We start from the raw sequence: 144,179 nt of genomic DNA, 5'->3' as shown, positions 1-144,179 counted from the left end.
ATCAACCATGGGAAGGAGGGAAGGAAAGCAAATGCTAAGCCAAATGCCTTGTGGAGACCTTGGTGCTCTCTGAGATTGGTTGTTCTCTAGCAGACGTTTTGTTACCCCTGACTAGGTCACCTAGCACTGAAGACGTTGCGCAGTTGTAATAATGAAACATCTGTGAGAAAACAGCCAAGCTCAGAGAGCATCAAGGACGCCTCATTTCAACCCTGAGCTACAACTCTTCTCCTTGATTGGGTTGTAGGAAGTTAGCACCCACCCCTCTCCTTGAAGAATGAAATATTCTAGGAAATATTAAAAAGGCAGAATATTACATTTCTCTGGATGAGAAATGGAGAAACATGGTTTTTTTTTTAGCCAGGAAGCAGACTCACTCTTAATAGTCACCACCCTCCTCAATAGCCCACAGCAAATGTCAGCATTTAAGTGATAAAGAGATAGGTAGGTTTATTCATAAGCAAATGTCCTCACCCAGGATCCAACAAAGGTAGGATTAGCCCTCAGCCATAATAGGAATTGCCCCAAACCCTCTTCATTACATCATCACCCAGCAAGATTCAACCAAGCTTGAGATTCAAGACACTACAAAGTTACCCCTGCATGGCCCCATGGGAGTCTGACAACCAATCAGAATACATTTCTTACACAGGAACAGGAAGCTCCAAGGCAGGGCCCAAGAGAGGGTATAAATCTAACTCCCTCTCTCACCCATGTGCTCTTTTTTTGGCCCAGGACCTCAAACCATGTGGTCTTGTCCACCATTAAATCATCTTTCCAGGCAGTTTCCATGTTTCCAGTGTCTTTCTTCCCACGTGGAACGGAACATTTCGTCCAACAGGGTCAAAATATCTTCTTTAAGCCAGATTCAAGCAGGCCCTTGCTGTAGTAGCTTACTCTCAGGGTTCCAACTGGATAATTTCTAATTCCAGATGTAAGAATCTGAATTAAGATGGCATATTTAGCTGTCGTAACTAACACCTCTTCCCTCCACCATTCAAACACTATTCCAAATTTTATAATTGCTTCCAAGTTCCTATATTTAAAGGGAAAGTGAGGGAGAATCAGGATTGGCAGTCCGGTTGTTGTTTTCAAAAGACATACTCTGAGGATATGTAGATAAGTGCTGGAGGAGAATTTAAAAGGAACAAAATGCTCTCCTGGGGCCCATATTATGATTGCTTTCCCTCTACTGCCCTGTCTTGATTGATCCCTCTATTGAAACATACTTTTTAAAAGGTACTTCTTAATCTTGGCCATACATACAAATTAGAAGGTTGTCTCAACCGCCTAATAGCTCAGTTGGCTTAATATTGGCTATGCTTGTACACCTTGCTAAACTGGGTCAGTGAACCGTTTTTCTGCATCGCATCATAGATTAATCTAACAGGCTGTGTTCCCACAAAACGTTTAACTACAATAAGCAGCAACAGATTTAACCTTTTTCACCCCATTCTCCCACCCCAAAGTATTATAGAAAATTAGGATGATGGGCCCATGTCCCTACTAGGACATCAGCTGACTTAAGTCTGTTGTGAAAATTCACACAATTAGTAGAAATGTACAAGAATTTCTGTCGGCAGCAAATCTGAATATCCTTCTTAGTAACCCTAACACTAGCAGCAACTGAAGCCTGCTAGCACAAATCTTTCTTTGTCCATCCCAGAAACATGCAGGTGAAAAGAAAGTATATTATTAAAACCTTCATACAACTACTGTAGTTATTGTTGTTATTTTTAAACAGTTTACATCAATATCAATCTATTATTAAAAATGACCATAAAGTTATCTTATTTTATATTTTATCTTATCTTATTGGGGGAAAAGGTGTTTTTTTATACCTTCTTTGAGCTGTGCACTTGAGCTTCCTCTTCCTGTGCAACAGCATGTATTCTATTGGCTGTTGTCAGATTCCTATGTGGTCATGTAGGGGTTATGTAAGGTTCATATCTGGCTCTATAGGCAAAAGAGGAAATGCAAATCCTAGGTGTTTAGTTGGAGCTAAGTTTGGTTGAAGTTTGGACTGGTGTTGGGCAATTCCATTGTGGCTTACTGCCTTTGTCCTGTGTTGGATCTTGAGAGAGGGCTAATCCTACCATTCAACCTTCGTTCAGACTTTGCTGCAGGGAGTTTCAAAATATCCTGTCTTGAAATGGATTACCAAATCTACATTTCTAAAAGGTGGCTTCAGCAGTTTTCTGCTTGGGGGCTGGTTTCTGAATAGGCTTGCCCAATCTTTCTTAAGGGGCACAAAATATCTGTGTCAGCCTGCTGCGCCATGAAGTCTGGGCTGCCATTTACTCGGGGGCCCCAATGGGAAGCAGAGTACCTGCACGCCGGTTGCACACGATCAGAGGGGATTGATCTACAGCCACACCTGACACCTGACTCTCAGCTGATAGCCTGGACTGAAGCCTAGGTTCCAATTATGTCTGCAGGAGTTGTTGGGGGCGTGCCAAGCTGCACTCAGCATCTGTGTGTGGGACAAGCCTACCATATTTTTTGGAGTATAAGAACCTTTTCCCCCCCAAAAGAGGCTGAAAATCTGGGTGCATCTTATACACTGAATACAGCATTTTTGGCCTCCCAGAACCCCGCCCCCTTCACAAAAATGGACATGCAGAGCCTTTGGGAGGCTTTTAGAGTGCTCCTGGGGGCTGGGGAGAGCAAAAATGAGCGAAAAATGGGCTGGCTTTTGCTTGTTCCCCACCCAGCCCCCAGGAGCACTCTACATGCCTCCCAAAACCTATGTCCTGTTTTTTGCAAAAAGCGGGCCTGTTTTTGCAAAAAAACGGGCCATTTTTTTGCTCATTTGTGCCCTCTCTAGCCCCCAAGAGCACTTTGCAGGTCTCTCAAACTCTCTACATGCCCCATTTTCACAAAAAATGCGGTGTGCAGAGGGTTTGGTGTGTCTTATACTCTGAAAAATACGGTACATTCCCATTAAGCCAGCAAGAGCTGTTGGGGGCATGGCAAAGGAGAGGGGAGGAGCCATGGTATCAATAAATGGTAGAGGGAGCACTCAGTAGTAGCTCTAAATTCAATTCACTCTGGTGATTCACTGGGTTTTGGTTAGAGCATTGCCGGTGCATCAAGGAGAACAATACAATCTAGACTTTGAACTACGTGTTGGTTTGTTTATTTCTTGTTCGCCAGACTAGAACCTGACAATTTGCTGGGGCCATTAAGAAAGACCGAGTCTGCTTCCTGCCTCTAAAAATACATGTTTTTCCATTGCTCATTTAGGGAAATACAATATTCTGCCTTTTAAAAAAAATTCCTCAAAATAATTCATTCTTCTAGGAGGGGTAGGTGCTGACTTTCTATAGCAGTGATGGCGAACCTATGGCACGCGTGCCACAGGTGGCACGTGGAGCCATTTGTCAGGGCACGTGACGCTCTGCCCTGTCAGCTGGCCAGCTGAGTTCACCCTTTTTAAAAGCCATTTTTCGCCCTCTCCAGGCTCCAGAGGCTTTATAGGAGCCTGGGGAGGGCGAAAAGAGCCTCCCCCTGAGAGGCCCTCAGGAGGCTTCATGAGCTTCCCTGAAGCCTCCGGAGCGCAAAAAACCAGCCCTATGGGCAAACTGGAAGTTCAGGAACGGACTTCTGGTTTGCTCGGAGGTTCGTTTTGACTGCTCCGGAGGCTTCAGGGAAGCGTCCTGAAGGTCGCTGAAGCCTTCGGAGCGCTCAAACGACCCTCCAAGCAAACCGAAAGTGACTTCCGGTTTGCTCGGAGGTTCATTTTGACTGCTCCGGAGATTCAGGGAAGCGTCCTGAAGGTCCCTGAAGCCTTCAGAGCACTCAAAAGGACCCTCCGAGCAAACCAGAAGTCACTTCTGGTTTGCTCGGAGCGTCGTTTTGACTGCTCCGGAGGCTTCAGGGAAGCCTCCTGAAGGTCCCTGAAGCCTCCGGAGGGCTTCCGGGGGGTGCGGGGGAGCGGGGGAGGCTGTTTTCGCCCTCCCCAAGCTCCTATAAAGCCTTTGGAGCCTGGGGAGAGCAAAAAAAGCATGCAAAAAATGGGGGATTGCGCCTGTAGTGTGCGCATATGCACTGGGGGGGTGTCACACATTGCATTATGGGTGCGGCACACCTGCACACGACCCCCCCTGCGCTCCCCCCACTTATGGCATGTGAGCCAAAAAAGGTTCACCATCGCTGTTCTATAGTATCTTGACCTGGGGGGAAAATCCCCCAGGTTGCCAAATGTGGAAATTCTCGATGTTTTTGTTGGCAAAACAAATGAATTGTGCTACAGTAAAAACTGGCAATTCCCTCATGGAATCTAGCAACATTTGAAGATTATTCCCTTCCTTTTCCATTATGTGGTAAAATAAGGACCATCTGATGCAGGGGTGAAATCCAGCAGGTTCTGACAGGTTCTGGAGAACCGGTAGTGAAATTTTGAGTAGTTCGGAGAACCAGTAGTGGACTTTTTGAGTAGTTTGAAGAACCGGCAAATGCCACCTCTGGCTGGTCCCAGAGTGGGGTGGGAATGGAGATTTTGCAGTATCTTTCCCCTGTCATGCCCACCAAGCCACGCCCACAGAACCGTTAGTAAAAAAAATTGAATTTCACCATTGATCTGATGGCAACCGTCATTTGCTCAAATCTGCTTTGTACTTTTAAAAATGTTTGCTGAATTGCAAGGAGCGGAATTTTGGTTTAAAAAATGAAAGCAAGAACTGGTGTTATCCAGGGTGGGATTCAAAATTTCTTACTAACTAAGGTGACCAACTTTTTTACAATGAAAAGGAGGACAAAACACGTTCTATTGTCCAAAATGGCTAACAGTTCTGTGGGCGTGGCTTGGTGAGCATGGCTTGGTAGGTTTGGCTTGATGGGCATGGCAGGGGAAGGATACTGTAAAATCTCCATTTCCTCCCAATCAGCTGAGATTCAGGAGGCAGAGAATAGATGGGGCCAATCAGACATGGTATTTACCAGTTCTCCAAACTATTCAAAATTTCCGCTACCGGTTCTCCAGAACTGGTCAGAACCTGCTGAATATCACCTCTGGTGTTATCCATTTCTGACCTTTGAAACATCGTCCCACTTCTCTGTTTTGACTGCATTTGCAGCCAAACACCCAATTCTATCTTTGAAGAATGATCGGGCGAAATAAATCAATAAAAACCAATATCTTAGCATTTTGAAAGAACTCATTAGGCCTTTTTATAATATTTCAGTGTACGGTGTTTATTATTTGGAACAATCCTTTCTTTCCCCTTCAAGGTCACATTTTTTGAGGTGGGTTTTTGGGCTTATTTCCTTTCTACATCTATTGAAAGTAAGAAACCAGCTAAACTTGAAATAATCATGCAAGATCTTGTCGGGTCAAGAAGCAAAGGGATCAGAGCAAGGTCACAGGAATAGAGTGATTGCACAAAATGAAGTTAATCTGGTTGGCACCGAGTGTAAAATGTTAATGGGGAATGGAGTATAAATGTCATGACCTTACACTGATAGAAACAACAGCACGACAGAAATGTAATTTTTGTCCTAGAAGCTCTTTTTAAAAAATATTATTGGTGTTTGCTAGCCAAGAGGGAAAGGCGTTTCCTGGGTGATGAATGGAGGCTCCTTTCTATATTATTATTTTAGGTGGCATTGCTGAAAATTATTCTTATAGCCCTTGTATCCAGGTTTTGAAGAGTATGTGGAGAAGGATTTGGAAAAGATGATAATCTGAACTGGAGATGCCTTTCCTAAATGGGAAATGGCAAAAAGAATGAGTTTATAAAAATCTGAATGCTACACAATAGAGTTTGTGAAAAGAAATTATATCCCCCCCAAAGTCTGTTAAACATCCAGTTGATTGGGAGAAAGGATGGATGGATGGATGGAAGGAAGGAAGGAAGGAAGGAAGGAGGGGAGGGGAGGGAGGGAAAGGAAGGGAGGAGTGACTGAGCAAGGGAAGGAGGGAAGGAAGGAGGGGAGGAGGAGGGAGGGAGGGAAGGAAGGAAAGGAAAGGGCAGAGGGAGGGAGAAGAAATGAAGGAGGGAAGGAAGGAAGTGGGGACAGAAGGAGTCAGGGAAGGAAGGATACTTTACCAAGGCATTATGTTTTCATAGATTTTCACGGGTGTAGGTATGCTGGTCTTGTTGTATTCGGGTCTTTTCCCGTGTAAGATTGAGATTGTCTTCGCAACATTTCAGCGAGGTCTCATTCGCCAATGTTGCCAAGACAATCTCAATCTTACACGGGAAAAGACCCGAATACAATATATATATATATATATATATATATATATATATATATATATATATATATATATATATATATATATATATATATATATATATATATATATATATATATATATATATACACACATATACACACATACATACATACATACATACATACATACATACATACATACATACATACCCAAACTACATGGACAGTTATGGATTTGGGAACATTTATTTGAATGTTAATGTTATCCCTTCACTTTGTCCAACTCAAATATTCATTATTTTTCCAACAATGACTTAGCATCCAAATGAAAGTTACAATGTAGAAATGGTTACTGTTCTGGAATTTTTAGCTGTGCTCATCACTGTTTCCAGGAATACAGGAATAAAGAAACGACATCTCTGATTGAGATTGCTTGGTGAGCGTATTAACCAAGGAATCCGTGGGTACCTGGATTTTGCCCAAGGTTCAAAAGCAACTCAAGATCCCTTAGCTCGCGTGCGGCTTTCCCAAGCTCCGTTTTCATTGGCAGAGGGGTGCAGCAGGCCGCTCAGGCGCCCGTTTTCGCTGGCAGAAGCACTGTGGGCCAGTCCGTCTCTATTTCCAGGGTGGCCCCGCGGGCCAGATCTAAGTACCCCATAGGCTGCATCTGCTCCCATGCCTTGAGTTTGATACCCCTGGACTAGGGCATCAGCTTCTCTGGTCATATTACTTGGATCTGAATAGAATCAAAGACCCAAACATTTCTAATCAAAATATTATCTATCTCTTCTCTAGGATTTCTGATTTCACTAGAATGTTACTTGGTTCTGCCAATGCTGTCTTTTTCCAACTTCCCACTTAAATTACCAGCCTGAAACAATCTATAAGCACTTCCACATTAACTATTTATAGGCGATCACTGCTATCCTGCAATGATATAGCACTAATGTGGATGGGTGGATGATGCTATAAATGGCTCATGTGGAAATCTTAGAGGTCTTCTGCAGAGCAGTAGCTATGCACCCTCCTCACAGAACAATTTTTTGCAGAGAGAGATATTGGTTAAAAAAAAAGTTTGACGGTGCAGTTAAAGGTACTGGATTCCAAAGCAGGAGATATGGAATTCTGGTCCTTCCATAGGGGGATTTTGGAATAGACAGTCTCTCTCAGACCTAAAAATATTAGAATCAAGGCACCATCAAGAACAGGGGTGAAATGCTACCAGTTTGGGGTGGTTCGTCTGAACTGGTAGTAAAAAATGCTATTGGTTCGCTTGAACCAGTAGTAAATGCCTAGAAAAGTAAAAAAAAAAGTTCTGACAATTCCCTTACTGCTTGCTGTTGCTGCCCCTGTGCAATAAAGGCCAGGCCGGCCCCGCCCACCTGCCCGCCCATTCGCCGCTTTCCCTGCTGGCCACCAAGTTGACCAGGCGGGGCCCGGGTTGCAGCTGGCGGGGATGGGAGGGTTAGGCTAGCATGAATGCTGCTTACCTGTGCATAGGCAGGAGGAGGCAATTCTATGGATCCACATGGTGAAGGTGAGGCAAGGTAAGCATCGGAGTGGGCTGGTTCTGGAGCGTGGCCAGCCAGTGCAATAAAAATTGCTCTGCACATGCAAAGGAGCAAAAAACAAGATGACAAGACACAGCTGTTCCCCCCCCCCTCGCTGTTCTACTTACCTTTGCAGATTCAGAAAAGGCTTCCTAGTGCCTGGGGTATGCATGTGCACGAAGCAAACTGGTAGCAGACTTCAGAGCATTTCACCCCTGATCAAGAGACTCCTACCAACACTGAAAGGCAAACCATTTGTATATAATTAGAGAGCAAACCTCACTCTCCCCTAGCCCTGATGATGTTACCTAGATGGGTTCATGAGACGTCTACAAGAAAGCAACCAAGCTCAGAGAGCAGCAAGGACATCACACACCCCAAATATTCTGGATCGCCAGTATGGCTTTATTTTTTTTTAGGTTTGAGGAAGTTGTATAGGTCAGAATAGATTTTTTCAAAGATCTCCTTTCACCTATGCAATTTTTCTGATTGAATCTGCTACTCCTCCTTGGGAACGCAGGACCATTCCAGGAAACTTTGGGGAAGATGGACATTTCAAGGGACAGGCAAATTTGAAAATCTCTGCCTAGATTTTTGTTTCATAACCTCGGCCACCTTGGCCACACTTCCGGAGATCTGGCTGGGGGACTCTGGAAGTTGAAGTCCACACAACGTAAAGTTGTTGAGTTTGAGAAGCACTGGCCTAGTCTGTTACAGTTAGTGTTCAATCCTTCCCACTTGGAGCTGCATTTCCTCTTTAAAAGAAAATACTTCAAGTCTCCATGAGAATTATGGGTATCTCATGAGGGCCTCTTTGTACCTAGAGATGGTCTTCTAAATTTAAGATATGCAGGGAAATTAGTGCAATTCTTTTCAGGTGCAAAGTGACTTGGTACCAGCATCAAAATTTTTAGCAATGGGTTCTCTGCCCAGTTGCTGAGTGGGCATGGCCATGGAAGGCATGGCCTGAGTGGGCATGGCCATGGTAGGCATGGCCTCCTGCACCAATGTGGTGGTGGTGGTGAGTTTTTGCCCTCCTCAGGTTCCGGAGGCTTTTTTTGAGCCTCCGGGAGGGTGAAAACGACCTCCCCCGGGCTACAGAGGCTCTCTGGAAATTGTTTCCAGCTTTCTGGAACTTCTGGGATGCCTGTTTTTTGCCCTCCATGAATCTCTGCGTGGACCCTTTACAGGCATCCCAAACTGGCTGCGTGGGTACTCCTGGGAGGGTAAGGACATGGTGGGAGGGGCAGGGCACAATGGGCAGGGCGAGGCCAGCCAAGGGTGGGATTTGCAGGTTCTCTGAACTGGGCAGACTCTTAGCTAGGGGTTCTTCTGTGCAAATCCGCAGCAGCTGACCCCTGCCATTGTACTTTGTATTGTCTCCTAATTTATAATAGAAAAAATAGATTCTTCCCAGTCTTTGGGTTATTCAGATAGGGTGCAGAATCTGAAAGTAATTGGATGGAAAGCATTTCATATCAGCTGGCTTTTAAATACATACATTGAGAGGAGACTAATTAGGCTCTGAAGTCCAATGCTAAGTGGTTTATAACGGCAGCCCATATAAAGAAGACCTATAAACATTCCAGAAAGATTTTCTGTCCAATCTCTTGTCTCTCTGCTGGGAAAGAAGATATATTTCGCCTAAGGTGACTACCTTTTGTCTTCTTTCCTGACAAAAGATCTGGAAAATTAAGGCAAAGCTTTGTAAAACATGAGGTCTCTGTCCGTTAGGCAGTTGTTAAAGGCAGAGACTTTTGATAAGGAAGACTAGTTGGTACCATTAGTACACGTACAAATCAATCCTTTGTATCCCTAAAATCACAGATTTGGTGGCAATCTGGAGAGACCAGATGGTATATGTGAATTCCTTAGTGCTTTCTGAGCTGGGTTGTTTAATTGTACACATTTCATTATTCTGCATTACCTAGCATTGATGATATTACGTAGTTAGGTCATGAAATGTCTGCAAGAAAACAACCCAATTCAGGAAGCACAAAGAACTCTACAGTTCAACCCTGAGCTTCATACATTCTCTTCTATTGGAACAAAAGAGATCTACTGGGGGTCAAGCAAGAAAGATGAATGTACCCGAGTTTTGCTCACTCTGGGAACCAACAACCTGCTTTCCAGTTGATCAGACTTAACCAGTCTGGCAAGGAGAAAGATATTTTCCACATTACGGTCTGATACATCTCAAGAGCATCATTTTACCCTTCAGCAGGCAGAATTGGGATATGTTGAAACTGTTGTGGTTGCCTTCAAGTCAGTCTTTACTCCTATTGGCTGCCTGAACAAGTCCCTGCAGTTTTTTTTTTTTGGGCAATATTTCTCTCAGGTGATTTGACCTTGCCTCTTTCAAGGTCAAGCTTAAACACTCAAAGAGCCACAAAGGTCCTAACTGGAACCCCCCCCCATTCAATTCTGGAACTGACGGGAAGTCTGGTTTCCCCACCATAGAGTCTCCTCCTAGTGCAGCATCCTTTTTCCTCTACCTGTCCTTATCAATTGTGAAGCTGACCGGAAAACCCGCCCCTTGCTATAGAGTCTCCTCCTGGCACACCCTACTCCCTTCCCCAACCGGAAGCTCCTTTCAAAACTGTGGTGCTGACTGGTGACAGGGAGCTGCAGCAGAGGGATAGAAGAGCCACATGTGGCTCCAGAGCCAAGGGTTGCTGGCCCTGTTCTAGGTGATAAACTCTCCGAATTCATCAGCCAAGTCTCCTTCTAGGTGCTGAGAGAGAATGACTGGTTCAAGGTCATCCAGTTATTTCTGTGCCCAAGGCAGGATTAGAACTCACCTTCTTCCCCATTATAGCCTGGAGAACCTAATGGCTCTAGCACTGAATCATTAAACCAGATATCATATCACATTAAATTTGTTTGTTTGTTTTTATCGTTACATTTACATGCTGTCCATCTCACTGTTTCAGTGATTCTGGGTGGCTCACCACAAAATGAACATATAAAAAGGATAAACAGTTCAAAATTAAGAAAGGTTAATAAAGACTAAAAACCAAGCTTAGCTTAGTTTGCTATACAGAAAGTCCTTGCCTAATCGCTACCTTGTTTACTGACCATTCAACGTTACAATAGTCCTGAAAAAGGAACTTTATCCCCAGTCCTTGCACTTATGACTCATGCAGTGTCTCCACGGTCATGTGATCGAAATTCAGGTATTTTGTAACTGGTGGGCATCTCACAGTCACATTTGTGTTGTGACCCGCCAGTGGAGCTGGCGGCAGACTTGGACAGCGAGGAGGTTGCGGAGGAACATGGGCCAGTCCTGGAGTCTGGGGAAGTGCTGTGCATTGGAGGCGGAGATGGGGCCAGGGCCATCCACACAGTTATCAGCTCTACCTTCGGAGTCAGAGACAAGTGGGGCTGAAGAACAGCTGGAGCTTGTTCCTGATGTGCGCATGCTCAGACCTGTGAGGAGAAGAGAACAATTAAGGAACAGAGGTCGACTCGGGAGTAAAGGCACAAGGGGATGCTGAATGGCCCTTCCCATAGGAAATCAATAGGAGAAAAAGTGGTGTTTGCAGGAGACAATGAGTTCGTTAGAGTGAAGATTGGCTTATCTGAGAGACTCCTTGCCAAATATTTCCTTGTTCAGTGTTGCATCTGGAAGCTATCGACCTGGCAACTATCCAAGGACTGATAAGGTCTGTGTTTGCAATTCACCCTTGAAAGACTGTTTGCTGGGATTTTGTTGGATGTGAATGCTAGGAATTCACATTAGCCATATAAAAAGGAGTTTTTTCAGGACAAGGAGTCTGTTTTGTGATTTGAAGCCTAGGTGAGAACAATTTGTGTGCTTCATAGCTGACTTCTGACATGCAGAGTCAATTGAGAATCTGACAGTAAAATTTCACGCTCTGATTACATGATGTCTCACTTAACCACTGAAGGTGATTGGTTTCACAACAGTGGCAGAAGTGACACTGAAAATCCATTAGTGATCATATGGTGTCTCACTTAATAACCACATCACTTAGTGAGGACTAGTTTAGTTCCTCATACGCTTTGTGGCGCTAACCATTGGATGCCTTAGAGCAATGCTTATCAATCTTGGCAATATATACATTTAACAATAAAAACAAACAAATCAATGAAGTTAATGTGACGGACCAAGCCTAAATACAACTTCTTTCTCTTCCTATACAAAACACACAGAAGGAAACAGTAGTGAAACGTACGCTCTTGCACTGTAGACAGAGGTTCACATTTTTCATTGCTTTGTACAAAACAAAACTTTTAGATTTTTTAAATAAAGGCCTGCAACTATTAATTCACTCTAGGTTTTGATACAGGAGTGAAATGCTACCGCTTCACCCGAACTGGTAGTAAAGTTGCAAGTAGTTTGCCCAAATGACAGTAAAAAAAAAGAGGATTTCCTGCTTTCTAGCTAATCTAAATTGCGTGGCACAGCGGATTCTCCTCCCTCGCTGTTTGCTTACCTTTGCAGGTGCGCTCGCAAGCAGGCTCCGCCCACCCACCTGGACATGCATGCGCACCCACATTGCTACTGAACTGGTAGGAAAGTTACTGTATTTTTCGGAGTATAAGACGCACCTTTTCCCCTCAAAAAAGAGGCTGAAAATCTGGGTGCGTCTTATACACTGAATGCAGCATTTTTTTGCTTCCTGCAACCCCACCCCTTCACCAAAATGGCTGTGCATAGCTTTTAGAAGGCTTTCAGAGAGCTCCTGGGAGCTAGGGAGGGCAGAAATGAGCAAAAAACGGCCCTTTTTTTGCTCAATTTTGCCCCCCCAGCCCCCAGGAGCACTCTATAAGCCTCCTAAAGGCTATCCATGCCTCTCTTTTTTGACAAAAACCGGGCCTGTTTTCACGAAAAACAGGCCATTTTTTGCTTGTTTTTGTCCCCCCACCTCCCAGGAGCACTCTACATGCCTCCTAAAGGCTATCCGTGCCCTTTTTTTTGACAAAAGATGGGCCCATTTTTGCAAAAACGGGCCATTTTTGGGAGGTTTGCAGAGTGCAAAAACTTTTTTAAAAAAATTGCCTCTTCAAAACCTTGGTGCGTCTTATACTCCGGTGCATCTTATACTCCGAAAAATACGGTGAGTGGATTTCACCACTTTTTTGATGGCATTTTCAAGCAAAGAAAGCACAGGACTGATACCTGAAGCATGGAATGAGATGCTTTATGCTACTCCTGCATGGTTTTTTTTTCACCCCAAATTGCCTCTACATTCATGTCTTATGTAGACTTGACCTAATCCTGCTCTCAACAGGATGAGGAAGTGTTGAGAAAAAGGACCTGCCAATCTTAGTTCACAAAGCCAGGCAGGGTAATTAATGTAGTGAATTGATCTTGTCAGTAATTGCCACTTCAGATCCTCTCCAAGGCCATTTGTTTACATCCAGACATCCACTCCAGAAAATCATGGAGTGGTTTTTTTCGTGTAGTAAAGTAGTTCTCAAGTTACAATGGGGTGATCATGCTCCACGATTGTTATTTCTATTTAGGAGGCCATCAAGCTGACTTCTGACGAACAGGAAAATGCCCTTTAGCAGCTAGGCACATGTATATGACAAATTTATTTTATTTTTATTTTATTTATTTCATCAAGCATATATTAGATAACATATATATAAGTATTTTGAATACATGAAATGGATATGAATAAAAGGGAACATTAGGACAGGGACAGTAGGCGCGCTTATGCGCTTATGCACGCCTCTTACAGACCTCTTAGGAATGGGGTGAGGTTGATAGTAGACAGCCTAAGGTTAAAAATTTGGGGGTTTGGGAAAGAACCCACTGAGTCAGGTAGAGCATTCCAGGCCTTGACCACTCTGTTGCTGAAGTCGTATTTTCTGCAATCGAGATTGGAGCGGTTTACCTTGAGTTTCTATCTATTGTGTGCTCGTGTATTGTTGTGATTGAAGCTAAAGTAGTCATTGACAGGTAAGACGTTGTAGCACATAATTTTATGTACTACGCTTAGGTCAGACCGAAGGCAGCATAGTTCTAAGTTAGCCCAAAATTTCAAGTCTGATGGCATAAGGTATTCTGCTGCGAGCAGAGGAGTGGAGGACTCTTTTCGTGAATTATCTCTGGACTCGATCGATTGTATTAATGTCTGTTATGAAGTGCAGGTTCCAGACAGATAAACTGTATTCAAGAATTGGTCTAGCAAATGTTTTGTATGCTCTGATTAATAGTACAGGGTTACCAGAGAAGAAGCTACACAAGATTAGGTTAACAACTCTTAATGCCTTTTTGGCATTCAATTGCTGCCTTTATGAAGATTAATTTTTCTTGCTTCAGACAGGGTGATTTTTGAATGTCAGCTACATTCCCTGTAGTTACCATTCTATAATGATGATTACTAGCTGTGTTGATGCAATGGTTAGAATACAGTATTGCAGGCTAATTCTGCCGACTGCCAGGAGGACGATCCTGACTGGCTCAAGGTTGACTCAGCCTGTCATCCTTCTGAGGTCAGTAAAATGAGGACTCAGATTGTTGGGGGCAATAGGCTGATGTGGTAAACCATTTAGAGAGGGCTATAAAACCTCTCTAACCCATGATTCCCTGTGATCAGTCATTCAGTCCCTAGTCATCTCACCACTGGACTACTTGAATGTACTATTCTACATTCGGAAACGGCAGCTGGTGCAGAGTGTTGGTGATCACTTTTAAAACCCTTCATGGCATCGGTCCAGGTTATTTGAAGGACTGTCTGAGATTGGCCCATACCACTCATTCCCGCAGAGGAGGCATGCTCTGGGTCCTGTCAGACCAATTCTTCAAGCTGGCGGGGTCCAGGAGGAGGGCCTTCTCTGCTGTAGGTCCTGCCCTCTGGAACATCTTGCCCCACCGATGTGAGGTTTCTCTCCCACAACCCTCAGATCTTTTCATAAGGGCTTAAAGATGTGGCTTTGCCAGTTGGCTTGGGGACCCAGTGATGGATCAGCGCAATGGAGGTGATTGAATAATAACAGATCCCACCTCTCCCCCATTCCACCTCTACGATCCCCATGAGTCTGTGGTTTTAAAGTTTGTTTTTAATCTGTTTATGTTTTAGATGATAAGTAACCGTAAGCCGCTCAGAGTTATTACCATCGACCATGGTATCCTATTGCGCCGGTTGGAGGGGATAGGAGTCGGAGGTACCGTTTTGCGGTGGTTCGGCTCCTACCTCTCCGACCGGAGGCAATGTGTGTTGACAGGGGGACAGAGGTCGACCCCGAGGCCACTCACTTGTGGAGTGCCACAGGGGTCGGTCCTCTCGCCTCTCCTGTTCAACACATATGTGAAGCCGCTGGGTGAGATCATCCGTGGTTTTGGGGTTGAGTATCACCTCTACGCTGATGATACTCAGCTGTATATTTCAACCCCAAACCACCCCAACGAGGCTGTCGAAGTGATGTCCCGGTGTTTGGAAGCCGTCGGAGTCTGGATGGGGGACAACAGACTTAAACTCAACCCCTCCAAGACTGAGTGGCTGTGGCTACCGGCACCTCGGTTCAGCCAGCTGATTCCATCGCTGGCCATAGGGGGCGAACAATTGCCCCCTGTGGAATGGGCGCGCAATTTGGGCGTCCTCCTTGATGCCCGGCTGTCAATGGATGACCATGTGGCAGCCGTGGCGAGGGGGGCGTTCCAACAGGTTCGCCTGGTGCGCCAATTGCACCCCCTACTGGACCGGGATGCCCTACGCACGGTCACTCATGCGCTGGTGACGTCCCGCCTGGATTACTGCAACGCTCTCTACATGGGGCTGCCCTTGGGACGCGCCCGGAGACTGCAGTTAGTTCAGAACGCAGCCGCGCGGGCTGTGATGGGGAGTACGAGGTACTCCCACGTAACACCTCTCCTGCGCGAGCTGCACTGGCTACCTGTGGTTTTTCGGGTGCGTTTCAAGGTGCTGATTACCATCTTTAAAGCGCTCCATGGCACGGGACCTAGTTACTTGCGGGATCGCATCCTCCCACATACATCCCTGCGGCCAATTCGCTCACACAGGGAGGGACTTCTCCTGGTGCCGTCCACTAGGCAATGCCAACGGGCGACACCAAGGAGTAGGGCCTTCTCTGTGATGGGCCCAACCCTCTGGAATGACCTCCCCCCCGACATTAGAACCACTTCTGACCTCCGCTCCTTCCGGCAAAAATTGAAGACCCACCTGTTCCGATTAGCAGGCCTGGCATAATTACAACTGTCCCTCCTGGCAAATGTATTATCATCTGGTTTTTTTAGGGGTTTTTTAATTTACTGTGTCTATTTTAGGGGTTTAAAACTTATATTTATATTAGCTTTGTACAGTTCTTTTAATTGCATTTTAACCTCCTCCATGCCAACTGTACATATTTAACTTTTTTATTGTATTTTGTTATATTCTGTATGGACTGTACACCGCCCCGAGTCCCTTTTGGGAGAGGGGGCGGTCTAGAAGCATCAAATATAAATAAATAAATAAATAAATATAAATCCTATATATATGTGTGTGTGTATGTGTATGTGGGTGTGTTCCAGCATAACTCTGAAATGCCTTGAGCAATTTCAACCAAACTTGGTACACATATGACTTACTCTCTGGAAACAAATATTGTGGGGGTAAGACACCCCTAAAATCCCTTGGGGTGTGTGTTCTGTTGCACCTTAAATGGCTTCTACTGTATTGCCATAAAATGGCTTCCACTGTGCAGCGCAGTGGAATTGCCATGGTAACAGCTTCACAGTACTCCACAAGGGGGCTTCCCCCAGTTAGAAATTACATTTAGTCCGGACATTTTCCCCCTATAAATAAATACCCAGGCAACGTCAGGGTATTGGCTAGTAAATAAATAAATCAGTAAGATGGATGGATGGAAGGAAAAAAGAAAGAAAGAAAAAAGAAAGAAAGAACTATGAAGCAGTATATATGTCTAAATGCTACTGCTATTACTAACCTGCTAGACTGAGAAATTTGATTCTCCTCAACCACCTCACTATTTTGATGGTAGGCCTGAATAAGAATGTTCACTTCTGTTGACAATGAAGGAGAGTTAGAATGATTCTATAATCACAGTAACTGCTCTCCTCTCACAATGCTGTATAATTCCAGATATGCTGTCCATTGGAGAAAAGGGGCTTTTGACAGATGGATCTTTCTAGGGACAACGATAGTCCAGTGGTCACTACAGCTGGACCAAAAATTGGTTGATGTCCTTATATGCTCTGTTCTTCAAAAGATAAAAATCAAAGGCTATTACAGAAGATGGAGACATAATGGCTTACACTAAATCATAATCTCTATCCTGTCAAGAAAGGACTATGCAATTATAACACCTAGACTGATAAAATAAAAGTAGAAGATGCCAACAGGAACTCCCTAGGAAAACATGTCATAAAAAAAAGAGAGATTAATGGATTCTCTTCAAGAGCTGCTGCAACTATGCAAACAATGTAAGACACCTTTGAAGCAAAATAAATTTGATTATGACAGATATAAGTGGAATGAGTCAGATGCAGCAGTCAATGAGAAACACGGCCATAAATCTGGGGAGTTAATTGGATTCAATTCTGAAATAAACAACTTTAGAATGCAGAGACTGGGTGAATTACAGAGGTATCATTTTTTTCCTAACACTTTTGACAATCCTCTGATAAAATCAAGGTGGTTACCTATTTCCCTCTATAATTGCCAGTGACTGCTTCAAAATTAGCAAACATTGAATTGGGATTTTTAAACCATGGAAGGCTCTATACAGGAATGTAATATTCTCTATATATGTATATGTATACATATATGTATATATGGACTACACACACACCATAATCCACAGCATAGCATTCTTAGTAGAGTGGTTAGATTATTTTATTCAGTTTAAATTAATTTGTTCAAATTTTTATGAAGAAAGATTATAGCCAAATCAGCTTATTAGATGTAGTCTCAAACATGTACAGTAAGTATCTTATCTATGTTGGAACAGGAGCAAGAAGAAAACCCTGATTTTTGTATGAGAATCTGCCACTTTTATAAAGGGACATCAACATCTGATCATTTTTTTATTCTAAGCATTTAATTTAATACACAAAAGGCCCTTCTAAGAATCTCTTTGGTGGTTTTGTGTATCTGTTTCTGCCTTTGATTCAGTGGATAATCATGGTTGAGACGTCTCAACTTAATCCTATATTTTAAGCAATATATTGTATATAGTGTCATCTCTGTTTCAAGCTGAAGAGCCAGCACTGTCTGAAGATGTCTCTGTAGTCATGTGGCCAGCATGACTAAACGCCGAAGGAGAACAGAATGCTGCTACCTTCCCACCAAAGGTACTATATACTAGACTCTAGTATCATCTAGACAAACACTAATGTTCCCGGCTCTACGAATAGAATAATAGAGTTGGAAGGGATCTGGGAGGTCTTCTAGTCCAACCTCCTGCTTAGGCTGGAAACCCTACACCACTTCAGACAAATGGTTATCTAATCTCTTCTTTAAAATTTCCAGTGTTGGAGCAATCACAATTTCTGGAGACAAGATGTTCCACTTATTAATTGTTCTAACCAGCGTTGGGATTCACTTATCTTACGGTTCACAAATATGAGCGCATGTGCCTCATCTGTGCATGCACACCACCTTCTGCACATGTTCAATACTTAGGCATTACATCGGGGTGGGTCAGAGGAGCCCAGGTGTGAAATTCAGCAGGTTCTGACAGGTTCTGGAGAACTGGTAGCGGAAATTTTGAGTAGTTTGGAGAACCAGCAAATACCACCTCTGGTTGGCCCCAGAATGGGGTGGGAATGTGGATTTTGCAATACCCTTCCTCCAGGAGTGGGGAGGGAATGGAGATTTTGCAGTATCCTTTCCCTGCCATGCCCACCAAGCCACGCCCACAGAACCGGTAGTAAAAAAAAATTGAATTTCACCAATGGCGGAGGCTCCGCAGCCGCCGCTACCACTTTGCCTGAACCAAAGAGAAATGGCTGAATACCATCTCTAGTTCTGTCAGGAAATTTCTCCTTAGTTCTAAGTTGCTTCTCTCCTTGGTTAGTTTCCACCCATTGCTTATTGTCCTGCCCTCAGGTGCTTTGGAGAATAGTTTGACTCCCTCTTCTTTGTGGCAGCCCCTGAGATATTGGAACACTGCTATCATGTCTCCCCTAGTCCTTCTTTCTATTAAACTAGACATACCCAGTTCCTGCAACCGTTCTTCATATGTTTTAGCCTCCAGTCCCCTAATCCTCTTTCTTATTCTTCTCTGCACTCTTTCTAGAGTCTCAACATCTTTTTTACATCATGGCAACCAAAGCTGAATGCAGTATTCCAAGCGTGGCTTTACCAAGCATTATAAAGTGATATGAACACTTCACGTGATCTTGATTCTATCCATCTAACAAAAGCATAAAGCAAGGCTTTTTATTGATTCCTATTTTTAATATATTGGTACAATGGAATGAATTTTTTTGTCTTCTATGTTGGTACACTAGAACCTTTAATTTTGTGGATTTCAGTTCAGTAGCTTTTAGTGTGGAAGACAAAATGTATATTTTGGTTAATAACAAATTTTGCCCCAGAGAACAGAGAAAGTGTGTGCTTAAATGTTACATACATTACATTCTTATTGGTTAGATTTGTTATCACCAGCCCACTGCAAAAGACAAATTTAGATGCATACTCCATATATTACATGTTAATGTGTGTGTTATATATTTTGCATCACTTTACATATACTATGGCCAGCTTATGCCTATTTTCCATTTCATGGCCATTTCGTTTATTACCCTTTCCCTCCATTAGCTCTTTAAATGAAGGTTTTATGGTAATCTGATGGATGCTGAAAACAAATGGATTCTTCATATTGAAGGTCCCCTTACAACCCGAGAGGGTCCTTGGAGAAGAAAGGAACATACAAGAATAGATTTAGTATAGAGGAAAGAGAAGGAATGCAGAAGTCTATCAAATATCATGTTGAATTTTGGATAGCATTCTCACGGAGGTGTCTCTTCTTAAATTTGGAGGCAAACTACTATTCTGACAGAAATGCATGAGAATTGTAAATTATTTTGACAGCTACTATGCCAAACAGTAGTTTAGAAATTATTACCTGGTCTTCAACCATTTAGAAAGGGGGCTGCTTTGCAATTGGTTTTCATATTTCACAATTAACCAGCTAGTATAGCCCAATTGGGATTAATAGATGGGGCCATCCAGGGAGATAAAAATAGCTGAAAAGCTATTTTTCTTAGATTTAAAATCCTATGTTAAATTAGAAACTTTAACTTGCCCGAGATGTTTCTGCTGAAGTTCCTAGTATATTATCTCAGGAATTTTGTAGTTACTTAGTCATAATTAGTCTTGCTTTAATTATTGGTGTATATCTTATGTAAAATACTTACTTTGCATTTTACTTTACATTGTTCCTTAAATAAACCTGAATGCTGATTTAGGTCAATGGTTTCTGCAAGAAAGGAACATTTGTAATCTATCCCTGTGATCAGAATGGTTGTCCCCAGGGAAACACAAAAAATGGTGCATAGAAAATTAGGATATAAGCATGCCCTTTAAAACAAGGGTCCCCAGTAGATTTTGGTTGACGTCTAAGTGAGATCAGACATGAGGAGCAGGTCTCTGTGCTCCTGTGCAGAGTTCTCCCCATCAATGGGCTCCAAAAGGAGTCAAAGCTGCACTGTAGGGGTAGTGAAGCAAAGAAGGGTGCCCTGTGAGGTCACGGAGAGTCACAACTCTCCTGTCTGACCTAGGGTTCTTTTTCCCTCTCAGCCATGGGGGGGAAGAGGCAGCCTAAAGATGGCTGCCATGAAGCTGGGACAACCAAAGAACAACTAAGACTGGTGCTGGAGCAAAGTAGGTGAACAGTGACTGGAATTGGGAGAGAGGATTCCTTTTTACTTAAAACCTAACCCCAAGGAATAATCTAGAACTACTTGTTCAGAATAATTTGTTAAAGCAGCGATTAAGCATTCTGAGAGAAATACCAGAAAGAAAAGACTTAAAGAGAAAAAAATAATAAATCTCTAAAAATACAGAAAATTGGACTCACAAACTGGAAGACATGGTAATAGGAAGGTATTTTAAAGTTCTGGAATTATTTACTTTAAAAACTTATCCTGCTTCTAGTGGCAACACTGAAATTTAAGTTGAGAGCACCACCTGCTGACAAAAGGAAAATAAACGAGTCTGGGAATACTTATACGAAGGACTGTGAAAATACTTACTGGGTTATATCTAACCACCCCATGATTACTGGAGACTTAAATATGAGAACAAGGAAGTTATTTAATTAAAGTGACCCCTAAATGCTATGCTAGAAAATTGAACCTATAAAGGGGAGGTAAAGAGGCTTTGGATAACTCCTGCGACTATTTAAATGGAACTGATTGATTACCTATGGGATACAAAGAACTGTGATTAGTTTACTTCTTGAAGGGCAACTTTAGGTCTGAATAAATGATTCTTGGACTACTGGATAAAAGTGGGATTTCTTAAAACAAAATAAGATGATTCAGAAGGAGGAAATAAATGGAACTTTGAAGGAGATGGCATTGATTTTCCAAAGCACAAAAGACATTATGGAGAAAGGATTTAAGGAGATTATGGGAAAAAAATGGAAAATACTATATGAGAGATAGAGTAAAGACCAAGATGCTCAGAAAAGGAAGGAGCTAACAGAAGGAATGGAGGAAAAGACAGAACCGAAGAACTAGTAAACAAAAGAAGAAGACAAGGAGGAGATAATAATAAAAATAGTAGTAATTGATGAATTTAACCAGGGGAAAAATATATTAAGAGAGTTAAAGAGAGAATTGGAGATACAGGAAGATACTTTTGAAAGGGAGATAGGGGTTGGGGCAGATATTTTGAAAGCTAGGAGTGGAAGAGGGTAGAGATGGGAGAAACACCTAGATTGAATAAACAGGATGTAGATGTAGACAGAGATAAAGACCCAACAGAGGAATATGGGAGGTAACTCAAAAAAAGAATAGCAACCAAAGTACTGAAGCAGGAAGAGACGATGGATGGAAAGGAAAGAAACATTGAATAATGAAAGATTGTATCTTAATATAAATAGATACAAAGAGTGAAATATGGGTGGAAGGTAAATGAAAAATGAACAGGATTCAAAGCACCAAGGGGCAAGAGATGGTGGATAGAAAGATAACATATTTTAATAAAAGGGTGACATGATTAAAAGTCAGACTAGAGACAGAAATAGAGAATTGGGGAATATTAGTATATACATTTTTATATAATAAAACAAAAGCAATAAAAAGAGGGAAGCTTAGAAATTGAATGGCGATATCATTATGTATGATCATATGGTGAGTGGCTTTAGAGCAATATATTGAAACATGGAATAATTAAATAATGAAAGGCTATAACTTAATATAAATGTGTATTATTAGAAATATATAAGTTGGTTGAATGTAACAACTATGATTAATACGACTAGTTTTATTTGTATCAGAATGTATGACACCCAGGTGCCACACTGTTCACTCATAGATATGTATATGTAAAATAAAATAAAAAAACTTGAAACAAAAAAACAGGGGTCCCCAATCATGGTTTGGCACCAACCATGGATTGGCACCAGTGCACAGCATGCCAGAAACTGGTCCATGCACACAAGCAAAGCCCCATCCACAGCATGCAGTCAGCATGCAAAACTACACACCCTCCGGTCCATGGAAAAATCTCTCTCCATGGAACCAGTCCATTGGGGCCCAAAAGATTGGGACTCACTACTTCAAAATGTTTCCCAGATTGGAGAGATACAATGGGGTAGTGGTTACAGTGCTGGAACAGGTGCAGGAAAAGCCAAGTTTAAATCAGGTTTATGACCATGGAAGCATATTGATGATTCTGAGCCAGCTCAGCTCAGCTTAGTTCAGATGTGAGTATGCATAGCGCTCGGCCTACCATGCATGTGCTTTGATCGCGCGTGGGGTTTGCACATATGCACGCTGCTTGAAAAGGTGCCTAAATAGGACAGCATAGAGCTGGGATGGATGGGCGGGCCCACCCGCAATTTCCACTACCAGTTCAGGTGAACTGATCCGAACCGGCTGAATACTATCTCTGGCTTAATTCAGCCTATTTCACAAAGATATTGCAAAAAAAAAAAAAAAAAATTCAGGAGGAAGTCCTAGACTATACCCTCTTGAGGTCTTGGAAGAAAAGTAGAAGAGTTACTATTAATACATTAATAAAGGCTCCATCATTATTGATCAATTAACAATTAACTGACACCGTGATTAATTAATTCTACGAGCAACATGCTATGAATAAGTAATGAATGTCTGAGTGTATATTTTAATAAATCACTTGCATGGAATTCTCACAAGGAGGCAGTGAAGAATGAAGTCTGTGCTACAATAGAAGAGATACTCCATTCCCCCCACCCCTCTGAGAATGGATGATTGGTGGAGCCAGCCCTTTAAATCTTTGCCTGGAAAGCTCAGAGATTTAGGAAGCAAGCCACAAAGAAGACTCTTGAGATTCTGAAAAAAAGAGAGAGTTCATCAGGCAAAGGTCCCAGCAGTGTTTCTACAGAGAGAAACTGCCTCGCGACCTACAACAATGAGATTTAATAAATCAATATTATAATATCGAGAGAGGTGGCTTTAAATGCCAGGGTACTGTTTACCAATTTATGTTATCAAGAACAGTTGAGATCAGAAAACCGGGCTCAAATTTGTCAATCAATACCAGATCTGTATTCTATTAGCCCTGCCCGAATGAAGAACACAAAACCTACCAGATTTATGATTATGACTCTTATGACTGACTTGGAAATCATCAGCAGGCTTCATTCTTTGGGTTGTATAATAAATTCAAATCCAATCAGGTTAATCCACCTTGTCTGAAGAAAACTAAACTTCCTTTAGCTGACGACAGCTTTTGCTGAACTGAGGTTTCAGCCCATCAGTATGGCAGTCCTAGATAAGAAGTTCTCTTATCTTTTTCTTGGTTAATTGTAAATGTATCTTTTCCAGTGAAGTAAATAAAAACACTTTGCTTTATTTACTCTCCTGTCAATCGTTTAGACCCAAAAAGGGTCTACACTTTGGTCAACACTGACCAAAAAATAGCCAACCTCTTAAGAAACCCCAAAGACAAAATCCAGCTAGAAAACCAAGGAGTCTATGAAATACCATGCAAAATCTGCCCTGCAACATACATAGGATAAATGAACAGGAGAATAAATGCACGCATCGCAGAACACAAGAACGCAGTAAGAAAAAAAGAAAAAACTTCTTCCCTTTTCCAGTACCTTAAAGCTACAGGACATGAAATTAATTTTGAAGGAACCAAATTAATCTCCAAAACTGAACACTTCAACAAGAGAATAATTATGGAAGCTATTGAAATAGAAAAATACCCCCACAACATGAGTAAACGTAATGATACCTCCCACCTACCAGACATCTGGAAACCAGCCCTAGTCAACAAACGAGCCTCACCCACCACCCAGGCCATTACAACACGAAACAACAATAGACACACAGCCAGCACCAATCATCACCAATCTACCAATCATGATACAACCACCCAACCAATCATTCCACTTACTGAAACAAAGCCAGCACACAACACCTCCCCACCAAGATTTATAGAAAAACGGCAGCTCCGATCACACTTTAAGCCCAAAACCTAGCCTGAAGATGGTGAGTGAGACCTCGTTGAAACGTTGCCAATACAATCTCAATCTTACATGGGAAAAGACCCGAATACAACAAGACCAGCATACCTACACCCGTGAAAATCTACGAAAAAAAAAACACACACACACACACATACACACAGGCTTAGCCATGAAAGGGGTGAGAAATGGAGGAAAAATCTCAAGCTTTCCCCATTGTGATTCTGTTGTAGAAGAGGAATTAAGAGAATCTCTGTCAAGTTTTCAATATTCTGTTATGACACACTACAACAATAGGAATCCTTGTGAACTCTCTTTCCTGACCTGGAGTACCCAAAAGAACTGATACATATTGCGAGAACTACATGAGTTACCTGTAGGTTTCCAAATACAATTCAAAGGACTGCTGATTTACAGGTCATCCTCATTTAGCAACAGCACCATCATGGTTATGATGGCAATGAAAAGTTAACTTTATGACCAGTCCTCATATTTATGACCTTCAAAGGTGTGTAAAGCAAAGGAAAGCCGAAATAAGAACATAAGCACAGTTACGGTTTCACTTACTGACCATTTTGCTCAACAACCAAATTGCTGGTCCCAATGATGGTTGCTTGTATAGACCTTCCTTTATAGCTTCAGCCCTCAGTATCTGCAGGTTTGTCTTCTCCAACCACTCTGTCTGTCCTCTGTCCTTGTAATTTTACAGTATGTGAGAAGAACCTTGGGAGACCAGGTGAAGAGATTCTGCCTAGGGAGCAGTCAGATATGATGGAGCCCAGCCCAGCAACAGAATGGGTGGAGTGTCTTCCGGTTCCGGCGGCCGACGGCGATGGGCAAGCTCTGCTCGCCCCACGCTTTCCCGGTGGGCTCCCCACTCCTTGGGGGGCACAGGACAACCTGCAGAGGCTCCTGCCGGAGGAGCGGCACCGCGGGGGATCCCCTGGATCGGCGGCGGCTGGGGGGGACCCCTGCCTCGCTCTAGGCATCGGGGAGCATGATGGGGGATGCTCCGGTGTCTTCGCTGTGATGCCGCCGGAAAGAAAAAGACGAGCTGAAGGACGCGGCTGCGGTGCGGTGAGGCGACAACTCCCTCCTATCCCTTTCATCAACTTAGAAAAATTGCCAGCAGTTTAAACTTGATTTTCGGCTTGGCTGGAGAAGCGCGACTAGAGGGAGTGGGATTTCCCCCCCTCGGACTGGCGGCTAGAAACAATTCTGCTCTCAGCCCCAAGGGAAGGAGGAGGGTGGAGAGCCAACTAAGGATGCCACGCTCCTAATAATGGTGAAGTTTTTGAATTTAAAGCTACAATGGAAGGATGATCTGAAAAGTTATTGGGAACTTTGAAAACTTTATTATGCCTCTAAACCTGAAGCTGGCAGGGCAAGATGGCACACTTCCGTTGTCTTCATGAGCTTTGAAATTTGACTCCACCTTTGAAACTTCAGGCTTCCGGTCTTTGTCTCCGTGCTACTCAGACAAATCTCTTGTTGATTGCTACCCTTTGATCTCCCTGGAGTGGAAAACTTCACTCTGCTGCCAGGCTGATTAGAAAAATCCACTTCTGCCTGGACCTTCTGTCTCCTGGACTCTCCTAGCTGTTTCACCTCTCTGACTGATCACTCTCTGTGCTGACTGATCTTCTCATTCCACAAACAATGTCTCCTAAAAAACCACCTCCTGGAAAACCTGGCTTTGCTGCCTCTGCCCCAACATCTGCAACATCCAGTCCTAGTACACAATCAACGTTAACAGCTTTGATGCAACCTAAATCTACAGAGACTGAGTTTCAACGAATGTTTCAACAAATTCTACAGGGGCAAGAGGAAATAAAAAAACAACTAAAAGAGATGAAGGAAGAAATTAAAGAGAACCAAGTCCAAATTAATAAAAACTCACAGAGACTGGATCTTTTGGAGGGTGGGACGGCTGAGATGAGGGAGGGGATGGAGGTGATGCAGAAGGGTAACAAAGATCTTGATACCCAGCAGATGAAAACAGAATTTGAGAGAATGTCCTTTTATCTTAGATTTCAAAATGTGCTGGAAGCAGATGATGAAGACATAAGGGACATTATGACAAGTATTTTGGCTGAATATATTCACAGAGAGAAACAACAGATGGGGTGGGAAATAGACCTGGTCTATAGAGTTAACTCAGCGTATGCTAGAACACATAATGTACCCAGGGAGGTACACATTAAATTTCTCAGAAAAAGTACAAGAGATGAGATTCTGAGTGCACAAAGGGGGCAAGAATTGAAATATCAGGACAGGCATATAACCATTCTAAAACAGATCCCCAAGAAAATAAGGGAGAAAAGAAAAAGTTACTCGCAGTTAGCGAAGAAACTATACCAGAAGGGGGTGTGGTTTAGATGGCAGATGCCTGAAGGTATGTTAGTATTCTGGGAGGACACAAGAGTTAGAATTAATGCACCCATAGAGGCACAGGCCTTTATGGACAAAAACAAAACACTCTTAGAAAAACCAGATGATTCTACACCAGATTTACAGGACACGGGAGGGGCCGGAGCTCTGCCAGCGGGGGGAGATGGGGCAACACTGAGAAAACTCAGATCACAAAAATGAACAAGAAAACTTGCTTGACATAAGTTGACCGAATTTATTAATTGAATTTACATGCTGACTATTTGTAACTATTTAGTAATGAATTTTTTTTTGCAAATGTATACCTTGAGTATGGAGGGAGGGGACACTTACCGCACACTGCAACCATCAAAATTTGTATTTACCCACTACCTTTTTCCTTGTAAATTTTTTTTAAAAACCAATAAAACGTTGTTTAAAAAAAAAAGAATGGGTGGAGTGAAAGGTTAGGAGAGACCCTTGCTAAGTTCTTGAGCTAGGAAAAATGTTTTATTAATCAGAAGAACAGAATTTGGGTTTATTCAGCATTGTGATCCTGTCAGTTTAACAATTGGTTTGGTGATTGCACGCTTCACTCTGCGCAGTTATAACAAAACTTATCTTCCATATTACTTCTGGGGAGTAACACAGCTGAAGTGCAACAATCAGCTGAGAGGATATAGGTAAGTAAAGTGCAGGGGCAGGTGAGCAGGCCCACCTGATTGTCGGAGCAAACCAATTCGTTCCCAGCTGATCGTCGGAGCTACCAGTTTGCCCGAACTGGTCCAAACCCGCTGAATCCCACCCCTGGGTTTATTACAGGGATTGATAGGAAATGTCTTTTCAAGATCAAATCCAAGACAAATATAGCAAATCCAACACTCACTGAGTTCTTTTTTCTTTCTTCAGATGATGGCGGGAGAGTTGCAAGTTTCTGTCAATGTTGCTTTAGAATAAAGTAGAATTAGCTTATCTGGGAGTGTTTCCTATTCAATCTATCTGGTAATATTGACAGCGCTTCCCCTTTTGATTTCTTCTTCTGCCTGTGAGATTAGGCCAAATCCAGAGCTATCCAACACTATTAGGTGTAAGAATGGCCTCTATTCAAGGGGGTGCACCGTTGCCTTATTCAAGGAAGGCAGCGACACTCTCTTTGTTTAGAGAGAAAACAAGCGAAGGAAATTGTCAGTGTGTATGAGAGTTCATGACTGGAAGAGACATGGTAACAAGGTCAGCCAATGAATAGGCATAGCAACTAAGTCAGCCAATGAGGGCTGTTTGGAAACTGAAACTAGTCTGCTGAACTGAAACTGAAACTATTCTCTCCTCTGCCTGTGTTTTGTACCTACTTACAATCTCTCTTCTCTACCACATTGGAAGAACCACTCTTGGTATTGTGTACATTACTTCATGTGTTATTATGTATATAGAGAGAAGTTAATGAATCCTGCTGAATCAATTACCTGTGTGTGCTTTCTGGATTTGATTTCTGCAACAAACTCTGATGGAAATGTGCATGAGTCTCTATCTGTCTATGCTATCTTTCAAATGTTCTTCTCAGAAATAGCACTTAGACTTATATACCGCTTTACAGTGCTTTTACAGCCCTTTCTAAGCGGTTTACAGAGTCATCCTCTTGCCCCCAACAATCTGGGTCCTCATTTTACCAACCTCGGAAGGATGGAAGGTTGAGTCAACCTTGAGTCTGGTGAGATTTGAATTGCCAAATTGCAGGCAGCCGGAAGTCAGCAGAAGTTGTCTGTAGTACTGCACTCTAACCATAGCGCCACAGTGGCTCATAAATGCATTTTCGTTTAAATACTGGTAGTTGAAAAAAAGTACTCAAAGAAAAAGGAAGCTTATTACTCCACGCTTTCTCTTCCTTGTTGTCTGATGCAGGGGTGGGTTCCGGCAGTCACTACTGCCGGTTTGCTCATGGCCATGCTGCTTGCACGTGCATGCACAGCGCAATAAAAATTGCTCTGCGCAGAAGCCAAAACCAAGATGGTGGCACCTACAGCACCGCCCAGAGAACTGGTTCAGGGGGGTGGCAGGCCTGGGTCACTGCCCATTCCAGCAACCCAGGCCGCCAAACTACTACCAGTTTGGCTGAACCGGTCCAAACCGGTAGGAACCCACCACTGGTGAGATGCCACTTGAGACAAACCTGAGGCTTTTCCGTGTGAAGTAAAATAAAGGCACTCTGGGACTCCCAGATCTGGCCTGCAAAAATGGCAGCCCCCTAGCAGTCAATCAGATTTTTCCAGTTCAGATTTTGTAGATCTATAAATCAACTTCAGGTAACCACTTGGCTTCTTCTCCTTCTTAGCTTCACTCAGGTGTTAAAAGATGGTTCTTCCCTGACAGTTTCTCCAAAAGTGGTTGAGTTATTTAGAAAAGGCATAGTTACTGGCTCTGTGCCCGTGGCATGCTTTACTGCCTGGATGTTAAGGTGTGGGTGCTAATGGTATCAATGCATCCTCATAACATCAAACACTATCAGTTCAGTCCAATAATCCAAACAGACTAGATTTAATCCTGAATAGACCAGTGGTGGCTTCCGGATCCCGGTGTAACGGGTACGGTGCAATGGGGCCCGGCGTCCACCACATGAATGTGCGCAGTGTGTGTGCACACATGCGCAGCATGGACATGCGTACTTACCGTCTGCGATGCTCCATGACGCCTCCGTGATGCTCCAGCTGCTTGGCGGAGCGTTGCGCAGCCACTGTACGCTCCGTGCATGTGCGCGAAAGCCCCAAAGAACTCAAATACCGGTAAGGACGGTGGGCGGGCAGGTGGGCCCTCCGGAGCTGCTGCTACTGCTGGTTCACTCAGGGACGCACGCGTGCACAGTACTAAAAAATTGCTTCTGCGCATGCACAGAAACAGAAAACAAGATGGCGGCACCTATGGCGCCGCCCAGAGAACTGGTTTGGGGGCATGGCAGGCCAAGTTACTACCTATTCGGCCGAACTGGTCTGAACTGGTAGGAACCCACCTCTGACAGAAGGTGATTTCTCTGTAAATTCTGCATGCATGTGCAAGCGCACTCAAAGTGCATGCTCAGGGAACTGGTTGTTAAACTGGTAGGATCCCACCCCTGGACCCACTCATGAATAAAGTTAAATGAATTCCCCTTGTGCTGATTACAGATTAATTCTTGAAACGTTAAAATGAAGTCCTAGATCAGCGATGGTGAACCTTTTTTCGCTCGCGTGCCACAAGTGGGGGGAGCGCAAGGGGGTCGTGTGCAGGCATGCCGCACCCATAATGCAGAGCGCGACCCCCCAGTATGCATGCGCGCACAACGCACGACCTCCCGATTTTTACATGCTTTTTTCGCCCTCTCCAGGCTCCAGAGGCTTTATAGGAGCCTGGGGAGGGCGAAAAGAGTCTCCCCTGCCCCCCCGGAGGCCCTCCGGAGGCTTCAGGGACCATCCGGAGGCTTCCCTGAAGCCTTCGGAACACTTAAAACCACCCTCCGAGCAAACCGGAAGTGACTTCTGGGTTGCTCGGAGGGTCGTTTTAAGCACTCCAAAGGCATCAGGGAAGCCTCCGGATGGTCCCTGAAGCCTCTGGAGGGCCTCCGGGGGGACGGGGGAGGCTCTTTTCGCCCTCCCCAGGCTCCTATAAAGCCTCTGGAGCCTGGGGAGGGTGAAAAATGGCTTTTAAAAAGGTGAACTCAGCTGGCCAGCGTGCGCATGCGCGCTGGCCAGCTGACAGGGCAGCGCCTCGCGTGCCCTGACAAATGGCTCTGCGTGCCACTTGTGGCACATCACTGTCCTAGATAATCCCTATAAAACCAAGTCTGTCTAGGCACTCATTTCTATGGCTCTTTCAGTGTTCACCACTTGTGTGAGAAGGAGGGGGAAAAAAGAAAACCTGAGGGTGGGAGGAAATGAATAGAAATAGCTGAGAGGTGGGAGCAACTAAAGTGTCCATAGTGTTAGAGTCCTCAAATGCGCCATCCTGTTCTCTCTCTCTCTCTCTCTCTCTTTTTCTGATAGAAAAATCTGAGGGTTGTGGGACAGAAAATGACGACCATTGTGTTTTCTTTGTGGTGGCTAGAAACTCTATAAAGATCGTGCCTTCTCTGGTCATCCTTGATCATGTGCTGTGGTCCATGATGACGCATCTTCTGATTGAGCATGAACTGCCGGGCTGCCGGAACCAGAATTTCTAAAAATAAGCTATTCGTATCTAGCATTCAATTGTTAAAATAACAATGCAAGTAGCCCTCTACTTATGACCTCTCACTTAGTGACCACTTGAAGTTCCAATGAACCTACCTGGAGGATACTTACAACTCAGATTTGGAGTTCTGACAGACCACCAGGGCCTTGCAGTCATGTGACCAAGCGTTGGACGTTCAACAAACAGGCCACGTTTATGGCCATTGGTGCAATGCTCTGCGGTCATGTGACCATGCTTTATGATGGTTTTGCCAAAAACCACCATTTACTACTGTTTTTTTTTTTTGCAAAACCATGCCCATAGTGGACCATTGGTTTTGTTTAATGGCCACGGATTCGCTTAATGACCACCACAAGAATTGAAAAGAAAAATAACTTATTGCTGGTCTTCACACTATATAACAGTGATGGCTAACTTTTTTGTCCTTGTGTGCTAAAAGTGTGTGCGTGTGTGCATGCCCACACCCATAATGTAATGCACCCTGCCCCTCTCCACATGCCCGTCTGGGGAAAGCTCTGAGCAGTGCTCTGCGTTGGAGGCAGAGAGGGGCCCAGGGCTGTCCAACAGTTATCAGCTACCTTTGGAGTCAGATATCAGTGAGGCAGAAGAACAGCTGGAGCCTGTTCCCGATGTGCGCATGTGCAGAGCTGCCAGGAGAAGGGAACAGCTAAGGAACAAGGGCCGACTCGGGAGTAAAGGCACAGGTAGACAGTGAATGGCCCATCCCATAGGGAATAAAGAGAAGCGAAAGGGGAGGGGAGTTTGAAGGAGGAAATTAGTTCAATTCATTAGGAGTATAAGACGTACTTTCCCCCCCCCCTAAAAGAGGGTGAAAATTTGGGTGCGTCTTATACACTGAATGTAGCCCCATCCACCCACTGGCCCCAACCCTTTGGCCTCTGCCTCTCAGCAATTTATCTCCTTGCAGCAATGGGGGGGGGGGGGGGCTTGCAGAGGCTTCAATAAGCTATAGCAGCGATGGTGAACCTTTTTTGGCTCATGTGCCATAAGAAGGGGAAGCACAGGGGGGCCGTGCACGGGCATGCCTAACCCATAATACAATGTGCTACCCCCCAGCGCGCATGCACACATGACAGGCGCAACCCCCCAATTTTTGCATACTTTTTTTCACCCTCCCCAGGCTCCAGAGGCTTTATAGGAGCCTGGGAAGGGCGAAAGCAGCCTCCCCCCCCTGGAGGCCTTCCGGAGTCTTCAGGAGCTTCCCTGAAGGTTCCAGAGGACTCAAAAAAGCCCTACGAGCAAACCGGAGACTTCCGGTTTGTCAGTTGGGTCATTTTTTGTCCTCCAGAGCCTTCAGGGAAGCCTCCGGAAGGCCCCTGAAGGCTCCGGGGGGCTTAACCGGCCCTACGAGCAAACCAGAAGTCTGTTCCTGAACTTCTGGTTTACCCCTAGGGCTGGTTTTTTGCACTCCAGAGGCTTCAGGAAAGCTCCCGAAGCCTCTGGAGGGCCTCCTATAAAGCCTCTGGAGCCTGGGGACTCCAAAAAATGGCTTTAACATAGACTGAACTCAGCTGGCCAGCGCGCGCATGCACGCTGGCCAGGTAACAAGACAACGCCTCGCATGCCCTGACAGATGGCTCCGCGGGCCACCTGTGGCACGTGTGCCATAGGTTCGCCATCTGGAGCTATAGCAATCCTTGCAGCCTGTAACAGCTGATGATCGGGAGAAATTGAAAGTGAAACTTGCTCTTTGCTTCAGGTGGCAAATTGCTGGGAGGCAGATTTTTTTTATTGTGCTAATCAGACTGTTTGCTGCAAGGAGGTAAGTCAACAACTATAAATGCCTATAGAATGTTCAGAGTATTAGACTTATTTTTTATAGACTCCTTTATTATTATTCTAGACAACTTAACAAAATGAAGAAGCTTTTTAAAATAAATGCTTGATCTGAAGAGACCCTGTGCTATTGTTTTAAAAACTGCTATTCTTTTAAATAGCAGAGAATAAGTATACTTCCAGAAAGCACATCAATTTTAACAGCATCTGTACAAGTATAGTCTAAAATATAACACTACAAACAGTGTATATTTTCTGTACTGTTTGTTGCAAGGAGGCAAATTGCTGAGAGGCAGAGGCAGATACTTTTCCCTTGTTTTCTTCCCCAAAATCTAGGTGTGTCTTATACTTCAGAGCATCTTATACTCCGAAAAATATGGTAATTGCTACTACAGCGTGGCACTTGGAAGATATTGGCCTGGCAGCTCTCCAAGCCTGATAAAGGTCTGTAGTTGTGAAATCTACTGAAAGACTGTTTGCTGGGACTTTGCTGGAGAGGAATTACCTTTAACCTAAATAAGAAAGGTTTTATTGGGATGAGGATCTTGGGAAGCCTAGGTCAGAACAGATTGTGGGTGCTCCATTGATGGAGGTTTGCAAAAGTAGATTGGACAACCATTTGACTGGGATGGTACAAGCTTTGTGCCTTGAGTAGAGGGTAGGACTAGAACAGGGCTGTCAAACCTCTGGGCCATGGGCTGGATGCGTCACGCACTGGCCACTCCCACTCCCGGGTTAGCAAAGGGGGGGGAAAGTTGCAATATGACACATGAACGCGGCTGTGATGATGTGAATTTGACACTCTTGGACTCGGAAGATCTCTGAGGTCCTTCCAACCTTCTGATTCTATGCTTTGTGTTCTGAGCACACTCTGTGGACATTCCTGTTTGAGTAAATTCCACATGAAAGAATGGTGTCACATCTGAGGCTTGAGGAGATGAAGACAGAATAGTTACATTTCCCCTTTAACTAATATGAATGCCAGGAATCTATTTGCCTTGCTCAAGAGATACTCTCAAACTGAGAGAGAGACTAGTTAAAAAAAGAGACCATGTTTTAAATGATTGGTACGCTGTCTAAAGGTAAAGGGGATGCAGTGGCTCAGTGGCTAAGATGCTGAGCTTGTCCATCAGAAATGTCGGCAGTTCGACGGTTCGAATCCCTAGCGCCACGTAATAGAGTGAGCTCCCGTTACTTGTCCCAGATTCTACCAACCTAGCAGTTCAAAAGCATGTAAAACTGCAAGTAGAAAAATAGGAACCACCTTTGGTGGGAAGGTAAAAGCATTCCATGTGCCTTCAGCATTTAGTCATACCAGCCATATGACCACGGAGATGTCTTCGGACGGTGCTGGCTCTTCAGCTTTGAAACGGAAATGATCACCACCCCCTATAGTAGGGAACAACTAGCACATATGTGCGAGGGGGACCTTTACCTTTACACTGTCCAAAATAGAGCTTGAGTCCAGAGACTTCTATTGGTGTATTTGAGCCCTAATGGAAATAGAATTTGCTTAGAGGAGATGGTTAATTCCTAATCCCATATTATGCTCTCAGTGGCATCTCTTCTCTAACCCATATCTGAGAGTATCCTTTTTCATTGTACAAGGATGCAGAAATAATAATAATAATATGCAGACTTTTCTTCATTTATTCAACTTTGACAAACCATACGTGTTTTTCTCTTTATTTTTCACATCAAGAACTATAAATTAAGACTTTGACACATATACAGTAATTTGTTATTAAGGTAAAGGATGTCTGTTGGCACAAATAATTGAGTAAAAACCATTTAATAATAAAATAACATTCATTCTGTAGCTACTTTATTTGTTTGGAACACGCGATTTAACATATCACCTTCACAAAATTAAAAAATAAAAACAGAAATAACAAAACAAAACAAAAACAGAAACCCCAAGACATATAATGGTATTATAAAATATACCTTAAATTACAAGTATTCTTGGCAAAAACATAGTAAGCTGGGCCACCTACTCTTTGCTTTCAAGCTGTAGGTTTGGCCGTTTTCTCATACCCCTTATTTCCTTTGGATTGAAAGAATAAAAATGCATTTGAAGAGTACACAAACATTGCAACAACTGCATTTTGGTTAAGAATTATGGTTCTTGAATCTGTTCTTTTTTTTTTTAGTATAACTGGAACTTACTTGAAAGAAATATTTGGTTTACTTATTGCGGAAGAACATATAAAGCTTTTGGGAAGTTTTTAACACTATTACAATCATTAACTGTCTTACAAAAAACCTATTTAAAATCCTTGTATCCATTACCATCTTTGGCAGATAAATAGGAAAACAAAAATAAACAGACCATAGTACAAAGTTTTGTTTATAACAATCTACTATTATAAGGCCAAATAAAAAATATGCTCCTTTGCACTAATGTAAGCACACGTCCAGTATATTCTTAATGACAAAAGACATATACACACGCTATGGATGTTCAGGCTGGACACTGTTTGGTATAGCAGATTGCTGTTTTCCACCCAGCCCTAATTCCTAAGTTGCACCCTCCTAGACAAAAGTAAAGTGTACTTAGCAGTTTTTTTGGCTTTATGGTGCAGTTGAACAGGTAGGTTTTAGGAAGAACGTTTGCAATTTGGATCAGTGAGAGCCTAAACTTACTATTTGAATTGGTGAGAGCCCAGCTATAAAGGTCTATCCATATGCTTTTCAAATTTCTCTTTAAAATAGACTTGTGATCATCCAGGCTAGTTAAAATGTGCCTTTGTAGGGTAGACCGAGTGGTGCAAGGTATACACTCAAGGCGTTCTTTAACTTACGAACATTTTGACTCTAGTTTGCAGAAGAGTACCCAAAATAATCTTCCTAACACGGGTTAGAGAGCAGCCTATCACATCTACATGTCTTATGCCAACTTGGTGCTTCACTCCCCAGGCAGTGGATTGGTTCACCAGAAACTCCTTGGGACTCTCTGCTTTTGCATTAAGAAAACTCAAATCAGCAAAGTCTCACCAGATAAATATAATACTCTTCATTATTCTCCACTGCCCACCCACCACCCACCAATATATAGCTAAATCTTAATTTATAGACCTGGATACTGTACATTGTTGGCAAAGGTCTAAAAATGACTCCTTGTGGAGGAAGAGGAGCAGGAGGAAAGTAAAACAGAACATTTAACAACCACTCTTCAAACATGCTAGAGAATCAAGTTCCAGTTGCATAGGCAAGGTAGATAAACAACCATTAAAACTGTGCTGAGTTATGTGTGCGCGTGATGTGTTTAGGCTGAAATATCCAAACAGTCTGTTGTCAGTCACAGCAGACAACACAACTGTAACAGACCCTGCTAATTCCGGTGGGGTTTGGTTTGTGCCAGATGTTGACTGTCTTATTACAGTCCTGCCCAAAAAGGAGCATCATTCTAACATTTGAAAATGGTCGGTCATTCCCTGCAAATGCTGGAAAACACTGCCAGGTCTCACCATCACTGTATAAATTTGCAATCATAGAAACTATATTGCTAGTTAATTTTACGATCTACCATAAAGCCAAAGGAACTCCTTTTGTGTTAGAAAAAATGCACAGCTCACTCATTTCCAGTAAAAGGTGACTTTTCAAAACTGCCACACCTAAACAATGTTCGTCTTAGAAACAGGGGAGCTATCGGCTGATTTTATTTGTTCATCTTAATTTCCACTATTAGAAGTCAAATTCAATATGTACCGGACATATGTTTATTTCTGAAATGTGCCCTAATCCAAATGCTTATTCAAAATGGAAATGCCTCGTGTTTGCAAATTGCTATTTCAACGTTATGAGACAGAACTGTGCACGTTTTCACAGCCTAAATGCATGTATACACAAAACTGCTCCACAACCGCTAACGGATAACAGGCTTCATGCATAAATGAAATTTCATTAAATGAAAAGGAAACATTTATTTCCAAATGAAAAAAAAAATAGTTGCTATTAAGAACCACAATGCATTACACTGCTAAGTTTTTATTTTCTCTTTTGCTTCATGCATCAAAATGATAGCACTGAAATCATAGGAGTTGCTAATTATAATACTACACTGTTAAACACAGAACAATTAATTGTTCAGACCAAGTAGCACAAATGTAGAAAATAATCATACTTTTTTTTCCCAACAGAGCAAATTAACACAGATTGTTTCTTCAGCAAAATATGAAAACTGTAAACTTTGGGCTCATTCTGCAACTTTTCCCAATCCGGAATAAATAAAACACCCAAAAGGAAGAAGACTTACATACAACTTTAAGCGCACCGTTTTTTTTTCTTTTTCCTGTCTATTACAAAAGCACAACCTAAAAAGCTTTTTTAAAATTTCTTTTAAATCACAGTTACCAAAATGAAACAAGTGAATAATTTATTACATACGCTATAATAACATTACTCTAAACACTATTATCTATGAGGTATATCTGAGAAAATTCGGTAAGGAATTGAGCGGTCTGCCTTGCCAACATGCCCAAGTTTTATATTTTAAAGCTTTGGAACCATGAAGAGAGAAAGAAGGAGAGAGAGAGAGAGAAAAAGAGAAAAAGGACCTTTGGTATTATTATTACAAACCATGTTGTTTGCAGGGTTGCATCGCAAAGCACCACAGTACAATAAGACCACCTCTTTCAAGATGGTGGCCCAGTTGACGCTGAGGTATTCACAGGAAGAATTAAAAAAAACAAAAGCACAGAGAGGTCTAGACTGGCAAAATCGTTGCTTTGGTTAAAGCAAGGCACTCGTCCTGTGGTAAACTCACACTTTGCACATGAAGCATGGGTCTGATAGAAAAAAGCAACTGCCGTCAAAAAGTCCTGCTAATTTTGATGCTTTTCTTGTATTTGGGTGTCTGGCCATTCCTGGACATTCCCTTGAAGGACAGGAAGCGTATGGGAGAGGCGGGAGAGGAGACCGGGAGAGTTAATACAAAGATCTAACATTGCCTTCCACCCCTGGAAGGCATCCTGAGAATTGTTATAGCTCTAGATTGAAGGCGTATTGCCATAAAATATGCACAGTAGGGCCCAAGAGAGGAGGAAGATGCTACCTTAGAGGGAAGGATGCGTCAAGGCAAAAACGAATGGTTGAAGGGTGGGCTGTTTTGTATTGATGAAGAGCATACTTTGGGTGGGAATCAAAAGATCATACTCTAACTGGAAATACCTTGTTGGGGGGAAAATAATCCTGAGGGGAGAGAACTATCACCTTTCAGTTTGTCCATAGATATTTTAGATTTTGCTATCCTGAATCTCACCCTAGTATCACTTTTGTTATTAAAATTATAGGATCCTTGAGGAAATCATTCAAAAACTAGAGAGTGGGTAAAGTTATTTAATCTTTTGGGGTTGATTCCCTCCCCCAACCCATCCTGTTGGATGAAACAAGGCAGGGTAAAGCTACAAAAAGCTGAATGTGTTCCATGGGCTCTATAAAAGTCAAAGTGGCCATAGTGTTAAATGTGTTGTTTCCTAATGTTGTTCAAAAACGTAGTAGTGACATCTTAGTAGCATAGCCTTTATTGTCACTGTACATCATGTACTGCATATCTTGTGGCACTTCAGCTACAGGTTATTTGGGCCTCCCCATGATTATGCTGTTCAGATTTGGTTGCAAACTACTGAATGACAGCATTGTGGACTTAGGTTTAAAAGAAAAAATAAGTCATCAAATAACTGTGTTTCTTTTCAATATACCTAGCATATCTCCTCTATAAAATTATTCTATAAAAACTCACTAGAATAGGCTGCTACTTCTGCCTTTGACTTCTCCAACAACATGGCTCCACTTCTTATCCTGAAGTTGGCTATAACAATGTCCTAATTAATATCTCCTCTTTGCTACCAGCCCTGGTAAGGAAGCTTCCATTAAAGTTCCCATCTTAAAGGTTTTCATTGGAAGTCCAAATAGGTGGTCAATAGACTTTTAACCTTTATGGCGATCCAGTGTGAGACACGTGGATGTGATTTGCACATAAGTTACTTTTGTTTCACGAAGCCTTTTGGTTAATCAGCTGGCCACAGATTGATCAAAGAGACTGTTTTAGTGTATTTTATAGATTTTTTTGTATGTTCAGTCTATTACATTGTTTCAATAGTTTTACTCCTATTTGTTTCACTGCTGAATTTATTGCTATTATTATTATAATAATCTAAAACACAAGATTCTAATTTTACAAACTTTTTTGTTGCTGTTCATTTTTAACTTCATCAGTGATTCAGCGTAATTCATATGGTAGTATTATATTTCGTTTTATCCCATGTTGGAATAAATCTAGACGACTTGTTGTATTAGCCATGAGACACTGTTTTACAGTATCTTGCTTCTTATGACATTAATAGCACTTTTAGCGATAGCACTTAGACTTATATAGCGCTTCACAGTGCTTTTTACAGCCCTCTCTAAGCGGTTTACAGAGTCAGCCTATTGCCCCCAACAACCTGGGTCCTAATTTTACCCACCTCAGTAGTCATCAGAAGTAGTCTGAGATGTTCTCAAAATCCTTTATAAAAGAGATGAATGGAGTAGCAATCTCATTTTGGTATACTGTCCCAGGATAGTAAAGTGGTAGCAGCCATACTATATTTTTAAATGTATGTGCATACATGTATGTGTCTGAATATATGTGTGTACATGCATGCATGTGTATGTATGCCTATATGCATGTGCATCTATGTGGGTTCATGAACCTTTTGAAATCTCCCAGAAACCCCCAATGGGATTTGTTTAACAATTTAACAACTGGCAATAATAATAATAAAAAAAGAACTGAACCGAAAATTGCAGAATGTATTCTGGGAGCAAATGTATGGCCAGTGGATCTTCCCTATTCATTCTAGTGTTGTGAATCACTCCATGCATTTCCCTTTGCGAGAAGAAAAGGGCTTGTGCCAGAATGTTATGTCTTAAACTTCACTTTCAGATGGGCTGAGTGCAGTGCAACATAAAAGCACTTTGAACAAACTGAAACAAGATATGTCCAATTATCCAGTCATGGATATTCCAAATCATGACTGATTGAAATTAATTCTATTTACTTCTAAGTGTGGATGCGGTCTTAAATATATCTAGCCTCCATTCTTGATTATAGTGTTTGGGCTTATTGGAGTGGAAGCTGAACCTGTCTGAAGGACATCCATTGATTACATCCAGTGGTGGGATTCAGCCAGTTCGGGAGAACCGGTTGTTAACTTTCTAAGCAGTTTGGAGAACCGGTTGTTGGAAGAAATCTCCTTTTGTTTTTTCCACTTTACAGGGCTAATCCTGTAAGGAAGGCAGGAAGGAAACATTCTGGTGTTTCTAGTCTAATCTTTATTGCCCTGTTTACAGAAACTGCCTCTCCGGTTAATCCTTATTACATTGTAACAGCTAAAGCAAAGCGCCCATCGTCCTGAGTGATGTTGAGTTGACCGCGCCCACACGGTCATATGACCACTGAGTCCCACTTACCCAGCTGGTTATTAGGGCAGAGAATCAGTTTTTAAATTATTTGAATCCCACCACTGGTTGACTGTTCATGCAACTTCTTAAACCAGTTCCCTTTGAAGTGTATATACCCAAGTCCTACATCTCAAGCTTATTACTCTGAGTCTGACTACAGCTCTCTAGGGTGAGATTAGAGGACCTTTCTCCACAACATTTTTTGAGTGGAAACCCCAAAATCATGAACCCACCAAGCATGTTTTTTTTCCCCATTCTAAGCAACTCCAAATTTTTCTCTAGAGTTTTTGGTATCCCAGTCAAGGCCCCAATCAGATTTAGCCAAAAAATACAGGAGCTAACTCAAATATCAACTAGGGATTGCGCAAAGGATTCCCATTTTCATCCGTACTATTTGGATTGCTTCTGGATGGCATGCCCATCCCTATCAACCAATTCTAAGTGGATAGCAATAGCAGTTAGGCTTACATACTGCCCCATAATGCTTTTCAGCACTGCCTGGGTGATTTTACAATGCAAGCATCATTTGCATATTGTCCCCAACAATCTGGGCCATCATTTTATTGATTTCAGAAGGATAGAAAGCTGAGTCAACCTTGAGCAGGTTAGAATCGAACTCCTGGCAGTGAACAGTGAGTTAGCCTGCAATACTGCACTTTAACCACCGCACTCCCAGGGCTCCAGGTGAATAGGTGAGCATCACAGTGAATTTCTCTTCTTGAAGACTGTGCTTAAGATCAAGCTGATAGGTTGCAGCAGAAGGGGAAGGAGCAGAGGGCGGGAAGGGCAGTGACCAAGCTAAATACAAAAAAAAAACCCCAGCTCTTTCAGAATTAGCAGGATCCCTCTAACGTTTTTCTTTTTGGGGGGTGGGTGGGTGGGTGGGTTGCAGCTGTACATACTGGATGTAAAAGAGAAAACGTTAAAACTATAAAAGAGCACAAGCAAGATGCAGACCGCACAGAGAAAGAATTCTTTGGTATCTTTGGTGTCATCAACACGATTAAAATTACAAATGGAAAAGTCAAGTGAGGTAGCCTCTTTGGTTCTCACTAGAAATAGAAAGTTTTTTTTTTCCTTTTTCCTGTTTTTTTTAAACCTTTTTTTTGTTTGTTTGTTTTACATACAGACACACACACACACACAAAGTTCATTCTTGGAAGCAGCTACTTTAAGGGTTTCTCTCTTTTTAAAATTACCTACTTTTTTTTTTTTTGCTTGTTGTTATTTTATATCTTTTTTCCCCCCAGCTTAGGTTTTTAAAAAGCCACAAAGTTCAGGCAAAGTGTTGTAGTGTTTGGGTTTTTTTTTTTAAAAAAATCCCTTGTTGTTCCTGAATGTAGAGTTTAGACAAAATATTCCTTGCTTGTCCATAAAAGAAAAGAAGAAGAAATAATAATAATAATAATAATTCTATTGTTCTGACAGCAAATAAATTGCAGTGCTTTAAATTGATTTATTAAAAAAAATAAAATCTAAACTATACAAGGGCACCTTTAGTAGATGCTGAATAAGTTAAATAAATAAGTTATATTATGAAGGCATTTATGTGCCATAATAATAATTAAAAGGTTTACCTCACTATTTTTTTCTTTTATCTTTTAAGTGAGATGAAAAGGAGGAATTAATTTAAATAACTTAAGGGTTGTTCATTTTATAAAGCATTGAGACTGATTAAAATATATAAAACATACCTCAGTTTGGGGAAAGGGGTGTGAGAGATTTTTCTTTTCCTTAGTAACTTTATTATTGTTGTTGCTATTATTATTATTTTGGTAACCTGAAACTATAACAGAATCTGGAAACTTTACCAATATTCCCTTTTGCCCCCAAATAAAATGTCTGAGCTAACTTTCAGTTTGCATCTAGGATGCACTACAATTCTAAGTTCATTAAATAAGCAAAAAATAATTCTAGCAAATAAAAGGCAGAATCCTGAAAGATGCCAATGAACAGGTCCCATTGAAATTTGAGACATATTTACGTTGAACATCCATTCATTTCAATGGCAAATGCTCAGGAGCAGATCCAGGTGAATTGCAACTACAATAAACAGGAATGTCATCAAAATAATCACCAAAACCAATCAATTAGATCCCCCTTCCCTGCAGTTTTAGCTCTAGCTAAAACTCTTATTTATAGTATACGATGGTATACTATAAATATACCATTTATATATGTGAGAGTTTGCCTCTCATGATAATCTATGGAATGAACGCTTAACTCAGGGGTGTCCAAACTTGGGAACTTTAAGACTTATGGACTTCAACTCCCAGAATTCCCCAGCCAGCCATGCTGGCTGGGGAATTCTGGGAGTTGAAGTCCACAAGTCTTAAAGTTCTCATGTTTGGACACCCCTGGCTTAACTAGAGCTAAGACTTTGAATCCCCATCTAATTAGAATAAATCTCAGAACTGATCAACAATACAATGGGTTACATATCAGGACAGAAGTAAAGGCTTTGTAGTTATCCGGCAAAACATTTAAAGGATAACAAAGAAAATAATAATAATAATAATAATTCCCATAATAAATATAGACTACTAGGCCAAGTGTCATCTAGAAAGATCACAAAATATTTAAATATGCTGACAAGCAAGAAAGAAGCTGCAGAATTTGTGTCTCCCCCCCATTGCTATGTCATTTCTACATCTTGTCTTTTTTGCTCGTTCCTTGGTTTGGTTTTGGGTTTAAAAAGAAAAGAAAAGGAGTTTGTATTCCCATAGGTCGGTCTGAGCGTTACATTTTGCTGGTTTTGTCCTTCATAGGTCTTTGGGTTTAGCTTTAGTTAAGAGAGATCGAGAATAAAGCTATTCAACCGAAGTAATCAAGCACATTCTTTGTTCCTCCACAGATGATTAAACAATATCCAAGGTTTCTTGAAAGTTGAATTCATCTTGGATGTGCCCATGAAAAATAACTCCAGGCATAAAGGTAAAAAGAGATGTTGGGATACTATTACACCATCGTTCCTTTGAGAAAGAGAGCATATAAAATAGGCAGTACTCAAGGCAAGCAGACAGATGCTTAAATCAATACAGACACATAGCATGCTTAAAATACCGTCGCCATCTCCTAAAATCCCATTTGTACTTGGCTATTGTTTGACTTCCTGCCTGGGAAAAAAAACACCATAGTTAGGTAAAACTGACAAAGAAAGCAGCCGCACCAGATAATAACTGACCAGGACAAGGGAACATAAAATAATTCCAGAGTAGGGACCAGATGAAGCTGTTTAGATTGTAATGTAATGGATAGAGAGAGGATGAATAACTGGGAAGGCTCTGTGTGGGTTAAAAAGAGCTGTCTAAATTGGGATTACAACAAAGTTTTAAATTTCAATACTTTTCATATATAATTAAACCAGAATATGCCTCTGGGCTGAATAAACAGAGCCCAGCTCACAGGTTCTAACTAGGACCTGCAATGGTTCATTATATATTTCCTTCAACATTAGCATTGATGGCTTAGATATCTCTAGGTATCTCTAGATCAGTGTCCCTCAACTTTAAGCAATAGCAATAGCACTTAGACTTATATACCGCTTGATAGTGTTTTATAGCACTCTCTGAGCAGTTTACAAAGTCAGCATATTGTCCCCAACAATCTGGGTCCTCATTTTACCAATCTTGGAAGGATGGAAGGCTGAATTGAGTTAACCTTGTTTCCTGTCCTGTCTATCCACTGTGCCACCAGGGCTCCACCAGCAAGCTGGTGGAGGAATTATGGGAATTGAAGTCCATATATTTTAAACTGCTAAAATTGAGAAACACTGCTCTGTAGTAAGGATTACTGGTAGATCTACAGTTTGTATGTGTGAATATCTATCTATCTATCTATCTATCTATCTATCTATCTATCTATCTATCTATCATCTATCATCTATCTTCATGCACAATAAATATAAATGCATTCTACATAAAAAATGTACATCCCTACCATCTTCCATACCACTAACCCTAGATTTAACATAATGCTGAAGTAATGAAGGAAACCAAAGCTGAAGTAATCTTAAAATCGTATTTGTTTTCAGAAACAGGTCCTGCCTTTGGATAAATTATGAATGTCCTGTGCTTGCCACAAACACTTTAAGAAATCTCAGTCAGACTGGCTTACTCTCTTCTGTTTTGAATAACATTAAAATAACACTGAAAAAATATAAATCTTACCATGTACAACAAGGACGATATTCTATATCGTCCTTTGAAAAAGGTGCTTAAAAACATGGATGAACTAAAAGTATTAATTGATCTGATCAATTTTGGGATGGGGTTTGTCCCTACTGCTCCTCTAAAGATTGGATAAAGAGTGAATTAATGAGAACAAAATCCGTGGTTAGCTGAGCAAAAGCTTCATTTCCTGCTTAATGGTTAGATTTTTTATTAGATCTTTTTAATGCACCTAAACACATATGAGCACTTAGATGAAAACAAATATACCCATCCTTGCTCTCTGTAATATGTTGGCTTCGCAAATAATTATTTTTTTGCGGCAGGAATTCTGTTTATTATAGCTAACCGAAAAATCAATAGAGAACTGAAGACTGTGGATAGCTTTTCTACCTTTTTCCCATGAAAAGCTTAGATCTGAAACGACTCTCTCTTCCCCTCACAGGTACAAACAGATTTATTGGGATGTTCTTTTATGTGGAGATTCTAGTTCAAGCATAATTTGAGGCTGTAATTCTAATGATGTATGTATGTATTTATGTTGTACTTATATGCAGATAAATATTAGCAAAATGGCTAGATTTCCAATGAAAAAAACTGAGTTCTGCCAAGTTCTTTCCTAGGGGCAGATTTTTGAAATTCTGATTTTTCTTAATTTATTGCTCCAAAACATGGTGTATAATAAGAAGCAAACTCCACCTTTTTGTTCTTAAGCCCCTTGTATCCAGTTTATTCTATGGATATGAAAACACTAAATTTGTAGAGAGTAAGCAAGAAAGACTTGGACTGAAATAGGCAGGAACTGTTACCTAGGCAAAAGCAGATAAGAGATTTTTTTTTAAAAAAAAAGGTCCAGAACAATGAGATAACATTCAGAAATCGCTCAGGCAGAAGCCTCCTTGATTCACTGGTGTATAAGAAGGAGAAGGCGATAGAGCACAATCAAACTTGCAAGATCTGTGTCAACCCCATTAGGTAAATCAGTTCTGAAAATCAACTCCATAGGAAGATTAAAACTGCTTTTATGGAGGTGGGCTATAATAACAGAGCCTTGCAAGCATGTATCTGTGCGTTCTGGATGATGGGGGGGGGGGGAAATCACATCAGCAGTTCCATATTATGAGTTAGAAAGAGCAGCCGGGATTCTGGATTTTCAGAACAAAGTTTATAGGCTTATTACCGTGTTTCCCCAAAAATAAGACAGGGTCTTATTTTGATCCCTGAAATAAACACTTGGCTTTATTTTCAGGGAGATCTTATTATTTTTGAGGTTCAGGAGGCGATGAGTGTGGTCACCCCATGGCTGCTGATGTGTTGCAATATTTCGGGGAGGGCTTATTTTCAGGGGAGGGCTTATTTTAGCACATGCACTCAAAAGCCCGATTGGGCTTATTATCTGGGGAGGTCCTATTTTGGGGGAAACAAGGTAGTATCAGTAAAGACTAACATCCTTGACTCTTATAGGTTGAGTTCTGGAGGTCAGTGAGATGGGAACTGAACAGTGCTGAGCTCTTATGATACAGGTGTGCTAGGCAAGATGGGAATATGGTAGAATGGGGAAATAGGGTATAAATTGAAATAGCTTAAGAAAGGAAGCATGATTTTCCAGGTGGGAAGCACTGATCTAGTAGGAAGGCCTTAGATTGTCCTCATGCCTCAATTGTATATGAATCACATGAATTACTAAGTCAAACTGTCTGAACAACTACAAGTAGCCTTCAATCAACAACCAATCAAATTTAGTGAAATTACAGCAGCACTGGAAAAAAAAGGTGACTTATGATCATTTTTCACCTTACAATCTTTGCAGCATCCCCATGGTCATGTGATTACAATCTGGGCACTTGGCCACTGGCATGCACTTATGACAGTTGCGCCATCCCAGGGTCATGTGATCACCATGTGTAATGTTCCCCAGCTGGCTTCCGACAAGCAAAATCAACGGGGGAAGTTGGGGATCTCTTATCAAACGCACGATTAACTCAACAAGTGCAGTGATTCATTTAACAACGGTGGCAAAAAAAAAAGACCACAAAATGGGGCACAACTTGCTTAATGACTGTCTTGGTTAGCAATGGAAATTTTGAACTCAATTGTGGCTGTAATTTGAGGGCTACCTATAATTGTTCACTGGCCAGATTGTATGATGTGCGGCTCCTTTCCAACATATTCCTCTATCAACATATACAAATATAATTTCTTCTACATTGATAATACTTTTTCCTCCAATCCCCAACCCTTAGATGAACATTTTCAAAAGCATAAAAAATCACATAGCCCTCTTGATTCAAAATTAGCATTTGACTGATGAAGTTTTCCTTCCTACATCAGGTTTAGTTTAGTATCCCAACATCTTATACTTGGAGTTCATGGAATCCTGAGAAGATTCCATGTGGGAGCAGAAACGAGGGGAAAAAAAATAAAAACAAGAAAAGAACTTTAAAAGTCATCCCTTTTGTGTGTGTTGGTTTGTTGTTGCTCAAAAGAAACAGAAACAATTTACCTTCACACAGATCAATGGTGCTAAAAGCATTATTCGCCGTGCAAGGGGAGAGAATGAACTGAACTAAAAGTTGTGAGAAATCCTCATTCTTTGGTATTGTAGCTGTTGAGGTTTCGGTTGCTCTGTTCCTTGTTCTTTTGAAAAAACTGCATAGGCACAAATTAAAGACAATCTTCAACTTTAAGATTACTGAGTTGTCAAATGAAGCAGCAATCCTGTTGGCTTTTCCATTCGTTTCCTTTCTTGTCAACCCTTTCTTTGAACTCTGCTTCCTAAAAATGTCCCAAGATGTCTGTCAAAACACAGTGTGTTATCATTGGTTTATTTATTTTTTTCCTGACGTGTTTCCTTGTTTGGTTTGGTTTTTTTTTTTTTTAAATTATTATTCATTTCTTTCTTTTATTTTATTTTTTTCCCCTTAAACGGAACAGTTTGTTGCAGAAGAAATAGGTGCAGAAAAAGTTTCTTTGGTTTCGATTAAGTAGTACATAAAAGAGTCTCAAGTGTCTTTAAAGGATCATTACAGCATTTGGCTTGCTAGTAAACACTCAAGTTGGTGTTTGAAGGAAAGGGGCTATTCACTGGTAAATGTGCACATTGCGTGACCAGAGGAATTCTGATGAGGACAATAGCGTTTATGCATCGGTAGGTGAGCACGGTACCCTAGTGCGATTAAAAGTTAGCATTGCTACTTCACTCGAGAAACTACATCTCTTTCAGCCCCCTGGGAAGGCGGGCTGAAAGAGCCATAGTTTGACCAACATTGTTGGCTAATGTATGCAAGATCTGACAAAATCGACAATGACAACAAAATGGCAATGAGATAAGGATATATAGACATTATGATGGTCTTTGGTTTGCAGTATCCTGCATCTTTGGTAGTGTTGCATTTCTCTGACATGAAGTGATAAATGGAGATGGTTTTTTTCATCCATGGAACAGGCTTGGACCACACTTTTTAAAGGAAGTGTGCCCATGGTGAGAGACAGTTGAAGGCGTTTGTTTCTTTTTCCTGCTGAAACACCAACTAATAGAAATATAAAAATTATGTGGCCAAAAAAAAAGAGGTATCCTTAATCTACTTCGATAATAATGGCATGGTGAAATTAATGGTTTGGTGGTTTTTTTAAAAAACAACAACAACAACAGCACATAGATCTTTGTTGCATTTGCTCTTTGTGTGGTAGCATCTAAACGGGCTTCCTGAGTGTGAGTCTGCACTATGTACACATAGAAATTGTGAAAAACCTGCAAAAGTGTGCTTGAAACCAACATGTTCACTAACAACCCCCTCCTGACTCCGAGCACGTCCTAGAAGAACAGGCAAACAACCCACAGCTGTTTACATCTATTGCTTTTGTGCTTGATAATTTGGCTTCTGGGAACCAAATCTTTGATCCTTGTCCTTAGACACAATTCTTTTTTTTTTTTTAAAGAAAAAAGCCCAAATAGGCTAATTTGGATGACACTGAAAAATATTGAGTCTCTAAAGTACAACCCAGTGTTCTTAGGTCTAGTTATCATTTGTGCTCAGTATTTGCTTATTTCCGTGTTTGTTTGCTTTGGTATACGAGTGTGGAGAATCTAAGCATTTAGAAAATGGATGGGGTCAGCTGGGTTTGAACCTTCGATAGTGAGCAATCTGTTCAATTAGGTGCCATTTTGTTGGCTGCTCCCTATGGCCCCAAAGATAATGAACTTTGATTGGCTCTATCACACCGTCTGTGAGTTAATCTAAGGCAGGGTGTCCAACCTTGGCAACATTAAGACTTGCGGGCCTCAACTCCAAGAAGTCCCCAGCCAGCCATGTTGGTTGGGGAATTCTGGGGCTTGAAATTCACAGCTCTTAAAGTTGCCAAGGTTGGACACCCCTGATCTAAGGCATGAGGGAGCACCTCCTGTTTCTGACATGCTTAGTCTGCCTTGAATATATTTTTGACCTGCACGAGAAAGAAAGAAAGACAGACAGACAGAGAGAATCCCCAAAGCCTAATTCTCATCTGAATTAAATTAAACTGAATGCCCCGTGTTGCGAAGTAGTATTACGGTTTAAGAGAATTGTGCTTTCAAATCACCAGTGAAGGGCCCCGTTAAGAATCCGTTCCTTTTAAATAGATATTAGTTGAGTTGTGCCCAATTCAGATTCGGTTCTTTGATCATGCTTTGGTACAAGTGCTGGAGGTTGCCGAGGATCCCCCGGTGCTCAGATCATCCTGCCATTTCTCAAGACTCCGCCTCCTAGCATTCATGAAGAAGTTACTGACCGTAGTAAGTTCCAAGCCCAGCTGTTGTGAGATGGTGATCTGCATTTCTTTCGATGGACGTTTGTTCTCTTTGAAAATGGCAAAAAGTGTTCTGCGTTGGAGATCAGTGAAAACCAGACGAGATTTCTTCTGGGAGTTGTTCCTATCTTTGTTTGGTTCTTGCTCTTTGCGTTTGCATGCTTGGGGAAGGAAAGAGGGAGAAAAAAAAGAAGACAAGGATCAGTGCGTGTATAGGAAGCAAACAGAGCTGATGATACATGGGAAAATGCCAAGGAAACTAGAGACTAGGTCAGTGGTCAGTTTCCATTTTTTTTACTACCGGTTCGCTGACACACTTCTGCGCATGCATCTGAGCGGGTGGACAGAGCCTCCCGTCACCTCCACTACTGGTTCGCCCAATCTGGGCTGAACCGGCTGAAACCCACCTCTGTCAGGCGTGTTAAACTGGATTTGTTCAAGGGCTGGATCAGCATTCTCCTCCTCCTTGGGGTCGGAGGTGGGGGGAAGACAGGATGGACCCCTCCAGCAGCATCCTGCTGGCCAAAATAGGGCACACGAGCCCCCTTGTGTCCCATTTTGGCCAGCAAAGTGCTGTAGGAGGTTGTCCAGGCTGAAAATGGAGCATGGGGGGGCACACACCCCCATGCCCTATTTAGGCTGCCAGAGGCACTGCAGGCCAGTCCTTTGCTATTTCCAGGCTGGCCCCGAGGGCCAGATTTAAGCACTTCATGGGCTGCGTCCAGCCTGCGGGCCTTGAGTTTGACACCCCTGTTATGGTAACTAACCTTTGCAAATTGCAGAATCATTAGGGCCTCTTCTGATTGAAATGATTAATAATACAGGCTGTGGCTATTGTTTGCAATTTTTAAATATATTTCGGTTAATGCCAAATAGGTGGTTACAGATAGTCTGATAGAACAGTGGTTCTCAACCTTTTTTCAACACGGACTCCCTTCAACACCTTTTGTGACCATGGACTCCCAAGACATAACTCAAGATTTAAATCGTAACATTTCTTCAAGCCTTTGCAGACTCCCCCCCATGACATCGTGGTACCCTCCCAGGGGTCCACAACCACAGACTGAGAACCACTGCTATAGGAGATGAGCAAGCTGATGCAGAGGGTGGGGTTAAATCCATAATAAGTTTAAAGTTTTTGCATTCCCACAAGAGACCCAAGTCTTCCCCCCTCCCCTTGTGAATTCTGTTGACTTTATCTAACATCAATTTGGCTTGACTGCTAGTAGATCAGATTCTTGTGTAGAGGTAGTAAGGAATAAACGTTCAGTGCTTTGAATCTGGCTCCTACTCCTGATTACTTGTGCCTGACAAGTCCTCAACTTACAATAAATTATTTAGCCATTATTTGAAATTGCAATGACTCTGAAAAATGTGACCTTGCATCTGGGCTTCGCACTTATGAACATTGCAGCATCTCCACAGTCACGTAATCAAAATTTGGGCTTGGCAACTGACATGTATTTACCGCGGTTGCAGAGTCCTAAGTTCATGAGATCATCATTTGCCACCTTCCCAGCAACCTTCTGACAAGCATAGTCAATGGGAGAAGCCAGGTTTAATTAACCACCACCTGATGTCCTTAACAATTGCAGTTATCAACTTAACTACCATAGCAGAAAGGGTCATAAAATTGGATGTGACTCACTTGCCTTGCTGAAGCAATGAAAATTCTGATCCCAATTTGAGGAGGAAAAGGAAGAAAGGGTAAAGCAGAGGGAGTAAGGGAGGGGAATTAAGAGTAGGAGAGAGGGGAAGAAGGAGGAGAAGAGAGGAGGAGGAGGGAAGAAAGGGGAAGAAGAAAGGGGGAAGGAGAGGAGGAAAGAAGAAGGCAGAGAAGGGCGGTTGAAAAGATAGAAGGAGCAAGGTTGTTGCAAAGTAAGATGGACAAATGGGGTGGCAAGAAAGTGACCCAAACGGTATTCTATATATTTGTAAGAAAATAATGATAAAGATTAATGATGAATAGATAAATGTTAATAGCAATTATAAGAATGTATATTTGTGAATAAATTTGACAGAGAAAAATGAAAAAAAAACTTTATTAATAAAAAAAAAATCTGATCCCAATTGTGGTTGTACAGTAAATTGAGGACTGCCTGCAACATGCCAGAAGTACCATCCAGGTAAACCAGATTGTAACATGGGATTGTACAATCTGTACACGTAGGTTCAGGATGAACCACTGTGTCTCTTTCCCATAGCCACCCCACACTCACTAATACTAGGAATGCCATATTTTTGCCCCCTGGAAGTGTTTTTCAGCTTTTGTTGTCCTGAAGGAGATAGCAAGTGCTTTGAATTCCTATAGGCATTTTCTGGGTCAGGGATCCCCAACCGCCAGGCTGCAGCCCAATGACATGGCCTGTTTAGAACTGGGCCACACACAAGGGGTGTGTGAGTGTACATGCATCAGGGGTGGTATTGACTCAAGAGTGGGTTCCGTCTTCTTCTACTGCTGGTTTGCTCAGGGACATGCTTTGAGGGTGTACGTGTTTTGGGGGCACACATGCATTGGGGGCACACGTGCTTTGGTGGGGCGCATGCTTTGGGGGTACATGCACTTCAGGCGTGTGCAGTTGATGCACACTATGCACACATGCACAGTAGGTAAAAATGCTTCTGCGCATATGCAAAAGCAAAAAAACCAAGATGGCGCTGCCAATAGGACCAGTTCGGGGGTGTAGCCAGCTGAGTTACTACCTACTTGGCCAAACGGGCTGAACCGGTTACTACCGGTTACCGGTTACTACCTACTTGGCCGAACGGGCTGAACCGGTTCCCCCTCTGTATTGACTTACCTTCCCTACCAGTTCACAAGCCTCCGCCATGTGGATAGCCTTCCACGCATGCGCTTTTGGTGAAAAAAGTGCCTAAATGGGATGCCGTAGAGTTGGCGGGAGTGGGCGGGGCCACCTGCGATTTCCACTACCGGTTCGGGAGAACCGGTCTGAACCTGTAGAATACCACCTCTGACATGCATGTGCAACTCCATTTGCATGAGCAGCAGGAGTTTGCACTCGTATGCGAAGCTCCGTTTCCTGCCGCTCACATGGAACCATTCTCTCTCCTTCCCCACCAGTCCACCAAATTGGAAAGTTTAGGGCCCGGTGTCCTGGGTGATATATGGAATACCAGCCTAGCTGCTCCCCTTTTATAGAGTTGGTAGGGCCATACAATACATAAATAACAGTACCTCTAATCTTGTTTGATAGCACAAGAAGAAACAGGGAGGGTAAGAATAACTGAGACAGAATTGGAGAGGATTCATTTTCTTCTTTTTGTCAGTCATGCACACTTTGGCCTATTGCCCTAGATTAATTTATAATGCAATCCTGTGCACATTGAAAAAAAACAATTTGCATTGAGTTTAGTTTAGTAGGGGTTTGCTTCTAAGTAAGCATGCAAAGGTTAACTTCATTCTCTTAAAAGTGTTGCTGGCCAGCAGCGTGATGAAATAGACCTGATTCAACTGTTTAATGATGCAAAAGGTAAAGTGGAATGAGTCCCTGTGGATTTTACTTGGCTCGTCATACCTGATTTTAAGGGGTGGGGCTCATCTCTGTTTCTTTAAACCAGGATGTCAAACTCAAGACCACTGGGCCAGATTCCGCCCATGGGCTGCTTAGAACTAGCCCACGGGCTTGCCCTGGAAACAGCAAAGGACTGGCCTGCATTGCTTCTGCCAGTGAAAACAGAGTTCGAGAAGGCCAAGTGCGGCCCATCCAGGCTCTGTTTTCAGCCGCAATGGCCTCCTGGAGCCCTCTGCCAGTGGAAATGGAGCCCGAGGACGCCTCCCCGGCTCCGTTTTCACTGGCAGAGGTCTCCAGGAGGCTGTCATAGTTGAAAATGGAGCCTTGATGAGTGATGTCAAGCTGGCCACACCCACTCAGGCCACGCCACCTGGTCCGCTGAGATCATACACAATCCTGATGCGGCCCTCGCTGAAATCAAATTTGACACCCTTGCTTTAAACCACTGAGCTAGTGCTGTCTGAAGACCTTTCCATGGTCATGTGGCCAACATGACATCATGCTACAGTGCAAAGGCTACCATGAAATATGGAATGCTGTTACCTTCCCAATGAAGTGGAACCTATTTATCTACTTGCATTTACATGTTTTTGAACTGCTAGGTTGGCAGGAGCTGGGACACATGACGTGAGCTCACTGTGTCCTGCAGTGCTAGGACTCAAACTGCCAGAGTATAGAGACCTTCTCCAACATCCTTCCAGCCACTGAGCCTCCACGCATCCTGTTAAAGGATGTACTTACTACGGTACAATAATGAGCCATGGTGGCGCAGTAGTTAGAATGCAGTATTGCAGGCTAAGTCACTGCTCACTACAGGTTTGATTCTGAGTGGCTCAAGGTTGACTCCATCCTTCCGAGGTTAGTAAAATGAGGACCCAGATTGTTGGGGGCGATAGGGTGACTCTGTAAACCACTTAGAGAGGGCTGTAAAGTACTGTGAAGCATATGTAAGTCTAAATGCTATTGCTATAACGAAGCAATCTTCCTTCCTTCTCCTAGAGTCCACACTGGTCAGGAATATTGTAAATTATAGCCAGCATATATAAAGTTGAGAAAAGGTATTCATACATCTTCTATGCATATCCATATAATTGAGAGCGGGCAGCAGGATTGTCCTAATATATTGGATGCAATAACTTTGGAACTGAAGCGATACATGCACCATATAAGTACTAAAATGCTCCCTGTGAACATAAATTATCAGCCACATGCCTTTGTACATTACAAGAAGAACTAAGGACACATCGTACAGGAAAAAAAGTTAAAATCGATCTTTACAAATTTAGTTAGAAATAACTATTGGAAGTACCATCACATTCAATATTGTTTAGTTGTAGGTTTGCAGCCAGATTTTTTTTAATACCATGAGCATGAACGTTCTGCTTTAGTGAAGATGAGGGTGGGGAAGTTAGTTTTACCAATTTATCCTTTATTTGCAATGGTCAACATTATCTTTCCTATTGAATCCACGAACCCTGTAGTGATATTGATATAGGTTGATTCAAATTGCCTAATAATGAGCTTTCTGAATATCAGTTGATGAACTGAATTAAGTTGGATACTTGATTTGGCTAAGTCTGATTAGACACACAAGGATGTGGTTTAGACTTACTTTTACCTTCTCTTTCTATCTGGGAAATGCTATGCATGACATAAATGAAACCTTCCTCCAAAAGGAACAATCATTTGGTATCTCATAATCTATATATATATATAAAAACAAAGTACCACTCACTCATCATGAAATCTCCAGAACCGTAAAGCCTACAAACCTGAAATTCGGCAAGTATGTTCCTCTTGGCTTCTAGGTGCTCGCTAAGAAAGGATTTTTTTTGAAATGACCATCAGATAATTAGTATTTCTTATACAGTAATTAATGCGCACTGATGCTAAGGAGTTCTACTTCCCCTCCCCACCTGAAAAGAACTCTGTTCCAACTACCAGTTGCCTCAACATTCCATTACCTCAGTGCAAAATGGCTGACATTCCACTGCTTCACTCAGTAGCGGTCTGGGGCTCCTTAGTATACTAAACATCATTACCTCACCAAAATGTCTACGCCTTCCACCTATGGAATTGCTTCTGAACTCAAAGTGGTGGGAATGATATTCCCTTATGTACTCGAATTACCGACCCTCACTGATCCAATGGACTGTGAAATGAATTTCTCCTGCATAGCCTAATCACATAGTTGCAAGCATGGGTATCCAGCTAGTATCAACTAAACATGTTCTGTATCATAAGCTAGTTATGATGCTTCACTCTACCAGTAAGATTGAGATGCACAGGTCGGGCAGAAACAAGAAAAATAAATTGGTCAATAATAGGAAATTTGTAAGGATGGACCATATGAAAAGACAGACCATGTTCCTCATCAAACCCATATTTGATGATGACATCACCACAAATCTAGTGAAACCCTTTTGCCAAAGTGGAGATTAAACAAATTATATAGAATATCTTCTCAAAAATTCAAAGGGCTCTACACAGGCCAAATACATATTTACAAACCGGAGATTCCCTGGGATTGTAATCAAGAAGGCTAGTATGGAGCATTAGTCTTTTACAATTTGGTATTCTGCACCCAATTAAAAACAAACAAACAAATTTTAGCCCTGAAAATTCAGGAAATGGCTCGATCTGAGATGTGGTTTGCTTATCAGAATTTGATTCTAACAACAGGTTCAGAATTCCTTGAACCTGTAGCTGTATGATGGATCTTGAACATTTTTTTTTGATGACCTTAGTTCTTCCTTGAAACTAAAATTCAATTCACAGGTTGGATACAATCCTTAAGTAGCATCTGAACATTGCTTGTCTAGTGCAATTCAAGAAAAGTTCCCAAAAAAATCTGTGAAGCATACGATTCATATAATTGTCCACAGTCTAGAAAGCTACAAGGCTTATGAACTTCCATGGTTGGCTATAGAATTATAAGGGGAATATATTATATTGGTTGGATATTTGTATATTTTATATTATTGTAAGTCTCTTTTCAAACTGCGAGATGGGAAGCAAATAAAAATAAATTAACAACAACAACAACAACAACAACAACAACAACAAATTGCAGCTTCCTGCAATAACACCAACGGAATTGCAAAAAAACTGCGCTACTTGGAACATCATACATCTTAAGAAGGTACTTGGTTGATACCTAGGACGCTGGCAGCCACCTGTATCAACCTATTAGCACCAGTCAATGATATTTGTGATGCATTTTTGAATGTTCAATTGACTGAGTTCCATGTTTAATGAATTAACAACAACAACAACAACAACAACAGCCTTGGGTGCAATCCCAAAACCAACTGGAGCACCAATTGAACACCATCAGCATTGACAATCAATTGCAAGATGCAGTTTTACTCGCAACAGCTTACATCCTGCAACAATACTTTTAACACCATCAAACGTTCTCATATGCCTATCCCAGGTCCTTGGGAAGGGCAAACATGCCAAATCCAGTCTAAACGTATAGCTGATTATGCAACAAACTGTGATAATGAAGTCATTCCAATTCATTGCTTCTACACCTCTCTTTATACTAGTGTTTCTTAGGAGCCTTGGCAACTTTAAGATGTGTGGACTTCAACTTCAGGAACTTTTCCAGCTGCTAGCCCCAGTTGAAGTCTTTACATTTTAAAATTGAGAAACACTGCCTTACCCTGAAAACTAAATGGGCATTCTTAAACAGAACAGCTCCCATCCTGACATATTTGTATCCAATTGCTAGAACATTAGATGAATAAATTTAGTCGTGTGAAAATTAACCAGAAGGCTAGAGGACCAAGGGCAATGCTACCATTCTAATTAGGCTAGCAGTGCTACTTTTTCTGCCTTATGGCGTTTTGGAGAATAGGTTGAAACACGGTGTAGTATAATTATTGCCCACTAAGAAACTCAGATAGGGACAAAGAGGCCATCTATGTCAAAACTGTACAATCCTCTCTCAGTGAGGGGGGAGGGGAGAGGGGAGGGATACAGCATCATCTATCTCCAGTCTACGACACAATCCTTTCAACAGTTCCAAGAAGGCTACACACCCATTTGCACAACTCAGGTGACCCTGAGGACACAGATAAACCTCCAAGTAGCCTCAATGACTCTCTAGAAGAATGCAATTGACCAGCTGTCTGCAAGGAGTATCAATCCTTCCATTCCCCACCATCCAGTTAGAGCTGAAGAAGCTTTTGGATGAGAAGTGAAACATCTTCAAAGGAAAAAAAAACACAAGAAAGTCCAGTTGCCTCTTGAAAAAAAGCGTCTTTGGGACAACCATGACTTGGATGACTGAGAATCTCCATAGACCTCCATCATTTGTTCTGAGACAGTAACCCATTCTCTCAGCCCGTCTGCTATTGTGAGGAGGAGCAATCTTCAGGACATGGCATGCATAGTTTTGTAGACTTAAATTATACTAGAATTAAGAGTTCTAATTTAATACAATTCTCCTGCAAGTCTTATGGATTGCAAGGTGATCAAACCGCTTGGTCCTAGAGGAGATCAACCCTCTAGGGTGGCTCTTTAGAAGGCCAGATCCTGAAGCTGAAACTCAAATACTTTGGCCACCTAATGAGAAGGAAGGACTCACAGGAGAAGAGCCTAATGCTGGGAACGATTGAGGGCAAAAGAAGAAGGGGCCAACAGAGAATAAGGTGGCTGAATGGAGTCAACGAAATAGTAGGTGTGAGCTTAAATGGCCTCCAGAGGATGGTAGAGGACAGGAAGGCCTGGAGGAACATTATCCATGGGGTCCCGATGGGTCGGGCATGATTCCGCAACTAACAACAACAACAATTCAATACAATTGTTTTAAAAGAAATATTTGTTATACTAAGATTTAGACATGTAACTGTGGAATCCAAGCAATATCTATTTTGAAATTTACATTTCTTCATTCCATTCCAGCCCGCAGTGTACGGATGCCTGCTGAATGTGGTGTTTATCTACCATCAATGAGTGGTGTCAGAAGGGGAAGGAATCTTCTGGCCTTATTCATTTATTATTTAACATTTATTTATTATTTAACAAATCCCCTGCTTTTCCCCTTCTGAAAGCAGACTTGCTCAAAACTGCTTACAATATATAAAAAGCACAAAAATCTAACCCCGCACCTTAAGACCCAATCAGTAAAATTAAGCAAAAGCCCTAATCTGCTCAAGAGACAAATATCTTCCATTGTTGATGGAATACAAATTGAGGAAACCTTCAGATGAGCACTTTACAGGTGGAATAGCATCAAAAGGTGGCCTCTCTGAAGGCATTTGTCCTGCAAAGAGGAATGTTCCTTTGAGTTTAGTGGAGGTAGAGGTTCTCTCAAGGAACAGTTTCTTCAAGCCCCAACTCAATAAAGATGTTACAAGTGGACCATTCATTTAGTGACTCTTCAAAGTTACAACAATACAGTAGTGGGATTCAATTTTTTTTTTACTACTGGTTCTGTGGGTGTGGCTTTGTGGGCATGGCAGGGGAAGGATACTGTAAAATCCCCATTCCCTCCCCATTTCTGGGGGAAGGTTACTGCAAAGTCCCCATTCCCTCCCCACCCCACTAACCTGCTTTCCAGCTCCGTTGTCCTGTTCAGGGCAACAAAAGAAGATCAGCTGGGAGGCTGGCTGGCAGCAGGGGTGGGGCCAGCCTATTTGCCGGTTGTCTGAACTACTCAAAATTTCCGCTACCGGTTTTCTAGAACCTGTCAAAACTGGATGAATACCACTTCTGCAACAATACTGAAAAAAGTAATTTATGACCATTTTTTTTGTACTTAAAACTGTTGTAACATCCCAATGCTCACGTGATCAAAATTCAAGTGCTTGCAACTGATATTCATATTTATGACGGTTGCAGTGTCCCTGGGTCATGTGATAACCGGTTGCAAAATCAACAAGCAAAATCAATGGGAAAGCTAGATTCATTTAATAATCATGTTACTAACTTAAGAACTGCAGTGATTCACTTAATGACAGTGGCAAGGCAGATCATAAAATGGGGCAAAACCAGAGGTGGTATTCAGCAGTTTCTGACCAGTTCTGGAGAACCGGTAGCAGAAATTTTGAGTAGTAAATAACATCTCTGACTGGCCCCGCCCCATCTATTCTCTGCCTTCCAAGTCCCAACTGATCAGGAGGAAATGGGGATTTTGCAGTAACCTTCCCCTGGAATGGAGAGAGAATGGAGATTTTACAGTATCCTTCCACTGGAGTGGGGAGGGAATGGAGATTTTGCAGTGTCCTTCCCCTGCCATGCCCACCAAGCCACGCCCACAGAACCAGTAGTAAAAAAAATTGGATCCCACCACTGGGCAAAAAACTGTCCCACTTAGCACATTTTGGGTTCATTTGTGGTCATAAGTCTAGGAATTACCTCTAATTGATTCTGCAGTTTGTTCCAGTCAAAATTCCTGCAGCTGCATTTTGCACCAAGGAAAGTTTTAGAGGCAGTTCAGCCTTTGGTCTCGGTACTCATCATTTGTTTAATACTCAATGCAGAAACTAGAAGTTGTCGGTGTTGGCTGCCTTGTGACTCACTACATTATTCCTTATGGGAAATATTTGTTTGGTACTCATTGTTTTTGGTACTCATCGCATCTACCAGAACCAATTAACGATGAGTATCAAGGTACCATTATTATCCCACGATTAAAGATCTGCCCTCAATTTGAATTTGAAGAAAATTATTGTATAATATTGTATAAGTTGTACTGTGGAATGAACTCGAACCAGTGTATTTGGCTGAATCATTGTGTACAGGTAGTCCTCAATTTATGACCACAATTAGCACCAGAATTTCTGTTGCTAAGTAAGGTGGTTGTTGAGTTGGAACCTGGCTGGGAAGGTTGCAAATAGTGATCATGTAACCTTGGGAGGTTGCAACTGCCCAAAATACTTCCCAGTTTTCAAGCACGTAAATGTTTAACCTTGTGACCATGTTGCAACCTAGAACTGTCGTTAAGCAAATGGTTGTAAATTGAGGATTACCTGCATTTAACCTGAATTTTGTACAATAGTACATTCTTAATTATGAGTTGTCATTAAATCGGGCCGTTCTTAACCCGGAAAACTTGTTGTAATGTTTGCAAGACCAAGGCCAAACCTGACTGCCTTGCATCTGGAAGGAAAGCAGTTTCTAGTTAAACATCCAACTATCCTCAACATTAATTGTTGCTGTCTGGTCTGCAAAGTATCTAAAAGAATCTAAATATGTTTTGGTGGGATTAATGCTTCAAATTAAAATTGAATTTTTCTATGCACAAAGAAGTTTTTCACAGGACACAAAACTAACGAGACATTTTCCTTGAATCATTGAGCCATTGGTTCCTGGTCCTTTCTAAATGTGATGAACATTAATCCCTAGGAAGTTGGAAATCCAACACATTTTCATGGCTGGTTAGGGGATTCACCAAGGTGGATCTGATGCAAGGATCTCCAAACATGGCATCTTTAAGACTTCATCTCCCAGAATTCCCCAGTCAGAATGGTTGCTACGGAATTCTGGGAGTTGTCGAGTTTGGAGACCCCTCATCTAAAGCATGTAAGCCAGTGATGGCTTTCCATTTTTTTTCACTACCAGTTTGCTTGTGGCCGCGCACACACATGTGCGCGCGCATAATGCTTCTGTGCATGCACAGAAGCATCTGGGCAGGTGGGAGGAGCCGCCCGCTTCTACCACTACTGGTTCACTTGATCCGGGCTGAATCGGGAGCAACCCACCTCTGATGTATGCCCAACCTTTTGGCATGCCTGGGCCACACTGAGTAAAGAGGAAATTGTCTTGCACCACATATAAAATATATAATATACTTTTATAATGTAAAATCACACAACAATGTTAAATATGTATGATCTTGTGGGCCCACATTACTAGCTGTCCGCAGGCTTCAGGTTGGGCCTGCCTGGTCTGAAGTGTGGATTAGGGTGTCAAAAAAGTCAAGATGGAAGTCATAGCCATCCAGTTGACAGCCTGTTCTTTGTTTATGTATGTTGGTCATATGATGTATTAGCTGATAATACAGCGCTGCCTGGGTATTTATTTATCCCAACCAGTGGTGTGTTTCAAATTTTTTTAGAACCTCTTCTGTAGGTGTGGCCTGCTTTGTGGGAGTGGCTTGACAACCATGTGACTGGATGGGCGTGGCCAACTTGTAAAATGTGGTGAAATTCACTTAACAACAGTCTTGCTTAGCAACCAAAATGTTGGTTCAGAAACTCCAGCATTTGAAGCACGCAAGTCTTAAAGCTGTCAAGTTACAAGATCCTTGCACCCCTAACCCTTTAGGAAAAAAACCCCCAGGGGTGTTCAAACTTGACAGCTTTAAGACTTGTGGACTTCAACTCCCAGAATTCCTCCTCTCGCTCTTCATCTTGATGATGTGCGGACGGGCAGGGGGGGGGGAGAGCTGGAACCGGTTCTAAACGGCACTGTAGATTTGTGGAACCTCTTCTATAGAAGAGGTTACAACTGGCAGGAACCCACCCCTGATCCCACCCCTCCTTCCATGAACGTCGACACAATTTCTAATGTTGCATTTTCCCCCTTACCAGAGGGAGCTCTCTTGTGGAGTGTGTGAAGCCTTTACCATGGTAACTCCACAGCGCTGTACAGTAGAAGCCATTTTAAGGCAGTACGGTAGAAGTCATTTTAAGGCACATTTTAAGGCTTAACAGAACACACACACACACACACACACGTATATGTGTGTTAAAAAAGGCAGCAGGAAGCTATTAGTGTGACCTTGAGCAATGTTTTGAGTCTCTAACAACACCTCTTCTCCACCCCCCCCCCCCCCGAAAGCATCTGCCTGGTAATGTTACATCACATGGGGCAGTGTGGAATTTTGTTTCCTTGATAAAGGTTTGTTGAAATTCTGAGAAATGACCATTTGCTTTTATTTATTCTCACTTTTCAGCTTCCATTTGAGAGTTAGCATTTAGATAGGCCAGGTGCTGGGAAAGACTCCCTGTTCATTCCAGGAAATGCTTCAGCCTCTTATCCAGGGGGTCTGAGAGATTATTACAGGTTTAATCAGGTTATATGAAATTCCCCATTCCACCCCCGCTCCCCTCTGGCCTCATTCATCTTGCTTTCAGTTAGGTTATTTATTTATGATACTTATCTTCCATACAGTTCCTTCAGAAGCCAAGAGAAGTTATGGAATATGATCAGGCGCTCTTACCTATTCACAGTAGTTCCTAAAAGGGTTTTGGGGAGCTTATTTTATCACATAACTAATTCATGGCCTGAGGCATCCTGTATTTTATACTTATCAGTTGCTAATAATAAATAATGCAACAGCCACATGCTTTTCAGTGCAATTCGGTAAATACTTTCCTTTAGCTGTTAAGTTTACCCTGGAAAAGAGATCACGGAGCTCTGATTCCATTGCCCTCCCTCCCTTCCTCCCCCTGGGTGCCACAGATATGTGAGACTCTAAAAGGGAAAAAGAGAAAGCATTTGTCTATGGTGAGATGTTTTATGATGGAGGAAGTGCAGAAGAATTTGTGCTGAGGGCACGGCATATAATATTCTGAGTCACTTTCTGTCACTAGCTGGCTCTTAGCTGTGAATTAAGACTCAGCAGACATTCCGTTATTTGGGGGTGGGATTTTTTGATGCCAAAAAGGAATATAGTTATCATTATTATCATCATTACCTCTTAGGACCTGGGGTGCAGTGAAGGGCACTTTAAAAAAGAAAGAGAAGAATGGAATGGAATGGAATAGAATAGAATGAGGACCTTGCAGGTCTTCTAATCCAGCCCCCTGTTCAAGCATTTCAGATAAGTAGAGTAGACTCTTCTTAAAAACATCCAGTGATGAAGTGCCCACGATTTCTGGTGGCAAGCTGTTCCACTGGTTAATTGCCCTCACTGTTAGGAAAGTTTCTCCTTAATTCCCGGTTGCTTCTCCCCTTGATTAGTTTCCAACCATTGTTTCTTGTTTTGCCTCCCAGTGCTTTGGAGAATAATTTGACCCCCTTTTCTTTGTGGCAGCACCTCAAATACTGGAATACTGCTATCATGTCATTCCTGATTCTTGTGAAATATTTGTTAAGTGAATTTTGCCCCATTTTATGATCTTTCAACCCTAGTGGTTAAGTGAAACTATCTTCTCCATTGACTTTGCTTGTCAGAGGATCGCAAAAGGATACTACACTTGATCTTAACCAAAAGACCGAGAAGCAAAAGGGGACCACGTGATCCTGGGACACAGCCAAGGTCATAAATATAAAGCAGTTGCCAAACATCTGCATTTTTGTCACTTGGCCATAGGGATGCTACAAAGGTTGTAACTGTGAAAACTGGTCATAAGTTACTTTTTTCACTGCCGTTGTAACTTTGGAGGGTCACTAAATGAACTATTGTAAGTTGAGGACTACCTGTACATATAGGCAGTCTTTGACTTAAATGGGAACCAGTTGCCAAGCACCTAACTTTTGATCATGTGACCCTGGGGGTGTGCGGCAACAGTCGTAAGTGTGAAACTGATCATAAATCACATTTTTTCCCAATTCTGTTGAAATGTCCCAAGGGAAACAGGTTCCTTCTTGGCCATCACCCCCATCCAGATCTTCCTAAGGCAGGGGTGTCCAAACTTGGGAACTTTAAGACTTCGGATCTCCGCATTCCCGACCCTCTGGAATGACCTTCCCCCCGACATTAGAATGACTTCGGATCTCCGCACCTTCCGTCAGAAACTTAAAACCCACCTATTCCAGCTAGCCAGCTTGGCCTAATTCCATCTTTCCCACCTCAGTTTTATTTCAAAATTTTTAGGATTGGTTTTAGGGTCTGTTTTTAATGTTTTTAATTTTTATAAAAAAATTTTATAAATTCGTACAGGGGTTGTTTAATTTGATTTTTAGCTATGCATATGATTGTTTGTATGTTTTTAAATTTATTCCTGTACACCGCCCCGAGTCCCTCCGGGGAGAGGGGGTGGTCTAGAAATTTAATAAATTATTATTATTATTATCCCCTTACCCAGAAGGGACCAGCTACTCCTTCCTCTGGACTACAACCTTTTCCAGATGGCCAGTCATCACACAAATCTCTCATTTCTCAAATTATATAGTCTGCCTTACTGTCGATGTTTCTAAATTTTACAGTTTTTATTAGTTTATAATACAACATACAAAGAGAATACAAAAGCAAATGTTAAGGAAATTAGGAAAGGAAAAGGGAAAGTGATTAGTGGAGGAAAGGAAGGGAAAAAGAAGAAAAAAAGGCATTGATGTCCGACTCTTTTGGTGCAGTAAAATAAAGCATTAAGATCTACCCTCAACTTTTTACTTTTTCATAATAATAGAAACCAGCAATTTCTGCAACAACAAATCTATCTAATCGGTAAAACCCAAGGTCAACGTTTCATCTTTTTCGACCTCAAGCACAAAGTCCAGAAGTGGTTTCCAAGTTGAAGTAAAGGTGTTTTTTTTCCCTTTGAATAAAACAGTCAATTTAGCCATCTCTCCTAGCGCCATCAGTTTTTGCAGCCATTCACCCATTGTGGGGGGTCAAGGTGACTTTCCATTTCTGTGCGCAGAGTACAGCCACTATGGCCATACTAACCTGAAAATGCCCGATCTCGACTGTCAATGTTTCAAGGCAGTCACAGACAGTAATTAATGACAACAATAATTAGAAAACAAGCACATAAAAGAGTTGAATTTTCAACTGATGTGCAAGTTCTCAGACTGAAGTCAGCAACGTAGTGGACTTCCATTCCACAACTTATTTCAATTGAAAAGTGGATTTAAACTTTTTGCTCTCCAGAAATGTATTTCACAAATCCAAATGTAGTTTATTTGTTTGTTTATTTCTTTGTTTATATCCCACCTTTATTATTCTTATAAACAACTCATGGCGGAGAACACATCTAATATTCCTTCTTCCTCCTATTTTCCCCATAGCAACAACCCTGTGAGGTGGGTTGGACTGAAAGTGGGGACTGGCCCCAGGTCACCCAGCCAGCTTTCTTGGCTGAGGCTGGACTTGAACATTTCCTGGTTTCTAGCCTGCTCTTTTCAACACTTAGCACAAAAAATTACTAAAAAACATGCCAGCGGTGCCGACTGGGGAACCAGTTCGGGTGCGTGGTCAGCGTGGTTTGCTGCCAGTTCTGTGACCAAGGCCAAAATCCCACTACCGGTATGCCCAAACCGGTGCAAACCAGTAGCAATATTGTTCATGTCATGTGACATCTTCACGTAATACTTCATTTAAGCTCCCCTCCAAAACTCTTCCAGGCATCTCTGGAGAAGCGGAACCAGTGGTGGGTTCTGGGCGGTACGGCCCGGTACAGGCGTACCGATGGTAGCTGGGAGCAGCGGCTACCATACCGGAACGGTGGGTTGTTTGGCCCACCCGCCTGCCCGCTTTTCTTACCGCTTTTTGATGCAAATGGGCCAATTGCGCACACACGCAGAGCGTGCAACACCTGCACGACCTCCGCCGAGCAGCTGAGTGTTGCTGGGCGGTGGTGTGCGCATGCGTGTGCAGCGTGCATGCCTGCCAAGGACACCCAGCCCTGTTGCAGCATACCGGTTGCAACGGGATCCGGAACCCACTACTGAGCTGAACCCCCAAAGCTTGGCTTCTGAACCAGAGGAATTTCTCTCCTTCGCTCCCCACCTTGACTTCCCACCTCTGATAGTATAGCCTTTATGTATACATCGAAATTGGTTTTGGCTTCCCTGGTCCATTCCATGACAAAAAATACAAACAACATAAAGAATATAAAGAATAATCCCTATGCAAGTAATTAGGAAAAAGAAAAAGAAAGAAAAAGAAAAAACTAGCAATACGTTTCAATGTGTCCGTGGAGTGATTGTGTTTAAGACTTTGTCAGCCCAAGAATAGAAACTATTTTAAAACCTATTTGTTCGTCTGCCTATGCTTCAATGTCTTCTGCCCAATGGTAGAAGTGCGAAGAGACACTGGCCAGGGTGTGAATCATCTCTGAGTCTCTTCCTTACTCTACTAAAGCAGCGAGACTTGGCAATGTCATCCAGTGGTATTAGAGGGCAACCAATGGTTTCTTGTGCCGAATTGATCACTCTCTGTAGTGCCTTCCTGTCTACAGTGGTTAAATCAGTGTATCATACTGTAATGCAGTAGGTGAGGACACTGTCTATCGATGGACCTGATTTTTTTCTCAGGACTCTAAGGAAAAGAAGTCTCTGTTGGGCCTTGCCAATCACCAGGACCATGTTGATTATCCAGGTGAGATCCTCCTGACTAATAAGCACTCCCAAGAATTTAAAGGAAGAAACTTTCTCCACACAGTCTCCCTCGATATACAGTGGGGCAGGTTTCTCTCTGCGCTTCTGGAAATCTAGCACCATCTCCTTTGTCTTACTAATATTTAGATGTAAGTTGTTTTTTGAGCACCATGCGGGATACCTTCTGGGCTTCTTCCCTGTATGCTGATTCATCCCCTCCAGTTATGAGACCCAGCACCACTGTGTCATCTGCAAACTTTACTGTGATGTTGGATGGATCAGAGGAGATGCAGTCCTGTGTATATAGTGAGTACAGGTAGGGGCTGAGCACACAGCCCTCAGGCCTATTCAAGCATGCTAATTACCATTCTGCTGAGTGACATGGATGTGCACATGTGTGCAGGGACAATGATAAAATAGGTGTCTTGACTGAGGGCCACAATAGCTACTTTTCTGGATAATAGGAAGTAGGAATCGAAAGGATGTGTCTTTGCAAATTCTCCTTCAGCTGTGGTTAACTAATTGCACAATCCATTCCTGAGTTGACATGAGTGATTAATGAATAACTTTTTAAATATGAACTGGAAGCTGAGTTCAATTACCATGAAGTTTTTAACGAAAGAAGCTCACTGTAGCAGAATGCTAGAAAAATTAACATTTAATGTGCTAAAACTGTTAGCACATTAGTTGATCTTGTGAGATTAATGGACAGCAGGGAAGCTCACACTTCATAAACTGATCTTTCTGAAGCCTCTTGTGCCTGCACATTACTTTATTCCACCCCAGTAAAAAAATAGTCTCTGCATGAAATGGGAGCAACATTGAAGGGCAACGAAGAAATGGAAGGAAAGTCAAAATCACAGCAATATCATTCATGTCCTGACATCTTCACGTAATACTATCGGGTAGTCCTTGTTTAGCAACTGCCTCATTTAGTGATGGTTCACAGCAGTGACGTGCGGTGAGGGTTATGGCTGGGGAGGCTGGTGACGTCATCAGGAAGGCGGGAAATGGGACCACGTGTGCAGCACACGTGGTCCCATTCTCCGCCTTCCTGAGTGAACATTAAGGGGACCGCGGAGTGCACTGATCCGCGTAGCATTGCTTCCTCCACCTGCGCCAGTCCCTTCTCCCCCCACTCCTTCAAGGTCTCCCACCAACCCAAAGCCCGATCCCTAGCTCCCTCGGGCAAGGCTTGAGTGGGGTGAATGGGAAAGCAACGAAAGGGGCTGCGCTTTCACCCCGCTCAAGCCTTGCCGCCTGCAGGCACCACCCCACTGCCCCTTTCGTTGCTTTCCCACCCACCTCTAAGGAGTGCCAAAGCCTCCTTCGTTCCCCCCAGCGCGCGCCCTTTTTATTTCCCGTGACACCCCCCTTCCATTTCAGGAAAGCTTTCCCCATTGCCTGCAGGTTGAGGGGGGCGGCTCCTCTCCCCCCACTCCCTCCGTCCCTGCCTCTCTCCTCAGCCCCAAAGCTCCATCCGCGTGACTCACTTCCAAAGCGGTGGCTAGAGAGGCGCGCAAGAACGGCGAGCGGTTTCCCACCAAAGCGGCGTTCTGCGCGCAAGAAGGTGCTTCCGGAGGACAAAGGGATGCAAACACGAATCTACCCATCTATCTTTTCCAGCTACCTAGCGCTCTTTTCCACCGATTGCGCATGTTGTGCGCGCAAGAAGGAAAAGTCTGCGGCGAAGCCCTTGTCGCCCCGAGCTCTTGTTTGCACTTCCCCCCCTTTTTCTTTGCTCCATCCCGCTCCGGCTCTGGAAGGGCCAGCGAGGTTGCCTCCATCCGAGATCGAGAGGGAGGAGAGGAGGGGGTAGCTGCGGGCTACCTTCCGGCCAAATGCGCACGAAAAGCGTGCGCGATCGGTGGAAAAGAGCGCTAGGTAGATGCGTGTTTGCGTCCCTCTCTCCTCAGCCCCAAAGCTCCGTCCGCGCGACTCACTTCCATGGCGGTGGCTGGAGAGGAGCACAAGAACGGCGAGCGGTTTCCCACCAAAGCGGCGTTGTGCGCGCAAGAAGGCGCTGCCGGAGGACAAAGGCATGCAAACACGCATCTACCCAGCTGTCTTTTCCAGCTACCTAGCGCTCTTTTCCACCGATCGCGCACGTTGTGCGCGCAAGAAGCAAAAGTTCGTGGCGAAGCCCTTGTCGCCCCGAGCTCTTGTTTGCACTTCCCCCCCTTTTTCTTCGCTCCATCCCGCTCCGGCTCTGGAAGGGCCAGCGAGGTTGGCTCCATCCGAGATCGAGAGGGAGGAGAGGAGAGGGTAGCTGCGGGCTACCTTCCGGCCAAATGCGCACGAAAAGCGTGCGCGATCGGTGGAAAAGAGCGCTAGGTAGATGTGTGTTTGTGTCCCTCTCTCCTCAGCCCCAAAGCTCCGTCCGCGCGACTCACTTCCATGGCGGTGACTGGAGAGGAGCACGAGAACGGCGAGCGGTTTCCCACCAAAGCGGCATTGTGCGCGCAAGAAGGCGCTGCCGGAGGACAAAGGCATGCAAACACGCATCTACCCAGCTGTCTTTTCCAGCTACCTAGCGCTCTTTTCCACCGATCGCGCACGTTGTGCGTGCAAGAAGGAAAAGTTCGTGGCGAAGCCCTTGTCGCCCCGAGCTCTTGTTTGCACTTCCCCCCCTTTTTCTTCGCTCCATCCCGCTCCGGCTCTGGAAGGGCCGGCGAGGTTGGCTCCAGCTGAGATCGAGAGGGAGGAGAGGAGGGGGTAGCTGCGGGCTACCTTCCGGCCAAATGCGCACGAAAAGCGTGCGCGATCGGTGGAAAAGAGCGCTAGGTAGATGTGTGTTTGCGTCCCTCTCTCCTCAGCCCCAAAGCTCCGTCCGCGTGACTCACTTCCATGGCGGTGGCTGGAGAGGAGCGCAAGAACGGCGAGTGGTTTCCCACCAAAGCGGCGTTGTGCGCGCAAGAAGGCGCTGCCGGAGGACAAAGGCATGCAAACACGCATCTACCCAGCTGTCTTTTCCAGCTACCTAGCGCTCTTTTCCACCGATCGCGCACGTTGTGGTAGCTGGAAAAGACAGCTGGGTAGATGCGTGTTTGCATGCCTTTGTCCTCCGGCAGCGCCTTCTTGCGCGCACAACGCCGCTTTGGTGGGAAACCGCTCACCGTTCTTGCGCGCCTCTCCAGCCACCGCCTCGGAAGTGAGTCGCGCGGACAGAGCTTTGGGGCTGAGGAGAGAGGGACGCAAACACGCATCTACCTAGCTGTCTTTTCCAGCTACCTAGCGCTCTTTTCCACCGATCGCGCACGCTTTTCGTGCGCATTTGGCCAGAAGGTAGCCCGCAGCTACCCCCTCCTCTCCTCCCTCTCGATCTCGGCTGGAGCCAACCTCGCTGGCCCTTCCAGAGCCGTAGCGGGATGGAGCGAAGAAAAAGGGGCGGAAGTGCAAACAAGAGCTCGGGGCAACAAGGGCTTCGCTGCGGACTTTTCCTTCTTGCGCGCACAACGTGTGCGATTGGTGGACAAGAGCGCTAGGAGGCTGGAAAAGACAGCTGGGTAGGTGCGTGTTTGCGTGCCTTCGTCATCCGGAAGCGCCGACAACATTTCTGCCTCCGCAGCTCCCGGGCGCGGCCGGACAAATGTATATAATATTATAATATTATATATATATATATAGTAAATAATATTATATACTATTATTTCATGAAGAGAGGTGAGGCCCTGCCTCCCCTGCCTCCCCTGACCGCACGTCACTGGTTCACAGTTACAATGGTGATGAAAAAAGTAATAGCAGGTTTGTAAAACAAACAAAAGCTAATAGTTTAGGGTTGTAATGGTGAACCTATCGCCATCACGGGAACGGGTTTCCGGTTTGCGTGTTTGGCCATTTTTTGTGCTCCGGAGCTAACAGGAAGACCCCCGTTCAATTCTGGAGCTGGCCAGAAGCCCGGTGCCCTCACCATAGAGTCTCTTCGTAGCGCAGCATCCTTTTCCCTCTACCTGTCCTAACCGAAAGCCCTATCAATTGTGGAACCAACTAGAAAATCTGCCCCTTGCCATAGAGTCTCCTCCTGGTGCGCTGTGCTTCCCCCTCCCCCCAACCAGAAGCTCCTCTCAAAATTGTGGCAACAGGGAGATGCAGCAGAGGGATGAAAGAGCCACATATGGCTCTAGAGCCATGGGTTGCTGACCCCTGCTCTAGGGGTACCTAGTACCCAGAACCTTTTTCTGTAAGAGGATAGGCTTAGTCGCTCATTTCAAGCAATATGTTGATCTTGGGTGGTTGTTCAGGCTTCAGTTATTTCTAGATTTTTATCACTGATCTTTGTGTTTCCATAGTCATATGTATATATATACCTTGGTTATATTTTGCTTTTATTTGAAGTTTAGTTGAGAATTTGATCCTAGGTCGCGGCAGATGTTTCTGTCCTATGGAACAAAGAAAAATATCTGCTGTGAACTCTGTGTGGCATCAGGAAGGGCATCTGGCCAGTAAATGCTCAGCTCCATCCAGTTGCCCCAATTCTATCGGGAATTAAGGGTTACAGGATCATAAAAAGGTATTTTTATTTGAAGTTAGTTGATCTGGACTTCTCCATCTTCAGTTAGGAAATGATTAAGATGTATACTTGTTGTAGTGACAGATGCACCTCTGTGAAGCAAAGCAATAACCCACTTTGAGATCTGGTTCCATAGTCATTGTATTCTGCCAGAGCTGTTAACCCACAACTATTTCCTTGCTTCAATAATCAGTGGGTCTGCTAACCTGTGCTGCTGAAATTATCTCATGAAATGGTTTAGCATAAAGTCCCAAAAGTGCTTTTTCAAAAGACAACTGGACTTTCTTGTTTTGTTTTCTTTTGAAGACATTTCAATCGCTCATATTCCAATCCTTCCATTCCCTCCTATCCTGTCAGAGCTGAAGAAACTTCTTGGATGAGAAGCAAAACGTCTTCAAAAGAAAAGAAAAAACAAGAAAGTCCATTTGCCTCCCGAAAAAGCACCTTTGGGGCAACTATCACCTGGATGACTGAGAAACTCTACATTTAGTATAAACGTTTATATTTGGATTAGAACTAGGGAAACTGATTTCAAGTCCAGGTAAGAACAATGTCAACTGCATATAAAAGAGAATTTGCAGAAGATGTTTTACAGATGGCACTGGCCACCGGCAAGACTGGTGAAGATGTTTAAAGCAGGGGTGAAATCCAGCAGGTTCTGACAGGTTCTGGAGAACTGGTAGAGAAATTTTGAGTAGTTTGGAGAACCAGCTGTCCCCAGAGTGGGATGGGAATGGAGATTTTGCAGTATCCTTCCCCTGCCACGCCCACCAAGCCAGGCCAACCAAGCCACATCATGCCCACCAAGCCACGCCCACAGAACCAGTAGTAAAAAAAATTGAACTTCACCACTGGTTTAAAGACAAATCAGCTAAATGTTGGAAATGTCACCAGACACCTATCTCATATTATCATATGTGGTGGACTTGCGTAGAAGGAAAAAAATATTGGACTAAAATACATATGTGGCTGGAAAAGATGATGCAACAACATATTGATTTAAAACTTGAAAATATTCTTGTTGGGGATTTTACCAGAAAACTATAGTAAAGAAAATGTATATTTGATTATCCATGTTATAACAGCAGCTAGGATTGCATTTGCACAAAATTGGAAAAGTGAAGAGGTCCCTGCAGAGGAGAAGGTGATTAGGAAAATATTAGAATGTACAGAAATGAACTGATTGACACTGGCTATCAGAGAAAGAACGAACTGATTATTATACAATTTGGGAATCATTTTACCGACGGTTAGAGAATAGTCATAAGAATCAATAGTAGAAGAAGCTGTGTAAAATATAGAAAATGTATTAATAGTTAATATAATTAATAATGAATCATGATGAGGATAATTATAGTATCAGACATTTAAGGTATTAGAAATTAAGCCAAGAATGAATATGACTGTAAAATTTAATTGTGGGTACAAATATTTTGTGCCCACAATTAAATTTTACAGTCATATTCATTATTTAATCTATTCTTGTCTTAATTTCTAATACCTTAAATGTCTGATACTATGACACACTGTTTAATTGAAAATGGATTGTTTATATTAAAAAAAAATAAAAAAAAATAAAAAAGTCCAAGTAAGAAGCTTTCTGGATGACTTTGGACTACTCTCTATTTCTTAGGCCACCCTAGTTTTTTTGGGTTGTTGTTGTGGAGAAAGAATTGGAGAAGGGAGCATTGGGTAGACCATTCTCCTAGAAGAAAGATGGGATATTGATTAGGAGGAGGAGAAGCTAAAGATACAAGAGTCAATGAAAAGTAACTAGGAAAAAAAATATACAGAGCTTTAAATAAAGATCAAGAGATTGTGATGGGAAAAAAGTCATACTGATGCTAATAGTGGTTGTTGTGGTTGATGCTATACAAAAAGGCTTGGATAAAACAAGAATGGACATACTCTTGGCCCATTTTGGGTACCAAAGTTGCATTACTTGGAAATGTACATAAATTAAAATGATATCTTTAGTCATCCTGCAGATAGATCCTAGAACTATTCTAGATATGATCGTCAAAAGTACTGAATGAATCCAGTCAGAATTACCTGATACATTGGATGATGATGATGATGATAATGATGATGATGATACAACTAACAACAGCTCAACTATTACTTACGACAGCCCTACTGCAAACCACTGTTGGACACCTCACACATCAAGATTAATTATATCTCAGCTCTTGGGTAAGGCTCAGATCATGAAGAATAAATATCAGCTGTGACATACAATTGAGTAGGTGTCCTATACTTTGTAGAATATATATATAGAACAAGATGAATTATATACAATATATGGAAAATGGAAAACAGATAGAAAAACCCAACAGGGGAAAAGGTTATTCCATACAAGATGAAGCTTGCATAACAATGAAGAACACAATGGAAGGAGATCAGAAATATCTCATCTCCACTTAAGTGGACCATTCACTTCATTTTAAGTCATTCAGATTAGCATCAAGGATTAAGAGAGGCCATATCCCTACCAATGTGGGATAGTCCTGCACATAGCAATTCACTGAATCCAAGAGGACATCAGAGATACTAAATTCCGTAGCAATGTATGGGACTGCATAGTTACTCCCTTGGAAGTGTGCTTAAGAAATGCGGCTTATTCCAGGGCTTAAACATCTCATTGAACTGTAGCAAATCAGTCATTTCAATAGGCCATTCATCCCTATCTCCCGCACTCTACATTTTTGCACAAGAAAAGCGTGCATATTGATTTATCGTGTGTTGTTTTATATGTGTGCTGAATGAATATCGCTCAAATGAGTTATCTGTCTGATGGAACTCAAAAAAACCCCAAACAAACCCCATTGCTCAATTTGATTTCAAACAGACCTCCATGTGAAGGGAAATTCAATTACGTCAGTAATGCTGAGTGCAATGAAACGACTGTCAAAAATAAGGCTTCTAAAGGTTTAAAATGTTTTCCTTTCCCCTGTAATTTAGTTACAGCAAGCTCTTGTATATCTGTGTTAGTACAATCTCTTAAAATGTGGGCCCCAGAAATCAATTTGATTACCTCTCTGAATTAAGTATGCACAAATGAGAGCAATTGAGATCGATATAAATTAGGTTAAGTACTCCGCTGTGTACAAAACCATTATGTAACAAAAAAACAATGGGAAGGGAGACACAAATAAACATAGCACGAGGGGGAGGCCAGGATGGTAAACATATCTGCTTATTGCCATCAGCTAGGTGCACATTAAGCACGCATGTTATTTTTAACTTAATAAATACTCTCCAAAGGCACTTTACATATAGCTGTAAAATGTGCCTTCTACAAGCCTCTTTGGCTGAGTTGGAGGGAGGGAGGGAGGAATGGATAGATGGGTAGATGGAAGAGATGGATGGATAGAATAGGATAGGATAGGGTAGAATAGAACAGAATTCTTTATTGGCCAAGTGTGATTGGACACACAAGGAATTTGTCTTTGGTGCCTATGCTCTCAGTGCACATAAAAAGACAAGATACATTCGTCGCGAATCCTAAGGTACAACCCTTAATGATAGTCAGAGGGTACAAATAAGCAATCAGGAAACAATCAATATCAATATAAATCGTAAGGATACAAGAAACAAAATTACAGTCCTGCAGTCGTAAGTGGGAAGAGATGGGTGATACAACCGATGAGAAGACTAATAGTAATAGTAATGCAGCCTTAGTGAATAGTTTGACAGTGGTAAGGGAATTACCGTATTTTTCAGAGTATAAGATGCACCTTTTTTCATCAAAAAAGAGGCTGAAAAGCTGGGTGCGTCTTATACACTGAATACAGCATTTTTTGCATCCTGAAACCCTGCCCCCTTCACCAAAATGGCTGTGCATAGCTTGTAGCAGACTTTCAGAGAGCTCCTGGGGGCTGGGGAGAGCAGAAAGGAGCAAAAAACAGTCTGTTTTTTGCAAAAAAAAGGAGCAAAAAACAGTCTGTTTTTTGCTGTTTTGTCCCTCCAGCCCCCAGGAGCACTCTATAAGCTTCCTATGCCCTTTCTTTGGACAGAAACAGGCCCCTTTTCACGTTTTTGCCCCCCCTCCAGGAACACTCTACAAGCCTCCTAAGGGCTATTCATGCCCTTTTTTTGAAAAAAAAAAAACCAGGCCTGTTTTCGTGAAAAACGGGCCGTTTTTGAGAGATTTGCAGAGTGGAAAAACTTTTTTTTTTAATTTGCCTCTTCAAAACCTTGGTGCGTCTTATACTCCGGTGCGTTTTATATTCCGAAAAATACAGTATTTGTTTAGCAGAGTGATGGCATTTGGGAAAAAACTGCTCTTTTGTCTAGTTGTCTTGGTGTGCAGGATGGATAGATGGACAGACAGACATATAAAAACCCATGCATCATACAGATGGAAGGATATTGGATGGATGGATGGATGGGTGGGTGGATGGATGGATGGATGGATGGATGGATGGATGGATAGGGCAATATCTCTATGAATGGGTGGATGGATGGATAGATGGGTGGATGGGTGGATGGACAGATACAGATAAGCCTTGTATCCTGGCACAATCACTGGATTCTTAGAAGCACCTAAAATAAACATGTACAATAAAGGATGAACATAATGTCCCGATACACACATAGGGCATGTGGTGTCTTCCACTTTTACAGAAAGGTGGACCATGGTGGAGGTAGATGACTTTCCAGTAGGAGGTCATTCTAGAGACCCAGCCCACCATGGAAAAATAATCCTTCTGGGCTTTGCACCCCTTCCTGAAAAAGGAAGATTGTAGTCCAACACACCATAAAGACTCTTGGTTGCAGAGGATGGTGGAAGCTTGGTCCTGGATAGACTAATTTAGCATGTTTTCTGTTCCAGGATCTTCTATTTCAAGACAAAGGCACTCATTAGAAGCCTAAGTAACATTATGTCTTATCTGCAATTCTGGTTCTGAATGTTAATAAAGTTGAAAACACTTTTGGAAGAAAAGTAGGAGTAGGTGCATCAAAACGCTTTAAACAAAATAAATATGTGAATCATAAGGCTGTGCTTTATATAATAATACACATTATCATTAGTGTTAACATCGGCATAGTGGTAAAAATGCATGATCCTTGCAAAAATTCATTAAGACCAGTCAATATTCATTATTCTTCGTGTTCAGATCAGCTCCAGGCATTTCCTGATTCACAGCTCAGTCTAACAACCAGGACACCATGCAAATTCTACCCACTGCATAGCTTTTAAAAGATGTATTCACCACATTCAAGTTCACTATATACAACCCTAACCCTAACAAGCACCTGAGGCCATTTGGCTGCAGCACCTCCCTCAAAGCTCCCCAGATCCTGCAATCGATCGCACCCCAGCTTCTGGCTGCCAGCATTGGCAGTTAGCTGATTGGCTGGCGGCTAACTGACCTGTGCGGTCAAAAGCCCAGGACCAAAGCTGTTGTGGCGAATGGGCCGCGCGGAAGGGCATGTCTAGGGTGAACAGCTGACGGGGGGGGGGGGCAGTTGAGGAGAAAAGCTAGAGGTTAATGCACTGAGGTGGGACCCTGGTGGAGAAGAAGGCGCAGCCAAGGGTAGGAGCCTAAAAGTCCCATTCCGTACAGGTTGCATCCATGTTTTTCTATGTCTCTAATTTAACTACATTGCAAAAAACGATGATAGATGAAATCCAGGTAAGAGGCATTTTTGAAACCAGTTGTGGTTGAAACCATCATTTCTTTTAGGAAAAATAAAATAAAATAAGGTTTGCAGTTTGGGAATATTCCTAACTTTGGAAGATATGAGCTGGCCACTGTGAAAAAAATCCTTATTAGTGATATTCAGATTGGATGACCATAATTCACTCCACAAAGTGATAACTTTTAGGTAATGATGCGAATTTAATTTAGCAGCAAGGACATTTCTCATTCTTGGGTTTGTGTGCCTCTGTGGACACCTTTGAATAGCTATGTTCATCTACAAACACAATTCACGAAGGTAGTCATGAATTGTTTTCATCAGGTTCTCAACTGATGATTGTTTAATGATTGTTTAAAATTACGACCAACTTTTAAAAAGCTACTTATGACCCAACCTCAAAGTTAGAATTGCTATTTCTGCCCCATAGCCACAGCAGTGGTAGGTTTCAGTTTTTTTTAGAACCCATTCTGTAGGTGTGGCCTGTTTTGTGGGAGTGGCTTGGTGGTCATGTGACTGAGTGGGAGTGGCTTAGTAGTCATGTGACTGAGTGGGAGTGGCTTGGCAGTCATGTGACTGGGTGGGAGTAACTTGGCAGTCACGTGACTGGGTGGGAGTGGCCAAGTTGATGTCACTGAATTCTTTGCCCCAAAGAATGACGTACAAAAAGAAGACATAAAAAAAGGAAATTTATTATTTTGTGCACTTACTACTTAAATAAGAATAAAATAAGTACACAAAACAATAAAACAGCTACTTACAGAGGAAATATGCATGTCCTTGCCGGTCTTCAACATTATTAACCACCTTACACACACACACTTCCAGCCCCTCTGCCTTTCCCTCTTCCTAGATTCACTCAGACGTTTTGAAAACTCACAGTCTGTGCACACTCTTCCACTCTTTTTAAATGCGTGTGCACAGGCTGTGAGTCCCTTTGGCGCCCCGAGTCCCTTTGGCGCCCCGAGTCCCTTTGGGGAGAGGGGGCGGTCTAGAAATCAAATAAATTGAAATTGAAATTGCTGTGAGTTTTAAAAATGTCTGAGTGAATCCAGGAAGTGGGAAGAGGCAGAGGGGCTGGAAGCGTGTGTTCCTAAAGTATCTTCCAGTCCCTCTGCCTCTTCCCTCTTCCTGGATTCACACAGACATTTTTTAAAACCCACAGCCTGTGCACACTCTTCTAGAAGCCTCTCTGCATCTTCCCTCTTCCCCAACATCCTCCCACACAGGCACTCACCAATTCTTTCTTCTTCTGGTTCTTCTTCTGAGAACTTTTCAACAGCATGGTGTGGATGGGGGGGACGAGTGAAAGAGCAAAAGAGGGGAGGGAGTGTTCTGGTACGGGGCCTCCTGACCAAGGAGGAAGGCACGCTAAAGTTCACCATTTGGTACAGCCGTACCAGTCCGTACCGGTTGAACACCCACCCCGCTCGAGCCACAGGATCACATGTTGTGTACTTGGCAATCAGTTTGAGTACAATTTGCAACTCTTTTGCTGGCAAAAGTAAAAGTCCATTTGGAAGAATAGATTCACTTAACTATACAGGTAGTCCTTGACTTAGGACCACAATTGAGCCCAAAATTTCTATTGTTCAATGATACACTGGTTACACAGTGAATTTTGCCCCATTTTACAACCTTTCTTGCCACAGTGGTTAAATGAATCACTGCAATTGTTAAATTAGTAACACTGTTATTAAGTGAATCTGGATTTTCCATTGTCTTTGCTTGTCAGAAGGTTGCAAAAGGGGATCACATGACCCTGGGGACACTACGGCCGTCATAAATAGGAACCAATGGGCAAGCACCTGAATTTTGATCACATGATCCTCAGGGGGAGGATGCAAAAGTTGTAACTCTGAAAAACAGCCATAAGTCACTTTTTTTCCACTGCTGTCGTAACTTTGAATGGTCACTAATGAACTGTTGTAAGTCGAGGACCACCTATATATGTTGTCAATGCCTTTTCAAATCAAATCGATTCAATCCTTTATTGTCAATGTACAGCATGTGTACAATGAAATTGAATGAGCATTCCTTGATGCAGCCTCCCTTAAAACACAGAATACAGCTCAATAAATCAAGAAATAAAAGAAAAAGAAATCCCTAAACCCAAATAAGTAATAACTAGCACACAATCCCATACATATATATGTATATAACCAGAGGTGGTATTGAGCCGGTTCAGACTGGTTTGGGCAAACCGGTACCGCCGATGATCAGTTGCCCCTGCTCACTCACCCTGCCCTATCTTGTCCTTTATTTCCTGCTTTCTAGCACATCTCAATTGCGCGGCATGACTAATCCCCCCCCCCCCCCGTTCTACTTACCATTGCTGACTTGGAAGGTAAGCAACTGAGCTTCTAAATGCTCTATTTCCAGCACTGTGTAAAAGTGGTTTAGGTACTCGTGCCCGCAAAGCGTGCACACTCACCAAACCAGTTGTTAAACTGGCAGCATCTCACCACTGTATATAACATTATATTACACCGGTATAAACATGTTGCATGTTTCGCTGGCCTTGGAAGTCTATTATATTGAACAGTGAAGGTGGGGAATGGGACCACGTGTGCAGGAGGCAACCCTTCATGTTGGCTCAGGAAGGAAGGGAATGGGACCACGTGTGCAGGGGGCTCCTCAGCGCCAGCCTCAGATCAGAGCAAGCCGCAGTCGCCTTCCCCTGCACATGTGGTCCCATTCCCCTCCTCCTGAGCCAACATGAAGGGGACTGCGGCTGCGCTGATCTGAGGCTGGCGCTGAGGAGCCCCCTGCACACGTGGTCCCATTCCCTTCCTTCCTGAGCCAACATGAAGGGTTGCCTCCTGCACACGTGGTCCCATTCCCCACCTTCCTGTGGCTCTTCTCCGCAGCGCAGCAGAAGGAGTTGCTGTCCCCGCCACCATGATCCTGGGGTATTTTGCTTGCACGCGCAAGAAAGAGATGAAAGAGAAAAGGGGAGATTTTTCTTTTCTTTTCATGATGAGAGCGGTGAGGCTCTGCCTCCCCTGCCTCCCCTGACTGCACGTCACTGATATTGAACCTGATTGTGGTGTTATGTTGTGTTCAGAAGTCTGACGGCCCACGGATAAAAGCTATTTTTCAGCCTATTCGTTTGGCTGGCTATGCTTCTATATCTCCTGCTTGATGGTAGATTTTTTTTTCTTTTCTTTCTTCCCCCCTTCTTTTCCACACGTTCCCCCTTCCCTTTTCCCTTCCCTATTTTTCCTACTATTTCCTACTATTTGATGTATAACATAAACTAATAAAAAAATTGTTAGTACAAAAAAAGGGAGAATGGATTCACTTAACAACAACGTGATTCACTTACTGACAGAACAGTTCACTTTATGGTGACTTGCTCTATGGCCAATATAAAATGATGGCAAAATCAAGTCTGTGCGTGTGGCGCCTCAATGTACAACCCCATTTTTTATGACTGAAATGCTGGACTCCATTTTGGCTGTAAATCAAGGGATACCTGTACAAAACGGAGTAGATAAATTTACTCAAGTTAAATGTAACAAGCGTGAACGTCTTCTTTTGGGATTCTCGAGTCAGTCTTAACCTCTGGTGGCTGCCTGGAAAAGTCTCCGCAGTTTTGTTGGCAAGATTTCAGAAGTGGTTTGCCATTGTCTATTCCCTGGAGCTGAGAGAGAGTGACTTGGTCAAGATCACCCAACCAGCTATGGTGCCTTAACCATGACACCAAATGGACTCTCAGTGTGAATTTCATTTAGCTTTTTTAATGGTTGAGTGTTTTTATTCATTTATTTTTATTTTATTTATTTAGTCAAACATGAATTAGATAACAGATATAAGTATAAAATGATTATGAATACATGAAATGAATACGAATAATACAATACAATACAATAGTAGAGTTGGAAGGGACCTTGGAGGTCTTCTAGTCCAACCCCCTGCCTAGGCAGGAAACCCTATACTGTTTCAGACAAATAGCTATCCAACATCTTCTTAAAGACTTCCAGTGTTGGGGCATTCACAACTTCTGGAGGCAAGCTGTTCCACTGATTAATTGTTCTCACTGTCAGGAAATTTCTCCTCAGTTCTAAGTTGCTTCTCTCCTTGATTAGTTTCCACCCATTGCTTCTTGTTCTACCCTCAGGTGCTTTGGAGAATAGTTTGACTCCCTCTTCTTTGTGGCAACCTCTGAGATATTGGAACACTGCTATCATGTCTCCCCTAGTCCTTCTTTCTCTTAAGCTAAACATACCCAGTTCCTGCAACCGTTCTTCATATGTTTTAGTCTCCAGTCCCCTAATCATCTTCGTTGCTCTTCTCTGCACTCTTTCTAGAGTCTCCACATCTTTTTTACATCGTGGCGACCAGAACTGAATGCAGAATACAAGGGTACATTAGGACAGGGACGGTAGGCACGCTGGTGCGCTTATGCACACCCCTTAAAGACTTCTTAGGAATGGGGTGAGGTCAACAGTAGAGTCTAAGGTTAAAGTTTTGGAGTTTTGGGGGAAGAAAGTGCATTCCAGGCATTGACCACTCTGTTATTGAAGTCGTATTTTCTGCAATCGAGTTTGGAGTGGTTTACCATAAGTCTGTATCTATTGTGTGCTCGTGTGTTGTTGTGGTTGAAGCTGAAGTATTCATTGACTGTTAGGACATTGTAGCAGATAATTTTATGTAGCATGTTTAGGTTGAATCGAAGACGGCAAAGTTCTAAGTTGTCTATGCCCAAAATTTCAAGTCTGATGGCATAAGTTATTCCGTTGCGAGCAGAGGAGTGGAGGACTCTTCTTGTGAAATATCCCTGGACTCGCTCAATTGTATTAATGTCTGATATGAAGTGCAGGTTCCAGACAGATGAGCTGTATTCGAGAATTGGTCTAGCAAATGTTTTGTACACTCTGGTTAATAGTACAGTGTTACCAGAGAAGAAGCTGCGCAAGATTAGGTTAACAACTCTTAATGCCTTTTTGACAATGCTGTTACAGTGAGCTCTGGCACTGAGATCATTTGAAATGAGTACTCCAAGGTCCTTCTGTGAATCCATCCTATTCATTCATGGCTCAACAGAAGCCAAGTTCAACTAGAAAATGGATTCACTACTTAGTACCTACATCAAGCATGGTGTGTGAATATAGCCAATGTTTAATCCAGTACATTCCCTACCCTTTGCTCCCTCTCTACAAAATGTGTACATCACAATTAGCTTGATGGGTTGGCTATCCCCTATTTTCACAGCTTAGCAGCTTCAGTCCGTATCTCCGTCCCAAATAACCAGCAATCATTCCTTACAGTTGAAATCAATGGACAGCTGCTTGACTTTTCAATATTTTGCCTTATTACTAGAGCTATTTGAGATAAGAGTGCTGTCCCAGATGCACTTCACATGCAAATCTCAGCCAGAAATCAATAAGAAAAAAAAACATGAGAAAAGGGCAGAAAGAAAAGAATCTATAGCAGTGATGGCGAACTTTTTTCTTATGGCCTGCACACACCAATTCAATCCTCAGCGCCCACCTCTGCATGCATGCGCGACTTCACCCTGCACATGCGTCCACGACCCCTCCCCAGCCTCCAGAGGCTTTCCTGAAGCCTGGGGAGGGCAAAAACAGCCTCTCTCGGCCCTCCAGAAAGCCGAGAATTAGCTGGCCAGCGCGCGCATGCACGTCAAAGCTGATGGCCGGTGTGCCAGCAAATATGGCTCCGCGTGCCACCTATATCACAGACCTATAGTATACTGGCCTGTTCCACTCTTATGACTTTCTGAGTTCTCTCTGTTACATCACTTGATTGCTTCCTAGCAAAGGTGAAATCTGGCCTGAATCTGCAGACTCCTAGGGCATTTATAATAACACTGAGCTCAGCGGGATTTCCTTAACAGGCTGGTCTACATATCAGCCTTCTACAATCTGGTGCTCTCCAGTTACGTGGACTATAATCCCTAGATGTGTAGGAAGCAGGGTGGTGTTTGGGAATTCTGGGAGTTAGTTGAACCTCTCTGGATAATAACAGGTTGGAGAAGGCTGATGTAGGTACAGACCCCGATACTAGACTGGATTAATACTATAACGAAATAACAGAAGGGATTGAAAAAAGTTAGCACATACACCCCCTCCTAGAAGAATGAAATATTTTAGAAAATATTAAAAAGGCAGAATATTATATTTTCCTGGATGAGAAAAGGAGAAACATGTTTTCAAGACAAAGCAGCTCCCTGCAGCTCCCTGCCCCCTCCTTCAGCTCCAGGGTGATGGGATTAAGACATGGCCCTCAGAACATGATAGGATTAGCTCTCTACCCATTTTACCTGGGAAGATTACATCACCCAGCAAGGCTCAACCAAGCCTGGGGCACAGACAGACTACAAAGTTAGCTAAGACCACCGCCCCCTGGGAGTCTGATATCTAATGGCATACATTTCTTACACAGGAAGAGGAAGCTCCAAGGTGGGGCTCAACAGAGAACACAAATCTCTCTCTCTCTCTCACCCATGTGCTTTTTGCCCAGGACCTCAAGCCATGTGGTCCTGTCCACCATTAAAACCATCTTTCCAAGCAGCCACCATGTTTCCAGTGTCTTTTGCCCCACTTGTAACTGAACCCAGATGGACATTTCTACCAACAGGATCTTGAGGTCTTCTAGTCCAATCCCCTGCTCAAGCAGGAGACCACATATCATTTCAAATACTCCTTCTATGAAGCAGTTCTTTTCCCCAAAGGAACCTGAGAATTCAACTGGTTCAAAATATAAACTACTATTGCTAACATTCCCACCAAGTTGAGTTGGGTTATATTTTCTCAGATTTCCATTCATTGGAGATAACTTTGGAATGTGAATGTTCTCCAATAAGGTTGTCTCACACTCTTTTAAGTATTTCTCAGTCTTTTCTATGAGTTCTCCTGAGTTGAAATCACACGTTAGAAGCTTGGGAAATGTCACCTTTGACCATTTGGGCTGAGATTTATGAACTGCCTAGGAATTTGGAGCATAAGAAGAAGGTTCCATAAAGCTATCACAACTATTCCTAGAAAGATTTCAAATTAGTATTTTTAAACAGCACCTTGTACCATCACCACCTGCTTATGACAATCCAAACTAAGTTAAGATTTAATAGCTGTATAAAAACCCAAAATTTCAGTAATTCAAACTGACACAGTGAGTGTGAAATGGAACAATTATGAGTTGAAACACAAGTAGAAAAGAATTCAGCCAGAGTCCACTGAGAGCGAGTGCAATCCAGTCTCACCAGACTTTGCACCAGCACTAGCTGAAGTCAAGCTTTCCTCTGTCTAAAGTTCTCAGCTTCCAGAAACCCTAATTAAAAGTTGCATATAACGTTTGTAATAGGACTGTAGCAGTGGTGGGTTCCGGATCCCATTCCAACTGGTACGGTTGGAATGGGCCCGGTGTCACCCACATGGATGTGTGTGGTGCACGCATACGTTGTAGCTGCAAGCGACGCTTCCACAAGCCTCCACGATGCTCCAGCTGCTCAGTGGAGCATCGCGCAGGCGCTGTATGCACCATGCATGTGAGCGGAATTGCCAAAAGCTTTAAAACACGGTAAGGAGCTCAGGCGGGAAGCACTGTACCGGAACAGCATCCGGTGCTCCGGACAGGCTCCGGTATACCTGTACTGGGGTGTACCGCCTGCAACCCACCAATGGACTGTAGAGATTCTTAGTCATCCAGGTCATGGTTGTCCCAAAGGTGCTTTTTCAGGAGGCAACTGGACTTTCTTGTTTTCTCTTTTGAAGACGTTTAGTTTTTCATCCAAGAAGCTTCTTCAGCTGTGACTGGATAGTGAGGAATGGAAGGACTTATATTCTTTGCAGACAGCTGGTCATTTGTGTCCTTTTAGAGAGTCATTGAAGCACTTGGAGGTTTATCTCTGTCCTCAGGATCACCTGAGTAGTGCTCCTACTGGGAACACTACTCAGGTGACCGTGAAGACACAGATAAAACCTTCAGGTACTTCAATGACCTTCTAAAAGGATGCAAATTTCCAGCTGTCTGCAAGGAATATAAATCCTTCCATTCCCCACTATCCTGTCAGAGCTGAAGAAGCTTCATGGATGAGAAAGTGAAGCGTCTTCAAAAGAAAAAAAAACAAGAAAGTCCAGTTGCCTCCTGAAAAAGCACCTTGAGATTTGTAATAAGACTTTATATTAGTTGGAATTGAGGTATGTACAAAGCTTGTTTCAGGGAAACATTGGTGTTAAAGAACAAAAGGCTACAAGAAAAATACTATGTTTGAGTTTCAAGGCTGGGGTAGAATTGGACCTCCAAGACACATTTCATGTGAATACATCACTTTCTAGCCATTTCACAGAAGATACTGTAAACTCTAATTTTCTGAACCTGAACTGTCAAATCTTAAATATCCTGCAGTAACATTCAACAAAATATCTCACTGAAAACACCTGGCTGTGTTCATAAAAACATGCCCAAAGCAAGAAAATTAGCCAAAACAATCATTAAAATACAACAAACTAACACGCAAAGATATCACATGACATGACAAGAGCTGTGGTGGCACAGTGGTTAGGATTCAGTATTGGAAGCTAACTCACTGCTCACTGCCAGCAGTTCGATTCTGACCGCCTCAAGGTTGACTCAGCCTTCCATCCTTTTGAGGTTGGTAAAACAAGGACCCAGATCATTGGGGGCAATATGCTGATGTTGCAAACCACTCAGAGAGTGCTATAAAACACTATGGAGTGAAATGTAAGTCTAAATCAGTGTTTCTCAAACTTGGCGACTTTAAGTCCTGTGGACTTCAAGTCCCAGAATCCCCCAGCCAGCATAGCTGGCTGGGGAATTCTGGGAGTTGAAGTCCACAGGACTTAAAGTCGCCAAGTTTGAGAAACACTGTCTTAAAGCAATTGTTTGAATTTGTGTAAGGTATTTTCATGAATCAATGCAATTTCACATGGTCTTTATTTTAATAAACTTTTTTCAAATGGTGAATTGAAATTTTTGGAATTTTAATTTTAAATGAAAATTATATGTTGGCTCGTGTGTTGGATGAAAAATGCAAAACTAGACAAGTTCACATTCATTTGCAATTTATATCTTTCACTTTTTGAGCCGATAACACTGTATTGGTTTTCGGGACATGCACAAATACATTCAGAAGCATAGGTAAATTCTCAAAATAACCCATTTTTCTCCAGTTTAATCTTGAATACCTCCAGGATCTGGCTGTATCTAAATTCCAACTTAATTTACAAAGAAAGGAAGGAAGGAAGGAAGAAAGGGAGGGAGGGAGGGAGGGAGGGAGGGAGAGAGGGAGAAAGAAGGGAGGGAGGGAGGGAGAGGAAGGACAGAGGGAGGAAGAAAGGAAATAAAGAAGGAAGGAAGGAGGAGAGGAGTGGAGGGACAGAGGGGAGGGAAAGAAGTGAGGAGGGACAGAGGGAGGGAAAGAGAAAGAAAGAAAGAAAGAAAGAAAGAAAGAAAGAAAGAAAGAAAGAAAGAAAGCCCTTTGCTCATATACTATTCTTAAGATGTAGAATGGGGCAAATAGTTCACACAGTTAATCAGCATGATGCATGAATATTTCAAGGCTGATAGGCACCTCTTCAGATTTTCTTTAGATCAAAAAACATGATTCCGCCATCAAATGATGTAAATACGTTATGCAACTTATTAACCCGAGCAGAATACATTCAGAAGATGATGTTTGTAGACTGCAGAACAGGATCTGGCTGTCTTTGGCTGTCCTAATGAACTATCAGTTGTTTGTATAGATTGATCACTCGGTGTTTCATTGTTAACTGAGTGACCTACACTACCTGGAGCCACTAACTGTACAAACAAAACACTTGGCCTATTTCAGAAACACTTTTATTCATCTCAGTTTCTTCCCTCCATTCCAATATCTGCTTCGGCCTTTCCAAAAAAACAATATTTGAGTACCAGATACTCAAAGTCAAGCATAACATGAAAAAGTAAGCAAGGTGAAGCAGGCTTGCTGGTTTCACAACGTAATTCATTGTAAACAGAATCCCATGTGATGTTGCCCAATAAGGAAATATTTGTTCAACCCTGATTTGGTACAACTCCTTTGACTTGAATATTTCTTTATGCTTTCGTGGCAACAACACACTGACCTTAGGAAATGGCTTTCTGTGCAATTAATCTGAACCACAAATGAACCTTGGCCTCTGAACTCTTTGGACAAACACCACCAGCACTTTGACCAATGAACAGAGCTACCGTATTTTGTTCATCTTTAGAAGAACAGAGAAAAGGAAACCAAAATGGAGCAAACAAACGCACATCAAAGAAAGGTGGAGACAAACAACAGTTTCCCCTGAGAAATGGAAGACGCCAAAGAATATTTCACTGCATGGAAGGTAGCATGGATTTGACTTGTCATTTTGATCTACCATCTTTTGCAAGTTCTTTTTTCAGAAATCTCTTCCCCTTCACCAAACAAACAAACAAAAAAATTCAAAACAAAACCCCAAACACCCCATTGTTGTCTCAAAGAGGATGAAAAAAATAAAATAAAATGCACACGCTTTAAAAATAGTTGAAATCTCATGAACCTTTGAGGTTCTGGGTGAAATTCTCCACAATTATAATGCTCTGGGTTAAAAACTCTCAATATGTTTACTTTCTCATATTCAATTGCACGGATATGTGATGATTTCATTCAAAATCCCATAGAACTTCTGGAAGGGCAAATACTCAAAAGCCTTGCAAAGTTTTGACCGTTAAAAATTAATTCAATTTCGTGGGTTCTGTGGAACCGTCAGGGAATGTGATGGATACTGAACAATTCCTACTTACATGCATCTTGCATCATGGGAAATGAGTCACTCAAATTTTCCCACCTCTTGCAAACTATTGCCAGGGATGCCATCCCGAAATTGACTTTTCTACATAAGTGACACACTTGGAAAGCATTACCTTAAAAGTAAAATGTGACTATAGATAAAGGTAAAGGTTCCCCTCGCACATACGTGTTAGTCGTTCCCGACTCTAGGGGACGGTGCTCATCTCCGTTTCAAAGCCGAAGAGCCAGCGCTGTCCGAAGACGTCTCCATGGTCATGTGGCCAGCATGACTAAATGTCAAAGGGTCACGGAACGCTGTTACCTTCCCACCAAAGGTGGTTCCTATTTTTCTATTTCCATTTTTTAATGTGCTTTCAAACTGCTAGGTTGGCAGAAGCTGGGGCAAATAATGGGAGCTCACTCCGTTACACGGCGCTAGGGATTCGAACTGCCAACCTTTCTGATCGACAAGCTCAGCGTCTTAGCTACTGAGCCACCGCATCCCCCAAAAATGTATCCATAGCAAAACACAAAAACCAACCATGAAGAAGGAATGCAAGTACTATTAAGAAGTGAACATGAATGTAACCTTGGGAAAGAAGAAATGAAAGAGAAACAAAAGATAACCCCATTTTTATTCTCTTTGGATTACGAGAAGTCAAAGGAAAAGTCTGGCAGACTTTTAAGGCCTGTTGTTACGCCTGGAAATTAGTTTTTCTCTCAGTTCTCTTCCCAATGTTAATTAAATTATGGAGGACCCCAAAAGTTTTTGTTCATCATAGGGTTATTACAGAAAGGATGAAAAGAGTTCTACCTAGCAAATTCAGAGATAAATTAGGTGCTAGTGATGAAATTATACAGTTAGATATTGTGATTTATTGTATGTAATGTATTGTGTTCTCTCTTTTAATAACTTAAAGTAAAGAAGCACATTTTAGATCAAGGTGGTTTGAATGGACATAGCTGTCAAGAATTTGCTAGCTACTCAAGTATAAAGCCTGGCTATTAGGCCCAAAATCCAGAATTTTCTCAATAATATAGGGGGGAAAAATCTCTTGTGAAGCATGGAAATTATTCTTTTGCTGTTTTTTTAAATAAAATGTTTATTCCTTTTGCTTGTTGAATATCTGCTGGTTTTTTTAAAGCATAAGATACAACTATGGCTGCAGCAGGGGTGGATTCTTGCCGGCATTGCTACCAGTTTGGTGCCTGAAAAATTTTGCGCGCATGCGCTTTGACACCTTAAAAGTCTGTGCATTTGCACAACATTAAAAAGGGGGGGGGGGGAAATACATTTTTCAATGAAGATTGTTCTGCCCATGTGCAGAACACAAAATCACAACGGCGGCACTGAGGATAGAACCAATTCCAGGCGCGTGTCCGGCTGAGTTACTACCTTCTTGACCGAACTGGTCCAAATCGGTAGGAACCCACCTCTGGGCTGCACCCCTCAGCTGACTTACGAGAGCTAAACATCTATCCCCACCAGCTTTTAACCCAGCTCCTCATATATGATCTACACTCCTGTCTGCAAGTAAGGGAAGGCTGTTATTTTGACCAGCAACTGTTGAGAGAAAATACAAAACTGTGACTTTGCAACTTCCATTTTTATTTCTTAAGGTCATCTTTTTTTTAAAAAAGATTTTTTTAAAGATCATCACTGAGGACCTGTATACTGCACAGGTCGAACAGAGGGCTGTGAAAATATCTACAGACCCCCCACATCCTGGACATAAATTGTTTCAACTTATACCCTCAAAACGACGCTAAAGGGCACTGCACACCAGAAAACACAAGGACTGTTCCCCCCCCCCGAATGCCATCACTCTGCTAAACAACTAATTCCCACAACACTGTCAAATCATTTAGTAAGACTGTATTACTATTATTTTTCTCTTCCTCCCTAGTATCTACCGTATTTTTTGGAGTATAAAACGAACCTTTCCCTCCCTAATACAGTGTGGAATGTTGGTGCGTCTTATACACCGAATACAGCCATTTTTAGTCTCCCAAAGCCCCACCCCCCCACATCCCATTTTTGTGAAAAATGGGCTATTTTTCACAAAAATTGAGGCTTTTTTTTGCCTTCCCTCAGCCCTCAGCAGCCCTTTGCAAACTTCAGCAGGGCTGGGGCAAGGCAAAAATGCCAGTTTTTGTGAAAAACGGATGGAAAACGTGCCGTTTTTCACAAAACCTGAAGCTTTTTTGCCTTCCCTCAGCCGCCAGCAGCACTCTGCAGGCTTTAGCAGGGCTGGGGCAAAGCAAAAACAGGAGGGTTTCTGCCTTGCCCCAGCCCTGCTGAAACTTGCAGAGGGCTGCTGGGGGCTGAGGGAAGGCAAACACTTTTTTCCTTACTTACCTGTTCAAAATCTTGGTGCGTCTTATACACCAGTGCGTCTTATAGTCCGAAAAATACAGTATCTCTTCCCACTTATGACTATAACCATGTTGCTTGTATCTTTCAATTTATATTGTTTTTATTTGTTTCTTAGTTTGATTTGATAGCTTATTAGTAACTTTGACTATCACTAAGTGTTGTATCTTTTATTCTTGATGAATGTATATTATTCTCCTTATGTACAATGAGAGCATTTGCACCAAAGACAAATTCCTTGTGTGTCCAATCACACTTGGCCAATAAAGTATTCTATTCTATTCTATTCTATTCTATTCTATTCTATTCTATTCTATTCTATTCTATTCTATTCTGTAGCAGGGGTGGGTTCCTGCCAGTTCTAACATCTTCTATAGAAGAGGTTCCACAAATCTACAGTGCCATTTAGAACCGGTTCCAGCTCCCCCCCCCCCCGCCCGTCCGCACATCATCAAGATGAAGAGCGAGAGGAGGAATTCTGGGAGTTGAACTCCACAAGTCTTAAAGCTGTCAAGTTTGAACACCCCAGGGTTTTCTTTTCTAAAGGGTTAGGGGTGCAAGGGTCTTGTAACTTGACAGCTTTAAGACTTGCACACTTCAATGCCAGAGTTCCTGAGCCAACATGACTGGAGGAGGAATTCTGGGAGTTGAAGTCCACAAGTCTTAAAGCTGTCAAGTTTGAACAGCCCTGGGGGTTTTCTTTCTAAAGGGTTAGGGGTGCTTGTAACTTAACAGCTTTAAGATTTGCGTGCTTCAAATGCCAGAGTTTCTGAGCCAACATTAGCGTTGTTAAGTGAGTTTCACCACATTTTACAAGTTGGCCACGCCCATCCAGTCACACGGCTGGCAAGCCACTCCCACAAAGCAGGCCGCACCTACAGAAGAGGTTCTAAAAAATGTTGAAACCCACCACTGATCTGTAGGGTCTGTGTGGGACCACAGGGATTCTTTCGACTAAAGCAGGGGTGTCCAAACTTGGCAACTTTAAGACTTGTGGACTTCAACTCCCAGAATTCTGGGAGTTGAAGTCCACAAGTCTTAAAGTTGCCAAGTTTGGACACCCCTGGACTAAAGCTAAAGTTTGAGAATGCTGCTTTATATGTTTGCTGCCTCTGGCTTAGTTTGTTTCTACTGAAAGAAGACAGGTAGTCCTCGACTTACAATACAATCAAAACCAGAATGTCTGTGGCTAAACAAGTCCGTTAACTGAGTTGCCCCTGATTTTATGACTTTTTAGCCATGGTTGTTAAGCGAATTATTGCAGTTAAGTCACAAATGGTGATCACATGAACTTGGGATGCTGCAACCCTTTGTAAACACATGGCAGTTGCCAAACACCTGCATTTTAATTATGTGACCGTGGGAATACTGCAGTGGTTGCAAATGCAAGACTGGTTGTAAGGCACTTTGTTCGGTGCTTTGGTAACTTCAAATGTTGATAAAATGAATGGTTGTAAGTCGAGGATTACTCTCGTTCTTTTAAAAAAAAAATCAGATACGGGAGAGAATTTAAAGAAAATGTTCTGTGCAATGCCCATAGGCAAACTAGCATCCATAAGCTAGTTGACTTTGATATATATATAACAGAATAATGCAAGAATTGGAAGGGACCTTGGAAATCTTCTAGTCCAATTCACTCCTCCTCAAGCAGGAGACCCTATACCTGTGATGGCAAACCTATGGCATATGTGTCGGAAGTGGCACACAGAGCCATCTCTCCAGCCACACCAGCCATTGCCCATTGATCTTCTGGGTTCCAGCATGCACATGTGCACCGGCCAGCTGATCTTCATGCACACATGCGCACCAGAAACCAGAAGACAGGTAACCGGCGTGCATGTGCACACTGGAAACTGGAAGCACAGCTTCCTGGTACATGCATGCGCACTGAGGACTGCTCTTCCAGTTTCCAGTGCTCCCACGCATGCGCCGGGGAGCTGCTCTCCCACTTTCTGGCGCTTCCCCACCTGCGTGCGCTCCTGTTTCGGCCCTTGGTGCCGAAAAGGTTCACCAACACTGCCCTCTACCATTCCAGACAAATGGCTGTCCAATCTCTTCTTAAAATATCCTCTTCGTTTTCAGGGTAGCTGTGCTGAAATATTATCCAGATATTTCCCTTTCAGCATTGGTCGCTTGTTTAAATACCATTCATTCTTACTAGGATGAATCCACTTAAAAGACTATTGCAGGCATAAAGGCTAAAGTTATTGAACATAAGGGAGGAGGGGGCACCTTTTAACTAGGCTGTTTCCTTAAAGGGAAAGATTGGATCAATAGGATCAATAGGAAAGGTTTCCCTGGGTCTGCATGGAGAGGAAAAAAAGGAGACCTTCTCGCTCATTTTAACTTCTCTCTCTCCAACAAATGCAAATCAATAAATGTGTGTTTACAACAGATCCTTCTAAGAGACTCAAACGGGAGAATGCCATCACTTAAGCCAATGGCTGGGAGAAGAAACGAAAGGAGAAGGGGCAGGGAGGGAGGGAAGCCAGGAAAAACAATGGTGCTGGACAATTGCCAGAAGCCCTTGGGTCACAGCCAATTTGCATAAAATGGAAAGTGAGGAACCCAGAGGCTCCAGGGGGAGAAAAGGAAAAGCTCCTCTGACCCAGCTCCAAAGCATTCAGTAGGCAATGGGTCAATCTGTATTTTCTGTAACAGATGCAGTCATAAAACAATTTGCACTCATGCCATTAAGGAAAAAAACCCGAACAGATCTTTACATGCAAAACACATCTTAGTGGAGAGCAGACCAACCACATGGACTGGGATTCAAAATTGTATGGATATTATTTATTGTTAGCTCTTCGTCATAGAAAATCTCTATCTCTCCCCACTACAACCATGTTGCTTGTCTCTTTCAATTTATATTGTTTTTATTTGTTTCCTAGTACGATTTGATAGCTTATTAGTAACCTTGACTATCACTAAGTGTTATTCTTGATGAATGTATTTTTATTCTCCTTATGTACACTGAGAGCATATGCACCAAAGACAAATTCTTTGTGTGTCGAATCACACTTGGGCAATAAAGAATTCTATTCTATTCCTATTCCTATTCCTATCCCTATCCCTATTCCTATTCCTATTCCTATTCCTATTCTATTCTATTCCATTCCTATTCCTATTCCTATTCTATTCTATTCAAAGCACATTCTTAGAAGCAAATCAGCATGGCTTTGAGAGCACAAGCTATTGTGTGGTCACAGAATATAATGCAGGTTGGATGATATCATAAAACCCTGAACTGCTGCAGAATTATTTCAAATATTCAAGACTTTAAAGCATATTTAGATAATATGCTTTAAAGCCTGGAAGGTTGTAGAGAAATATTTAGAAAGGAGAAAGGAAATCAAGGATTTTTTATTTTTAAAATCAGAATCTGTTGATTTTAAAACCTGCTCCCGATTTTAAAACTGTGATGATATAGAAGAGGAAACCTAGACACGAATTTATGGTTCTATGATGAAATTGTCTATGACAAATGTGGTGCAATAAACTCTACCTGCTAAAATAATTATTATATCAATTTATCTCAACTTGATATCTCAAGCTTCAGTTCAAATCCGACTTTATTTCCCAGCCAGCTAGCCAAAAGCCATAAAGTTTCTAATACGGAGCATCTCTAGAGTGGCAAACAAATCAAGTATTTTATTTTTCTGAACTGACTGAGGTTGTTTAGTAGCAGCTGCCTGAAAATAGCATCCACCAGTTCTCTACTTTATCTGCAGACTGGAAAATGTGGATTTTACTGGATGGTTAGAGTTGCAGAATTCTTCAACTTTGTTGGAGTCACACTAAGAAATTCTTTTCTGGGAAATTTTATTTCAATGGGTAACCATCCTGATGAATCAAACATGCAATGGGTCAAGACAGAAAGAATGCTTTAGCAGTTGGTGTGGTTGGACAACAGAGCCCCAAGTTCAAAACTCCATTCAGCCAAAAGGTCAATCCTTGACTTTGGGTAAGCCACTTGAAGTCAGCCCAATAGCAATAGCAATAGCACTTAGACTTATATACCACTTTACAGTGCTTTATAGTCCTCTCTAAGTGATTTACAGAGTCAAACCTATTGCCCCCAACAATCTGGGTCCTCATTTTACCCACCTTGAAAGGATGGAAGGCTGAGTCAACTTTCAGCCTACCTCAACCTACCTCAGAGAATGTTGAACCAAAGTTAATCTTGAACCTACCACAACCTATCTCAAGGAATGTTGTTATAAGGATAAAATGATAATTGACCCTAAGTAGCAATTATTGAGCTTAAAGAAAGAAGGGATACAAATAAAGTTATTATGTATGAGAGAGAACTGGACAGAACAAGAACCAAGCTGTTACTGGTATTTCCTTCAACAGTATTAACATTAATATTAAATCATGATAAGAATGGATCCCAAACAGGGATGATCATCCTTCTTTGTAGATACTGACATTGAGTGAACTGGTTTGTCTTAATATTTTTGGAGGAGGAGCTAATTTTCTGACAAACTAGCTGATCACTTGGTGTTGCCCGGGTATTTATTTATAGGGGGGAAATGTCTGGACCAAATGTAATGTTGGATTTCCCCCCTTACCAGAGGGAGCCCCTTGTGGAGTACTGTGAAGCCATTACTATGGCAACTGCACTGCACTGCACAGTAGAAGCCATTTTACGGCAGTACAGTAATTTTAAGGCACAACAGGCTGTATCTTAACAGAACACACACCTCGAGGGGTTTTAGGGGTGTCTTACCCCCACAGTATTTGTTTCCAGAGAGTAAGTCATCTGTGTACCAAGTTTGATTGAAATTGCTCAAGGCGTTCCAGAGTTATGCTGGAACGTACACACACACACACACACACACACACACACACACACACACACGGCCGTTTATATATATTTGGTATGTTATTTGTATTACGTTTATGTAACTCCCTTCCCTTGTGGAGATTAATGAGCTTTCCCCATTGTTTTTTTCTCTTTATGATAACCCTGGGAGATATCTTAAGATCAGACATGATCAGTGACCCTGAATAAGCAGAGATTTGAGCCAGAATTTCTTAACCCTGAAGTTTGCGGTGTTCTCTGTTCTCTGGTTCAGCAATGATCCTCTGCTGAGTCTAAAATGTTTGGGTTTCCCTCCTCCCCCATGTCTCCAAAACAGATGTCTCCAAAATAGATACCAAAAGTATTTTATGCATGTGGAATGCCCATATTGATTAGAATGAGCTGGTAGTGAAGTGTTCATTGTTTAGTTTGGCTCATGCTTTTTGGAAAGCAGCCCCCCAACATCTAAACTTGAAGTCCAATCTGGACCTTGATTCAAATGAAAGAATCATCTTGATTTTGTTTCTAAATTGTTCACCAGCCAGATCATCCTCTAAACATATTGCCTTAGTTCTATCCCTTGAATGTAGCCTCATTCTGGATCTCAGTAATTTTCCTACAAAATTGGCTAGCTAACTAAACCAGGGATGTCAAACTCAACATCCCACATCTGGCCCTCGGGTGCTTAGATCTGGCCTGTGGGGCCACCCTGTAAACAGTGAAGGATTGGCCCGCAGTGCTTCTGACAGTGAAAACGGAGCTCAGGAGGGACACACACACACACACCGGCTCCATTTTCACTGGCAGAGGGCTGCAGGAGGCTGTCGCAGCTGAAAACGAGACCTGGGAGGGCTGCATGTGCCCCTGCGTTCCATTTTCACTGGCGGAGGGCTAGCAAAACAAAAGGAGAAATTGTTAGATATTAACATATATCGTAGTAAGTCTCCTCTCTGGTCCACTGCTACAGTGGGAAACAAGTATCGTTCTGATTGGTCGAGAGGCGTACCCGAGTTCTATAAAAGGGGAACCCTCCGGCCACAGAACAAGCTGGATCACTACTACTACAAATAAAGAGCTGTTAAGTCACTTCGTGTCCGCAGTCTGTTCTCTCGTTGCCCAGATCTAACAGAAATGTTTCCCCTTTTGCATTTGAGCATCCAAGAAGGGACAGGAAAGAAGAAAGGGAAAGTGGAAACACAAAGAAAAAGAAGGGAAGAGAGCAAGTAAGGAAAAAGAAGGAAAGAGGGGAAGAAGGAAGGAGAATAAAGAGGGAAGGAAGGAGATTATAATAAGAGGGTGGGGGTCTGAGGGAAGCCCTGCCTTAGTACTTGGCCACCACATGTGCCCCCAACATGAGTGATGTTGAGCTGGCCACACACCCAGCCATGCCCCCTCCCCGAGGTCAAACACAACCTTGATGTGGCCCTCAATGAAATTAAGTTTGACAACTCTGAACCAAACCTACATGGAACTTTTGAAATCTATGGTACATTAAAGATTGAGATCTCATGTACTAAAAGCACTATTTTCAGTTGAATCCTTATAGCAAATATGTCATGTTCTCCAAGAGTAAAAGCTATTTCCCCCCTAGTTTTAATCTGATTATTCTATTTTAAGTGCAGGATTTGGTTTAGAGAACCACCTTTAATAGAAGCGAATACCAAAGAGTGGTGGCAAACTGTGGTCAGCAGTACGATTGGTCGGTGACAACATGCCAATCAGCTCTTAATTATTAAACTGACCTATCCAACTCAGTTTGGTCCCACAACATTCCCAGTGATTCCCCAGAGAAAGAAATGAACAATTGTATTTGGTTTAAAAATATGCTTGTTGGCTCAAGGTTGGCTGAAAATAAAGATGGGCCATTCTGGAAGATTACTAAGTAATTCATTAATACAGAAATATGTGCTTCAGCAAGATAATTCCAAGAGTTCTAGGCTGTATATTGATTTTCTTCTCAGAAGAGCAGGATACCAGCTTCTCAGCAAACAAAGCAATCCTATTCTCACAACATCTAAGCAGTTAAAACAGTAGCTGTATTCTATATTCTCACAGGTTTGGGTTCTTCCGGATAACTCTGCATCACCGGCACAAGGTTGACTCAGCCTTCCATCCTTCTGTGGTCAGTAAAATTTGGACCCAGATTGTTGGCAGGGTGTATTTGATTTAAATCAAGTGGATTTAAATCACAATTTAAATCATGCTTTAAATCACTGGTAAAAAGGCTTGATTTAAATCAGCTTGATTTAAATCATAACTGATAAAAAGCAACTGTCATCTCTGCCCCGCAGCGAATCCTCCTCTGACCTGCTGTTGACTCACCGACAATCCCATTCACTTTAATGGGATGGCTGGTGATGTGACAGTGACACAAGGTGAGGGACGTGGCAGGCAGCAGATGAGTGGATGCCCGCTAACAGGTGCTGCCATGATGGATCTGAAAGGACATGTGCTCTTTAATATTATATTTATAAGCTGCTTAGAAGGTTTCACTTTCATTTTTACTGCTTGCCTTCCCTCCTCAAATTTAGAACCTGGTAGTACAGATCAATGGTAGGTTTCTATTATTTTTACTACTGGTTTGCTTGTGGATGTATGACACTTCTGCGCATGCGGAGAAACATCTGCGCATGCACAGAAGCATCCGGGCAGGTGGGCGGAGCCTCTCACCACCGCTACTACCGTTTCTACCGATCCAGCAACCCACTTCTGGAACAGATGCATCTCTCTTCAAGCAGTCATACAGTTTGTACTGTACATAGATTTGCAAAACAATGGGATAAAGGAATATTCCTGAACTTTGTTTTATGATTTATCATAAATCATGTGAAATTCTGCGAATGCATCAATGCAGTGCATGTTATCTCAGCTTGCAGAGCTTGGATTCATTGGAATGAGTTTACCAAAACTTGTAAATATTGCAGAATATGCAGCCTACATAACTAAGCTCCATTTCATGCCAAATAAACCAAATTACTGATGTACCTTACATAAAATTATCTTTAGATAGATTTTTATTCCAAAAGCATTTTATTAAAATAAATTAGATAAAAATCAAAACAATCCGATTTAAAAATTTTTTAAAAATCCAATTTTTATTTTTTATAAAAAAAAAACCTCATTGATTTTTATCCACTCTAGTTAGTGGCAATAAGATGACTCTGTGAAGCGATATGTAGTCTAGGTGCTATTGCTAACTGGAGATGTACTGGCATTTGGTAATAGGTGTCTATTTACAGATGTACCCTGTTACCCTGAAAATAAGTCCTTCCCGAAAATATTGCAACACAGCAGCAGCCATGAGGTGACCACGCTCGCCCCCTCCTGCACCTCAAAAATAATAAGACCTCCCCGAAAATAAGGCCAAGAGATTATTTCGAGGATCAAAAGAAAATAAGATCCTGTCTTATTTTTGGGGAAACACAGTATAGGTTGAACATAAGATGTGTTCCACAGCCTCAATCACTGCGTAAAACATTTTGTTTCTACAACAGTGTTTTCATGAAGGAAAGCAGCTCCAGAGCCTTTTTATAGAGGGCAATTCAGTTCACCTCTGTCTCTTCCAGCCTCACTCCCAGATTGCTGGCATGTCCTTCAATTTATTGTTTTCCTCACTTCCCACTTCTACCTGGCCTAGTGGGAAAAATAGGGATGAATCATAACCACCAATTATTTTTACTGTCTTGGGCCTACATAGCCCCTACTGAGAGGCATCAGGAGACTAATACAAGCTATCAATAGTCCTCTGTCTTTTCATAAGTCAGGAGTGGGCAGCCTTTTGAATGGCCGGGGACTCCATTTTACATGTTAGGGGATGATTGAAGATATAGTGGGCCACAACGCAAGCCATGTTGCACCTGCATGACAAATGCTAGGAGTCACCGTTTTATTTGTTGGAAAGATTTACACACTGCCCCTATCTTTTACATCTTGGTAGCCTTGCAACAATCGATTAAACTATTGATCAATAAACAACTATTAGTTATTAAAAATGAGAATAAAGCAATTAAAATGGCAAGAGTAATATTAAACCTTTGAGTAAATAAATATGCTTTCAGCTCTCTTCTAAACAACGTTCAGCGCTAATAGTAGCCATGTGGAAACAACCAAATTGGATGCCGAGTACAAATGTATAGGAAGTTGCAATTTTCAAAACAGGTTAAGACAATAGTTTCCCCCTTTATGTAGAAAAAGCCTGGGAAGACTTAGCCAATAGCAATAGCACTTAGACTTATATACTGCTTCACAGTGCTTTACAGCCCTCTCTAAGCGGTTTACAGAGTCAGTTTATTGCCCCTGGGTCCTCATTTTACCCACCTTGGAAGGATGGAAGGCTGAGTCAACCTTGAGCCTAGTGAGATTCGAACTGCCAAATTGCAGGCAGCTGGCAGTCAGCAGAGGTAGCCTGCAGTACTGCACTCTCACCACTGCCCCACCACAGCTCATCCAAGTTTGCTTTTATGTAGTTCCTCATTTGAAAGTAGAGAACACTTGTTAGAATTCTTATGCCATTCCTTAATCTTCTGTGTAGTAAATGTGATTGATCAGAGCTTTGAAAAGTTTAGATTAATCATTTCCAGTCTCAGTTTATATATGAAAATTCTGATAGGTGTAAGGCATTGAAAAGGCACTCTGGCCATTTCATAGAGTGGCTTGTATAGAAAAGATGGTTTTGTAATTTGACTTTACATTCAATCACGAATATAGTGAATTGGCTCAAAGGGCAACCACCAGTGAAGCTATTTCAAACTTAGGGTTACTTACAATCTTAAAGAAAACAGAGAAGAGAAGAGAAGAAAAGAGAGGAGAGGAGAAGAGAGGAGAAAGGGAAACGGGGGAGGGGAGGGGACAGGAGAATTATTTATTGGTCAAGTATGGTTGGACACACAAGGAATTTGTCTCCAGTGCATAAGCTCTCAGTGTACATACAAACAACAAAGTGATAAATCATAGATCATAAATACTAAGATACATCAGTTGATAAATCATAATATACAAATAGGAGAAGGTAGTAGGAAAGATGAGAGGTGAGAAAGATGAGAAGATGACAAGAGTGAGAAGATGACAAGGATAACAGCAATACAGCCTACCACATGGGTATATATATATTTTGGGCAGAAGGCAGCTCCAATTGTTTGAGTTTAGTGTCATATTATGTCCCACAACCAATTCCTTGAGACATCTAAGAGAACAGAAAAGAAGTATAACTAGGTAATCAGCATGGTAGTGATACTTAAAGAGAGCCAGTTTGGTGCAGTAGTCAAAGCACCAGATAGAAACTGGGGGACCATGAATTCTGCTTTAGACATGAAGCCAGCTCGGTAACTTCGGCCAGTCCCTCTTTTGGCCCTAGGAAGATGGCAATGACAAGCCACTTCAGAAATCTGGCCAGGGACTAATCCAAGTAGGCAATAGGAATCAGCAGGGACTCAAAGTCATCAACACACAGACACACACAAAAGCTCCATACCTGGGAAGGATTTTTCCCAGTGGCTTCATTAGGTGCTAAATAACATAGAAGAAAAGACAACTTTCCAGGAGTGCCACATTAAATCATTCCAGGGGAAAAGGAAAGATCTGCTGAGCAGTAGCATAGTCTGGAGTACCAGGAGCTGCCAGATGATATGAAGGTTGTACTGTGTTTTTCTCTTAGTATAGATCAGAGGTTTCCAACCTTGGCAACTTTAAGACCCGTAGACTTCAAGCATGGCTGGTTGCACCATGGCTGGCCAGGGAATTCTGGAAGTTGAAGTCCATAGGTCTTAAATTTGCCACGGTTGGATACCTCTGGTATAAACCATCCATCAGGATAACTGAGGTGAAGGTTAGGTCTTAACCTACACTGAAGAGATCAATACAATTGATTTCATCTAAAAATTCCTGGAGTAGCAACAGCACTACTTTCTCCAAAAAATTTGCCAAATACGGAATATTGGCCATAGCAGGGGTAGGTTCCGGCAGTCAATACTGCCGGTTCAATTGTATGCGCTTCACGCATGCACTTGAAGCACGCTGCACGCACATGCGCAGTTCAAAAAAAATGCTTCTGTGCATGTGCAGAAGCAAAAAAGAAGATGGCAGAGCTACAGCACCACCAGAGAACCGGTTTGGGGGCGTGGCAGGCCTCCATCGCTCCCGGTTCCAGAGACCCAGGCCACCAAACCACTACTGGTTCGGCTGAACCGGTCCGAACCGGTAGGAGCCCACCACTGGGCCATAGGCTAAAAGTTGTTAAAAGTGATTTTAACATGATTTCTTAAGCAAGAACTCCACTAACCATCTCCTTTAAAGATTCCTGTTCTGTCCCGTGATTCCAATGAATATGCAGACACAGGCTTGGCTGTCTGCCATGACTAATTACATAGATAAAGCCACCCCTTGGGTAGGAGCCTAGAAAGCTATCTTCAAGAAACCAAGATTAAACTTACAGAATGCTTTCTCAACGGCTAGTAAAATGGACTGTTGTTTCCTGCAAAGATTCCCCTCCCGTCGCTCCACCTATAAACTCTTTGGGAGGGGCCACCTTAGCCAGCTACCCCTACTTCTTTCTATGACGTCTTCTCCACAGCTGTTCCTTTCTCCTCTCAGCTCTATGGATACGCACATCAGGGACAACCTCCCTCTGTTCCTCTTCACTGCCCCATGACTCAAATGTCAACAGGCCTCTCTAGTTCCTTCTGTGACTCCAAACACCTTCCAGAGTCTTCCTCATCCTCCAGAGCAGTCCCATAATAGTCTGAGCTGTCAGAGCCCACCAACAGCTCAGCTGGCCGCTGCTGGGCCACAACAATTCCACACTGAAGAAAGGATAAATAATTATCTGGCCAATCATTGGGCAGACAAATCCTTAGAGCTCTTTTAAAGTCAAGTTTTAATTTGCCAGTAGTACTCATAGATCCAAGAACCTTATCTAGCCTCTCGGAAAGCAAAGAACAGAGCTGACTCAAACGGATGTTGCTCAATGGAGATTTTAAGCAGAATGTTGCTCAAAATGTCATCGAGTTCAATCCAAATCTGAATGTGAAGAACTGCCCAAATTGTAGATCTCACAAGGAATAGTAAATCCCAGTTTGGACAACTACGACAGGATCACACCTGAATTTGGATTTCTGTTTGGTCTTCTGTATGTTTATTTGAGGATGTACACAGTGCAGGCTTCTGGGGGCAATGGAAATCGTATGGGACCTGGAGCTGCAAATAAAGAGGAGATAAGGACCATATATAGCTAGTTCTCTGGTTGTCTATCCCTGTCTTAGAAGCAATGCATCTGGTGCTAGCTGTTCTTGAAGGAATCTCATGGTCAAATATTGAGCTCAGGTTTTTCCATGCTCTAGAGGGTCTCCAACCTTGGCAACATTAAGCCTGGAGGACTTCAACTCCCAGAATTCCCCAGCCAGCTTTGCTGGCTGGGGAATTCTGGGAGTTGAAGTCCACCAGGCTTAAAGTTAACGAGGTTGGAGACCCCTGCTTCAGTGTATATTTTAACTTTAATCAAGGAGTTTTAGGTGTTGGAATAAGAGTTGAGAATGGATTGAACACAGAGATACAGGCAGTCCTCCACTTACAACAGTTCATTTAGTGACCTTTTGAAGTTACAACAGCACTGAAAAAAAGTGGCTTATGACTATTTTTCACATCTATGATTGCAGCATCCCCATTGAGTGATATACATTTGGATGCTTCACAACTGGTTCGGATCTATGACGGTTGCAGGGTCCCAGAGACATGTGAGTCCCTTCTGCGACCTTCTGATAAGCAAAAGTCAATGGGGAAGCCAGATTCACTTAACGACCATTTTACTAACTTAACAACTGAAGTGATTCGCTTAACTAACGTGGTAAGAAAAGCTGTAAAACTGGGCAATAATCGCTTAACAAATTTCTCACTTAGCAACATGAATTTTGGGCTTAATTGTGATCATAAGTCAAGGACTACCTGTATAACTTTTTTTTAAAGGCAGCTTAGCTTCAGATGTGATTTAAAAACAAAACGAGACTTTAGAAGCCTTGAAAGTAGGGAATGCCAAAACTTGCTTGGAGAACAGACTTCAAGAAATAATCTCTTCTGTCTTATTAGCAGGGAGAAAATGTAGCTCATTTGTCCTCTGCAAAGCATCTTCAGTTATTCCCCTCCTCTTAATAGAATTTTGCTCCTTCCTGATTTCGTATGATTAATACTTATAACATGCTCCAAAGTCAATACTGGCTGTATATATTTAAATTATTCTCTTCCTGAAGCTGAATGTGTATATATATATTCAATTATTGGAACCAAAGTCCAAATATGATTAAATTATGGTGGAGGAATGCTTATAACCTCAACAAAGTCTGCCTGTTGCCATGAGAATAATTCATCTTAAATATGATACAGTACATTATGGCATGAATACTAATATCTTCCTTTTATCTCTTTCGCTCCCTCCCTCTTTCTCTCTCTCCTCCTCCCTCTCTCTCTCTCTTTCTCTTCCTTTCTCTCACTCTCTCTTTTTCTCTCTCCCTCTCTTTCTCTCTCTCTCTTTCTCTCTTTCTCTCTCTCTTTCTTTCTCCCTTTCTCCCTCCCTCCCTCTCCCTTTCTCTCTCTTTGTCTGTCTCTTTCTCTCTGTGTGTCTTTCTCTCTCCCCCCTCTCTTCCTCCTCCTGCCCCTTCTCCTCCCCTCCCCCTCTAATATTTTGGCTTTTCCTTAATTGCTCAGGAAAAATATTACTATTGCACTCTATATTTTATTTTTTTTAATCCTTAAACATGGTTAAATTTCCATTTGTCCTGTTATTTAGTATGATTTCTATACAGTGTTTGGTGAAAGCCTGAAACATTCATCCTAGCCTAGATGACAAGAAACAAGTTTCAAGAAACCTACGAACGGATTAGGAAGGCAACAGCTATTTCATGCCTGTTCTTAGCTTGTTAGAGAGGTGTCCCAAGAAAAGAGATATTTATTTAGGAATCAGCTCATGATTTGGTAGCATCCCATGGTGTTTTTCTACTTTGTGAAAGCATTCTGAGTTAAGGTTGTCTTGGTGGGATGAAAAGACAATGACTTTGGCCAACTCCTTCCTTCCTTCCTTCCTTCCTTCCTTCCTTCCTTCCTTCCTTCCTTCCTTTCTTTCTTTCTTTCTTTCTTTCTTTCCTGCCCTCAGGTGCTTTGGAGAATAAATTGATCCCCTCATTTGTGTAACAGTTTGTCAAGTACTGGAACCTTCCTCATACCTGAAGCTCCCCATATAGAGACCCCTCTAGAAGTTTTAGGCAGGAACTAAAGAGCCTCTTGATGCAGCTGAAGGAGGAGTGTGCAAAAGTTGTCTTGAAACTCAGCATTAAGAAAACTAAGATCATGGCATCTGGTCCTCTTAATTCCTGGCAAATAGATGGGGAAGAAAGGGAGGTAATGCCGGATTTTATTTTCCTGGGCTCCAAGATCACTGCAGATGGGGACTGCAGCCAAGAAATTAAAAGACGATTGCTCCTGGGGAGGAAAGCTCTGGCAAATCTAGATGGCATACTAAAAAGCAGAGACATCATCCTGTGAACAAAAGTGGGCTATGGTTTTTCCAGTTGCAATGTATTGCTGTGAACGTTGGATTGTAAGAAGGCTGAGCGCCAAAGAACTGAGGCCTTTGAACTATGGTGCTGGAGAAGACTCCTGCGAATCTCTTGGACTGCAAGGCGATCAAACCGGTCAATCCTAAAGGAGATCAACCCTGACTGCTCTTTAGAAAGCCAGATCCTGAAGATGAAACTCAAATACTTTGGCCACCTAATGAGAAGGAAGGACTCACTGGAGAAGAGCCTAATGCTGGGAAGGATTGAAGGCAAAAAGAAGAAGGGGATGACAGAGAATGAGATGGCTGGATGGAATCACTGAAGCAGTAGGCGTGAGCTTAAATGGACTCCAGAGGATGGTAGAGGACTGGAAAGCCTGGAGGAACATTGTCCATGGGGTTGCAATGGGTCAGAGATGACTTCACAACTTACAACAACCAAGAAGAGTCTTTTGCATCTAAGTCCCACCCGATTCTACTAATGAACAGATCCCCATCAGACTATCCCCTCCCTGTTCTTCTGAGATGGATCAGAACTTTTCACCAGTGGAGGAAAACAAATTACCATAGACCCTAAAATCACGAGTGTGATAATCAAACAAGTTTCAGTCATCTTCTTTTACTTAAGAATTCTGATCTGAAATCGTACTGCTTTTTTTCCTTTTACAACACTGATCCCTTTCATTGGGGTGCAGTTGGGGTGACTGAATGGAGCTGTGTGTTTATTGGCTGGATGCCCTTCCTGATGCCCACATGGAGTTCATAGCAGATATTTTCTCTTTGAGCCCTGACAGAGAAGCTTCTGTTGCTGCGTAAGATTGAACTTTCAGCCACTTGAGTGCGAGGCGAGCATCTCCACCTCTAGGTTGCTCTAAAATCTTCTTACTTAATTTGTCAAAAAGAAATTTTGCTACTAACAGGTCTTTTTAATCTAGTCCAGGATTTTTTAAAAACATGCCACTGCCTTTCTATCACCGTAGATACTGATGTAGGAAGGATTGCTTTTCCACTCCAGGGAAAGGATCATAGATCCAAGGTCTGTGACCTTCACTCAGTGTACACATGATCTCATTCACCTGTCTCTCTCATTGAATCTATTTAGTAACTCATGCAACTGGATTAATTTAAAGGACAATAATGGGAATATTTCAACAATCAAACAAAAGGCATTCATTGGTAACAAAAAGAAAAAGGGACCTTTTAAATGGTAATGTAGAGAAGATGCCAAAAGATAATTATTCTGAGGTGTCCTCTGGCACTACTGTATTGAATAGCTACTGAACTGTGTTTAAGAACTAGTCAAGAATACATTTATTCTTCAAATAAATATAATACTGAAAACAGAAGCTTTCCTTTTAGGTTTGATGAATAAAGAACTTAAACAACAATAACAACAAAAAACGGGGATCATGTTATTATGTATGTTGAGAGCAGCAAGAATCTTATGAACCCAAAGATGGACGGACACACAAATTCCCACAATGATGGGAAAAGATAAAGGTAAATGTTCCCCTCGCACATATGTGCTAGTCGTTCCCAGCTCTAGGGGGCAGTGGTCATCTCTGTTTCAGAGCTGAAGAGCCAGCGCTGTCCGAAGACGTCTCTGCTTTCGAACTGCTAGGTTGGCAGAAGCTGGGACAAGTAACGGGAACTCACTCCATTACGCGGCGCTAGGAATTCGAACTGCTGAACTGCTGACCTTTCTGAGCAACAAGCTCAGTGTCTTAGACACTGAGCCACCGCGTCCCACAATGGTGGGAATAGATGGTAAAGATGATGGAGTTAACAGTGATGGCAAAATTGACTGTTTTAATTCAAATATGGAATTCATCTAGTGTTGTTTTATCTACTTGGAAACTGCTTATGGACTTTTCGCTTGAAACGGAAAAAAATAAATCAAAATAAATAAACAAACCAGGTTTGTTAGCAACCTACTTAGCAAACGGTAAAGTAGACAAGAGCTTTAGATCAGTGGTTCTCAACTTTTTTCTTCATCACGGTTCCCCTTTAAATAACTTTTGTGGCCACGGACCATGGCCACAGACCACCAAGACTTAAGAATTAAATTGTAACATTTTGTCAAGCCTTTGATGATATTGTGGCCCCCTCCAGATTGAGAACCCACTGCCTTAGGTAATAAATGCTAGAAGACAAAAATAATATCTCTTTGGCCATTCTTCATGAATTCCATGGATAATTTAGTACATCTTAAGAAGACAGAGCCATGCAAGAGCTTAAGGTAAAAGGTAAAGGTTCCCCTTGCACATATGTGCTAGTTGTTCCCGACACTAGGGAGCAGTGCTCATCTCTGTTTCAAAGCCAAAGAGCCAGCGCTGTCCGAAGACGTCTCACTGGTCATGTGCCCAGCATGACTAAACACCGAAGGTGAACAGAATGCTGTTACCTTCCCACCAAAGGTGGTCCCTATTTTTCTATTTGCATTTGTTACGTGCTTTTGAACTGCTAGGTTGGCAGAAGCTGGGACAAGTCACGGGAGCTCACTCCATTACGAGGTGCTAGGGATTCGAACCACCGAACTGCCAACCTTTCTGCTCGACAAGCTCAGCATCTTAGCTACTGAGCCACCACATCCATCATATAAGAGCTTATTCTGCATTATATTATAGACGATACGAAAGGAGACGTTCTTCCATGGGTTCTTTTTGCTGTCCGTGCAAACCTATTCACACTTTTCTTGATTACAGAATCCATTTTTCTGGTAATGTCCTATACTACACCATGAAATAACCAAATGGGCTGAATTCCTGCATCTACCAAGCAAAAAAACAGAATAACAGAATAAGAGTTAGAAGGGACCTCGGAGGTCATCTAGTCCAACCCCTGCTCAAGCAGGAGGCCGTATACCATTTCCCACACATGGCTGTCCAATCTCTTCTTATAAACTTCCAGTGTTAAACCTGTTCAGCATTTAACCCCACCTGCCTCTTCTCCAAGGTGAGTTCAAACAGGAAATCACCCTCTGCTCTCCCCTACATCTCTTAAAGGCAACCACTGTTTCCTGCTTGCATTCATTGTCTCCTTCCAAACTCAGGAAATTTTTTCAATTTTCAACATTTTCCTCTGCCAGCCTTAGAATCAGAATAGAGCTGGAAGGGACCTTGGAGGTCTTCTAGTCCAGCCCTCTCTCAAGCAGGAGATGTGATGCCATTTCAGACAAGTGACTACCCAATCTCTACTTAAAAACCTCCAGTGATGGACCACCCACAACTTCTGAAGGCAAAGCTGTTCCACTGGTTAATTGTCCTCACTCTTAGGAAGTTTCTCCTTAATTCCAGATTGTGGTGTGGTCTTACTAGGGATTAATAAAGCAGTAATAATGCTTCACGTGATTTTGATTCTATGCCTCTGTTTATACAACCAAGGATTATATTATCTTTTTTGGGCTACTGCCGCAAACAAGCCAAGGACAAATTCTGTTTAATTGAGATTAAAACCAATAAGATTATGTAGCTAATAGTCTTTTAACTGATTTGGCTAAGCATGTTGTAGCTATCTTCTACAATCTTTTGGCCAACCTACAGCTCTGAGTTCCATAAATTAATTCTATACTGTGAACCAGACCGCTATATTTTGTCAACAAAGTACTATATTTTGCAAACCCCAAATATACCGTTTTTTGTTGGAGGCAACCACTTTTTGATATTATGGGAGGGGAACAAAATGTTTTCTCTACACCATTTCTTCAATTCAGAATCTTGCAATTCACTACCTTGTCTTATTTCCGACCCCCTTTTCTCTCTCCCCCCAACCAAACTCATTAAATGGATTGTTTTTCCTCAACGGGAAGACATTCTGCCCCTTTGATTGTTTTATTATTTCTAATATTCTTCAGTGTGCACAGTATCCATGAATGAGATGTGTCAACTAGTACCTAACAGTCTATTTGGTGTGTGTGTGTGTGTGTGTATGTGTGTGTTCCTGCCAGCATTACTACCAGTTTGATGCCCGAAAAATTTTGCATCAAGACAAACATCAAGGAGAGCATAGCAGAAACAAATTATCTCATACTTTAATTTTGCATCTTATTTTAAAGAAACCATTAGAGTTACGGTAATTAAAAGCAACTACCACCCTCTGCATCATGCCCTTTAGGTGAATTTGGCAAATCCACTTGGTTGTACGATTAAAGCCTTAGCTAACTACTGTTAATACTAAAGATTTGCCTTATTTGCAGAACTTAATACAACAGTAGCACGTTGCTGAAAATTACATGCCAGGTTAAGCAGCCGTTCTTTGCCTTTAATGTGCACTTATGGAAATTTTATTTGACTGCATAATCTATATTTTTAGGACATGCTTACCAGTGGTGGGTTCCTAACCGGTATACTACTGGTTTGCTGAGACAGGGCGTTTGGCGCATGAGCAGAAATTTGCTGCCGGTTCTAGCGACCCAGGTCACCAAACCACTACCGATTCAGCTGAACCGGTAAGAACCACTGATGCCTACTGATGCAAACCATTGATGCTTACCCGTGGTTAACCTAACCATGGCTTGCTAGATTAGCCTATTTTCTGGATATGCATAACACACGAACTAGCCATGCAGGCTGTGTTCCCAGTGGCTTCCCCAGGATCGATCGGTAAGCAATCTATTTAAATGGATTAGGCTATTCAAATAAACAGTTTAAAAGAAAGAGTCTTGAGTCTTACTTTCTAAGTAAGGGGAGACTTAGGAGTCTATCTTTGCATTTATTTAGTGGAATAAATCTAGTGCAAAAGTGGAAACTTCTACCATGCCCATTAAAAGTGAAAAATGTTGAGTTCAATTTAAAATACATGGTCCGTATGTGTACACTCACACAATGCTTCCGAGATAGAATTGATAAATGGACTTCGCTATATGTCAAAAGAAGAGCTAATGCATTTTTTTTAAAGTAAGATTTATCATCTTCATCCAATCATAGGTTCAAAAAGAATTGGCATAGACCAATATTAAATGAGTTTCTTTCTAAAGAAATCTTTATGGATCGGGATTTGCTCTTTAGTAAATGTGCTTATTGGTTGTTGCTTTTAAACAAAGGATTCAAATGCATAAGCTGTCCCAATAGACAATTCTGATTAGAATTTTAAAAGAGATGTACACAAAGAGTTAGTACTGCATAGTGTGCTTTATTCGGGATTGGCTCATTATATCATGAGAACTCAGCCTGAGTGATTAGGTACTAATACCACTCTATAAAGATTAATAAGACTACACCTAGAGTACTACATCCAGTTTTGGTCACCACACTATAAAAAAAATGTTGAGACTCTAGAAAGAGTGCAGAGAAGAGGAACCAAGATGATGAGGGAACTGGAGAGTAAAACATACAGTATGAAGAATGGTTGCAGGAACTGGGCTAGTCTAGTGAAGAGAAGGACCAGGGGAGACATGATAGCAATGTTCCAATATTTGAGGGGCTACCAGAGAGGAGCGACTCAAGCTATTTTCCAAAGAACCTGAAGGCCAAACAAGGAATAATGGATGGAAACTGAACAAGGAGAGATTCAACCTAGAAATAAGGAATTTTTTTCTGACAGGGAGAGAATTGAACCAATGGAACAGAAATTGCCTTCGAAAGTTGTGGGAGCTTCATCATTGGCAGCTTTTGAGAAGAGACTGGATTGCCATCTGTCAAAAATGGTGTACAGTCTGCTTGGTCGGGGGAGTGGGGTTGGACTAGATGACCTACAAGCTCCCTTCCAACTCTGTTAATCCATATCTGTTATTAATTATAATAACTTGGTACAATGTAGGAATGGAATTGATTATGGTTTGTTCAATAAGCAATGCTTTAGCAAACTGAAATTTAATATGATTGTAAACTTGATCACAGGTTTTTTCAGATTTTTTAGATTTCCTACAGTGTTAATGTAGGGATCACTGAACCCCCAAAATTTATCCTCCTTTCAGATATGTTTGTCTTCCAATTCTGCACCATGTTGGCTGGGGATTAAGGGAGTGATAGTCCCATCACATCTGCAAGTTTGCACAGTGGAGTCTCTTCTAAAGGACTCAACCAAAAAAAAGGAACTGAAAGCCATAGACGGAAGTTCAAATAAATTGTCTCTCTAAGAACTTTTTTCAGATTCGATAATTACAGATAGTCCTTGTTTTGCAGCTATTCGTTTAGCAACCAGTCAAAGTTATGACTTATGACCAGTGGAGGGATTCAAAAAATTTAACAACTGGTTCTCTGCTCTAATGATTTTTTCCAACAACCAGTTCACCAAACTGCTCAAAAAGTTAACAGCCGGTTCTCCCAAACTGGTGCGAACTGGATGAATCCCACCACTGTTTATGATCAATCCTTACACTTTAGACGGTCACATGCCCACAGCCACGTATTTACAACTACAGTGGCAATGACACTGTATTAGGAACATGCTAAGCAAGTACAACAATGAAACAACAGTCGCAATGTCCCAGGAACACATGATGGCTATTTGTAACCTTTCCAGCTGGCTTCTGATGAGCAAAGCCAGTTGGGAAAGCTTTGATTCACCTAATGATGTGCTTAACAAACATAACCAAAGGTCATAAAATTCCTAAGCAGGGCACTTAACAACTGCCCTGCTTAAGAACAAAAATTCTGGTCCCAATTTTGTAGTCATAAATCAAGGACATGAAGTCCAGTCATGGCAGCCAGAATTCAATGTCCTTGCAAAAATGTACACTTATTCTGATCCAGGTGCTTTCTGTCACATCCTAGGAAAGCTTATTTCTTTTTTTAAAAAAACCTACAAAGCTCAAAGGTCACAGTTGGAGACTGAGCAACATACCAAGAGATGCATTCATAAAAACAAGCTAGGTCAAGATCAAGTAATGTGCTAAATATATATTTTCAGATCCTGAAGAGGAAACTCAAATACTTTGGCCACCTAATGAGAAGGAAGGACTCACTGGAGAAGAGCCTAATGCTGGGAAAGATGGAGGGCAAAAGAAGAAGGGGATGACAGAGAATGAGGTGGCTGGATGAAGTCACCGAAGCAGTAGGCATGAGCTTAAATGGACTCCAGAGGATGGTAGAGGACAGGAAGGCCTTGAGAAATGTTGTCCATGTGGTTGACAAGACTTCGCAACTAACAACAAGTTGGAAGGTTTTGTAAAACACACAGAGAGACATGAATACACACACACACACACACACACACACACTGTGTCTTTACCCTTGTGAAGTTCACCATTGATTAGGGCCCCTTCCTTCCCACCTTATGAACAGGCTTAACTTAGCAATGGACTTCCCCCATGTTTCACTTGGCTTCACATTCCATAAGTGCCTTAAAGAACTCTTAAATGCTCCCAACCCCTTGGGCTCATCTGTTGGTCTACAACTGTTTCTTCAGAGCCCGAATCTTGCTTTAGAAGAGACCAAACAAGGATGAGTTGGGTTTGAAGGCAAGCTCTGTTGCTGAGCCCCAGGTTCCAGGAAAGTATTCAGCCAGGTCAGCGGGTGGAATTAGACTTAGAAGAGTTTGGGTTACACTAACCTGTTGGGGCAGATCATGAATTAGACCTCGCTGTCATTGTTTGGAACGGAAGCTCATTGTTCGCTGACTCGGCAAAACTCTAGTATCAACAAGGCTCCAGGTCGGGGGTGCAGACCTCCAGAGGACCGTCAGGTGGCAGCAAAGTCTTTTCTCTGCTGCCGTCTGTTGCCCGTCGACAGTTCTGCAACGCGCCCTAGCACCATAGTACAGTAAGAGCCGCGCATGTTGGCCGCATCAGAGGCCATAAAACGATTCCCACGTGCACAGCAAGAATTACCGCCCGAATTCTGCCGTCTACCGCTAGGTGGCTTGTCAATCAGAAAGGTCGGCAGTTCGGCGGTTTGAACCCCTACTACAGGTCTCCTGCGTGAGAAGGGGGTTGGACTAGATGACCTCCAGGATCCCTTCCAATTCTGTTACTTTTTACTGTCTGTCTAAACACACAATTGTTATTAGCCACGTAGTTTCGAAGAAAGGAGGCGCCCTCGCCCCTTCTTTTCTTCTGGCTTCCAGGTCTGCAAGGACTTCAAACTCCAGAATCCCCAGCCGGCTTGATCTTGATCGACCGCTGACTAGAACTTCCAAAAACTCGTAGTCTGGTCCTTTGGTTAGAATCCAATTGGGGAAAGCTCCTTAGAACTGAAAGGCTCCTGTTGTGCAAAAGGCAAATTAACTCTTCCGTCTCTGCCACGTGAATCTGAAAATAAGTGGCATCTAATTCCGGTGTTTGCGTATTTATTTTTAAATATCAGTGGTACGGATCAACTGTACTACGGATCAATCAGATTCACGCATCGCGATATACTTTCGAATCAGCAAAACGAAACGAAGGTAAAACGCCTTTAAAAGGACTAGGGGCTTAATAGTTAAGAAGGTAGATTTAGGATTATGCGATTTGGCTATCAGTTAAGAGGAAAGAGAGATGATTTTACGATATAACTCTGCCCACAAAGCCGGGATTCACCCACCACGCTGAGCTCTAAATAAACCAAGGCGGCAGAGCCCATTCCCACGCTGCGTGGGGACAGGAACTTCAGGTAAGGAAAGTCTCTGCTAGGGGACAGGGCGTTGGCCCAATCAATGTTAAATGTAAACTAGATTTAAATAACCCAGGGCTTAAAAGATGACAGGTGAATCCAGCGATTTATGAAGAAGAAACGCTTCTCTCCCGCGTTAAAAAACAAAAACAAAACATTTTTAAACCATTGGGGTGGGGAGAATGGTGGCATCAGGGCCTATTCAAGGCATTGAAAGGCCCCGGGATAGACTGCTCATTTTGAACCTTCTCCTGCATGTCTTCTCGTGGTGTTCGAGTCACTTTTCCTCCCACTGAGGTCCAGGCAGGGGTGAAATTCAGCAGGTTCTGACAGGTTCTGGAGAACCCGTAGCGGAAATTTGCTGGTTGAGGTGGGAATGGAGATTTTGCAGTACCCTTCCCGCAGGAGTGGGGAGCGAATTGGGATTTTGCAGTATCCTTCCCCCAGGAGTGGGGTGGGAATGGGGATTTTGCAGTATATTTCCCCCATGAGTGTGGTGGGAATGGGGATTTTGCAGTATCCTTCCCCCAGGAGTGGGGTGGGAATGGGGATTTTGCAGTATCCTTCCCCCAGGAGTTGGGTGGGAATGGAGATTTTGCAGTACCCTTCCCCCAGGAATGGCGTGGGAATGGGGACTTTGCAGTATCCTTCCCCTGCCACGCCCACCAAGCCATGTCCACAGAACTGGTAGTAAAAAAAAAATGAATTTCACTACTGAGTCCAGGGCCAGGAAAGGAGAAGGAAGAGCAGTGATGTATGAACTATTAAGCAGACTAAGCACGTGCTTAGGGCACCAGGCCCAAAGGGGGCACCACAAAGCTGAGAAAGAAAAAAAACCCCAATGAAGATGGGGGCACCAAGATTTGTCAGTGCTTTAGGGCACCAGTGAGCCTTAATCCGCCTCTGGGGAAGAGGGTCTCTGCTTCGAGACGACACCTACATGTTTGAGGAACAGGATTATTCTAAAGACCCTCCCAAACCTCCTTGAAAGAGGAGGCAGGGCAGTCTTAATGGGCCTGATGGACACTTGCCCGTGGCCCCCACGAGCATAGGGACCCCATACTGATCTGTGCATGCCAGCCCTTCAGTGCACCTTGTATCATATAAATGCAGCAACCGTATGCCTGACTGAGTATTATTGCGTTTTTCAAGCCTCGTGTATGGCACAAATGTTTACCATGTTCATTAGTTGTTGCTGCACAGCATGTTTCTTTCTTTTTTTAAAATAATTTTTATTAAGCTTCTTTTAAACATTAAAAAAGCAAAGCACAAATTCCCACGCATTACAGCGAGTCCATAACAGTACCGCTGATGTCACTCGTATTTACACAAGCTCTTGTTCTATATTCTCTAATATATCACATAATCACTTAAAATATATTAATATTTACTTATTCATACAGTCTTATCACGTATGTTATCATGTTTCTAATGCTTCAACACCGATTTTGTTGGAAGGGCCAATAAAATAAATATATATTTAATTTTATTGACCATTTACAGCTTTATTCCTGGGAGTAGTTGTCGTAGAGCGGGGGGGGGTCGGTACACTGCTTGGCCCGGGGCCCATAATGCTGTTAAGGGGTCCCAACTCCGCGGCCGCCACGCGAGTTTCAGGGAAAGGGTCAGCCAGCGCCGGTCGCGCGTGGGAACAGAGCAAGGCAAACCTTTTCAGTGGGTTTTGCTGGGAAAGGCGCGCGCCGCCGACCCAATTCCCCCCTCCCCCTTCCTTCCCCACGCGCGCTCCCGCTCGCTCTTCCTGGAAAGGCGCCGAGCTCTCTCGGGTTCCCTTTGGCCGATCAATGGGAGCGGAGACCCGCGCGTTCCTCTGTTGTTGCCAGCATTAATGCGCTTTTAATCTTCGCAACATTATCAGAATCGATCCGCCCTCCATAGACGCACATCGGCTGGAGAAAGTGACACAGGCGCAGGGGGGGGGGGCGCAGAGGCGAACGGGAATAAATAGCAACAACCGGGGGAGGGGAAGGAAAATAAAGGAATCCCCTCCTTCCCCCCTCCTTTCCCGGTCTTTCTTTTCTTGGCTTCCCCCATTCCCTGCCCAGTTTGTTTCTATTTATTCCCCTCGGCCTCTGCGCCCCGTGTCACTTTCTTCAGCCCAAAAGCTTTGCTTTCTTTCCCCCTTCACTTTCCCAGGCATAAAAGGCAGCCGGTCGGCGGTTTCTCTGCTTAGCCCAGCGCTGCCCGTCCAAGCGGAGGTTTTGCGCTCACCCTCCTTCTGCCTTGGTGGTCCTTATTTTCCTTTCAAATGCCAAAAAGAAAAGAAACAAAAGGAAAAGTTCGGTTCGTACCTAGAACTTGCTGCGGAGAAAGCGGGCACCGGCCGTCTGTAGCGATCCACTAAGGGTAGCCTTAACCCTCCCCTCCCTCCCCCCCCCGACAGTTCAAGGGTGGCAGCAGACATGGGGCTTAAACACCCTGGTTCGTTTGGTTTTGGCTGATTGTGCTTCGGTTTGAAACAGCTTGGGAGGATGGGAAAGAAAGGGACGCAATTGCCAGTTCAGTCTTATTTCTCGCTAATTTAGCTCGGAGAGTTTTAAACCACAAAGAGGGGATTGGCGGGGCGCGGCGGGGGATATCTACGGGAAAAATCAATCGGGCCTTGCAGGCATGTTTGGGTTTTTTATTATTATTATTTCATTAATTACATTATTGTCTTTCCCTAGAAGCAGGGGCATCTGTAGGATATGGCCAAAAATAGAAGCTTAAGGATGCAATACAAGGGCTAGTAGAAGCACCCTTGTGGCTGCCATCTCTATTGGGCTCTCTCTCTCTCTCTCTCTCTCTCTCTCTCTCTCTCTCTCTCTCTCTCTCTCTCTCTGTGTGTGTGTGTGTGTGTGTGTTTCTGTGTGTGTGTGAGAGAGATGGAGGGAGGGAGGGAGGGGGAGAGAGAGAGAAGGGGAGAGAGAGAGAAGGGGAGAGAGTGGGAGGGGGAGAGAGAGAAGGGGAAGGAGAGGGAGGGGGAGAGAGAGGAGAGAGGGAGGGAGAGAGAGAAGGGGAGAGGCAGAGAGGGAGGGAGACAGAAGGGGAGGGAAGGGGGAGAGAGAAGGGGAGAGAGTGGGAGGGAGGAAGAGAAGGGGAAGGAGAGGGAAGGGAGAGAGAAAAGTGAAGAGAGAGGAGAGGGAGGGACAGAGAGAAGGGGAGGGAGAGGCAGAGAGGGAGGGAGAGAGAATGGGAGGGAGTGGGAGGGAGAGAGAGAAAAGGGGAAGGCGAGGGAGGGGAGAGAGAGAAAGGAAAGAGAGAGGAGAGAGGGAGGGAGAGAGGGAGAGAGAGGCAGAGAAGAGAGAGAGAGGCAGAGAAGAGAGAGAGAGAGAGGAGTCAAGGGCTCTATTTGCAATATCTAAACCCAGCCTCAGGAGCCTTCTGGTCAGTTTACCTATGAATGCATTTAGAGCCCTGTATCTTAACCTCAGCAACTAAGATGTGTAGACTTCAACTCCCAGAATTCCCCAACCAACTAATTCCTCCAAGCTCATTGGCGAAACGCTGATTTAGGGCCTGAGAAGATCCCAGGCATGGAAGGAAGAGGAGGACAGAAGCTAGCCAAGGTCCATAAGCAGAGCCCCTTATCTCTACATGGGAGTTACGCAGATGCCACTGACATTAGATTAAAGTCACCTATTGCAACTCAGACATGGGCATGTTTGTTCATATTTAATCATTAGCCAATCTCTGTCTCCCTCTCCCTCCCCTGGCAAAACAAAAACCAAAAAAACCAGACCTGTACAAGGTTACAGTTTCCAAAGTTCCTCACTTTGGCCTTTAGATGACGCTTCCCTTCCCAAACTCTTCCCAGAAAAATAGTCCGAGTTGAGACCATTGCTAGGACCCGGTAAAGAAAGCATAACAGCAGCAGACCCGAGGCTGAGAAACTTTGGGCCCTAGTTCAAAATGAGAGTTAAAATTTTAACCCCCCCTCCCTCCCTCCCTCCCTCCCAGAGTTGAGACAAATCAGCCTGTGCCCAAATGCACAAACAATATCCCAGCAGCGCTTAAACCTCAATGAAAATTGCCTAGTATTATTTCTAATGAACGAGGTTTCCTATGGAGTAATGGATTTGCAGGCACAATGTGTGGAATCCTTAAGAATCATCACCGCCACTCAAAATGCCTTCCGGAGAAGCCGATTTTGACCACTTTTGACATTCTTGCCCAACACCCAATTCAGTACCTAATTTTGAAGGAAGCAGCGGCCACACTGTGCTGTTTATAGGCCTCCTTTCATCCCCGGAGTGTGCACTGGGGAGCATCTGCATATACACGGATGCTCAGCTGTTGACCTCTGGCCCTCATTCAAGCAGCAGCTTTTCTTGGAAACCTGTATTAAATCATTTTCCAGTTTCCATCTTCCGTATGCCCCTCCCCACCGTAATTAGGAGAATTGCTCAGAATCAGAAACAAGCACCAAGGAGGAAATTGACTTGGGGGGGGGGGGAGGAATTAAGCCCTTGCTTCCAATTATTTTACCACGTGGAACAGCATACAATATTGCAAAGTCATCTTCCTGCAAGAAGAGGTTATTGGTGATTACTGTACCATATTATAGATGTATGACATCTTTGAGTGTCAGTTGCTGTGAATTAAAAGCAAGACTAGATAATTGTTCTTGTTGTTGTTGTTGTTGTTGTTATTTTTGGTGGGTTGCTCCATCAGCCAATATTTAGACTGGATTTAACCTTTTTTTTAAAAAAATCCACCTATCAATTTCTTCCCAAGGACCTGAGATAAGCAGGTGTTGTTGTTTGATGATTTTAGAAGTATTGCCACAGGATGTAAGCTGTTCCAATACAGCTGACTTTTTGAGGTTGACTGATAGGATGTGTCAATGCCAATGGTGTTCAAATGATGCCCAGATGTTTTGGGATTTCACCCACGCGGTGCCTATGATGGTTGGCACTACCTTTGCTTTCTTTTGACACAATCCTTCTATTCCTATTTGCCAGTCTTTGTATTTTGTGATTTTCTCAAGTTCTTTCTCTTTTGTTCTGCTGTCTTTAGGTACCTATTATTATATCTTATTTCTGATTGGCTCTGATGGAGGCTACCTATTGGATAATCAAGGTCCTCCCATTTGCAGTCATTTTTACAAATACAAGTTAGGAAGATTAAAGGCTCTGCTGGTGCTATTATATATTTTTTAATTAATCATATCATTGCTTTTAATCAGTAACAAGCAAGAAAAATACTAATCAAGGGGCATTATTATTACCTAATTATTATTCAGGAATATTGTGGATTTTTTCCCTAAGGAAAAAAAAATACACTGTATGACTAAGAAAGAAGGCACATTTAACATACAGTAACGTCACACTGGCATCAGTAAAACAAAATCTGCTATGAAAAAATGGCATCAGATTCATCATTAACTTTGTTAACAAAAACAAACAAATCCATCCACTCTCTTTGAGCCCCAGATATTTAATTGTTAATGGACAATTTTTATGTGTGTGTGACTGAAAGTTAAAGGTACATCTGTTTATTTCTCCATGCCAGGCTGTTTCTGATACCAGTGAGTTATTGGATTAGTCAATGATAAAGAAAGATTAGGCCCTACTATGAACGAAAACGTGCCAATACTTTTGGGAAACAGATCCTGGACCATGGAGCATAAAGCAGGTAAAATGTTTTCAGATGTTATTTTTATCCTTGTGTCATTTTACATCTAAGTGAGGGATGGAAGCTAACACCATTTTGGTCTTCAGCCTAAGCATTAAGTTTTCTGGAGCTATAACGTCCCCTTTTTATTATAAGTGGTAGCTTTTGTTTCTTACTTCACAGTCTCCAATTAAAAATATTGTAATCAGTTTTGAGTAATATACACATTGATTTAATATATTCAGTCAATCTGTCCAAAGGCAGCTGATGATCCATTAAAATGTTTTCTCCCCATTGGACCATGAACAAAAGGTAGTTACAACAAGTATTAATATTAGACTACGTATGGCAATGAATCTTCTGTCATCCATTACCTTAGATAGTGTGATGGCAAATAATGTTCATAAATATAGCAAACGGTCAGAGAAAAAGCTGATCTATGTCCTAAGAACCCTTTTCCAATTCTGGCAGGACCACCAACCATTTCTTGGCTGTTTGTGTTAGTGTTAATTCTATAATAGAGATGAATGCAACACACTTTCTAGGATGAAAAGAAATCAAGCTTCCACACCTTGACAGAAGGCAAAAAATATATTATTGAACAGCATGGTTATCAAGACTTTTTGTTGTGGGAGTTGAGAGGCTTTTTCTGTGCAGTATTCTAAAAATATTAAAGGTAACATTGTTGTAAAGACATATACAGGTGTTAATATAGGGTAAGTGGGTAGATTTTTCTCTCGTCCTTTTGGGATTACCATTAATATGTCCATTAAAAAATTTAAGAGTCTGAAGAAGGATCCGAGATCAATCACCTATGCAGATTGTGCAGTGATTTCTATGAAGGGACCACACAGAAATGAGTTTGGGAATATAGACACATGTGTCCTCTGAACATCTTCCACATATATAATAACCATAGTCATCTGTTCTATCACTAAGAAGATACAGAATTCTTTAACTTGAACAATTTAAGGTCCCCTTTCCAATCGAGCAACAATTCAGACAAAACCAACTTAGTCTTGCAATCCTAATAGAGACCAAGTTAGAGGGCTCGGTTAGAACTTTGTTTCTAAAGACACTGTCGAATTTACCTAGGTCAGTTTAACATTTTATTAGATTGTGGCCATTTCGGAGAAATTGGTGGCAAAGAAGCATGTTTTAGTTTTAAACCTTAATTAAGAAACCCATTCTGTGACTTTAAAAAAAGTCTCATTGAACAGCAATTGCAAGATAAACATTAAATCTAGATTCTAGATTAGCCTTAGCAAAAGGAGGCTTCCTTTGCAGTCATTCTTAAAATGGCATTTTTGATCGCTTTTTCTGTCAAAACTCCAGGGAAATGAATATGTACGGGTCCCAGACTGCTTTGCAAAAAAACCCGACGGTCAACAAAGGTTCCCACAAGATACCATTTCGCTAATTGATCCCTGTATACAAACAGATCTGTAGGTGTCTTAGGGAGTATTCACACATGCTATCGCCAGCTGCCCTTTTGCGTTCAGTGGCAGACAGCAAAAAAAAAAAAAAAAAAAAAGGGGGGGTTACTCTCTTGTGCCTAACACTACGCTGTATTTATGTCTGAAGGACGCTGGATGAGCTGATGGTGTTACATTGCAATGCGATGCAGATATTATAACACAATCCCCTCCCCCCAAAAAAGAAGCCAGTTAGAGGGGTACTACTATCAGGTTTCAGGAGATGAAATGCTATAAGCAAAGCCAGACACAGCCCAGTTATTATTTACTTTTAGGCCCTATTGATTTCAATGGGGAAGGCTGAAGTCTGCCTTTCAATCCTCCCGTCACAATCAATGGGACTTAAACGTGCCTAATCGAGACCGTAACTGTGCCATGCATTATTAACCGATCGCATCCGTCTACATACATATATTTAAGCGTTCACACCCTGCCCTCGCTCTCAACTTGACGCGGTAACCGGATACTCCCGTTTAAAGAAGCCCATACCGGGGGGGGGGGGGGAAACCGAGAGCGAAAGGAAATAACAAAAGTGTAAACATCAGGGAAGGTGCGAAGCGTGCGCGAATTTGCACGCCGGGGAGACACGAGGAGGCCAGGTTTGGTTTGCAGGCGTCAAATGGGGGGAGGGGCGGGGGGCTGTTTTCCTCTGTGGTTTAAGCGCCCACCCGACGCGCAGGAATTGCGCCGCGGAAGAAGGGAAGCTGTCTCCCCGCTCCGCAGCCTCCCTCGAGGGAGAAGGGCGGGAGGTTAATAAGGGGGCGATAATTGAAGCACCCCGGGTGTTGACCGAAGCCAGGGACTGCTCAAGGGCGCCAACATTGCCCGCCGTTCTTGCAAAGGGAAGGCGCCACTCCTTGATCACCAGCGTGGGTCCGGCAGTGTGTGTGTGTGTGTGAGGAAGACTCTCGTGTCTATGCGTTAAGAAGTGATGGGCTCCTTCTGAAGGGCTCTTTCTGTATTCCTAACTATCCCCCGAAGCTGGGGGTAAGGGGGAGAGGATTTGCCCTTACCTTTCGAATTTATAGGCCCACCTATACGTATAATGTGTAGATACTGTACCTTACTGGGATTGTCTAGCTCTTTTTTACTCTCGCGGCCTTCTCTCTCCCCTTGTGATGTTTCTCCTAATTGAAAATCGTTAAATTTAGGGGGTGGGTAAGGCAGGACCGGGAGAGGAAGGGACCGCGAGCTAGTTTTGCATATGTGTAATTTATCGCAAAGGTGAAAACAATTAACTGGCCTTTTTCTCAGAGCGACTGGGGACTCCGGGGACCTTTCATCCCCGCGACCAAACCGTCACCCTCCTACAAGGCGGGTTATAAAGCTGCGCTGCATTTTTTTGTTTTCGCTGTTTTCTTGTTAAAATGACACCTACCAGACGCTCCCATTTTTAAAAAAAAAAAATAGGGCGATTTCTATCTGGGCTCAGAGCCTAAATCGACATTAAATATGAAAAGAAACCAAGCCCGTCTAAGCAACTCTTCTCGCCCTGTGGGGCTCGAATATGCATTTTTAATGGCTCCAGGAAAGGAGGAGGGGGAGGGGGGGCGGAGGAGAAGAGGAAGAGAAAGCAAGGCTTCTTTCTTCTTCTTCTTCTTCTTCTTCGAGGCGCTCCAACCCGTCAGTGCTGACACCTTGCCCCACGAAGCGACAACCCCAAAAATTGTGGGGTTGGAGATCCACCACTTACCATCTCTCGGCTGCTAGAAGGGCCACGGCCTAGTGTGATGAGCACCCCAATTTATTCCCCCCACCCCGCCCTTCCCCCCATTATTCTTTCTTCGGCCCAGCTGACCGGAATCCCCGAGAAATTTTTTTTTAAATAATGGATAGAAAAGGGGGCTTTCTTTTTTTTTTCTTCCTCCTTCCCTTCGTAAGTTCTCCTCCCTGTTTTGCTGGTCTTCGAGAGACTATATTTATTTACTCCCTGAATCAGTTCTGCACATTTCGCTACGTGGGGAGGGGAGGGAATAAAACGGGGTGGAAAATGGAGCAGATGTGCAGGAAAAGGACCCCACCATCTGGCCCCAAGATCCGAAACCATCAGATGGCAGAGGGGCTTTGCACACGAGATAGAAAACCTCTTTCGTTCAAATACTCTCCAAAGGGTGATTTCAGCAGCTGGAATCTTTCCGGACGCTCCCGTTTTTCCGGGCCATGAGTGGTAAAGGATCTAAACCGCGCATTGACTTAGATAGGGAAGGGGGCGGAAGGGAGCGCCAATGGAGATCCTGCCCTCAATCCTGAACTGGGCAGCATGGGTCCCCCTTTTGTACGGAACCAGGCTGATTCGCAACAAGTGAGCCGAGGCTAATGCGCCCAATCTCCAAACCGGACCGAGTGGACGTCCTGGCCCTCATCAATCGACTAAGGGCTGCAATGTCAACAGCATGAATTGAATTTCAGGGTTAAAGGCTATAAGAGCGTATGCACGAAAGACAAATTCCTTGTGTGTCCAATCACACTTGGCCAATAAAGAGTTCGGTGCTGTTCTGTTGTGCTGTGTTGTGTTCCGTTCTCTTCTTTTCTCTTCTGATCTATTCTCTTCTCCCCCTTTCTATTCTATTCTATTCTATTCTATTCTATTCTATTCTATTCTATTCTATTCTATTCTATTCTATTCTATTCTATTCTATTCTATTCTATTCTATTCTATTCTATTCTATTCTATTCTATTCTATTCTATTCTATAAACCCTCGGATAGCCTGGGTATTTGGCACTGCAGACAAAATGGTGATTAACAGAGAATATACATTTTTGCTTAGGGTTGAAATGAGGAGGGGGTCTTTGGTACTCTCTGACCTTGGTGGTTTTCACGGCCCAAACTAAAGTAGTGCCATCGGTGCTTAGTAGGAATTCCCGATGGATGTCAACCTTCCCACTTTCCGCCTTAAGAAAGTTGGGGGCGAAGTGACAGCCGGCAAAGGCGCACCCTTTCGCCGAAAATGGAGCCGTTCCGCGGCACTTACTCCAGGGCATCGCACCTCGCAGTCCCCCCCCCCAAGTTGCCCTGAAGCCATCCCCGAAGTATGACCCACTCCTCTCCTCCCCCCCCCGCCTTTTCTTCAGCCTATTCTAGAATAAGGCCGTTTGAGGGTCAACTCTTCTGGGGGAAAAAAAGCAAAGCGAGAGGATTCCTTCTCAGCCATGGCTCCCGGTAATCCCATCCGAAGACTCCTCTGCTTCCAAACAGGAGTGTTTGAGGAATCCCAAAAAGGAATCGAGGACTGTGCGTTTTTCCACCGCATTTCACTTACTTTTGTAGCGTTTTGAGAAATCAGATTAAAACATTTGGTCATCTGCAGCTAGCATTACAAGGGGAAGATTAAGAGAGCGATGAACTGACCATAAAGAGGCGGGGGGGGGGGAAGGTTTTCCTTCCTGGTCCTGGCGCTTGGTTTATTAGGCTTGCTGATGATAACCCCCGCATAAAAGTCTGGTCGATATGCATTTCAGACGTTTCTCACGTTAATTATCATCGCTAAGAACGAATGAGAAGGCGGAAAGGGGGGAGGGAGAGGAAGGAAAGAGGAGGGGAGAAGAGAAAGAGAGAGAGAGGACCTCATCTGTGGACGCGCGGTGTTTCCAAACTGTCTTGTTAGGAAATGGGTGCGAAGCGTGCGGACACACACACACACACACACACACACACACACACACACACGAACAAAGGACGCCTATCTAGCCACGTCTCTTCTCCTAACCCACCAGCTCACAGCACAGCACAAACACGGGCGTTTGCATCTCCCCATCATCACCCGCGTGAGTTTCCCACAAGCGAGCGGCTGGGCTCGTAATTAAACGAGCAGGAATGCTAATTAATAATAAATCACTGGCAGACGTGCCAGATAAAACTCCCCTCTTTCCCTGCCTGCCTTCCTCCCTCCCTCCCTCCGGGGCAGGCTTTGCAAGCGCCCGGCAAGACAATCAAGGCAGCCGGGGATGCAAGCAAGCGCCTCTAAATATATACAAGAGATAATTGGGGGCAGGGAAGGGTAGGATGAGGACGGAAGGGGAAGGGGAGGGAAAAAAGATTTAGGAGCTCAGCTCCTTTCAGCGAAAGGCATCGCTGGGAGCCGCTCGCTGGCTTTCTCTCCCCTCCCCCCTCCCTAATCAATACCAGCCAACGATTAATTGCTACAGGCCAGAATCCATCAAACACAGGTGAATGAAGCAATTGTCAGAAATAGGCGGGATTTCCCCCCCCCCACTTCCTCCGCCCGCATTTTCTGAAATACATTTGTAAACATTCCTGGATGGCTTCCTCGCTCTGCGGGAAATCGGGCAGCTTATAAACAAAAGGTCGCCTCGGATTTAGAAGGCAACGCGCTGCGTTTGACCGAGGCCGCCAGCAAATAGCAAAGGCGAGGCGCTGGAAGGATGGCCGTTACCGTATATCGTTGCGCATTCTTGCGCCCTGCCTCCCCCGTTTATTGCATTTATTGTTTTTATTTTTAATTTTTTCCCCCGGAGCAGGCGCGAGAGGCAAAACAACGGTCGAATGCATCCTTTGCAAGACTCCTTATTTGAGAAATCACGGGTGTTCGCGGAAGGTCTCAACAGCTTTAGACCTTTAAACGCTAGGCAGCCTCAAGCGAGGAAGACTGCCCGTTCGCCGCGTCCCCGTAAGCCTCGCCCCGTAAGTGAAGCCTTTCTCCAAACGGATCCCTTTCCCCCTTGTCCGGAATGGGGGCACGGTGTATTTTTCCGCGACACGCATAACAGTGTCAAATGATCGAAACCCCTGGCCGAGTGTTATTAGAACAATAGAGGCGCGACTTCCCGCCGCGGCCGCTAGAGGATGCTGGCAAACAACTCGGCAGACATCAAAAGAACAATATCGGCGTACCCACAACACAAGCGATTGTTCTCGCACTCTTCGCTTCGAATCTATCCAATCTGTTCTGCAGAAAACAGCGCTCGTTTCTTCTTCCTTCCCCCCTCCCCTCTTCCCTCCCCCAAAGCCCTTCCTCTGAAGCATTTATTTGGTGGCTTAAACGCTCAACGCCTCATTTTTCACAACCCAATCGTGAATTTTAATTGATCCACCAACCCCCTTCTGCTCGGTGACTTTGAAATGATACACACCAATAAGTGAAACAAAGAGGAAAGGAGTCCTGGGAGAAAAATATGCATTCCCACACCTATCCGCATTAAGCACGGACGCCCCCCACCCCCACCCCACCCGGTTAACCTCGCAAACACGGTCTTTCAGGCTTCAGCCAAGGGGAAGCCGCACTTCGGCGTTATACCGCACGCGTGTCTAGCGGTACACACATAAACACAGAGTGCTGAAAGGAGCGCAAAGGCTAGCGTTGGAAGAACACGCTCCTTTCAAAGCACAAGGAGGCGTACCTTCGCCCTACAAGGAGGGGAATGGAATCAAACCCCTCCTCCTTCAAGAAGTTTACAGAGAGAGTGTTGGGACAACACACACACACACACACACACACACACACACACACACACACCTTTTGACCCAACGCAACCTTCGCTCCTCCAGAAGAGGTTATAGCCTTCTGACGACGGCTGCTCGAAGGTTGGACCCCTCCTCCAAGGGATCTGAAGGAAGAGAAGGGGTCGCCCTCCAGAGCAACGGAAGCACCAGGCTCTTAAGCCCAGGTTGGAGGCAGCTTAAAGGGAAGGCGTGTGAAAGCGGCCAAGGCGTTGTCTTGTTAGCATCCCCAGCGGAAACCGCGAGACAAGGGTCATGGGATACCCGGCCAAGTTCAAACGCTGGCCTGAGCGCTCTTACAAGGAGAACTCAAGCCGCCCCTCCGGACATATAGGGCGCTCTGCTAGTCAGTACGCAGGCACGTGAACACAAGTTTTCCCTCCCTTCCAGAGCCACCTCTGGACATTTGGGGGCTCTTTTGGGGGCCCCCAGGCGAGCCACTTACCCGCAAGTCTTAAGGCTGACATCCTCTGGAACTCGGGTTCCTGCAGCCATTTCCACATTCTTCGGAAGGTCTCCCTGCCCGATTTCAGTTTACTCCAAGGCTTAGGGTTCCTTAGAAGGTCTGAAAGGGTCCCCTGAGAACGGCACAGCACCCGCTGGGCGAAGATGGCCTGGGGGATGCTGTAGCGCTTCAGCTCGGCGGTGATTCTCTGCGCCACTTCTTTGGTGTTGATCTCCTCCAGCTGACCCGAGTTGCTCACCTGGCCGCTGGAGGAGGAAGGCGGCCTCTCCCGGCTGGAGGCCAAGACGGGCCCGTGGGGCTGCGGGTGGCCGCCGGGGTGATGCATCCCGTTCAGGTGAGCCATCATCGGGGCCGGAGGGGTGGCTAGGCCCCGCGAGAGGTGTTGGTCGCTCCGGGTCAGCATGGCCGGGTGGGCCTCGAAGTTGGGGCTCAGCATCTTCTCGGGGACGGCCGGCCCGTAGTTGTGGAGGCCCTGCTGGGGGTTGTGGAGGGAACCCAGGCCGTTGCCCAACGGCGAGAGGCTCTGGCCCATCCCGGCCATCTCCTTGTAGGGCCCGTAGAGGTTGTTCATGGCCGGGAGTCCCCGCTCGTCGCGCATCAGGGTGAAGCTGCCGCTGACGTTGCCCGAGAGGCGCTGGTGCTGGTGGGGATGATGGGCGTGCGGGTGGTGGGCGTGCGGGTGATGGTGATGGTGGTGGGCGTGCGGGTGGTGGAACTTGTCCGACACGGTGGAGATGGGCGGCAGGGGCTGGAGAGGCGTCAGCGTGGTGTAAGTGCTGGCCATGCCCAGGCCGGGCGGCGAGGAGTCGCAGGGCATGCTCATGGCGTGGTGCAGCGGGATGGAGAGCTCCGGCCGGTAGTCCCCTGCCCCGTCCAGCAAGGAAGCCATGCTGCTCACCATGGCCGAACGCGAGGATGCGGAGGCCAGCTCCTGATGGGAAGGCGGCGGGCCCGGGGGAGCAGGCGGCGGGTGGACCCGGAGCGGGCCGGCGCTCCTGCCCGGCGGATGGTGGTGCGGGCTTGGGCTGCCCATCAACTCCTGCTCAGGGCCGGCCGGCCCGTGCAAGGGCCCCAGGCTCTCCATTGTCAGCTCTGGGTTCATGGCGCAGCTCTCCAGCTCTTTGGTGAGGCATCGATAGGGGGTGCAGACAGCCTTCATTCAGTCCATGGGGCGAGCCGGCGGTGGTGGTGGTGGCGGCGGCGGCGGCTGAGGCAGCCGTGGCTCCAGGGGTGTGCTGGGCGAGGGCGGGGAGAGCGAGCGAGCGAGCGCTCCGGGCGCCCGGTGGCGGCTGCTGCTGCTTGCTGCTTGCTGTTGCTGCTGCGGTGGTGGTGGTGGCGGCGGCGGCGGCGGCTCCTTTCCAGCCCAGCGATTCGAGGCTCTTGCCGCCTCTTGGCTGACGGCCGGGGCGCGCAGGGAAGGGGGGGGGGGGTTCGCTCTAAGGCCTCTTAGTTATACCCGCGGGGGGGGAGGAAGCCCCCGGCCTTGCCGCGCCTCAGCCTGCCCAGCGCCGCGGCTGCCTCCTCGCCATGTCCGAGCCCTAGCCTGCCCTTCCGTCTTCTGCTGGGCTAGCGGGAGCTGTCCAGAGTTGCGCTCGCGCCTCGCCTCCCACCCATCCCTCTAGCCCGGCCCCCCGCGCGCGAGGAGGGAGGGGAGTGGGGGCGGGCGCTCCTCTCCGATTGACCAGCCTCCCGCCCAATCTGCGGAAAGCCTCCCAGCAAGCCGTCCGAGGAGGGAGAGGAGGGGGCGGGGGAGGCGCAGCTGCCAAAGCCCAGCCAATGGCGAGCCGCCGTGGGGGCGGAGCCTGACCGCGGGAGGCTTCAAGCTGGCCTGAAAGGTTTTCAGGCGCCGGCTCTCCAAACGCCGCCGAGAGAGCAGCGCGAGAGGATTGAAAAGAGGCTGCGGCCTCCGGGCTCTCTTGACCGGGGGTCGAGTCAAGAGGTCACCCCGCGCTTGGGCACGAGCCGGGACCCGTGCCTCGCAGAAAGGCAGCGAGGGGAGGGCCCTGTGGCATCGTGGCAGGGCGGCCGAGCCACGCCCCGAAGCTAAATGACCACAATAATAAGAGCAACCGTAGTAGTAGCAGTAATAATAATCGCTTCGCCGGGTCTCCACAGACTCGCCTCGCGTGAGGGGAAAGCAGGCGGACGTTGCCCTTCCCGTTGAGGCAAACGGGGGAGGGGGGCCTGTTCTTTTCCCGCCCTCCGAAGGGGAGTCTTGTCAATCCCGGCGCTCCGGCGGGCGACGTCCCGAGCGGCCTTTGCGCAGAAGCCCCCTCACTGCTCCAGTCTGGAACGCCGCCTCGCCTCAGTCCCGGTCGCCAGGGCGGGCGCACTCTCCTCTCCGGGTAGAGGTTGCCATGGGGGAGGGGGAGGGGGTGAAAGGCGGGCTGGCCTGGATCTGCGGAGCCCCCTGCCAGGCCGTCTTCCTCAGCTGCGCCTCCCGCGCGGCGGCTGAGAAGAACCCGGCGCCGAACTTCGCCGAAGTTGCTTTCCCGCGGAGAGGCCGCCGGAGCGCCTACCTGCTTTTCAGCGGCACTCCGCCTGGTCTGCCGGCCCTGCAACCCAGCCCGGTGGGGGGGAGGAAACACCCAATAAATAAAGCCGTGTGGATGCAGGTGCAGATCTCTTTCCGGAGAGGCGCAAAAACAGAGGCGATCCTTAGGTCGAGTTGCTTCGGATCCCAGCGCATCGCCTTCCCCCACCGCCACCCCCCATTGCTGTTTCCAATGAAATCACCATAGACACTTTCTTCCTGGAAATCTGCCCCACGGGTACTACATTATCGTCAAGTTCCCGAGGGCATTGAAAAGCGAGGTCTCTGCCCCGGGGACATTCCTAACCAAATCTTCCTTTGCAGCCCGACGGAGAGCAAACCCAACGCCTCCCGTCCTAAAAACAAGTGTGTGTTCGTCACAACGGCTGCTAAGTTCGGATCCAGCCCACCATTAACCTCCGCTTGGACGTTTTTATTGATACCGCTTTGGACGTGGGCAACACACGGGGAGAGCTTGGAGAGGCACCTTAGCGTCTCCCTCCCCACTTTCGACGGCCCTCTTTCCTCTAGGAAACAGGAAACGGTCTTAGTCCAGCGTATAAGCACTTTGACTGGGTAATAAACTTGGGCTGGGCTCAACCAGGTGAGTTACACCCGCCGGATGGGAAAAGCTGGAATTATCTCCAAAGGCTTAGCTGGCTCGCTTGGCTTCCTTTAAGGTCTTTCGATTTCGTACAGAGAGGGGGTGTCTCAAAGGTTGGCCCGGGATATTTTTACGTTTGAAAGGAAAAAAACAAAACAAAAAAGGTGCCTAGGCCTATAATAATAAAGAGACCAGTCCGTGTTGTTTTAAACGACCGCGGTTGTTCTTTAAGTAAATCTTAAGGGCCGGAGAAACACGATTCGGAAGACTTGCACGTAGGAAATGCAATAGAGGATCGACTGCGTTCCATTTTCGGCTGATCTCATTGGCTGGGAATTAAATCCCTTCAAATCTTTCCAGTCCAGGCTGGGCCCAAGCCGCTTTCCAGGAAAGGCGCCTGGGCCTCGAGTTGTTCGGAGACCCCCCCATCCGGCACAAAATAAAGACAAAGCGGGACGATGATCGAAGAGGCAGTGGCAGAATCCGGTAGAAAACGGATGGCTGCAAAATAAACTCAGGGGAAGGGTTCCCAACAGTGATATATTTCCTCGCTTCTAAAGTTGCTATTTATGCAACATTAACAAATAATATTTGAGGAGGTGGGTGGTGGTGGTGGTAATCCAGGACTCTAAATACCCCAGGGTTATCTGCCGATCTGCAATAGCAGCGTCCTAAGTTCCTTTACTTAAAAGTAACCTCACTAGGTTTAGTAACTCAGCTTGCCTGAGTTTTCAGATTGAAAACTTCCCATTTTAGTCTGGAATTCATCCTTGTCAATTTAGTAAACGCGCCTGCGGCTTCACTCTCCAATAAGCGGGCAACCCGGACTGACTTTACATGAAAGTAAAGCTCTCCGGATGCCGCACGGTTGGGCCACTTTAGGACTCTTAACAGCTAGCTTTGGCCCAGCCTTGCCTCCTTCCATTGCTTTGATGAATTTCTTGAGTAAGAGGAAGGGATCGCCCTTCAAAACCTGCTGGACCCAGCTTGGCTTAACCGCCCGGCAGTCCAAAAGTTTCGGCTTTCTTTACGAGGGCTGGGGGAGGGGAGGCGTGGGGTGTAAGAACAGGTTGCCCCCCGAAGAAGGGTTGAGCCCGGCTGAGGTTGCGCAGATGTTGCCTTTGTTTAAAGAGACAGCAATTAAGGAGAGGGGGGCGCATAAGTTTGAAAAGCGTGACCTATTTTCTTTTGATCAGCTGTCAACGGAAGAGCGGGGGGTCTTCCCATAGCAGCCCCTTTCCAACTACTTCCAGCTGTTAGAGAAAACCTGGCTTAGAAAACAATTTGGGGCGGGCTGCGGAGAAAGGAGTCCCACTTTGGGATTAGAAAGAGGGGGGGGGGCTGCAAAATCAGCGTTGAAAAATACCGGCCAGTCCGAAGCGTTTTGTGTGTAGGGGACCCGCCGATCCCCCTTCCTTCTTCTGAAACCCAAAACTTGGGAAGCCAAGTTTATTCTGAAGTAACCAAAAACTGTGTAGGTTTAATTGGGATTTGCTTCCAAAGTGAGCAATTGGAGAGTGATTACTCGAAGGTAAAGCTAAAGATCACAGGTCGCGGAACTGATTGGCCAAAAAGAACAAAATAATAATAATAACAATAATCCCAAATCTCTTTAGTTAAAATAAAATCCATGCGGGGATGGAATGTTCTTCCGATTAAATTGGCCTAAAATGCAATAAAAATGGAAATCTTAGGAGGCAGTTCTCAATGGGCTTATTCGGAAATGACTTCTCAGCCAAAGTACATAAAACAAGGTTATAAGGATGGCGACTGTAAATTCGCAGTAGGTTTTCCTTGTCCAGCTAAGTTGTGCTAGAGATTTCCAAGCCTTTCTGCCTTTATGGAGCTGTGAAATCTCTCTCTCCCATGCATATATTATATAGGTAGGTGTACACACAAAAGCACATTCATATCTACGTACATACACACAACATACATACTAGGGAAGAAGAAAGGATATAAAAATATTAATCCATTAATTTTCATTTTTGTAGATCGATTCAACAAAAGAAAACCGTCAGATTTTTTTACCCATCATCATTTAGGCTCATACCAATGCTGCTTCATTCATTTCTGTTGCATTATACTATTTAATGAAATAAAAACGATTCTTATAAATTAGTTATGTATTTTTTAAAAAATAAGCAATGCTGTTAATTATCTACTTATTGGCATTTTGCAGGGAGGGCCTGCTACCATTCTTTTATTTTTATTTTTATAAAGCTGGCTAGAATGGATCTGGCTAGTCTGGGATATTAGGAGGATCCTGATTTGGGTTTTGGGAAGGAAGAATTCAGATTTGAATCCAGGGAGGTTTTGCCTGACAGTCTCTTAGAATTTCCCTGATTCCATATCGCTTGATTGTAAGGATTTTTTTTTTGGGTGGGGGGGAGGGAGTCTAAGTTTTTGAAGACCTTTCTAAACTTCTTTGGGGCAAAATTAAAATATCATCATCATCATCTCTACCTTGCCAGCTTTACACTTCCGGCAGAACTGATTCAGAAAAATGTTGGCCTTCCATTTTTTCCCACCCTTTGACGATCCAGTCGGAATCCGGTTTGCCATCAGAAGCCTGATATTGCCTATTAAAAATTAACCGCCCCTCCCTACTTTCCAAGACTTCTGGAAAACCCTCGGGTTCCCCCTTTCGTGCCCTGGATGGAAGGCGACCAGCTCAGTGAATGAAGTGACCAAAACAACCGCTTCGCCCAAGGAAAAGGAAGTCTGCCTTTGGCGTCCATAGGATTATTTACGCCAGAAGAGCCGTTTTCGTTTAAAATAGGCCCAGCTGGGCTCGGGTATGAACTTACTTCCAAAGAAGAGCGCGCTTTCACACGGGACAAGCTCGGAGCTTGGCCGGTCGGCTCTGGTGTCAAGCAGGCCGTTCCGCTGGCTTCCCGGCGCCTCGCTTTCCAAGCCCCTTAAAAGCGCTTTGCGAACACCTCTGTTGGGCGAAGGCTTGGAGGAAATGCGCGCGCCGGGAGGGGGTGCCTTATGGGCTCGACGGCCTGCCCTCGGCTCCTGACACCCCCATCCTATTCCCGAAGGGGCGGGGCGCCTTTCTCTTTCTCCGGGGAGGCGGAGAAGCTCAGGGGTAGATGGGGTGGGGGGGAGGCTGGAGAATGAGCGCAGCCGGGAAAGCGAGCCCCGGGATCACGTGACGGGGGGGGGGAGAGTTGAAAGGTGAGGGGCTGCGCATCCCCACCTCCGCCTCGATCTTGGCCGGGTCTGCCCCGTGGCTCCTTCTCCCCGATCTTAAACCCCAAGGTTGGTTCCAGGGGATTTGGAGAGGAAACGACACGCGGGTAACCAAAGCAGGTTGAAATGATTTTGATCCGCATTGGAGATGTATCACTTGGGCCTTGCGCGCTTTTCTTCTCCCTCCTTCTTACGGTACTTTTCCCGGTTCATTTTTTTGGGGGGGAAGAAAGTGGGCCCCATCCAGTTGGGAAGCGCTGCCTCGCCTTCTGTTAATATTGGAGAAGGAGAAGAAGCGCCGCAGCTTTCGGCAGTTGCGCGCCATTCATATGAATGAGAATGAAAGAAGCCCATCGGCATTCCATTTTTACGCCCTCTTCGCTATGTTTTATTCATCGGTAGGACTAAGCGAGGGGGAAAGTTCAACCGCCTTTACAAACGCGCGATATTGGAAGGGCAGGAACCGACAAGGCCCAGCTAAAGGCCGGATCTTCGGAAGACTCCGCCCGGCTGAATCTCTGCAAGGCTGGTTCCGGCGGGCCCGTGTCTCCGAGAGATCTTAAACGGGGCTTGGAGAGACTCCTCCGGGCCCGAACAAATGGCTCTCGGCCGCCATTCCCGACGTGTGTGTGCGTGTGTGTGTGTGTGTTCCTATGTGTTGGCCTTGTGCTTGAGGTACTCGCTTAATACCAGCCGCCCTTCCTTTAAGTTCTTGTCTGCTAATGCAAAATATTAACCTACCCTACTATGCTCAGAGAAACACACAAGAACACTCTCAATATATACACCCACCCGCACTACAGTACACAATGTCTATATATACACACACCATGCAGGTATATATTGTCTATGTTGTATGTATCCATATATAATAAATGAGTGTATACATATATTGGATACATCATATTTGTCTGTATGTTGACAGATAAGTTAGAACATAAAATTTAGCTGTGCTACACTGCAACGTATCTATCAACACACACACACACACAAATATGTAGACATCCATGCATACGCTCTTTGATATATCCTCATACACACAACACACTCCCAGTTATATGCATATACTACACACATTGTATATAATCTACATGAGCATATATGTACACACACTGTCTACACACACACACACAAACACATTATATAGACATATGCATATTTCACACTATAGCTGAGTGGAGGGGAGCATCTATTCGCCCAAAGATTACTGTATGTATCTACACACATGCATAGACTTCTTATACATGCATATAAACACACTATTCATATATGTATGCACGCTTTTACATGCAGACAGTATGCATGTGTGCACACACACGAATATAATCTCTCTCTATAGTGAAATATTACAGATTTCAGCCTTTCATCCTCTGACTCTCTTCACCCACCCGTCCAACCACCTACCCACCTACCCACCCACATCCACCGCTGCCTCCTACAGGTTTTTGTAGAAATGGGGAGGGGGGGAGTAGATCCGAACTCTTGAGTTTGTAGGGCCTCTCTTTCATTCGGCCTTTCTCTCCCCCCCACCAACCTTCAGAAGCCATCTGGCATTGGAGGGGGGGGGAGCGGTATCGATCCAGTCCTTGTAGCTAGTGACCTCTTGCTTTGCCCAGCCGACAGCTTCTTCGCTTCTTGCAGAGGCTGCCGCCTGCTCGGGCCTCGGCGCGCCTGCTTCTCTACCTCTCCGGGTAAGCTTCTCTCCTCCAGTTTCCTTATTTTTTTTGCAGGCCTCCCAACCGGCCCCGGGAAGGCAGCGGCGGGGCTTGGGGTATCGCCGGGGGGGGGGGGGACGGGGGACGTGCGGCAGGGCGGAGGCTGCTGCGGGGCCCACCCGGGCAGGGAAAGCCTTTCGCAGCCTCGGCAACGGGAAAGGCTGACGGCCCGCCGGCCACCTTCGCCTCTGCAGCCGGGGTGGCAGGCTTTCCTTTGGCGAGGGAAGGGACCGCGGGCAGAGAAGGTGGGTAAATCAAGGCCAACCAGAGCCCGGGAGGTGCCTAAGGGAAGCCGCGTTTTGGAGGGAGACGGGCGGATAGAAGAGAAAAGTCCCAGGGAAAAAGGGACTTGTTGCTCTCGTGAAACCGCCTGGAAGGCAGCGCTTTCTAAGGCCCCGATGGGCTCCTCTGGCTGCCAGGTGCCGGATGGATCGGGGTACTGACCGTCTCCCACCCACCCTCTTCTCAATCCTGGGGACAGAAGGAAACAGGAGAAGGATATCCCTTAATCCTCGCCCCCCCCCCCACCCCAGCTCGCTTTCCACCACCTCTGAATTCCAGGGACCGCAGATCCGAGAAGATCCAGGCGGTCCAAACTTTCTACGGCACCCGAAAGGTTGTCCCCAAAGGTGCTTTTTTTTTTTTTCCCAGGAGGCAACTGAACTTCCTTGTTTTTTTTTCTTTTGCTTTGAAGACGTTTCGTTTCTCATCCCAGAAGCTTCTTCAGCTCTGACTGGGTGGCGGGGGAAAATGAAAGGATTTCTATTCCGTGCGTTCCCGAAAGGTTGAAGACATTGAAGGCAGAGGGGATGTTGCGGACCACCAGTCCCCTCCTTTCATCCTAGGCTTCTAGTCCACATGAAACGCCAGCCTTTAGGGCAGTGTTTCTCAAACTTGGCGACTTTAAGTCCTGTGGACTTCAACTCCCAGAATTCCCCAGCCAGCTATGCTCATGAATTCTGGGAGTTGAAGTCCACAGGACTTAAAGTCGCCAAGTTTGAGAAACACTGCTTTAGGGTATTTATGAAGGGTAATGATGAGTGGCTGCGGGAGCCCATTTCGGATTTTCTATTTTTTCCATCTATTTTTTTCCTCCCTAAAAAGTCATTTTGAGGAACTGTGGTGAATTTCCTGGCCTTTCCCTGTGGGACTTTTGAATCCGTGAAAAGGCCCGATCGGTTTCCTTTCCTGCTCGCTCGCTTCTCCTTTTGCAACTCAATGGCCCCCTTTTGTTTCGCTAAAGCTGCCTTCCCATTCTTTTCCATTCATGCGGGTCTCTTCCACCCACCCACCCCCGCCTTTCGCACTAGCTCGGGGTTTGTGGGTTGCCTTCGCGGCAGTTGCTGAGAACCGAGAGATGAAAATGTCACCTTCCCTTTAAGGTCAGGGGGAAAAAAAAAGTTAATCCCGTTTCTGTTCTAAACCACCAAAGAAGGAAGGGGCTTCGGGGACAGAGGTCCAATCCGGGGCAGGCGGGCGCAGAAAGAAATCAAGAACGGGGGGGGGGGGGGGGTGTCTCTGCAGCGAGATAGCTCAATTAGCTGATGTAGGGGGAGCGCAAAAAGACGCGCACCTTCTTTCGCAAAGAGAAAACGCGTCGGTGGAATCGGCCGGCCGAGGAACTAAAGCGGCCCAACCCGAAGCCAAAATCAGGTGCAGTTTCCGCAGTGAACGAAGAAGCGGAAAGAGTGAAGACCTTTCCCCTCCCCCCCCATAATAGAAAAAGGAAGGAAGAAAAAAGAAAAAAAGAGAAAGAAGGAAAAAAAGAAAAGAGAAAGAAAAAGGAAGGAAGGAAGGAAGACCATCGCGTTTGGTTGCGCTGGCGTCTTGGCCTCCTGTTTGACCTCGTACTCAGATTTCTGGCCCACTTCTATTTTCCAGCGACTGGATGAAATTTCATGTTGCCTAAAAGATTCAGGGATTGTGTCTTATTTAGGCCTGGTCTGTCCACATGCTGATGGCTGTGCAGGACTTGAATGGGCTCATGAACGGAAAGAGCAGCATCTAAAATCCACGTGTACAGACAACAGGATGACAGAATATAATAATAATATAATATAATAATATAATATAATATAATATAATATAATATAATATAATATAATATAATATAATATAATATAATATAATATAATATAATATAATATAATATAATATAATATAATATAATATAATATAATATAATATAATATAATATAATATAATATAATATAATAATATAATAATATAATATAATATAATATAATATAATATAATATAATATAATATAATATAATATAATATAATATAATTAATATAATATAATTAATATAATGTAACGTAACATAACATAACGTAACATAACGTAACATAACATAATAAATATAATATAAATGTTTTACTTGTTTTTGTCTAATACGTGCACTGTTTCATAGCCCTGTGATATTTCAGATTTATGTGTAGTTTTTTTTAGAGTTTCAGAAAATATGTTTTCTTTTTCTTTTTTTCCTTTCCTTTTCTTATATGTCATCAGCCCATCCGAGGCTGAAATTATTTTATTGCATTATTTTACAAATAAAATATTATCACCTGTATTAATTCACCTATAGAAAGCTTGTGCATTTTTCCGATTGACGATATCTAGTCCTCCGATGTGAACAGGATACTTTCACCGCCTAAAAATAGTGTGCGTATCATGTAGTTCTCTCCCTTCATTTTAGGGGTGCGTGTGTGTTTGTGTGTGTATATGTGTGTGTGTGTGTGTGAAGCAAACCGGGCGCGAGGTCTCATTGTTCTGGTCAAGTTGGACGTGAAATCTTTTTGTTGTCTTTTCTAAAGAAAGGCAAAAGTTGCTGCCGATTGTCAAAGGGACCAATTTAACTCCCTGAAAGCGGAAGTGTCTCCAAGCGGGCAGCTGAGAGACCCTCCAGGGGTTGCAGTTGGAGGAGGAAGTCCCTTCCCTTCCCTCCCTTCCCTCCCTTCCCTTCCCATTTCCTTTCCTTCACTTTCCTTTCCCCTCTCTTCCCTTTCCTTCTCCTTCTCCTTTGCTTTTTCCTTTCCTTTTCTTTCCCTTCCTATTTCCTTTCCTATCCTTTTTCCTTTCCTCTTATTTTTCCTTTAAACTTTAAAAAAGACCAATATAATTTTGACAATGATGAAGGTAATATTGATGCTGAAAAAGAAGGAGAAACCAATGCAGACTTTGAGGGAAAGAAATTGCTTCTGGAGAAACAAAATCCAGCAAATAAATCTATCTTCCTTCCTTCCTCCCTCCCTCCCTCCCACCCATCCACCTACTTACCTACCTTCCAGAGGGCCAAGACTAATATTTTTTAGGAAGACATCTCTAAAACGTTAGGAAGAGCTTTCAATTCCCTTTCAATAATGCTGTATCTAAGGTTTCCCAATGGAAACCTTAGATACAGCATTAAAATTTCAACATCTAAAATATCTTGAAGGTCTGACTTCACCTCCCTCTCTCTTACAGTCCAAGATCCAAAGATTGAGGTCTACCACTGAGGTTCTCACTTGGGCTGAAATCCATCAATGAATTACAAAAACCCAAGAGTTGGAGGTTGGAGAGAAAGTTTCTTTTTCCTCTGCTTCCTCCCCCCACCCCACAACCCACCCACCTACTTCTCAAGGGTCTTTTCAACTGTGTCCTGTCCTTCTAAATCAAAGTTACTTAAATTGGAATGCTGCCAACTCCATTTTATTGACAAAAGAGAGAAAAATAAGGAGTGTGTGTGTGAGAGAGAATAAAATTGTGTGTGTGTAAGAGAAAGCAATGTGGGTTCTTTTTCAAGGAGAATTTAATCCAGATTCAAGGATTTATGCCCACAGCTCAGATTAGTAAATTGGACTCCCCCCCCCCCAAGGAAACTGAGAATTAATGCCAGAGTAGGGCGGGGCCTTCCAGGGTGGACTTTGTAAATGACGTTGTCTAAACTGGTCAAGGGGCACTGAAAGAGGAAACGCCAGTCTGATGTGGACAACGTCAAAAATAAATGCATAACCACTTATGTATCAATGGGCAACCCCCCACCCCCACCCCAGGTTGACACAGCTACAGGTCCTTAATTGTTGCTTTTGGTTTAGCTATTTTTATGGTTAGTATTATTGGTGGAAAAGACCCTAGGACTGATTACCCTTATTTTAGGATTTTAGGAGAGTGCTCCTTAAGCCTTAGAGAACAAAGGAGGGGGCACAGGAGAGGGCAAAAATGAAAGAAAAGGGGAACGTTTAAAAAAAACACCCAGAAACCGTTAGGGTCTTGTGTCTATGGCAGCCTCTCCCTTCTGTCCCAGATGTAGTTTTACAGCCAAATATGAGAGACAGACAGACAGAGAGAGACAGACAGACACACACACACACACACACACACACACAGAGACAGAGAGACAGACAGACAGACACACACAGACAGACAGAGAGACAGACGGAGACAGAGAGACAGACAGAGACAGACAGACAGACAGACAGAGAGGGACACAGAGAGGGACACAGAGAAGGACAGAGACAGACACTATTCCCACAGCTGGCTGAACCAAATCAATTTGAGCAGATGCATTCCTCCAACATGTGAATCATTAATCCTGGTCAGTATTTCAGTATTTCAGCTGATATACAGTTCAGCCGTTTTGACTTCCTTATGGATACTGTACACAATGTGAACCCATGCAAACCCGCAAAATGTGTGAGTTCAGCTACCAGGTAAAGTGTGAATGCAGTGTGAATACAATGCCCAGCTAGAAAGGAAGGGAGCTTTTCTTCTCAATCCTCTTGGCCATCCCAAGTCACAATCACAAAGGCCAGGGAAATTTGGGGGAAAGGGATGAGGGTGTAATTTCTGGCTAAATATTAAGAAAAAGGCCAGAAGAAATCCTCATAGCCCTAAAATAGTGTTTCCCAACCTTAGCAGTTTGAAGATGAGTGGACTTCAACTCCCAGATTTCTCCAGCCATCATGGGAATTCTATCTATTCCACCTCTCTCTATTTCTCTCTCTATTTCTCTCTTTCTATTTCTCTCTTTCTATTTCTCTCTTTCTATTTCTGTCTCTATTTATCTCTCTCTCTCTCTCTCTCTCTCTCTCTCTCTCTCTCTCTCTCTCTCTCTCTTTCTCTTTCTCTATTTCTATGTCTCTATTTCTATTTCTCTCTCTATTTCTCTCTATCTCTAGTCTATTTCTGCCTCTATTTATTTCTATTTCTCTCTATTTTTCTCTCTATTTTTCTTTCTCTCTCTTTCATATTTATATGAGCACCCACCTCACAAAACGTATCTCCAAGCAGCATATAATCAAACCATAGATACAATTTTAAAGATTCAGCAAATACAAAATGTAAAATTATTATTGAGGGCTAGAAGGTCACAAATCACAAATCATGGAGTCTCATCTCCTTGGAACACGATCGCCAAGATATGCTCCTGCTGCCGTTAACAAAACTCTATGGTTCAGAATAACATGTCTATCTTTTAATATTAAAAATTGCACCCTCCCCACCATCCAGATGTCTGGGATTTTGATTTCCATAACTCCTTGACCATTGTCATCATGGCTGAAGACCATGTGAATAGAAATTCGACACATGTGGCTAATCTTGTAAGAAGACTGGTAACTAAACCTGAGTAAAGATCTGGGAAATTCTTGGGTTAAAAACCCTTCCCAGAAGAAATAGCTTAAATAAGCTCTCTGCAAGCCACTTTTTGTTCTTGGCTTTGACAGTCCTCTGCTTGGCAGAATTGTGGTGGGTTTTACTGAGAAGGTATGTTTGAGGTATTTTGGACAAGGAAAAGATGCTGAATAGGCTACTGTCCATCCAAGACTTTTTGCTGCATCTTTCCCCTCAGTTTAGCAGACTGATCCCAGCTTCCCAAACCAAGAGGTCCCTGTTTTGTCATTGCTCATCCTTCTTCCTTCTCTTTTCCTTCTCCTGTCAGGCACAAGGGAACCCGTGTTGTGTGTGTGTGTGTGTGTGTGTGCATGAGAGAGAGAGACAGAGACAGAGAGACAGAGAGACACATACACAGAGAGAGACACTCAGAAAGAGAGAGAGAGAGAGAGACAGAGAGAGACACTCAGAGGGAGAGACAGAGAGACACAGTGAGAGACACTCAGAAAGAGAGAAAAACACAGAGACACACACAGAGACAGAGAGACACTCAGAAAAAGAAAGAGAGAGACAGAAAGAGAGAGACACACCACAGAGAGACAGAAAGACAAAGACAGACAGACACACACAGAGAGAGACAAAGAGAGACACACAGAAAAAGACACAGAGACAGACACACACACACAGAGGCAGACAGAAAAACACACATAGCGAGAGACAGAGAGAGAGAGAGAGACAGACAGACAAAGAAATGCACATACAAAGAGAGACACACAGAAAAAGAGAGAGAGACAGAGACAGATACACACACACACACACACACAGATAGATAGACAGACAGAGAGAGACAGACAGAAAAAGACACACACATAGAGAGAGAAAGAGACAGGCAGGCAGGCAGACAGACATACAAAGACACACACACACAGACAAAGAGAGAGAGGGGGGGAGGGAGAGAGAGGGAGAGACAGGGAGAGAGAGAGAGCACCCCATTATACCGGTTGTGATATCCACAACAGCTTGACCAGCAACATATAAACAGGTGATTAGGCCTATCTGCAGATTATTCCAAAAGACTCTCTTCCAGTTCAGGCCCCATGAGGCTTCCCTTTCTTTCCGCCTCCCCTCCTGGTCATTTGGTGACCTCTCTTGAGGTTGACCTCTTCTATGAGATCGCTTCACTGTCATCGGATACAAATGGCTCCCGCCATGAAGAGACCAGCCTCCTCCGGAAGTCCTCAGATACATCTTGCTGCACTTTCAATGGAGCATCTCCCGAGGTGATGATCTAATCAGCTGCCTTTATCCATCGATGGTCGATGGTCGAGTCCACTCTAACCTTTGCTTCCTGGGGCAGAGAAGAAACAAAGGTCAGCTCCTTTCAGCAGAACTGGCCAGTCAAGGGCCTTTTTTCCCCCAGTGAGCTCCCGGCTTTTATTTTGAACAGTAGCAGGTTGAGCAAAAGCCAATGACACACTCTCTGATTTAAAGTGAATTAAAGGACAACAGTAACAACACACACTCACACAGGGGAGATACCATTCACTTCATTAATTGTTTGAGTGGATGGTTTTAAAAGGTGGCTCTCTTGGAAAACACCCTCACAGACATTTTTCCCCCTCCACTTTAAGTGATAAAATGTAAGATTTGCAACTTGCATCCTAACTGCAAGTCCATTTGCTCCAAAGAAAATGCTCCCTGGAAAATGATTAAACCAGTAGTGGGATTCAATTTTTTTTACTACCGGTTCTATGGGCGTGGCTTGGTGGGCATGGCAGAGGAAGGATACTGCAAAATCCCCATTCCCTCCCCACTCCTGGGGAAGGATACTGCAAAATCCCCATTCCCATCCCACTCCTGGCGAAGGACACTGCAAAATCTCCATTCCCACCCCACTCCTAGGCAAAGAATACTGCAAAATCCCCATTTCCTCATCACCCCACTAACTTGCTTTCCAGCTGCATTCTCCCATGCAGGACAACAAAAGAAGACCTAGCCAATCAACTTGGACTCAGAAGGCAGAGAACAGATGGGGCGGGGCCAGCCAGAGGTATTTGCCGGTTCTCTGAACTACTCAAAATTTCTGCTACCGGTTCTCCAGAACTGGTCAGAACCGGCTGAATACCACCTCTGGATTAAATCCCAGATCATGCATATTGGGCAAAAATCCCAGCTCCTTTTCGGGGTCAGTTCTGGCTCTTTGGATTTCTTTATTTCCCCCAGATTCCCATGTTTGGTTTGAAAGTTTGCTTGTTACAGTTTGTGTTAATTCTGATGACAATGATTCTTAGATGTTTTGGTATAGAAATGAGTGAGCAGCTGGAGAAGAAAGGAAAAAGGAAAACACAGACAGTGGAGCAGAGTTTCAGAAATCAGGAGGGGGCAGAAAATACTCAGGAAACCAATTTTTGTTTGTAGTAACTTTGCTTTCATAATCTGTTATCTGAGTTTCTTGATTAAAATATACCATAATAGCGATGGACTGATCTTCTGCAGGCATTTCAGGCATTAGGATGAACCCCCCCCCTAAACTGGAGGTTTTTAAGAAGAGAGTGGAGAACCACTTGTCTGAAATGATATGGGATCTCCTGCTTGAGCAAGGAGTTGGACTGGAAGACTTCCAAGGTCTCTTTCAATTCTGTTATCCTGTTATTCATCTACGTTTTCAGTACATAATAAAGCATCTTATTTAAAAACAATGTATTCTTAAGAACAGGGATGCAGTGGCTCAGTGGCTAAGATGCTGACCTTGTCGATCACAAAGGTCGGCTGTTCGGTGGTTCAAATCCCTAGCACCACGTAATGGAGTGAGCGCCCGTTACTTGTCCCAGCTTCTGCCAACCTAACAGTTCGAAAGCATATAAAAATGCAATTAGAAAAATAGGGACTACCTTTGATGGGAAGGTAACAGTGTTCCATGAGCCTTTGGTGTTGAGTCATGCCGGCCACATGACCATGGAGACGTCTTCAGACAGTGCTGGCTCTTCGGCTTTGAAATGGAGATGAGCACCACCTCCTAGAACGAGGAACGAGTAGCACATATGTGCGAGGGAAACTTTTACCTTTTATTCTTAAGTACACAATTCAGTTCATAATTCCAGCATGTAATTCAACATGTGACACAAATTCCCATCTAACTTACTATGGTAGTGTTGAAAAAAAAAATGAAAATGATATTTTTCAACCAATTTCTTAGCCACAATAATTATTCAGATTTATTTATTTTTTTAAAGAAAATATGAGGTTGAGCAAAGAACACACTTTGGGATTCAATCTGGCTATAGGGAATCCCGCTTATTTCCTTTCGACTTCACTGGGACAATGTGTAGGTTTTTCATACTCCAAGTAAAAATTGTGAGAGCACTGAACATATTAATTTTAGCTAGACGGTGTCTGGTAATTAACAAAAGCAAATATTTGCAAATATTTTCAGGTACTGCATTTTCTAGAGCGGGGGTGTCCAAACCTGGGAACTTTAAGACTTGTGGACTTCAACTCCCATGGCTGGCTGGGGAATTCTGGGAGTTGAAGTCCACAAGTCTTAAAGTTCCCAAGTTTGGACCCCCCTTTTCTAGAGTATAAGACGCACCAAGATTTTGAAGAGGCAATTTTTTTTTAAAAAAGGTTTTGCACTCTGTAGACCTCCCAAACATGACACGTTTTTCACGAAAATGGGCCCGTTTTTTGTCAAAAAAGGGTATGCATAGCCTTTAGGAGGCTTATAGAGTGCTTCTGGGGACTGGGGGGGGGGGCAGAAATGAGGAAAAATTGGCCCATTTTTTGCTCATTTTTGCCCTCCCCAGCCGCCAGGAGCACTCTGGAAGCCTCCTAAACACTATGCATGGCCATTTTTGCAAAGGGGGCAGGTTTTCGGGAGGCCAAAAATTCTGTATTCAGTGTATAAGACACACCCAGATTTTCACCCTCTTTTTTGAGGGAAAAAGGTGCGTCTTATGCTCTAAAAAGTACGGTAGTTCTCGAGTTGCGACCATTCGTTTAGTGATCTTTTGAAGCTATAACAGCGTTGAAAAAAGTGAGTTTTGATTGATCCTTTCACTTATGACCATTGCAGCATCACAAGATGAAAATTCAGGCACTGAGTAACTGGCGTGTATTTATGACAGTTGCAGTGTCCCAGGATCACACGATCACCATTTGCAGCTTGTCCAAGCCAGTTTCTGATGAGCAAAGTCAGTGGGGGAAGCTAGGTTCGCTTAACAACTGTATGATTCACTTAATGACCATAAGGGGAAAAGGACATAAAATTAGGCATCTTATTGAACAACCGCCTCACAAAGCAATGGAAGTTCTGGTCCGGATTGTGGCCATAGGTTGAGGACTACCTGTATATTACAGAAAAGAACCATGGTGGTGCAGTGGTTGGAATGCGGTATTACAGGTTAATTCTGCTGACTTCCAGCAGTTGGGCAGTTCAATTCTGACCAGCTCAAGGTTGACTCAGCCTTCCATCCTGCCGACAGGTCAGTAAAATGACCCAGATTGTTGAGGGCAATATGCTGAATTTGTAAACCACTTAGAAAGGGCTGTGAAGCGGCATATAAGTCTATGTGCTATTGCTATTACAGTACACTGTATGCACCAGTCTAGTCTTAAAGTTGTCATATCATTTCATCCTTTAGGAAGCACTTACTAGCTTGACGTCTTAAATAAGGCAGGAGTGCAGTCCATTTAAAGAAAATACCCTTTGAAGAAATATCATTGGATTGAAGAGAAATTTATGCATTCAAATCTGGAGGCCATCCTTGACTGACTTCAGTGGAGCTTGCTGATTAATTTTCTTGCCAGGATTTTCAAATGTTGCATGTCTTTTCATGCTGCTCACCTGAAATACATCCTATTAAATGTACATGTTACTTGAAAAAAAAACTTTCTATCCTGGCTACTTAAGTACATATGCAAGATTGACGATCAAGGTAAACATTATCTGTTCACTGCTGTTTATATTTGCGAAATGAATAGAATACCACTGATAATGATAAAGTAAGTCTGCTTTTATTTACCGTATTTTTAGGAGTATAAGATGCACCAAGGTTTTGAAGAGGCAAACAAAAAAAAAAGTTTTTTCACTTTGCAAACCTCCCCAAAACAAGGAGGCTTGTAGAGTGCTCTGGGGGGGGGGAGGGGCAAAAACGAGCAAAAAACGGCCCATTTATCGCAAAAAACCTGCCCCATTTTTCACAAAGAACAGGCCCATTTTTTGTCAAAAAGGGCATTAGGAAGCTTATAGAGTGCTCCTGGGGGCTGGGTGGGCCAAAACGGGCCATTTTTCAGGACTTGCCGTACCAGCTTCACGTGTTATTCTAGGGTTTCACAGAAGATCAAGATGTCATCGAGATAAACGAGCACTCCGCAGTACAGGTGCTCATGTAGCACCTCATTTATGTACTGCATGAAGACTGTGGGTGCTCCTTGTAGCCCAAATGGCATGACTTTATATTGAAAGCTGCCAAGGGGGGTATTAAAAGCGGT

General features: G+C 43.5%; 1 protein-coding gene across 1 annotated transcript; it reads right to left on the bottom strand.

Moving 5' to 3' along the window:
- Window positions 1-44,700: 44,700 nt before the first annotated feature.
- Window positions 44,701-126,510, bottom strand: ONECUT2 (one cut homeobox 2). The gene is made up of 2 exons (XM_081945718.1): window positions 125,026-126,510; window positions 44,701-49,281 (listed from the first exon to the last, which is right to left on the bottom strand). The coding sequence occupies exons 1-2, from the start codon at window positions 126,203-126,205 to the stop codon at window positions 48,995-48,997; spliced, it is 1,467 nt and encodes a 488-aa protein (XP_081801844.1). The 5' UTR covers window positions 126,206-126,510; the 3' UTR covers window positions 44,701-48,994.
- Window positions 126,511-144,179: the final 17,669 nt, after the last annotated feature.

This window comes from Natrix helvetica (genome assembly GCF_964273705.1).
Source record: "Natrix helvetica genome assembly, chromosome: 2".
Lineage (NCBI taxonomy): Eukaryota > Metazoa > Chordata > Lepidosauria > Squamata > Natricidae > Natrix > Natrix helvetica.
Note: the sequence above shows the minus strand (reverse complement) of the source record. Positions and strands in the feature narration are given on the sequence as shown.

Excerpts from the sequence above, each read along its gene's own strand:
- ONECUT2 (XM_081945718.1), bottom strand. The coding sequence starts at position 126,205 with ATGAAGGCTGTCTGCACCCCCTATCGATGCCTCACCAAAGAGCTGGAG. Across the intron at positions 49,282-125,025 it reads GTCAGCCTTAAGACTTGCGG|CATGCAAACGCAAAGAGCAA; the intron begins GTAAGTGGCTCG and ends TCCTTCCCCAAG.